General features: G+C 43.7%; 1 protein-coding gene across 1 annotated transcript; it reads left to right on the top strand.

Annotated features, from left to right (window-relative positions):
- The first annotated feature begins 40,325 nt into the window (after positions 1-40,325).
- Positions 40,326-139,521, top strand: KCNK9 (potassium two pore domain channel subfamily K member 9). The gene is made up of 2 exons (XM_084509340.1): positions 40,326-47,444; positions 126,599-139,521. The coding sequence occupies exons 1-2, from the start codon at positions 46,868-46,870 to the stop codon at positions 127,438-127,440; spliced, it is 1,419 nt and encodes a 472-aa protein (XP_084365466.1). The 5' UTR covers positions 40,326-46,867; the 3' UTR covers positions 127,441-139,521.
- The last annotated feature ends 4,658 nt before the right edge of the window (positions 139,522-144,179 follow it).

The raw sequence follows: 144,179 nt of genomic DNA, 5'->3' as shown, positions 1-144,179 counted from the left end.
AGAAAGAAAGAAAGAAAGAAAGAAAGAAAGAAAGAAAGAAAGAAAGAAAAGAACGAACGAACAGAGCTTAATACCCAGCCCTAATATAATTCTGTGACAAAAATAAATAAATAAATAAATAGATTCCATTATCAGGATGCAATGTAAATCTCCTGAAAATTAATAAACTGGTAGTTGACCTACCCAGCACATTCGCTGCACAAATCAATAAGCATATAAGAGAAAGCAGGGCTTTCACACACGATGCAATAACTGATGAGACTTGTGATTGCTGAGAATTGGGAGACAGATCCCTGATTTAAAATGACCGTGCTCCCCTTTCCCCCTATGCCCCCCAGGCTGTGCTGTGCCGAGGTTACACCATGTGTAACTAGTAAATGAGGAGAGAAGCCAGCCCAGCTATGTGCTGGTTGACTTTACAACAGCTTGCTGAGGTCTGCTCCTAGTTTTTCTGCGAGTGATTCAGCTTTATGAAAGCATTCATACGCGTGCAGGCAGTTTCGGAGGACACACGCCAGGAAGGCTGTAGGAAATTTCGGTGCGATGCTGGAGTGTTCCCGGGGCTGCAGTAGGAAACGCCTGTGTTTGTGGAAGCAGGATGAGGGGTGGGGACACAGAACGGAAAAATAGTTCAGTTCAGGAAAGGTTTATTAAAGGAAAATAACCGAACTGTTAGATGTTATCGGGGTTGTGAATCATGTGCGTTTCCAGCTCAGCTTCAATGGAGGACCCATAGCGCTGGTCTCTGTTGCACGCTGCTCTGTAGGGAGTATCACGTAATGGCACGGTGACCTCTGGGGACAACTGAGGGGTTTTAGGGCTAAATGTACCGTAGATGCATTGCTTAACGTGTCCCCTCACCTTGTGGCTGAGGTTTCTTGTGCCCTTTGTGGTCTTAGCATGGGTGAGCATCAGATGGCAAGCCCTACGGCACTGTTGACAGGAGGGGGATGAATGGGTGAAATATGTTAACATACTTTTAAATAAGGAACCAGAAAGAGAGGTGGGGAAGGAGGTGCTAATAAAACAGCACCTACAGGGGATGTGGAGAGACGTGGGCCTTAGTGGGATGTGGCGAGCTTGCCTTAAGCGTCTCACAAGAGACCTAAGGCATAGCAGGTAGCCCAGGCCCAAAGCTCCAGGTGCTTCAACCAGGGTTTTGATGCTGGGTTAGAAGCAGCCTCAGAGTTTCAGGACAGAAGTCCCTGTCCACAGAAGGTTGTGGATGTTTCCAGTTGGGCCCACCTGGAAAAAAGCAAAGGGCCCAAGGCTGGGAGTTTTTATGAGGTGAAATAGGAATGCAAAGGTACTTTGAGTTATCACAAGGGAAGGAAATATGTATATGCAAGTGTCTTCTGGATGCTTTATCTATGGTGTATCCAGAGCTTCTTCTTGCCCTTGGCTGGCCTTTACATCATCCCAGCTCAAGAAAAATCTCACCTGTCATGGGAGATGTGGGATGGGGATTCTCCAGACAAGGGAGAGCTGAGATCTCTTCTTTGTGAAGCTGAAAAGTTGAGATGAAATGGGATTGTATATTGGTTTGCAGGCAATATCCCAGTAAGGGTGAGGGTTCAACATCCCTAAAGCTGATTGATAGATGAAGCAATTATTTCATGCTAAAAGCAGTGTCAGGAGAAAGGACTTGGCAAAAAAATAAAGGGTCACAAGCTGAAGACCTCCGTGCAACATGAAATAAAGATCCACACAACCAGGTTGGACTTCAGTTCATCCCCAAGGCAAAAGCTGATGGCCACCTGCTGGAGCCCTCCCAGGGCTACTCTGGGCACAGCGATCCAACCCTTGCACTGTTTATTCACTCATCCTTTCTGGCTTGTTCACAGCCTTTTTTACCTCCACCTGCCATCCGGAGTGACAATATCCCCTTTGCAGTTGGGTACCATGGGACAGCTGGAGCACTGACACAAGGAGGAGGTGACACTGTAAAGCATCTTGGTATGGGGAACAGCTGCAGATCCAAACTCTTCTCTTATAATCTCTAATGCTTTGCCCCAGGCTTAGTAGAAACCTCATATCCATCAGATTTGGCCTCCACAAAGTGAGATTAAATCCACTTTCTCCTGCAAGGGGCTCTGTAGGGTACAGCCACCCCAGGGCTCTGAGTTTCAATCACCCATACCAAAATTTTCCCGTCCCCGCCAGCCCCAGGTTCACATGGCAGCTCTCCCTGCCAAGGGCTGTCCCTTGGCATACTTGGCTGCATTTCTGCAGGCAGTGAGGAAAGATTTCCCGTGAAAGGACCTTGCAGGGCTGAAGGTCCCTGAACACTGATTTTTTTCTATTTTTATTTTTTGCAGCAAGAGCACCAGAGCTACCTGAAACTCCTGCAGCCTTTGTGCCAACTGAAGGTCCACGAGCACGCAAGCACCACTGGGTTCCTGCACAAAAGCCAGAGGAGGCTCATCCCTGTGTGAGGGGCAGCTGCCATGGGGATTTTTGTCCGAGGGAGCCACCAAAGACCTCTTATCCTTGCAGCATCTCAGCTGTGTGCACCTCTCCTGGCAGGGTGAGTCACACCTGCACGCCGCTCTGGAACACAAGGCACTACATACAAATGCTCTCGGGCGTTTTTGGCAAGCGATTTCATCCTGGTCCTCCCCCCCACACATCTCCCCTTAGCTACAGCACCTTGTGTAACTGAGAAATATGGCATATTTATCCCATACCTCAGGCCGTCTCTATGCTCTTTCGCTGTACCTTGGAAACCAAACTTCTATTCTTGCCAACAAATCACTTTCAGACTAACGGGGGAGTGTGTGGTAGCTTGGATTTTATTTTATTTTTAAGGGATTTTTTTTTTTTTGAGATCTAAGAAAAGAATTGAGGATCTATTTTTAAAGATTATATCCCCCCCCTCCACCCACTGTGCTGCAACAACTGAACACTTTGGCTCGCATGAGAATATTAGTAAAGCAGTCACAATCTGTAGGGTGCACTTAAAACTACATTGCATAATGGGACGAGCGGTGAGCATAACACAACAAAATGCAATGGGGGCTGGGATTTTTTGCAGTATATGAACTAAAAAGCAGTGTGTTTGGCCATTATTGATCAGTAAATAGTCTGAAATACCCCCCTCCCCATCCTCAACCCTTCCCTTTTTTGTGTCCCTAGATTTAAGCCCATCAATGCCACAGGTATGTTAGAGCATGGTTAATATAATATTTCATGGGAAATGTAACTGCTAAAACAATCTCTCTCTCTCTTTCCTCCTTGATGTATTTTGGTATTTAGGGAAACCAATAAGTACAGAAATGGTAATGATATGCCTGTAAGATGATTTGAAAAGTGCATTTTTATCATTAGAGTCCGGGGGAATTGCATTAGCTGTAATAAAATCCTATAGGACTTCAGTGAGGGTAATAACTTTAAAATGTTGTTATTAGTAGCATTGTCAACTCTATTCTGAGATCTGCAGTGTAAACAAATTAGATGTAAGAAAAAAATAATCAGTTTGATTCAGTTGAAGGCTATTGCATTCAAGGAAAAATATAGCACTTTCTAGATTTTATCAAAAGTCCTTGGGAATCAGCCACCCACCCAGGGTGTTGTGAGTGATTAATGCTGGTCGTGTGCTATTTATCCCTTGAAATGTAATCACAAGCTGATTATTTTGCTCAACACATTTTTGGTGATTTGATTAAGAAGCTGCATGGACTTAACGGATTCAAAGGAAAACGCATGGAAGAGGAGTTGAAAGACAATGGTTGCCGCTAGGTAAGGATGTTCTTGGGGCCTTGGTATAACCAAATATCTCTGATTGAGATCCAGCTTTTGCAGTGCTTTAGGCTCCTGTGTGTTTGCATCTATCTTAAATGAAGTGGGCTAAGTTGATGAAGGTAGATGAGGGAATATGGCCTTATTCTGCAGCTTTTTGTACGGCTGAAAAAATATCGAGCTTCAAGTCTACAGACACTGTAGGGAAGAACAGGGAGGAAGAAAAAAAGTGAAGATTTCATATGATGTTTAAAATTTGAAAAAGAAAGGTGTTTATATTCAGCTCATCTGCCCTCTTTGAACAACAACTCCTTGCCTCTGGCCTTGGGATCTCATCACACCTGGCAAACAGAAACTCTTGGATAATAATAATAACAAAATAATAAAGATTATGTGGCTCTTTGCATCAGCATCTAATGAAGCACATTAAAGGACAAGTACGTGTGACTAACCCTGCTACTGAGATGGGGAGACAAGAGCACAGAAAAGCTTTGTCTTCCGATTTACATGCAGCCACAGCACCACCAAGTCCTGGGATAGATGCTCCCTACCCCACTAGATTCTGATTTCCCGACCTCACCTCTGCTGCCCTACAAGAGGGTCAAAGCTATCTGTTTGGTTGGGACAAGGTGATAAAAGCAAGATGTTTTCTCCTTCAGTGACTTTCTGCTGTCTTCCTTCCTCTCTCTCTTTTTTTTTTTTTTTTTTTTTTCTTTTTTTTTTTTGGAAGGGCTGAATGTGACAATGATAAATGAGATGACCTCTCTGGCAGGTGTTAAATATCAAAGTCTAGAAAGAGAGCCTTGTATAAATCAGGAGGTGGGTTAGAGTCAGCCACGGAAAAGCCACAAGGCTTATGTCTGAAAATCTGCTGGCCTCATGCTGGCAATTGCAGGAAGCAGAAGAAGAGACCATGCCTGCATATGAATTCAAAACAGTTGATGTGAGAATGGAAGCTTATCCTAATTAACTCAATGAAAGCAAATTCAATTTGTCTGGCAACATGTGCATGTTGCATTCTGTTTGGCTAATAATGGTTTGAGTTTAACCCTGTTAAGAAAAGAACTGGAATCCGGAAGATAATGCCTGGAAGCTGATGGGACCCTTCATCTGCAAGGTGCTTGTTCCTGTCTAAGGAAGAAGCTCGGGATGAAAGAGAGGATAAAAGAGTTCTTAACTTTTCTCAGCTACGAAGCAACTAGTTTTAAAATTATAGAGAATGACGGTGCCAGGCTTAAAAGGCAGTTAATGTTCAGAGGTCCCCAGACAGTAAATGGTCTTTGGCACTTTTTGGCTTTGCGTGGGCTAAGATGACATTCAAGTGCTTTGTGTTCAGCCTGCAAGCTGGAGGACAGGAGCGGGGCTGACAGCCTTGGAAGTACCTGGTGTTCCTGGTGGGAGCTCAGCACGCAGTGAACTTATTCATACAAGAACCTTTTGTTGAGTCCTGTCACTCATGGTCTTTAGGGAAGCTATTTGATTTGGGGGAGCTGTTGTTTTCTAGACCGTATGTTCTCCTGGAGGTGTTTCCTCATTTTTTTTTTAAGTATTGGCTGAATTTTTTTCACTGAACAAATGTCTTGTGCTTTCTTCCCCATCACTGTTTCCTTGCCCTCTTCCAGAGGCCTTCTGCTCTTGTTGGCCCCACATCAGTGCTTCTCCCCAGTTGAACAACCTTTGCAATGCAATGCCTCTCCAAGTAGCTTTTTTAATGTGTCCCATACTATTCATCCACAGCTCTTCCCCAAGAAACTGCTCTCCCATTTCTCTCCTGCCTTTCCTGGCCATGCCACCACAACACATTGTCCCAATGTCTTTCTTCACAGAAATTCATCTTGAAGTAAGCCCCGTCAGTGACTCCACTGGATCCTATGGATGGCATTAACATTTCTAGGTGGACATCTCATAGGCACTCCACTCTCAGACTGTTCCTCCTGGTTCTTTGCTCCTTCTTGATCTTCTCTAGAACATCTCATGCTGCTCCGTTGGCTGAGAGGGATGATGCAGGACTTCTTGTCTTTTCTCAGGACAAAAGCAGCACTGTACTTCACACCACTTAACCCCAGAACATGTGTACCATATTCCCTCACCCTTAGCTTCCTTCTATGAAATAACCAGGCCACCACACTGATACGCTGTTTGTGGCCAGCAAACATGTATTCTTTACTGCCTACCCAAAGCTTTTAAGGTGTGAGAGAGTCCATCTCTTTTCCTTTGCAGTGGAAGGTACCCAGAATAGTTTTGAATGCCATCAAAATAACAGAGAGCAGAGGTTATTTCTCCCTGTAGCACAAAGAAAATGACATTTTGAAAGAAGAGACTCCTCTCAGGGGATGGTCAGCCCAACATCCAAGAAATGTGTTAAATACCAAGAGATGAGCTGCACTTGGCGCAGTAGGGCATGGGTCCACTGAAGTCAAAGGAACTCAGATTCACATCAGCTGAGTCTCTGGCACCCAAAAGAGTTTGTATGAGCTTCAGCTGAGACTGGTGTTGCACTAAACAAACCAGAGGTTCACAGGCAGGGTCTCTGTTATTTTATTTATTTTTTTAAGAGCAGCATAAAATTGGAAAAAAATCTGCTAACGCTGACATAGAAAACTCTTCAGTAACACTGGCTTGCAGCAGAGAAGGAGCCCAGCACAGGCTCACCTACAGCAGGGGATTTCAGGCAATTATTGCATCTTGTGTGAGATCAAAAGGCGGCTGGAGCATCGTGTGGCCCAGCGTGGGACGTGGGGAAGGTACCACAGGGAACAGGACGTGCTGACTCCACACCGCCTTCGTCTTGGTGGAGACGTGTCAGAAGCAGGACTTCAGCTGCTCGTTTCTTTGAGATTACCCCGTCTCACAGGGCGCTGATGAGACATGGGTAAGGTAGTGGCTGTCAGGGATCCAGAAGTGTGCTGGGATCAGTAAAATAAATCCAAAGCCATAACTGAGAACCAGAGACCATCTCGCTAGTGCCAACTCCTAAATATTAACGCAGGAGAGTGAGAGATAAGAAACCAGAGAGTCTCATTTATTGCTTCTTGAGAGAGAAAGGCATGTTCAACACTGACAAGCTTGCTTTTTTTTTTCATTATTCTTTTCTCCTAAAGCCGGAGAAGCTGTTTCAAAACTATTTCCCGTAGAATTGCAACAGGCTGAGAAATGGAGTTGAACAGAGATAGCTGTAATTTCCAGCAAACCCAAGTAAAGAATTGTTATCGACAAGGCTTCTGCCAGACTATAAAGAAGCCAGCAGCCATTTTTTCACTCCTGATGCTGTGCGAGATAAGGGAGTCAGCGGCAGTTTGGACAACTCCTGCCTCATTACTCTGACACGGCGCTCGATAGGTTCAAACAAGCAGCCGGCAGAGATGGGACCAGGGGTCTGCAGGGACCGACTGATGCAGGACTGGTGACTGATGCCACCTGGAGCCTTCTGTTGTAGATTTGTGGGGCAGCTGGGTACCAAAACCAGAGACTGGGTTCAGCCAAGAGATAAATGTGCCCCTGGGTCTCTCACTGCTGGGGTTATAAAGCTGCATCTTTCTCCCTTTGAGAAACCAGCTTCTAAGCCATGAAATAGCCCTATCTCCTGTAAATGGTAGTTGAAATGCTTCTTAGCTCTTCTAGTTACTTCAGTGAAATGCATTCTGTGAAATTTCAGATGATGGCTCAAATTCTTTTTAAAGATCAATTTGTTTAAGAACAACCAAGGCTTTTTTGTTAATATTTCTAGAGGGAAACTTTGGTGGAGGATGTGCCTGTGTAAGGACGAGGTTTCTGAGTGATGACCAGGGGGAGAAATGCATCCGCTGTGGTCTGTAAGCCCACCCCATCTCTGCCCATGCACATTTGATACTGCAGCAAGTAAAATCGTGGAAAATTCCCATTGATTTCAGTAGGATTAGATTAAATCCCCAAGGAGAATGGTTTGGAGGCAGCAGTGTAGCCCACGTGGCCCCTTCTCTTTGATGTCTTGCTAGGGTTCCTTCAAAAAGAGTCTGACATGGGCATGTCACTTTTAAGCCACAGTCTTGGAGACAGTTTGGATCAGCAGTGACTGGATCACTTGCCCTCTGCTGTGTGATCAGAGGGGTTTAAGACATGGACAGATAGACTCGTAGCATCTCACTGCTTAGATGTCCACTTCCTCCTAATCAGAGCCTTTGTTCTAGACTCAAGGGTGCAATGAAGATGTGGCTGGAACTGCATGCTAAATTATCCTCTCATCCTGTAGGTGATCCAATTAAACCAAATTTGAAGAGAACCAGAGAAGTTCATGCTCTGCCTTGCTGTGCATGAAGTCAGCGAGTTAATAATGGACATTGATCTCTAGGGCTGTCAGTCTGTCTAGGGCTGGGTGGAAGAGATCTCAGATTTCTTTTCATCACATCATTAGATTTCATACTGCAAGCAATAAACTCTGTAGCCTGCAGCTGTGAAAACTCTAATTTGAAAGCTATTATTTCTGATATTTTTGAGAATTTGCTGCCATATTTATTTATATATATATATATACATTTATATATATATCTTTTTTCAAAACTCCAGTAGTTCATTCGGTTTCCATTTCCCCTTGTCTAGTTTTCTGGGAAGCCTTTCATATCATCTATTTCTATTTCACCCTCCTCCCCCTTCTTTCTGTCCCCCTACCATCTCTTCCCCCCACCCTTCCATCCCTTTACATGCTAAAGCAACTAAAACCTTCAGAGCAGAGGGGATTTACCCCAAACATACGGAAACACCAAAGTTTTGCCTGTTTCTTATGCATACAACACAAGCCCTTTCCATATGTACACTCCACTTGGGGTGTCTTAATCCACTATCTTCTTCCCCCTTTCTCAGACTAAAATTTCCCATATCCGATAGCCTCTTCAACCACATAAGATTAAAAAGAATAGTCCTTGGCTGAGACTGAGTGACACTATCTACCCAAGAAATTGTCATCCTTCAGTGGCATGTTCAAGAGTTTCTGTCTCCTGTGCCTTCACCCTGCATTTACTCCCTGGATATCTTTCTGCTTTATTTTTCCCCCAGCTCCAGAGTCCCCTGGTAGTTAGTAAAGGCAACCTTTAAAAGATAGTTCTCTACCTAACGTATCAGAGGGACATCAGTGCAAAAGCTGGCCCTGGGAATACATGTTTAAAAGAAAAAAAAAAAAGAAAAAAGAAAAAAAAAAAAAAAAAAAGACTATTAAACCTTGAGAAAACTAAGTCAGTGCAGTGTCTTTTCCACTAATGAAAGGAGAGGTACTGTCTGCCCTTCTGCTTTTGTGGGATGGTTATGGTTAAACGTGCTGGCTTGTAGTGCAAGGTGATGAAAAGCCACATCTCTGTCTGACTCAAATACAGGCTTGGAAAATAATAACGGGAGTTAAAGTGTGACTAAGCACTTCCAAGGGCTGTCATGCTTGACACTGAAGGCAGCTGGTCATGCCCTTAAAGTCCTTTTTAATAAGATTACTGTGTTGCTCATTATTCAGAGGTCTAGGAAATGTATTAAATTGTAATGTTCTTATAAGTGTAACTAGTTGCTTGGGTGTATTCTGCCTCCTCCTGCATCGGGACTCCTGAAGACCCTTCTTTATGATGACCAGGCTGGATCCATGATGTTTAATTTGCAAACTTCCTTCTCAGAGTTGCTCTTTTTATGTAATAAAAGCCTTTAGTTCACCAGAGCCCTTAGGTTCATGCCTAATTACTTCTGGGGACAGTCAGAGATGCTTCATGTGTGTGCCACAAGACACCCCGCTGCTGTAGGCTCTGCAGATCAGCAACCAGGGAGCTTCCAACACCAATCCTGAACCACCTAGTGCAGTTGTTGCCATCTGAGCAGGGGTACAATGGGAAGGGATGCTTTGTCTGCCCTGGCTATTAATGAATTAAACGAAACTTCTCCCCTGGATGACTCTATGCTGGGCTGGAGAATGAGCCATACAGGAAACCTGACTTTCATTTCCTTTCCAAGCCCCGTGTTTAAACCTCCATGACTGTGATTCATTACTGAGAAGTGACTCTGTTCTACCTTTGTATGCTGTAACTAGATTAATATGGCCCAGTTTCGCATCTATGGGTGATGATGTCCAGTGGTTAGCACACCTGAGATTGAATTAAAAGCCTCTAGAGCTAAGACCATGAGTCACTCCCATGGGCTGAGCTCGGGACTCAACCTTTGTGGCTGGGACTGAGCACATCTTCTGTGGATGAAGGACACGTGCGGAGCTGGGTGGTGGTCCCATCCTCATCCTGTTTCTGTCTCCCAAAGGAGAGTTTCTGGCTATCTTCCACCCACTGAGACCTGCCAATGCATGAGAGTGGGGGCTCAAGGGCTGGGGGTGGAGCACTGTTTCCTCCCATCCTCTATCAGGCTCTCTGGGAAAGACAAGTATGGTTGAAATAAGGTGTGTGAGAAGGTTTAAAGGGGTAACTTCAATTACAGACACTTGTTCACAAAGGTTAGCCTCTGCCTTGGCACTCAAATGCAACTTCCAGTGCTAATACAGCCAGTGCCACCAGGGATGCTGAAGGAACCTGTATGAAAATACAGCTACCGAGAGTGTTACTGTGTTTAACCTGGTCAAAAACACCCTACAGAGATTCAGTAGTAGACAGCAGTGCTGTTGGAAACCTTTGCCAAGCCTTCTGCTGGTGTTACCTCTACAAACCATCTGGATCCAGAGCATGGCCACTGTGGTGGCCCTAGGGAGAAGGGTATGACCTGGGGAAGGCTGGGGTTAAGCTGGCATTTGGCAGCATGCTCTTACTGCTCTGATAGGAAGAGCTCAGCACCTGCACCTTGTTCCCTGTAGATGGGTTTTAATGTGTGGAGACGTGGCCACCAGTCCCCAGCTGGCCCAGCTCAGTGATGCTGGAAACCCTCTGCTCCAGCAGCTGGATCAGCAACAAATATATAACTAATTTCAGTTTTTGAGGGAAAATCTGCACATGACTAAAACTAAAACTGAAATCACAGCAGACCTCGGCAGCTGCTGGTGTGGACTGGTTGGACCCCAGAGGCTAAACTCCCAGTTCTGCCACCCTCCTAAACTGGGGTTGATGGGAATCTCATGCTTGTGTTCATGTTCTCTTGATCCTGTGGCACACAGCCAAGGTTATTCACCAACCACAAGCAGCAGAAATCATTCTGAATTTTGAATGAATTCTCTCTCTCTCTTTTTTTTTTTTTTTTATTAAAAAAAAAATGGATTAGTCTGCTTTTGGGTACAATGAATTCAGGTTCATTTTCAGCTTGAAGAATGTGAGCTTAAGCTATCTCTGACTTTGAATCTGTGGAAATAAGAATAAAATGCAACCCTTCGCTTCTCCAGTGGCTCAGACTGAATTGAAATAGGTGATTATTTAAGGTTTGGAACTGGTTAGATAGCTCCTCCATCGTACTGACAACTCACAAGTCTCTGCCTTTCCATCTCCTTTTTATTTTTCCTTCACTTGTGCTCTGGTGAGGCCTGGGAAGAAAAATATATGCCAAAAGAAAAATTAAATCTTGGATTGTATCCATTCTTACCCAAAACAAAGTGGGAGTAATGGAAATCCAATAAGAAAATATGTCCTCAGAAACCAAGTGATCTGGAAATTTAACAAAACCTAGGAATTACTTGGTGTCTGTTTGATGTTTACTCTCCCTATTTGCTTTGTTTTATTTTGTTTGTTGGTTTATTTTAAAGGTGTAAAATTTGGGACAGCCTGTACTGGACATATTTTTGTAATAAATGTCTCTCTCCCAGCAGAGAGATATACTTAAAAAAAACAAAACAAAAACAAACTGCTGTGGTATGACTCTAGCTATCTATGATGATGTTAACTACAGATCTGAACCCACTGTTGAATTTTAGGATTCCAACACAATTTACAGGCTTTCTAGCCATTTTTTGTTATCCCTGAAAGCCCCTGGTAATTGAGATGAGCCTGTAACTATTTCTAAAATCTGTTCTTTGCATACTAGTTATTTCTACAGGTTCTTTCCAATTCTTTTGTGGAAAACTGGTATTGGAAGGGTTTTAGTGCAGGTCTCAGCCATCACAGAGCAAGACACAGCCTTTTTTGCAGTAAAAGGCTGGAGCACTTTCTACTGTTGTATTTAACTAGAAGTCACTCTCCCTGTATTTTTTTTTTCCTTGTGGCAGAAAATCAATGCCATAATAGCTATTCCTTTTTGGCAAGAGACTGATAGCATTGGCCCACACCCAGAATAATGCAAGCTGGAGATACAGAGTTGTGCCAATGTACCTTACACCTCCTGACCTTCAACGTCTCAGGATTTCCAGCCCTGAGAAGAGAGCTTTTGGTAGAAGAGATTTATTGTTCTGCCTGGCTGCAAGATGGTGTCCAGGAAAGAGCCCCAGTGGGAAACAGAAAACCTCTGTGTTGCTTCTGCTTTCACAGTAAGGTAAATAATGGCTGATGCCACTGAAGCCAAGGGAACTGACTATCGAAATTATGGTTAAAGACAGCAAAATCAGTCCTCCTAGGCACGTTCTGGCTCCCCGACTGCACTGTGCTGACTTTGCTCACAAACATCTATTGGATTAAAAAAAGGTATGTGCTTGGCATGATCACTCTGCCCTGCAGATCAGCTTGTATTTTGGACGGTGGTAAGACTGCAGTTACAACCAAACCTCTCTTGGCTTGTGGCTGATTTTACCCTGCTTAACCTCCTGTGTGTCTGATGTACCAAGGCAATCTCCCCTCATTCTTGAGACGGGAACATTTCGCTTCTTGCTGAACGGGAGGGCTTGGTTCACCAGCCAAAGCACAGCTCTGGGACCCAAAAGCGCTGACATCTCTCCCTGCCTTGGGCACAGACTTACCGCATGACCTTGTCCCGGATGCTCTGCCTTTATTTTCCCGTCTGTAAAAATGGGTTTATGAATCCTCAGCAATCCACCTTTCCAAAACTGTTTACTAACATGCAGGGTGGTCATTTTTCCAGTTTACTGCTTACTTGTCTTGCTTCATGAGCTGCAGTGGGCTGTTGGATGTAATGACGCTAAGGAAACATTGCCCCAAGCTGATCCCCATAATATAATTCCACCATGAAATATGACTTCTGAAGAGATATCAAACACAGGGAGACTTGTGCATTGCTGCATCTTCTCACTCCTTCCGGCTTAAAGCTTGCAGTCCTGTTGTCTATAGCACGGCTGCTGGTCTAATCCTTCATGTATTACATTCACTTAATCTGAGAAAATTCCTTCAAGGGGAAATGTGTTATGCATCTGTATCATTTTTTGCTTTACAGTGAATGAAAACATCCTGCCCACGTACAAATAGACTTCTGAGTAGTGAGAGGGCATGGTTATTTCATAGGTCTTAGATCAAGTGCATCCATTATAATTGTTGAGCCTGATCTTCTGCATAGCCAGACTATTGAATTCTACCAAGAGACTTCTGCATCAATGTATATTTTATCTTACTTTTTACTTTTTTTTTTTTTTCTTTTCTTTTTTTTTCTGAAAAGAGGCAGCAACAGAAAGCATCTTTTGTGATACAACATTAGGATGAAATGGAGAAGCAAGAGTTAAGCTAAACTGGGAAGTGACAGTGCGCCAGATGCATTCACACTAATGTGCCTCTTTAGAGTTCACGCCTAAAGGCTTTGTGTGCGATGATAAATATATTTGTTTTGGTTGTTGGAGGTGGCCTTAAATTATTAAAATACAAAACAGAAAAATGGCTTTTCATTTTCTAGCCCCATTAACTAGTTTCACTGGCCATGAGAGGCTCAAAAAAGGGTTCAGAATTGAAAAATCAGGGCTCAGACAGCCCTAAATGTTGTTATAATTTTCAACCTTTTGTTGTGCTTCACGTTCCTATCTGTTTAGGTCCAATTAGCAGTGTCACTTGTTCATAAAACCCACAACCTCTGGCTGCCTCAAAAGTCTTTTTATAATAGAAAAGGGAAAATAGGGCATTTTCAATATTTCCTTCTATTGATTTTGTGTATTTGTCTAGGAGAGAGAGAATGGGAGAGAGAGGGAAAGAGAAAAATGCAATTGTGATAAAATAATAACACAGTAGCAGTAAAATTTTAGCTAAAAGAAAAATGTTAAGGGTAAAAAATACTTCTGGCTCTGTGAAGCTCTGAAAATGTCTTTGACAGAGTCAAAGACAGACTTTAGGCTAAACTTTTTAAAGTGAAGGTTCACCTCCATCATCTGTTACCTTTTATCTATTCAGGCAGTATTTTGCTTGCTTTTGCCCATTCATTTAACCCTCTGCTATTGAATAAATAATTTTGTGTCATCTGCAGTTTTTTGCTCCCTCTATAGCTTTCCAGATCACAGAGCCATCTGAAAAGGCAGGACCTCACCCAGATCTTGCAAGGGGTCCTTGACCACTTCTGACAGCAAACTCTTGACTGATTCCAGTAAAAGAACAACATCCCTGTAAATGAAAGACATAAAACATGCAATTTCTGAGTTTAATGCCAACTGAATCTGGCATATCTGTCTTCACGTGCAATGAAGAAGGATGAATCTGTGCAACTAAACGCCACACAGAGCATCAGGGAGGGATCAGGATCCCTGCAGTCCAATGCATTTTGATCCCAGAGATGCCCTCAGCAAAGGAATGTGTCCAGGACACTAGTTAGGACTTCGTGTCTTGTGGCTCAGAAATGCTTACCAACATTTTCAACATCAAGGTCAGTGAGGCGGTGAATGGAGCTAAATTGAAGACATGGAGGTGATGAAATTCATGGTCAATGAAGCATTGATTCAAAGAAAAGGAGCTGACCCCTTCTATTCCTCTGGCAGTGAAAGTTTGCTATGATCACCTACGTCTTTGGATACATTTTCTATACATCCCTCCACTGCTCCTGTATGCTCACATCAGAGATCTCCATGCAAGGTCTACTGATACCAGCTGATGTGTACATAATGCGTGCGGACACATCCCCTGGTAAAAGTAGGAGCAAGAACTCAGAAAGTCCTGAATGAAGGCATTTCAGGGAACAGCTAAACCTGGAAAGATGTTTCGTCAGGGGCTAAAAAAGTAAATTCCACAGAAGTGGTCAAATGCCTGGATCTAGAAAAAAGCAGCTGCCTACCTATCCTGAAATTAAAAGCTGTTTCAGGGCTAAATAAAACTAAAGTGTTCCCTAAGCGGGTTCAATTGTAAGTAAGGTCTCCCACAAATTTTCTAAAAGCTGACTTTACCATTGTAAACCCTATTTTTTACAAAACTGTTCTTTCAGCCTAAGAAAACACCCTAATTATGATAGCCCGTGATGATCTTCATCCCATTGAGCACATCATAAAACAGTATTACATCTGGCTTGTTAGCAGCTTGCTCAGTAAACTGCATTTTAAAATATGAAGTCCCATTCTTTTCATAGATACCTTCACCACAGGTAGTGAAAGAACATTTTGAAGGTGCTTCAAAGGAAGACCCGGGCAATCACATATAGATATACTTGAATGCAATTACAGGAGCAAATGATTGTGTACCAGTGAATCTCACTTTAATCTAAGCTATGCAATCACCTTCTGCACGCTTTTCAGTATCTTATTATTAACCTCTTGTCTATGGAAAAGCCGCTCTCAAAATGAAGGAGTAAATGAAAGTAGTTTTAATGCTAGGCTTTAAATCTTAGCTGGGTCTTTATTTGGGAACAAGCACAGTCAGAGCTGACCGTGCAGCCTCTAAAGTTGCATAACACTTTCACTTCTATCTGACCTCTCTTTTCAAAAGTTCTACCAGACTTTCATGCAATCATGGAATAAGTTCAACTATTTTGGTTAAAGTATTCTGGCTGCCTACTTCTGAGCTACTTGCTTCTTTCTTTTCTTTTTTTTTTTTTTTTTTTCTTTCTTTTCCTTTTCTCTTTGCTTTTCTTCTTCTTCTTTTTTTTTTTTGTTTTGTTTTGTTTTGTTTTGTTTTGTATTGTTCTGTTATGAACAGTTTTTTTCAGCTTGTATTTTTAATATGTTATTTCAAAAAATAGTATGCTTTAATTTCAGAAAAAAAAAATATATTTGGCTGAAAGATGCAACAAGGAAATGGAAAAACTGCATCTTTTACCCAAGTCCCAAGACTTGTGGGAAGTCAAGTGTTCACATGTTCCAGAGCAGACATGACATCTCCCTTGTGCCAGGGATTGCCTTCTGCCTCTCCTATTAAAATTCATGCCCATTAATCTTGGTTATGAGCTGCTGAAATATCTGTTTGCACATACTCAGTAGGGATATACTGGAGTCTGCATGCTGCAGTTTGCTAAGATGCCACCCACCCCGTGTGCTCTACTCCCTTACTATACCTCCCTGTGGGCAGGACTGGGCGTACAGCTATCTAAAATACATATGCTTAAATGTGTTTATCTACAATGCACTCATTTTCACATCCACCTAAGAAAGCTGCACTTCCTTTACAGATAGTGCAGAGCCAGCCAGTCTGGTCAGTGGAGCTCCAGACATGCTTCATTTCACCCCACCTTTGGTCAGATCTATCCCGAACCCCGAGCTTTCCATGGGAACACCACTAGCTCTGCATGAGAAGTTAAGGCTCAGGTCCAGACTTCTGTTCTACAGACAGGTAAAGTCAGTTGAGATTAATTTTGCTTGAAGTAGCTGATTAGTCCTGTACTGTAGGGATTGAGCGGTAACATGTCCTGGGAATCTGCCATAATGAAATATTTAGAGGGAGAAATTACAGTTGCCTTCAACATTTGTTTAGCATCATTTCTGGGTGGAAGTTTTGACACTATTTCTTCCCAAATTAACTCGAGGTACTAGGGATTTCAAGCCCATTCCAACTTCTCTAATAGAATGAGAAGGAGAAGAAGAAAAAAATGCAAACCTGTGAAAGTATCGAGTTAACCAGGAGCAGAGATACCAGTGGAAATTTTTGCTGTGCAAGGATAAAGAGGAAAATGATCAATGCTATCTAAACTGATATTTTTCACAAGGACTAATATTTCTCTAATAGAAGAATCACCCCCACACAAATGCATGTAATAAAAAGAAAAAAGAGAAAAACAAGGAAAAAAAAAAAGGACGAGTTTAAATATTTGGAAGATAATTCTAGAAATTAGTTCTAGAAAGTAATGGGAGACCTGCACTCACATAACCTGAAATGGGATTGCCTACCATTAAAATATCTGTCTAACAGGTGTCAGGGTACTAGTATGACAACCTAATTCAAGTATCAGTTTATATTGTGACTCTGGACTTCCTAGGCTCAAATTCTGCTGATGCTCTGGTCTCTCAGGCTGGCTAAAATAGCCTGCATATGTCTGATCAGCAGGGCAAAGCCTGCATGTGTCACTCTTTGCATAAGTACCAGGCATCCCTCGCCCACTTGCTTTCAGGATGGGAATTGCCTAGAATTCAAGAAGCTAGAGTGGCACACCATAAGAAACTGGTGAAGCACCATGCCTCAAGGCCCTACATCTTCTTTCCTTCCTAACCTGATAAATTAATTTAACTTCTGACCACAGTATGAGTTGCAGAAGGAGAAAAGCATGTAGTCACTCCTCTCTTCTTCAACTGTCAGGAAAAGCAAAAACTGAAGAAGTGGCAGAGGAAATGGGCTTCAGTGCAAAAGAACAACTGAGATGTGTTTGTAGCTGTCCCAACGGAGGTGGCCATCTACTCCCCCAGCACAAGAAATAGCTGGTGTTGGACATTCCTCTCCAAGAGGCAGACAAAGAGGAAAGGACAATCCCTCCACAGAGATACTTCCTAAAGACCAGCTAAGGATGACAGCGAAGAATGGGCAGTCCTGTAATTTGTTGAGATTGAGGATGTAGACACAACACCAGCAAATTCCGTGGTCTTCTGATAGGTGCTTTGTGCTCTTCTGTTCTCTTCATGGTGATCTGTCTGCATTTTTAGGAGCTGGACTCTCAACTAGCAGTGTCGGCAATGTAGCAAGAGCCTCGGAGGAGCAATCCCTGGTGACAGACGGTGGGAAGCCTGACCAAATCGGTAGCCTCTGTTGCAGCCTCTCTGAACTGCTCATCCAGAAACTTCTCGGCTGTTTGTTAGCTCCTGCACTTGAGATCATGACAGTTCCTGGTGTTGCTGAAGAGCCTGTTTACCGCTACAACCCTTAATGGGATACAGCATGTCTCCGCTGTGTGTTCTTCCAGCCCTAACGGTGAAGGGGAGGGGGGAGAGAAAGGGGTAGGGCTTTGCTCCTGCTTCTCTTTTCCATTAGGGACACTGGGAGGGAAACAGTGAATGTGATGCTGCGTGGGGATGCTGGGGTCTGCCAGTCTCTTCAGTGTCCCCACACCTCGCCCTAAAAATACCCATGGAAGAAGTTATAAAATGCCTGTAACAAGCTTGATGACTCAGTGCCGTCCATTTCTAGGCACTGCCGTTCCAGCAACTTAAACAGAATCAGTAACTTAAATCAGTAACTTAAAATAATGTTCGTCATTCTAATATCACTACTAATAATGATGTGATTGTCATGGCTTTGATGAGTTTGTGCAGCGTGTCAAGCAAGGAATGGAAAGCAACTGCTGATGCATATTGCTTGAAGGCACCCTTCACCGGTGGCACCATATATCTGGAAGCTTGCAGAGGAATCAAGAATGAAGCGGATCTCTGAGCACAGTGAAAGATCTCACTTACTGGTCACCACAAGAGAAGGATTTGCCTCCAACATCTACACTTCCCTACTGCAGTTGTTGCCTGCTCTCGGCTTTCACAGGTACAGCTGAAGACTATTTTATTTATAAATTTGCAAAAAATGTGCCGACATGTTTCAGGGGAAGACAGTTGTAGTCGTGATATGGCTTCTATACTGGAAGGCCTTACAACATGATTTAATTATGATCTTCAGTTTGAGTAGAGCAGAGAACAGGAGAACTAAGGCTGAGGGCCACAGTGGCCAGAGTTTGTGGTGCGTTACTCTGGTACGTGCATGTGTGTGTGTTGTGGCTCTTTTCCATCCTTGTAACAGGCATTCAAAAATAATTAGTCTGCCTAACTAAGACAGCTATACACTTCTTGTCTTTCAAAATGGGAGAGGTGTGCATTTGAAAGTAAAAGGCAGTGCTCTTGAAAGTAAAAAGAACTTTTGACCATTGAAACAAACGTAAGTCGCCTTGAAATGCAACCTCCTCTCTGGCTGCTAAAAGAAGACTTTGCTTTTGCTCCCCTGCCTGCCATCTGATCTTTTCTGTAGCTCTTGCTACTATTTTCTTCTCTTTCAGGCTCCTTCATGCATCCAAATTTTTCTTAATTCCTTCAGTGTCTCTCTGATTTCCCTATAATTTTTTTTTTTAATTATTATTATTATTACTTTTTTCCCCAGTAGGAACCCTTTTCCCCAATTCTTCTTGTATGCCTTTCACAAAGTTCGCAAGACTCTTCACAGACCTTGCATCGATGTGTCCTCTGATCTTTTCTTACATGTCAATATGCAAACCCGCTGAAGGTGACAACCACCTCAGAGGTGTAAGAAGTTGTGCTTTTGTGGGAAATGCAATAAGAAATCACCTCTAAATAGCTAGCATAGCAATAAAATAATGAGCACCTGACCTAAGGACCTAACATCCACACAATCTAAGTGTGGAGCATATCCTGATCTTATGGCTCAAGTGCTCATTAGTGGCTCAAGTGCCTTAGATGCATTCCCAGAGAACATATTGTGGCTCAGTTTAATCCAAAATGAAATCAGTTTCATGTGCCATTCCATGCTATGAAGGAAAGTGCAGCAAGTATAACTGAGAAATTTGCTTCCAAAACAAACTCTGATCTAAACTAAAACTGTAATGTAGACAAATCCAGCATGTCCATCTCAACTACTCTAGTAGGAAGGTGATAGTTTCCACTTGGCTCTGGGAAACACTAAAAATTGTACTACAAAAGGCACTGGAAAATTTATCATAGGTCAGTCTTGATGTTGTAGGGAGCTGGAACTAGCTGCAATGTGTGTTTCAAGAGTGTAAATTGTGTTCTCTTGAAAAGATGTCAGCAAGGTATATCTTCTGTGTTCAAATTCAGGTGCCTTATGGCCTGATGGATTTTGTTTCCATCCAGAATCAATGTTTTCCACTTAAGATGAATATTCTGTGATTCATTAGGTCTTTATGAGACTAGAGTCTTCAGGTCAAGGAGAAGATCCAGCCTTCTTGTGAACTGTAACGTGGAGCAGGTGGAGTTTACATCCCACTTGCTTACTAGGGCAGAAGCAGCCAAACAGAGCTACCAAGGCAATGAGCTGAGCTCTCAGCTTTTCCATAGCTACCTTCTGCTTTTCTGAAAGGAAGGAAGAAATAAAGCAAGAGAAGACATGATCTAGCACTCCTCCTCTGTCACTTGGAGTGAACTGTTTTTGCCATGAGAACAACTTAAGGACCAGGATTCAGAACTGGGCACTCAGTCCTTCGGATGTAGCTGTACAGACTGACTCGTCTACCCACTGAACCACATGTGAAAATATATTTTTGGAGCATGAAATTGGGAATGAACATGTTAAGGATTTTTCCATATTGAATGTCTATAAGGCAGGGTAAGAGGGGAAACTAAGAAGCCAGGATGTAACGGCAGATGTTTTTATTTGATCAGTTTTTCTTGTGGCTTATTGAGTTGGTCCAAGTTTGTGCTAGTTTCTTTATACCCTTAAAGATCAGGGCAGTGATTCTGCACTGATCTGGTGGTGGTAAGTGGCTAAATATAGTCCAATTAGTGAAGTCCAGACCAGTAAAATTGATCAAGTTTTTGGAAAAGCTTACATTTCTTTCTGGCTCTTGGTGCAATCAAAAGCATCTTAGAAGCTTTACACAGAGACGTTACCTAAGAATGAGGAAGAGTTTGACCTGACCAGCATGGCTTTATCCCAAAATATACTATAGGAGTGAGGAGAAGGAGGTTCTCTCCAGCTACGTGGGAAATTGTAGTTCTGAAGAAAGTCACCACATCTCTGTTCCCTGCCAATGGTGTAGGCAGAAAGTATCTGCATAATTGCTGAGTCTCACAGCCATCAATGTACTCATCAGATTATTTTCCAACCTAGGGAGTCCTGTTAGGTACAAAATATTCCCCCTCTTCATTTATGTCTCTGAGATAGTCAGTTCATAAATTAATGTTTGTGTCGGCAGCGTCCATATGGGCCTCTTGCATCTGGGGGCTGCAGGTAGCAGAGAGTGACAGGAAGGCATCAGAGTGAGATGTGTAAAACACACAGAAACAGTGTTCATTTTCCATGTCTCAGCTGAGAAGGCATTTTTCTATGAGTGTTATACCATGGTTCTTTAAATGCTTTATTATTTATAGACATGACTGGGGTAGTATTGAAAGCAAGATTTCTGGGTGACAGCAAATGGTAAGGTAAGGTAAATAATGAAGAACAATGCAGTTAGACACAAAAGGTCTTAGATCATTTAAGTAATTGGGCAAAAAGATGACAAATTCAGTTTGGTGCAGATAACTGTAGAATAATGAGTCTTGGAGCAAAGAATATAAAGACAGAATATGCTAACTAGGAAGATGCTGCAGCATACTGACTAGCAAAGAGATCTGGGGACCTAATAGAGAGAAATCTCCTTAATGCTCAGGATATAACAGCTCCTGAATGGGTGGAGTTGCAGAGGAATAAGAAAAGGGTCAAGAACTGAATTTTTCATAGACATAAAACCCTCTTAGGTTATCTTGTCCATCCCCTTGCAGCAGTTGAGAGACAATTCTTTCTGCAAAGAACCCTATTATGTTGAATTATGAGAACTGTCAAGGTGATTTATAAGACAGATTTAGTTAGAGTGTGAACATTTTTGCAAGCCAAACACAAAAAGCTGAACATTTTGTATGAGATTCTGACCTCACTGACACAGATGTAAATAAAGTCACCTGTGCAATTCTGAGCAGACTCACTCATGCTATACAGAAGTATGTACGTACTTTATTTATTTTTGCAAGTAGAATTAAACCCCAGGCTTTGTGATACAGGGATTTTAGCTACGACTGCAGCTGAGACAGTGCAGCTGGTGAAGAGGGGTTTTCTACCAGGGAAATTCACAGGACTTGTGATGCCTGAGCCAATTTCAGACTGGTGGTTGGAACCTTTCCTTTTACACGGGTGCTGCATGGTGATCCAGGTCAGATGTTGATCTGAATGAAAGGTTACCAGATTTTTCAGCAGACCCACTGACTTCAGAAGATATTATTCTAGAGTGAAAAGAGCAGGAGTTAGCTCTTTCAGTAAGAATATAAAGATGAAAAGCAAGAATAAAAATGCACAAGCCCCAAACCACGAGCTTAAAACCCTGTGCTTGACATACACTAGAAACACTCATCTGTCAGTGTCTGCTTATTTCATAGAACTAGAGAATCACAGAATGGGTTGGGTTGGAAGGGACCTTAAAGATCACCTAATTCCAACCCCCTGCCGTGGGCAGGGACACCTCCCACCAGCCCAGGTTGCCCAAAGCCCCATCCAGCCTGGCCTTGAGCACCTCCAGGGATGGGGCATCCACAGCTTCTCTGGGCAACCTGTGCCAGTGTCTCGCCACCCTCTGAGTGAAGAATTTCCTCCTTATATCTAATCCAAACCTAACTTGTTTTCATTTAAAGCGATTCCCCCTTGCCCTACCACTCCACTCCCTGACAAAGAGTCCCTCCCCAGCTTTCCTGTAGGTACGGGAAGGCTGCTGTAAGGTCTCTCTGGAGCCTTCTCTTCTCCAGGCTGAACAACCCCAGCTCCCTCAGCCTGTCTTCATAGGAGAGGTGCTCCATCCCTCTGAGCATCCTCGTGATTTGATATCAATGTTTTCCATGTTCTTGAAGTTCTACTGTGCTCATGGTCTCTGCTGCTGGAACCTGCATTGAAGCCTTCTGGGATCCAGATAAAGGTCCACTTTTCTTGACTCATGTAGGAAACAGAAGACCTGCTTTCTGATCTTCCTCCAAGGGCTGGTCACACACCGTACATTTAACAACCACAGAAACAGTGAGAGGAACCCAGGCCTCCCCTTTCCCTAGGAAGTGCTGCCAAGAGCAGACTGCGGCCTTCTTGTGCTTCTGCCCCGTGGGTCAGTGAAGGTTTTGCTCCTTTCTTCTTTTGACACAAGGAGACCACCTCCCCAACCCTCTACTGAAGCTTCTAGTTACAGCACCAGTTTTGGGAAGCAAGAGACATGGGCAAGATACCTCTTGTTTTGTGGAGGACACTGATCTGAGCACCTCTGCTAAATAAGAGAAACAACAAGTGCAAGTGCTACAGCATTGCTCTAAATTGGGAAGAAACTTTTGCTCATGTCTTTTGGAGGATGGACCTATGCTGTTTCTTCAGGGAAGGTGAAGGGGCTTCCATATTTTCAACTCTGAGAAAGAAGGGTGAAAGAAGGAATGGGTGAAGGAAGGATGAGAAAAGGATGCAGTCTCCCTAAGCATTGCTACAGGGAGTAAGCACCAAGTGCTGGGTCCTGGACCCAGGTGCCTGGCATCCTGCGTATCAGACAGATATTATGGTACCTACCTCTTCCCATGGAAGAAGCTCAGGATCCACAGGTGAGCTCAGTGCAAAACAAACAGGGTAATCTAATCAGAGCGCTGTTGTTTTGTTAATTCAGCCTTGGAGAAACTTACCTCTAGGTAAACAATAGCTGCAATATCCTTTTCCATGTCAATGAGGTGTATATTCTACTACCTATTCACCTCTGTCAGCTCTTATTTCCAAACCTTGCTGGGGGACCAGAAAGTGCTTACTCTGTTAAACACAGGCAATTTAAGAAACTAACACACAATTGGAATTTGAGATGTTAATTAAAAGGTTCTTTTCATGATCTCCAGCTGCCTCTTTTTTTTTTTTTTTTTTTCCTTCTGTTTGCATCAGGGTGGCCGGTAATTTCAGGAGGGTAAAGCTGAGGTTGGATGAAGTGGAAAAAAGTAATGCAGAGGGAGATGGAAGCAGGACCTCTGTGCTGTTGGAAGCAAGCTAGGCACATTGCACAAAGGTGTGCATCCAACAGCTCCCTTTGCATAAACAGTCCATCTTAACAGGAATTTTCCAAGAGCTGTACCTGAGATGTGAAAATTGGGTGCAAACGCTTGATCCATGCCAAGCTTTCCATAGAGCCCTGGCCAAGGTACTTCTGGTTTCATATCATTTTCTGTGAAAAATACACATGCACAAACATACAGCATGTAAGAGCACTTGCCCATCTCCAAGGGGCAGAATACCAATAGATGCATTAAAACTCTTTTCTTTCTGATAGTGTGACCTTGGAAGCCTTTAAAATGCTAGAGAGATCTTACGACATTTAATTCCTCTTTTTAAGAGGTGTGCTCTTTTCCATTTTGTTTGTGGGGAGACATTGGACTCAGCTGAAAATGACTTGCAGATTCAATGTGTTGTGAAAAAATAATTTTTCTTTGTGATGAGTTGCCGAGTTTCTGGAGCAGTACTGAAGTAATGCTGCTTCATTTATTATTCTTATTTTCTCTCAAAGCTGGGGTTACTGTCTGTGTCTAATAAAGCTGCTAACAAGCATCTGTGGCAATTTGTTTCCTTCTGATACCTTGTTCGCAAAGCCCTTGAAGAGTGTGGCATCACATTGGCTTTTCAACATACTAAGGAAATATTTTTGCTGCGCTTTGATCTGCTATAGGTTCCAAATACGTTTACTTGGATATTAAATGGATGTCAGTGTTCAGTTACATAATTATCAAGTACTCATTTAACCTTTTTGACACACAAAAATGTCAAATGTTTCCAAGCTGCTTTCCTATTTTCAATAAAATCTATGAAACTTGCCTTAAATTCTGAAATGTCTTTACAACTCTAGGATGCTGTTGTTTTAAATGTTATATATGACTATGAAATAAAACGACACCCTACTTATTACTAATGATATTAAGCAGGTCCTAAAGCGTACCAGCTGTATAAAATGAGATCACCTCAACAGCCTTTGATTAATATAGTCGGAAATTTCTGACTGTAGCCAACCATGGAGAGAAAAAACTGCTGTAGAAGCTTTCTGGTAAACAGCTAGAATCCCATCTTGAAAATTTACCCTCTTGTGAAGCTCAAGAAGCAGGTCCTAGATTGGGATATGAACAGATTATGGACTCTGGGTTGCTATGGGCATGGGAGATAACCTTTCCTGGTGAACAAATGGAGCAATTATGCATGTAGTTTCTGTTAACTATCTATTATTTTCTCCATCAGTGAACCTCTTTTGCAGTGCTGCACATGACATTCCCCTTTTTTAGAGGAGAGGTCCCAACACACACATAAATTTCAGTGCATAATGATATTCATTTAGTCATGTTCAGGACCATATCCCACCAGCCCAGACCTTGGATTAAGGTCACTTTGAGAAAAAAAAAAAATCCACATTTGAAAGACACAGTAAGATTCATCCTAAAAATGTTCTAAGTCTCAGTGGGATGCTTTCTAGTGTAGAGAGAGCAGAAGAGACTTGAACACACAGGGATGCACAAGACAGTAGATGACAATCTAGGCTTGAAGGAAAGTGTATAAAATATTATGTCAGTGTAGTATGTGTGTGTGTGCGTGTATAAAATTTGTTTCCACGGTACTTGGTATTTTAAACACCTGAACATACAATATATAGTACAAGGGGCCTTTGGGCCATTGATACCTGTTATGTATGAAGGTGTATAGTACTGTGATAACTGTGATACAGTGAAAAAGAACCTGTACAAGAAGAATCAGTAAGAAATCTGAATTTCCCTACAAGCTTTGTTGACATAAGTTGACCTATGGAAACATCTTTGGCAAAATCAGTGCAAATCTGTGTGCCTTAATTTTGCAGTCAATAAAATGGAGACATTGTGGAGTGCTCTGTGAATATAATGAAAGCCACAGTGACCAAAACCTTGATGACAGCATTAGGAAGCTCAGTATGGATTTGTGGCACATGGCATGATGAATCAAGGACACACTATGCTCTCAAAGAGTAGTAGAACCTTCTCGTGCCTCTTACTGCTCCAGCAGGACATTGTTATTGGTGAAGCCTCTGATTAAGAAGCAGTACTTGAGAGATAACAAATTTTTAGTGATTACCATGGGAACCACAAATGATCTCATAAGGGTGGAGAAATTATAAAAAGTTCTAATTGAGAGAGGATGAGGCTTGAAACAGTTTCTATGGAAACCAGAGGTAGTATCCAAAAAAAGTGGGTTTACTAATCTGATAGTCTGACTGGCAGGTAACTGGTTTGGAGTTAGAGCGGTGAAAGCCTTGGGATGTGAGATAAAGTGTCCATCACACAAATATACAAAACAGTCTTCTAAGAGGAGGTAGAGCCTCAAACTCTTTCCTTCCAACAGAGTACACTCATCACTCATCACTCAAGTGGTAATTCATTTTCATTCTTGTCTCTTTGGTGAGTGAATCTTATTCCTTTTTTTTTTTTTTTTTTTTTTTTTTCCTCCCCCCCCTTTTTTTTGCACTGCAAAGTGGAACAGAGGCGATGGATGGAGCTGCTCCCTCACCTTGCCCGAAGCTTGGAAGCCAAAAAGGTGCTTTTATAGATAGCAGATGTGGGCTCTAGTGCCCTTCTTAGATGCAAAAGAGAAATGAATGCAGACTTCCAGCCTTCAGTAAGCACTCTGAACAGCTGGATGAGATATTTGCTTGGACTTTCCAGGACTTCAATTTCTTCTGACTCATTGGATACTATCCAGCTAAACTTAGTTCACAGAATCCAGAATTTCTAAAATACTTTTACTTGGAAGATCACATTGGGAATCCCAAAGACACACTGTCCAGTATGATCTGTGAAGGAGCCTTAGAGGTGCAAAATAAACCAGCTAAGTTAGTATTTATATCCACCAGAACTATTTGATTTTAAGGCAAGTGGAAGACTCTTGTCAAGATTTTTGGGGAAGACATGAGGAGCAAATCAAGTTTTTACTCTCTTTCATGGGTCCACAATCCAAGTATATTATGATATCTTTCAGCCTGATGCCTGAAGAAAGAAAATAGCACAACACTGTTGTCAGTAAATTAGATAAATAACAGGCCTTTGGCAGCTGCAAGTTGCTGAAGTCCTCAGCAAAATCTTTGACAGCTCAGTTGTTTGTCAGACACCTACTTTCCCCCAGTATCCTCTGAACTCACCAAGTTAATTTATCCATTCAGCAGATGTAGACAGAAATGCCTAGCATTTTGAAAAAAAAAAGTATGGATCTGAGGCGTTCTGGAAGAAGATGAGCCTCCCTGTTGAAAGGACTAGGAGGCTGCTCTGCAACCTCTCCGACACCACTTGACAGTCCTCCCATTGATATCGATAATCACGATCTAAAGAAAGTATTGCAAAAATATCTGGAGTAAAATCATCCCTTAATTTAGCAAATGTACATTTGGAGAGTTGGCTTTGCCTGTTTTCTGATCAGTGCCAGCATAAATCATCGCAGCCTAGGCTGTAGCCATCTGCAGAATGGCCACACTTGTCATGGTCTGTGGCCAACCTTTTTAGGCTAAATTGTATCCAGAATGGCTGCTATATCATGAGCTCTGTATGCTCCACCATAAACTGGATTTGAAGAATGGGACATAAAGGTGTTCCAGAAGATCAGAAAGATTTCTTGCTTCACTTCTGGTCTGTCCATTTTAGATTAATCTTGGGTCAAGCTTCACTCTGTTTTATGTATAGGACTCAGGGTAGATGAGTCTTATATGTACCACAGCTTTGGAAAACATTGAGAAGTCTACCTGGATATAAGCCTAAGCTGAAAGCTTTCAGGGGTTCTGTCCTTATAATATGATATAAATATTGTTTTCCATAGACTTCAGGGCTCAGAGAAGCTGTGAAGGAGGTGGTGGCACCCATCTAAAGAAGACTACTAGAATAATACCACATTAACAATCATCATGCAGCTGGAGAGGCTCTCAGGTGGTCACCCTGCCTTGTGGTTCAGTGAATCCATCACTGCTTATACCACACACTCTTTTTAACAGCGTTTCACAAAAACAGCACAGTGAACTGAACAGAGCAGCTGAAGAAAATGACAGGAGATGTAGCTCAGTGCAAGCATACCCAGGGCTCCATCCTGCTCACTCAGTCTGCATGGTCTTATGGCTGGGTCGAGGTCACATTCTTCTCCCAAAAAGCATCCAGTTTTGAATTTTCATCTATATTCTTATTCTCACTGCCACCAGTGGGCAAGAACATCATCCGAGAAGCAAACTTGACCCAGACGTGCTTCTGGCTGGGTGCTTAACTTGCACATCTGCTGCCTTCCTGACAAATTCGCTGATGGTGCTGGCCTGTGCTCTGTCTATTATGAACCATGCATATTTTTCCAGAGCCTGAATCACTAATCCACATTTCATTTCATTTCAGATCTTGCAATTGCACTTCTCAGAAGTGCATGTCTGTGTGTGGGAAGGTGTGTAATAACCTTATTTATATACATGTTCAATAGAAAGCAATTGTGAAAGTTTCTGCTTTACACAGGTGAACTCTTTGGTGTGGGTTTTGCAGGTGGTGCTTCATCCTTTCCAGTACAGCATGCCAGTAGGATTAAGCCCCTCCAGAGACTCTCAGATCTTTTCTATGCAAACAAAATGTTCCATTAGCTACAGAAGTATCAAGTAAAGTACCAGATTTTGTAGGATCAACATGCAAGAATAACCACTGGGTCAAGATTAGTTGAGCTAAATTAAGGAACTTTTCATTCCTGAACCTTTCTGGGGCTTAGACAGGAGATGCTTAGCCTGTGGAGATTGAGATGTTTGAGCATGGGCAGAACAGTTGTTTATTATCACTTAGAAGCAAGGTTTTGAGGCTAGAATAAATGCTTCACGTTAAAATATAACTACAGTAGGGGTCAAAAATACAAATCAGATGTTGGAAAAGATGCTGACAGCGCAAGAGAGAACTTCATCATACTTGTGTAATTCCACACTGTGCCCTCATCCTGGTGAACGTAAGGAGTTGTGTCCTGTCTGTGTCTGAAAGGCACAGCAGAACTGAAAAAGGCACAAACAGGGTGACACAACGGGGGATAACTGTGTGAGGGATGATTAAAAGACTGAGACTCTTCTCCCGCAAAAGGGAACAGCAGAGGAGGAATTTTAAAGAGGTCTTTAAAACCTGAGTGGTGTGGAGAAAGGGAAGGAGGAGAGTTTTCTTCTTGTCCTCTTTCAATGCGAGGTCAAGGGGATGACAGTAAAACTAGCAGGTGGCAGGTCACAGGTCCAGAGCAAATAGGAAGGTACAGTCCCTTGTATAGGGTATAATTTAGCTATTAAATTTCCTCCCGTGGGATGCTGTAGACGCTAAAAGTTTACGTGGGTTCAGGAGGTGACTAGGCAGATTCAGAGAAGAAAATATCTGCTAAGAACTGTTAAATGCAAAGACACAACACCTGGGTCAGAAATTCCTAGATGATAGTTTGCAGACACTGGGGAAATGCCAGCACATGCTGACCCCATTCTTTCTCTTTTCTAGGAATCCACCTCGAGCCAATGCCAGGGATGGCAAAATGAGCTATAGGAAACTTTCCCCACCTGGAAAAGCTGTTGCCATGTGAAAAGAAGTGGACTTGTGCAGGGATTGGGCTGTGAGAAAGAGAATCTGAATGTGGAACAGAAGAAACTAATAGAGGGTGGTGATGGTCCACTGGTAAGAAATGCAGTTCAGGAGGACCAGGTAGGGTCTCAGAGTATTATTTATTTCTGTTTGAGTTCAAAATCATAACCCCAACTGCACTGGGAGCCCTTCTGGATTCTTTTTAATGTTGTTAATACTCAGGTCAATAGATTATGCTTTACTACAATTTTTGGAGCTCAGTTTGAGACATCTTCAAGTAGGCCAGTTTAGACGGTGGCTAGTCCTACCACTGTTCAATACTGTACTCAAGCCCATAAACAAATGGGATCCTGTGAGTAAATCCAATTTAAACAATTTCACAAGTAGATGTTTGTCTGGACAGTTTATTCAATGAAAAAAAGTCTCAAGTTTCATTTTTTGTTTTCAGATCTTATATCACAGTGCGCCCTGTGTGTCCCCAAGTACAACTTCATACCCTTTGGCACTCTAAAATAAGTTTTTGGGAGGACTGAGTAATAGTATTTTTAGCACTTAAAGTCCTCATGCAATCACGACACAACTGGAATAGAAAAACAAACTTGTTTATAGTTTTGCTCTGAACTTACTTATTCTATGGGCCTTAATGTTGTAACAACACCTTTGAAGAGACTTGTTCAGATTTCAGCTAAATTAAAAGAACTTAACGTATTTAAAAAAATAAGGAACAAAAGTGATGCAAAATCAAACTTCTGAGTTTGTAAGTGCAGATATGCCAAGGGTTACATGAGAGTGAAGTCAATGTGCATGTTCCTCAAGCTTGCTTACAATGATCAGCTTGCAGAGTTTGCAAATACTGTGATTTGCTCATTTGCTGAGTGACAGTTAATATAGTTGCCTGGCTGATATATTAGCCTTCCTTCCTTCATGCTGTGAGGTAAGGTAACATTAACGGAGTACAGGGAACAGGCAGTCAGAGCTGGGAGAGTAATTTGCCATCAATAATTCCTCTGATAAATGTTGCTTTTATTTATTTATTTATTTTTACTTCTGTTCACAGACTGTTCATGAGTAGGCTATGCCTGGAATTATGTGCTGAACAATTTCTGCCACTGTGTCTCCATCTATCGTGAACTTTTTTCTCTGAATGTGTGATTGACAAAGGTCAAGAGGCTTTGGCTACACATATGTTACATGGACATGTTCTTTTCCTTTATTGGATGGCAGCAAATCTCAGAGTAAAGCCTTCTGGAAAAACAGCTGTAAAAACAAATCCTGAGTCTGCTTGCTGATTGATTCAGTTATATTTTGCTGTTCTTTTAAGCTTTTTGAAGTGCATTACATTTTCCCTTCCAAAGACTGTCATTCACCAAGAAACTGATAGCTCTTCAACTCAAAAGCTGAAGAAACTTGTGAGCTTAAGACTAGAAGCCTCCAGGTCCAACTTTCAGTCTGTGTAAAATGAAGAGCATTGCTCTTTGCCTCAGGACACCGGACAATAAAATTGTCTTACAAATATATTTGAGAATCAAAGATTACTATAGATTGGAAAGGCCCTCTGGAGGTCTCTAGTTCCACCTTCTGCTCAAAGGGCTCAGTTCAAAGGTGTGTCAGGTTGCTTGAGGTCTTGTCCAGATGATTTCAGTATCTCTAAGGGTGGAGATTCCACAGCCCCTCTGGGTAACCTGTCCCACTGCTTAGTCATCCCCAAGGTGAAAAATGTTTTCCTGCAAATAACTGAAATTTGCTTCACTGCAACCTGAGTCCATCGATTCTTGTCTTTTCACTGTGCTTCTCCAAAAAGAACCTGGCACCATCACATCTATAAGTACTTTTTAGACACTTAATGAAGTCTTCAGCTTTAGTAAGGGCAAATCTGGATCACTGGAGACAATACTTGTCTGCGGAAGGTTGTGTCCAAAGGTGAGCTACTCATAAAGCAAATAATTGTGATATTACCCTTGCTTCTAATGGCAAGATTCATGAGCACAGATGTCACTGAGATAGAACACAGGAAAACATAAAAGTAAAGAAATTAAATAGAAACATATTTAATGAATTTGTTTCTCATTACAGCAGGGCTCTGCTTGTCTCTTCCAAAACACCCAGACCTCGCCCTGACTGCCTCTTTTGTGTGTGTTTGTGTGCAGTGCTCACATAACCTGTCACAAACTGGTGTGTCTCTCTGCAATTTTCCAGTACTTTCATGGCATTAAAAGAGTCCCACATAGAACGTGGCAGGAAAGGAACAAATCCTACCACGACCCATTGGAGCTGCAGTGTATTTGTTCTGTGGGAGGTAAATCTGCTCCTCAGGTACATGCAGTGTCACGGCCGGGTGGATTCACAATGGTTTGCACTAGTCACTGAAATGGCTGTAATTGCCAAGGAGGACTTTTCAGATCAGATCAGCATAGACATTGGGGATATACAGTTTCGGTATCATGGCCTTTAATATTACCAGTGGCACAGAGCACCTGACTATTGCACACTCTGTGCTTCTGATGCTGGAGCCCTGAGGTACAAGGTTTGCTAATGTGGCTTAAGGATGGGGTTAGGGTATGTGGGTGGTGGATTTCCATCCCCTGAAGGCCATGTCAACACCATGTTTGGATTTCTAGGGGATTTCTCAGCTCTCTGTCCCAACAACCCTTTACAACAGTGGAACAACAAGACCCCAGTATGGTCATCAATATTCGGATTTGTCTGTGTAAACCTAGCTTTACTTGTTATGGGGCACACTTAGATATAAAAGGATATCAAATCCCTCAGAAAACAAGCTTTAGTTACTGATATCAGAACTGAGTGGTTCGTTTCTGAAAAGGCAAAGAATATATCGGTATCAAGCGGTTCGTTTTTGAGAAGGCAAAGAAAAACACAACAGTTAAATACCAAAACCCTTATTCTCCTGTGTGTGCTAACCCAGCCATTCAAGGAAATTTTCAGCATGTGTGTCGCTAGCCAGACCCATTCTCATTACAGCACAGCTGTTTTTAGTGCCTGTCCATAACCCTCATGTATCTCTCTGAGGCATTGAGTCAATACAGTAATTTTATACGAACTGGGCTAGCCAGCTGTCCTATTAGAGGCCAGCGATAGGTCTCATGGACAAGAAGAAGGTCAGTGCTGCTTGCTGGCTATTCGTGGCCAGCAGGATGGCTATTGATAATCTCGAGACTCTTCTAACTAACACCATGAGCAGAAGGATGAAGGGCCATCGCTAGGACCAGGAGGGTAGGTTAAAGCAATCTCAATTCATAGCAGATGGCTGTTGTGCTGAATGCAGGTGTCTGGAACAGAAACAAGTTGTGTGATATTGTTGAGTGGAGGCACTGGAATACTTGCTCCAAGGTACTTAAATTACAGCAATTGGTGCAAAACTTAATTTCAGAGCTCAATTGTATCAACTCATTTCAGTTAGGTTGAGAGCTAACCAGTTTCTTTCCCAAACGATGTTGGTGTAAGTTAAGTGCTGGACACCTTCATGGTATTGTATGCTGATGTTAAATTATTCTAAAAGGGGGTTCTGTTAGCAGGATGTCCATTGACTTTAATGAAATAGCTAATTTGATCATTTTAATTATAAGCTGAGGCAAAACAAGAGCATAAATGTTAAAATATCATTTTGTGCCATTAGAGAGAAAATTTGACATTTACTTAAACCAAGGACTAGATTGCTGAGAATGAAGGAGAGAGATAATGAGCAAGTGAAAAGGAAAATAGGAATGAAAAGGTGAGACAATCTGAAAGCTGACAAGACACTAGAAGGACATGACCTGGAGCCAGAGAAGGCTGGAAAAGCCTTCAGGCAGGGACAAGATGAGAAGTTTTGTGAAAAGGTTTCATGTGTTTCTTTAGTTAGGGAGGAAGAGGCTCAGTGCTGGAAAATGGAGCCTCTGTTTCCTGCAGCTCTGAATCAAAGCTTTGGATATCACACACACAATAATGTCTCTGGATTCTCTTCTGAGTGGAATTATTTCTGCATTTGTAAAGCCAAATTTGATCAGATTCCCATAGGAAGAAAAACAGGCACACAGACTCTTCCCCACTCCCCCACCCCCCCGAAAATAAAACCATACTTTTATTGCAAGAGACTAACAGCTACAACAGGCTAACAGCGATGTTAACAGAAAACAGGTTTCTAAGACAGAAAGAAAAATGGGATTACACAATTACTTCAATACCAGAAGCAGAGCAGAATTACCGAAGCGCTGCAATTTGCAAACCATTCCAGCACCAAAGCACCTCCTGCTGCAGAGGCTGTCTTCTGCTTTTGCTTTAGCCATTGACTGGGTGTGTGGACTATGAATCATGTAACGTCCCTATGTGAACTTGTGCCATTGCTGGAATCGATGAGGATTTTATCACTGGGGGCCAAAATCCTGGTGTATAGTTTTGAGAAGGGAATGTGAGAATATTTACTGACTTGGCAGGGACTTGAGTCACCAATTGGTGCTCGTTTTGCACTTGGGTGGGCATGGTGCTATGGGAAGGCTGGCTACCTTTGAAGGTTGATCGACTCCTGCTTTATGGACATTATGCTGGAGCTAGGTTTTCCAAGTTTTTTTTTTGGAAATCCTTTTTGTCTTTATCAAGGAGAAAATCTATGACCTGAATAATTGCAGTTTGCTATGTCAACACCTTTGCCCAAAAGCTGGGAGATCAAAATCACCTTCGGGGCTGGTGATTTTCCCTACTGTCTTTCCCCAGCCAGACTTTACATGGGTCTGGGAAAGCTGCTGTTAAATACATCAGGAGAACCTGAATGATAACTGATGGGAATACAGAGCCACAAGGGAAGTTGCTTCGTAAGTAATTTCTCCTGAGAACAAGTTTCTTCACACAGGAAATTCCCCATTTCTAGTAACTTTAGCAGCAATACTGTAAAAAGAGAATCCTTGTCTCACATAATTTTTTTTTCTTACCAATTCAGTAGAGAGAATTTCCCTAAGATCTTATAGGCTAGAAGCCTTCTTTGATCTTACATTAAAGATATATAATATCTGACAATTTCAGTGGTTTATCGTCTGTGTAATTAGATGCAGCGAATGGATTAGGCCAAATTCTCAGCAGGTGTAAATTGACATTGTTGGCAGCTTTGCAACTGTGCATTTCCTCCAGTTTCTGTCAGCTACAGATTTCAGCCCATGTGGCTTTGAGGTTAGCACGCTGTGGTTTGAAATCTCGTTTGTGTGTCCCAGGGAAATCTGGTCCCCACAGGTAGATAGGGAGGCAGATTTGGGTCCTATTTGTAGCCTTTGTGTCTGCATCGCTTCTGATTGACATTTCTGATCTGCACTGATTTCCTCCGTGCTCCCGGTCAATGCTGTAATTTCTCTAAGATGCAGTTCTCTGTCTGTAAGATATGGGTAGTAATACAGCATTGAATTTCTCCTCACTCAAGTCATGCAAGGAGAAATCCATTAATGCAAGTCATTTAGGTAATAGAGTAATGGTGGCTATGAGCATTGCAAATACCTAGGTCTAGTCCTGCAGAGGGATGCACTCATATTTATATGGAGATAAGAGCCATGTTTTTCTAACTGCTACCAAACCATTTGATGTTCTGTGTTGAAAAAGCACAAGGCGGTGAAATAAATATTCTAATTGCAGTTCCAGAGAAGAATCGTGTGAAAATAAAGGATAGAAAATTGAAAAGTGCTGTTTTAACTTCGCTTGTCATTTGCTCTGCTAGGATATGGGAAGATTTTGAAAAATAAAAGTGCTGTTTTGTGGCTGCTGCTCTCCCTCTGTAATCATCCCTTCTCCTTTGCTCTAAAGCATCATGACAGCATGGCAGTTAATAGTGATCTCGTGTAGGATTAAATCGTCCCTCTCTCCTCAGGCCCCTCAGACTCTGCTCCAGGTCAGCCTGGAGTTCCCCTCCCAGTCCTTAAGGACACAAGTTTTTCTAGGGCTGACTTAATGATACTGTCATAATAAATGCTTTGCACTAAATTCTAAATGTCTTTTCATTCAGCCTCAGTCTCTGCTCACACAAACTCCCAGTGAAACCAGCCATTTCCACCAAACCCAGGCTTTTGATTTACTAGATCTCAAAACACTCAGAGAAGCAAGCATCTCCCTTATGTGAGATTTGGGTATGGCATCAGCTTATAGGTTCTTATTTTCCACCCTGTGCAGAGCCAGGAACACAGACCTAGGGCGGCATCCTACGGAGGGTGCCAGGAGATTTAGGCATGTGTCATGGCAGAAGAGATTTTTAGGGAGGACTGGCATGAGCTGGTGGCACATGGGGGTCAGCAGGCGAACTGAAGTGAACGTGAGAGGCATGGAAACAGGTACGGAGCCAGGAGAGGAAGAACAAGACAAACAGAGCACGAGGGCCAGAGTAACTGTGAGGTGGGAGTAGAAGTTGGACGATGGCGGAGGATGTGATAACAGATGAGGCTGCTATAAGAAGCCTTGACTATTAGTAGTATATCAGTCTTCTGTTTTACTTAGCAGTGTGCTGGAAAGTGCCATAGATTCAATCTTGTGTAGCTTGTGGAAATGCAGCCCTGCATGCATTTGAAATGCAGGAGATGCCACGGTCTGGAGCGGATCTCAGCCCCTGTTTTATCTTGTACACCTGACATTTGCAGTTGAAGGAAGCCTGCAGCAGGAAATGGAGTGCAGTTTATTTCACTATATTTATATGAAAAACATTCAATCATGTGCCCTGCTGTTTGTACAGTTACTAAGAGGATGAGATTGATAGTAAGTGGTCTTATGAAGCTATCAAGCAGTTTCATATTCAGGGCTCAGCTTCCTGACTGTTCAATCTGCCCCAAACCGGCCTTTTCAGGACTTTCTAATTTTCCCAACAGGGCTTTTCAATCTGCCAAAAATTATTATCCTTGCCCAGACATGATCTTCAGGGAAAATCAAAAAAGACCCAGTCTCCTCCTTCCCCATCTCTGTCGCTGATTCAGCAGGCCAGGAACACAGTTTGCCGTTTCCTCGTAGGCTTTTGTCCTGTAACTCGTGGCTGTTATTTCATGTGGCTTTAGTCCAGGTTCAGCGAGCAAGAGCTCAGCAGCCCCTGGAGCACACGCCAGCTTCAGCCTCGCTGCCCAGCCGGAGCTAACCACGAACTTTTGCTGGCCTGGTGATATTGCCCAGGGGTGTGAGGAGGTGTGAACCCTCACTGCCTAGCCATGCTGGCACACAATCCTAAAAATGGCATGATTATAAAGCTGAGAGCTACAGCTTGCTTTGCTAACGGGGAAAAGCCACTAAGCTTGTGCAAAGCTCTGCTTTGTAGGCAGGAGTCTGCGTATGTATGCAAAGATGCCTTGCCACTGTGGTTTAGCAGGAGGGAAATGCATCTACTGTAGACATAAATTTAATCATGGAGAAAGTCTATTTAAGCTGCAAATTTCCCTCCTGAACAATGTGTCCTGAGCTGCCTGCTCAGGAGAAAGGAGGGTAGGGTTGTTTTGGAGATGCATTAGGGCTAATGGCCCCCAGCTATCTCAGCGCACACAAGGATTCTCCAGCTGTGCTTAGGGAGGCTGGGATCAGAAAACCAAGGAGTTGCAAGAATCCTGTCTCTTTTCCCCCCCCCCCCTCTAACAATCAGCTTGACACAGAAGCACAAGCAAAAGTCTCTGCGGTGTGACATCCATGCAAGAAAAAAGCCTTAGCAAGATATGTGCTCAGAAATCTTCAAGGCTTGATGCCTCTTGGAAACACAATTCGTGTCTGAGAGCCCACTCTACCCTGCCAGTACAGTGCTAACTTCACTGAACATAATGTGCCTTTCCCAAGAATCCCCTAGATTTTGAACACCGCTTGAATATCTGGCCCTCCGGGAGAACTGAAATTCGGGTGCTAGCTGTTTCCTCCTTTACTTTGTTGCCTTCGAGAAAAAATGCCAAGAGTATTCAGCCAGAGTCTCCAGACAGCTGGAAAAGCTGCAGACACAGCTGAAGTGGACATTGACAAACATTTTCTGCAGTTCTGACGGCAATTTTTTGCCTGTCCAGTGCCAAATAGCTCATTGCACCAACCACTTCCCTCCAGGCCCCTTTCCCTCAGCTTCAGTATGCAGCTGCACCATTTCTCCATCCTCTGCCTTCCTCACTCTCTCACACCTTTTTTTCCTTCTGTTTTTTCCCCATCTAGGTTAGATTCCCTGCTTGATAAACCCTACAGGTCACCAACACTATCACACTCTTCACTCACGCTGCACAGCCTGTCCCTACCACTACTTTTGTGCCTTGCACATGCAGATCGTGAGCCATCAGTCTTGGCTGGTCCTTCAAAACGGACTTACTGAGCCTGATGCCAGCATCTCCAAGCCTGCTATGCATCCTTTTATAACTCCCAGCTCAGCGAGCTGGCTGGGGCGTGGATTGCTAAGCAGATCCATTGGTCTCAGAGTGAGGAGATGTCACACCACCCAGCACCATGAGAATGCTAAGTCGTTATTTTTGGTAGCCAAAAGAGGAGAAACTGCAGAAGTCTTTAGTTATTATTGCAGCCTTATTCATGCAGTCAGACTGGCCTGTGTTGAGCAACCACGAGGAAGAAATGCTGTCCCCAAAGCACTGCTGTAAGATAGTTAGGATATGGCAACCCGAATTTGGTTCACGGTCTGCCTTTGTTAGGCTTGTAACCCTATAACCATGCCCTGCTTCAGAGCAACCGTCTGCACCCTGGCTGTAATACTGAATCACAGGGATGTTGTGAGGCTTCATCAATCAACTGTGGTTTTAAAAGGAATCTCAGCTCCTGGCCCAAAAGTGTAAATCTTCGTAATTTATGTCCTTGTTAGGATTTTTTTATACAAGCCTTTATCCTTTTTTTTTTTTTTTTCTTAAAACAAATGTACTCTGGGTCAATTCTCAGTGGGTTACTCCTGATTTAAATGTGTGTAACAGAGATGAGAATCCAACCCCGTATTAAGTATTAATACTTAATAAGTATGTAATATACAGTATTAAGGCTCTTAATATTGTAGCTACTTACACACCCTGTAAAAAGAAAGCTATTTAAAAGCTGCATTTGACTTCAACAGCAGGAAAATGTGCCCCTCACTTTTCCCCAGCATCAATCCTTTTTTAAAGCATATCGTGTATTTGCAAGCTGTCTTGAGCACTGAAATTGATTTTAGAGCTGGGCAGTTATTAAAGGTTCATTTTCCCTCCCTCCTCCAGTTTCTAAATAAGTGCTAATATGAGGTGGTGGGAAATTCTCTCCATGAGACAGTGCTGCCTTTGCCCTGACTCTCTGAGTTTCTCGGGGAAGGTTTTCACTATACTGTATATCCCGCTTGATCTCTACAAGTAAAACTATAATCTTCCTTTCAAAGAAGTCGTTTAGCCTTGTGTGTATATACAGGTTGGAATTTATTTAGGAAAATAGCTGTAAGAGACTCTGGCACAGCTAAATGTAATTGAATTAGCAGAGGTTTAGGCTACTGCTATGCTCTTAGTTCCATTTCAGCACTTTCAGATATAATAATAATGATGTTTAGCATCAAATTCTTAATTATTAGTTGGTCCAGCTAGTGCCTGAGTTCGGTGAGATAAAGCTGACACTTCCAACATGTGAACAGAGAAGAGCAAAGATGCTGTTTTTCCACGTGTTCAGTGGCAAATTGGCTTGCTTGGCCCTGGTCTGTCCTAGGTGGACTCTGAAATTGCATCCACAATCAGAGTATTGCATCCACAGTCAGAGTATTCAGGGATACACAGGAATATTCAAGCCTTGGACCACTGAGACAGGTCTGCAAGAGATGCAATAGTGGAGGATGCCCATCTTCTTTTGTGAAGGATCTAGGCTGACACTAAGGCTAGAGCTACAGATGGACACCTTACTTGCCACAGGCTTTCTCTTTTAGTAAATCTGTCTGTTCACTACCTAAAAAAAATGGGACACGCAGGAGGAAAATGTTGGGTGGAAAACATTTTTTTTTGTTTACTAGGAGGTGGTCAGGTCCTAAATGATGGGAATAGAGGCTGGAAATAAATACCAGAAAAAAATGCACTCTAAAAAGTATGGAGGTATCTGAAGTGTGAGTGCATTAATGTGCCTTCAAAATAGAAAAAAAAAAAAATAGAACGATGTGTGGAAGAGCCCACTCAATCTCTTCTAAATAAAAAGGATGTATACACATCTAGCATTTACTCAAAGGAGAAAAGAGTTAGATCCTGCAGTTCAAGCAGTCAACACGGAGCAGCCAGTAAGGTAAATCAGCATTTTATTCACCCTTGTTTTAAACATTTTAGGCAGTATTGGGTATTTTCTTCTGGAGAAGACTACTCCACAACAACTATTTCTGATAATGAGTCCCAATTTTCCTTTTGCAGTGGTACAGTAATAATTGCAGCTTATTTCACCAGCCAGGAAGCCCCCAGAGCAATTTACATCTCCTTCAGCTGTGACTTTAACGCAGTGCTCACTTCCACAAGTTCATTCAGAAGTTGCTGCATCAAATTATAGTAGCCATTGCCACGGGAAGGCTGCTGTCTCTCCTAGCACTCCAGCTCTTTGCAGGTCAGGTGTCACTGGTGGTGATGGACAAGCCCATACCAGTACAGGGATCTTTTTTTTTTTTTTTTTTTTTTTTCCTAGTTTTCCAGGGCTGTCCTCAAAGAGTCGTTCTTGTTCAGCAGCAGTTTCAGTATGCAAGGCAGTCATCTAAAGTATGCATCAAATACTATATTGAGGCGTCAGCTGCAGCAAATGCAAAAGTGCCAGTCACACTGCGAGCGTTCAGGAAGCTACAAATAGCTCTGGAAGTCACATTGGCTCAGGAAACGGAGTCAATTCTGCAACAAATGATCAATAATCAACACCTTTGCCGTATTAATTTCTCCGAGGCAGCCTGTTTCTCTTGCAGTATGCCTACAAGACTGGCATACATTACTGTCAGTGAGTGATGCTGTCCCCTTAGCTGCTCATGTTTAATGAAAGCTTTGTACCTATATATAAATTCTGTGTTTGAGTGAAACATCTTCCAAATCCTTCACAGCAGTTCTGGAAGAGACCTTTGGCTTGTGTACTGAGAAGCGAACTCACCCTTTCCGCCATGCACGAGCTCTGCAGAATAAAAATGATACATGAATATAAAAATAGAACAGAAGAGACTATTTAGGTTGGACCAGATGCTCACACTCCTGCCACCTAGGTTGATTTAGCATTAGTGAATTCACTGTAAAAAGAAGTAAGTGTGGGAAAAATACGAAGCGTAGGTCTGATCCTGTTCTTTTTTTTCTTCCACGTGTGAACTTGCTTCACACGAGCACCCTCTCCCTAAGTCAATGAAACTCTTGGTGCATGTTTTCTGTCACCGCTGATTACTTTCAAGAGGGTTGTCATGTTGCAGACACAGAGGGATGAAGAGGAGAATTAAAGCACCAGTCCCCTGTTTTGTCTCCTTCTGCATAAACACTGCTCGGGGAAGGGAACACTGCTGAATGTTCCGAGACCTGCCTGAGTGTATCTGATAGAGGCTGCGCTCCTTTTGAACATCAATGGGAAAAGGCACAAAGAATAAAAGGAGAGCTGCACGGGGAAGGTTCCCTCCTCCATCATTTTCCTGAACTGCTGCTCTAAGGACACGGGTGCGTTCACCTAGTAACCCAAGCTCGGCTTCCTCCTGCAGTCAGCCAAACAAGTCCATGGTCCACGAACACTTCAGTGGCTGTGCAAACGCACGCAGCTGGTGGGAGCACCGAACCAGAGGAGAGCTTGTGAGAGTAAAAGGAAGCGTGGCTCTTACAATCCAGCCTCTAATATTTGCCGCGATGATCCTCGCATTCCTGATAATAACCCGATCCAAAGGCTGCCAGATAGAAAGATTCTGCCTATGATAGGCTTTGAGTCAAGCATTGCGTTTTTAAACTGAGCCACTTCCCAGTTCTTAAAATCGCAATGTTTACCTCAGTGCTGCAGCTGCACTGTGAAGGACAGCCGCTCTCACGGTTGGAGCATTTCCTGAACTAGTTTCTTAAACTTGCAGGGAAGAATTTTTATGGGGGACCTCTGGTGAGCTATTCTTCACCGCTGAAATTGCAGAGTTTTCCTTATGCTTCCCCGCCCTCAGTGGGTGTTGAATTTGCTGCAGATCTGAAGCCCTCCTCTCAGGTAAAATGTGTGACAACAACCCCTCCTTGCATGTGCCCACCTTCCACGAATAATTGCCTACCGCCACTCAGAAGAACATTCACAGCAAATTTCAGCACCCATCAGGTGTTGATGTGTATCTCCTGCCTGATTATCTAAGCTTCCTTAGGGCATGCAGAGCTGTAGAGGACAATGCCTCCTCCAGTACCAGCACTGCAGTAATTTAAAGAAATCCCCCGAAGGGCAAGAGACACTTTCTGGGGTGAAACAGGGCTACATCTCTGCCTTGCTTGCTTGTAGGCAAAGAATAAGGCACAGAACATCTCCTTGCCATGGCAGACAGGTGGAGAAGTTACAAAGAGCTGTCATGTTACACCCTTGCATGGGGATGGTGGCTAAAATTGGGGCTACCTCACTTGAACTTCAAAATCTCTACCAAGCTGTAAGTGTCATGGAGAAAATTTATAGTAGACTCTCTCGCAGCACAGGGGCTGGGGACCACTGAAGGAAGTCTGGTTTGAACAAACAAAAGCAAGTGCTCTTCCCAGTCTGAACGACAGATCTGTCAAACACTTTCTCAGGGGATGCTGAGGATGCAAAAATTTTAGCTGGATTCAGGAAAAAGAAAGAACAAGTGCTTGGAAGAAAGATCCATTATGGGTCACTAAACAGAGCAGCTAAGTGAGGCTCAGAAAAATCTCCTGAATCAAAATAGTCTTGAGGTTGGGAGAGTACTGAAGGTGAAAAAGAATCACACATACTTGTTCTGTTTTCATTTCTCCCTACGTGTCACTGTGGGAGAGAAATTTCTGGGCTAAATGAGCCCTGGCCCTGAACAAGAACCACTGTTCTCACCATCTTCGTGCCGCCGTTTCAAGAGAAAGAAAATAACTTCCTGACAACCTGTGGAGAAAAATAAATAGCTTAGCTCTTTCCTTCATTTTGATCATGTTTTTCAGTTATTTTTCTGGTTTGGAGCTTTTTTTCCCCTCATATCTGGTTTGTTGTGACTCCAGTGGTTCAACTGGAAGATGGCTCGTGGATTGGCAACTCTCAGCCTGTTCTTGCAGAGAGAGCCACTAGATCTCTCCCTGCTGCAGCATCTCTCTTTGGTCAACAGTAGAAACTGGAGAGGTCCACAAAAGCAACTCGATGCCAGTTCCCTTGCAACTTGCTCTTGCCTTCGCTGTAAACTCAAGGTGAAAGAGGAAAGCAGCTCTAATGCCACAGCACCCACATTTTACCTGGAAGGTGGGATTCTTCTCATACCCGCTAGCTTCTTCTCGAGGGAGTAGGTGAAACATTGGGTTAGCAGATCTCACAGCAGCCAGTGCAACCATTTCGTAGCTCAGGGCTGTCTTCCAACCTGTTTGCTCTCCCGCAAATCAGACTAGTCTGAGAGGAGCTAAGATATATGTTGACACTTTGAGTTAGACATCCTTTTGGTGAATAACCAGGGCTTGCTCCTCCAGTAGCTGTGTTACAAGTGTCCACGTCCCCAACCAGGCAGTTTTCCACAAATATTTTTTTTCCTTACAAAGAAAAATTTTGGCTCGGATTTTTCAGCCACCTCCATTTATATTAAAGAGAAAAAAGCTGTTCGCTCATCCCTCATCCCTCTAATCCTTTCCATGCCAGCTTTGCCAAGAGATATTTTCTAGATTCTTCATCTTTACGGCTTCCTTTTCTTTCAGCCATGCTGCACACCCCTGGGTCCCAACCCAGCACTCAGGCTGACAGTGAACTTTCTGTTCCAGGGTGTATGTGTCTGCCTTGCACTTGGGTGATGCCAGCTCCGCTTGGCACTCCAGCAGAGCCCGCGAGCTGAGCCATCGATCATCCTGTCCAACGTCACTCCTTCTCCCCGAAGTTTGCCTGACTGCTCCGCTGCAGACGGAATGCTTGAGGGACACTTTGGATGGTATTTGCACCGTCGTTCAAATGCAGAGTTTTGCTGGTGAGGCTGGATGAGCAGCACCACGGGGCTGGTCCTCAGAGAGGCTGGATGTTTTCTCGGCAACAAGGTCAGAAAACAAGGAGAAAATCCTAAATTGTTGCAGATGTAAATAGATGTGACTGTGACTTCTCTCTAAGCAATGCTGAAACGATTGCAAGCACACAGAGCTACAAATATTTCCTGCTCCACAACCCCACCAAAATGCTAATACTCGGATATTTCTCCACTACGCACTACGCCAATCTGCAGCTTGACCCTGAAGCCCGAGAGGAGGAAGGCTGCAACCCCGTGGCTATGCCTGTACCCTCCATGACTGTCATGCTGCTCTGTGACCCAAAACCTCACGGAGACCTCGGCCCTTCCCAGCTGCCCACAGGCTCCACCTCAACCCCCCGTTAGTCACCATTTCCCAGCTAAAGGTTAATTACTCTGGGGGACATTTCCACCCAAGCTGTTGCCCGCAGGTTGCAATCCCTTCGTGAGTGCTATTTTTAGACCAGCTCCTTCGTTGCTATTGATCCCAGTCACCCTCCGTTAATTAGATACACACAACACACACAGCATTTGCAACTCATTTATCAATTCCATTCAGCACCTCCATCCCCTGAGATGTAATTTGGAGCCCTCCTTGAATCATGCTATTGATCTTTCCCAGCGACTTTGCTATAGGATTCTCTGTGTTGCAAACTATTTATAGATCCTACTTCTTCTCCTGCTCTCCCTTGGGGAATCAGAAATGGGCAACGGTAATCAGGCTTCTATTTTTAAGAAGGAGTTGATCGAAACCAGATATTTCCTCTTTTCTCCTTCCCCCTGTTGCCGTTAGCACAAGCGTCTTTCAGCAGGTGAGACCTTCCCGCTCTGCGTGGCGCTTGTAATGATTTTGGTAATGCTCAGGTGACACGATCCAGGCCTTGCCCTGGAGGATGAAAATTTCATTTGCTGAATTAACAAAATGAATCCCTCACTCCTCACTGTGTCCAACGGTTTCACGAAGGGCTCTGTGACCTGTTTTGGCTGCTCAGCCTGAGGTGCTCCTTTCAGAGGGCTTCTGTCTCGGAGACTGACTTCTCAGCATGCAGATTTGATCCATTTTCAAGGCACCGGGTTCCCGTTGCACGCTAAAGGAAGGGTACCCAAAGCCCTTAAACAAGCTGTAGTCAGGACTGGGACATATAGAGATGCTTTAAGGGAGGGAGGACAAGTAAGAAGCCCAGGTGTCCCAGGATTTCAGAAAGACCTAAAATGGGACTCCAAAGAAGTCAGGAGCAACTCAGCCTTTGTTGGCTACGACTGCAAATCCCAGCTGTAGGGCAGGAGTTACCATCTAGGGGCCTGCAGTTACCATGAGCAAGGTGACACCATAAGGACAGCCTTGTCTTGAAGTTTACACAAAAATGGCCCTGGGCTTCCCCTGGTGGCACCTACTGCTGGAAAGCTGATGGTGACATGGGGGAGAGGAGCTGGGCAGGCTGCCAGGCGGTGCTGTGGCTGGAGGCCAGATGGGGTGTTTGGGGCTAGGGTGTAGCTGTGATGTGTGGGGTTGTGGTATTTGGGGCTGTGTGTGAAGCTGGGGTGTCTGGGGCTGAGCTGTGTGGGGCTGTGTGTCTGCAGCTCGGATATTTGGGGCCGTAGAGTTTAGGAGTGTGCATGTGCAGCTGTGATGTTTGGGGCTGTGGTGCCTGGGGTTGTGTGTATATTGCTGTGGTATTTGGGGCTCTGGTGTTTGGGGCTGTGGTGTTTGGCGTTGTGTGAGTGTAGCTGTGGTGCCTGGGGCTGTCTGTGTGTAGCTGTGGTGTTTGGGGATATGCATATGTAGCTGTGGTATTTGGGGCTGTGGTATTTGGGACTATGTAGCTGCATTATTCGGGGCTGTGGTGTTTGGGGCTTTGTGTGTGTAGCTGTGGTATTTGGGGCGGTGATGTTTGAGGTTGTGGTATTTGGGGCTGTGTGTGTTATTGCCGTGGTGCCTGAGGCTGTGTTATTTGGGACTATGGTATTCAGGGCTGCATGTGTGTAGCTGTGGTGCCTGGGGCTGTGGTATTCGGGGCTGTGCGTATCGCTGTGGTGTCTGGCACTGTGTCACTGTGGTGTTTGGGGCCGTGTGTCTTCGGGGCTGTGCATTACTGCGGAGCCTGAGGCTGTGCGTGTGCAGCTGAGCTATTTGGGGCTGTAGCGTCTGGGGCTGCGGTTCTGGGGGCTGCAGCGTGCCTGTGGGGCTGCGTTCCCCACAGCTGCAGCGCCCACGGCCACGAGGCGCGGAGCTCGGCCGGCGGTGTGGGGCGGCTCCGCCCGTCCCGGCCGCCACCTCCCCACCACCACCACCACCACGGCCACCACCGCCCGTCCCCGCTTGTGGCGGCCGAGGCGTGGCCATGCCGGGGGGAGGCGGGCAGCGAACGGCGGCGGGGGAGCCCCGCGGCCTCTCCCTGACAGGGCGGCGCCGACGGGGTTAAGCCGCTCCCCGCGGCGGGCCGGGGCGAGCTCCCGCCTCCCGAGCCGGCTGCGGGGCGGCCACGGACACACAGCCGGGCACACTCACACACGGGCACGCTCACACACACACACCCCTCACACTCGCTCTCTCACACACACACACGCCGAGCACACACTCACACACGCGCGGGCGATGGCAGAGGGGCGCGGGCTTCATTTTCCCCGAGATGATGTCAAGAGCCTGGGAGAAGGAGGAGGAGGAGGAGGAGGACGCTTGCTCTTTTCCTTAACGGCTTTGTTCTAAAAAAACCATCCGAAATAAACCAGCCCAGGGGGAGCAGCCGCGAAAGTAGCCTTTTTTTTTTTTTTTTTTAATTTTCTTCTTCCAAATCTTTATTTATTTATTTTTGTTTGTCTGTGTGTATCTTCTGCTCCCGGGGGGTGGGAGCAAGGCTCCGCGTCCCAACCCCGGGCAGGTGCTCCAGCGGCGGCCGCCTCCCCGCCGCCCTCCCGGCCTCTTTCTCTCTCTCTCTCTCTCTCTCTCTCTCTTTCTCTTTTTCTCTTTCTCCCCGCCCGCCCGGGGCGGCTCCGGGGCCGCTCCTCCCGCTCGGCTCGGCTCGGCTCGGCTCGGCTCCTGCGGGGCGCTGGCTCCCCGCCGCCCCCGCCTCCTGCCGGGGATGCTGCCCCCAACTCCCCGCCCGTCGCCTGATACCACCACCGCTACCACCACCACCACCACCGCTACCACCACCACCGCCGCTTCTTTCTTCGCCTCCCCGGACTCCGCACCGCGGACACCTGCAGCAAGCCGGCTCCCCGCCGCCCGCCTCGCACGGCGGCCGAAGGAATAAAAGCGCCCCCAGCCCGTCCCGAGCCTCTCGGACGGAGATTTTTTCCCCCCAAATCTTCTCCCCCCCCCCTCCCCGCCTTCCTCCTCAAGCAGCCCCCGGAGCCCAGCCGCTCCTCGGCCCCTCCATCCCCGAAGAAACTTGGGACGGGGCCGGCTCCAGCCTCCCCGCCGAGCCCTGCCCGGGCTGCGGGGGGCGAATTGGCGGAGGGGGGGGGCCCTCAAAGCACCGCAGGACCCCGTCCCGGCTCCTTCCTTCCTTCCCACGCCGGGGACCCCCCCCTCTATAACCCCTGGCCTCGGTGCTGGGGAGGAGCGGGGTGTGTGTGTGTGGGGGGGGTTGCCCTGGATGGCCCTGCGCACTGGGACGGCTTGGTTTGGGCAGGTCCTGCGCAGAGTTTCCCGGCTCCAAGGCACCTGGTCCCGGCGCTCCAGCAGCCTCCTGTGCCTCTCGTCTGGCCAGGAGCCCGAGCACAAGCTGCCCCCCAGCAGCGGTGGCGGTGGGCGCCGCCGCCGCCTCCCCCGGCAGCTGTCCCCCTGCTGCTGCTGCTGCTGCTGCTGCTGCTGCGGCTGCCGCGGCCTGTCGGATCCCCGGGTGGCCAGGGGGGGACATGGTCCCCTCACTCGCCCCTTGCTGGCGGCCATGAAGAGGCAGAACGTGCGGACCCTGTCCCTCATCATCTGCACGTTCACCTACCTGCTGGTCGGGGCCGCCGTCTTCGACGCGCTCGAGTCCGACAACGAGATGCGGGAGGAGGAGAAACTCAAAGCCGAGGAGATCCGGCTCAAAGGAAAGTACAACATCACCAGCGAGGACTACCGGCAGCTGGAGTTGGTGATCATGCAGTCTGAGCCGCACCGGGCCGGCGTCCAGTGGAAATTCGCCGGCTCCTTCTACTTTGCCATCACGGTCATCACGACCATCGGTGAGTGGCTTCGTTTTGGGGAGGACCTTTGGGGTCGGGACAAAAACCTTCTCCCTCCCCTCTCCCGGCTTGGAAGAAAGGGAGAGGGGCAAGGGGGCTGTGGCGTGCAAAGTGTTAAGTGCCGGATGAGTTTTTTGGCTTCCCTCCTGTGTTATGTAATTTGTGGCTCTCCACGGGCAACTTGTTGGACTCGGAGGTGTCCCGCATCTCTTTCCCCTGGAGATGGAGCCTGTTGTCCCCTGGGTGGGACTGGAGAGGAGCGGGGCTGTGCTGGTGGGGGACTGGTGGCTACCAAGTGGCTACCACCGTCCTGCGGCTTGGGTGGCGAGGAGGAGGTGGGGAAGGGGCGGGATGGCACCGCTCGGGGGGTTCCCCGCGGGAGGAGCGAGGCCCTGCTGCCACGCTTCTCCTGGGAACCCTGCGTGCACCTGCACTTCGGAGACACAGGGAAAACTTGGGCAAAAGGCAGCTGGATGAGGACAAAACGAGGCGGGCTCAGCCTGGAACCCCCTGTTTGCAGCTGTGGCCGAGGGCAGCCCGGCTCTCCCAAACTTTGTCTTGGCATCGGCAAAAGACTGTGGTGGGGTTCCCACAGCTGCGGTCTCCCGACATGTGTTCCTGAAGTTTTCTTTGCAGCTGGAGTGCCTGATGTGTCAACAGGTCACAGAGTGCATCTCCTCTCTGTGGCCGTACAGTCCAGCCGGCAGAACGATGCCCGCTGTCGTGCCGGTGTTGCCTAGCTCCCTGGGCATGCCATTCCCCAGGACAGCAGAGGGACCGCCAGCGGACGCAGCCACAGGCTGTCATTTTGTACTTCTCTGCTTCGCTCAGCTCAGACGGAGCATTTCGCATAAAGTTTGCTTCCCTGCTGTAAAAAATAAATGCCACGGTAACTAGAGGCTGCAGTGTGCACGCCAGGCTGCTGCAGCTCGGGCTTTGGCTTGGTTAGCAGGTGTGTTCTTCCTTGTTTTGCTTTCAGTAGGGTGGATTTGCTGAGGCTGTTCGACTCGTCATTCTCTCAGCACTTCTAGATGCTCCCCTCTAATATCTGGGGAGATCTGAAAATACCCCTCTAGCTCGGAGGCTGCTTGACAGTGCCTTGTATTGAACATGAGAGAACTAGCTCTCATGCTAATACAGGAAGACTCGGTCTTTTTTTTTACCAGTTAGGGCTTTTTACGACCAAATACCACGTTGCCACCTGAAGATAGTGGCAGTTTTCAGCAGAGTATGCCGTCCGCTGTCCTTTGAGCTGTGTTTACTTACATTTGTATTTGACTATGTTATAGCTGGTGCATTAACGTGTTCATTCGAAAGACTATTTGACAGCATGAAGCCTATTTGCCCTTTCAAAGATTAGATTTTAAGTGGCAATCTCCTTTTCTGTTACTATATACATACATAAATAAACATATGTAAGTAGTCTATAGAATATAAAGTAGAATGTAACTTTAGCAGATGACTTAGATTTGCTTCTCTTCATTACGGTGTCCGAACTCTCCTCCTTTGCTGACAGATTCTCTCTTCCTCGATCTGTGTCTTGTCATTTATTTGGGCGAAGTGAATACTGGACTACCGTGCCCTCCTGGTTTACAACAGGGCTTCCATGCACATGCCTGTATACTCACGGTGCCCTATACTCCTGCCTGAGCTGCAATACTTTCTGTGTTCTTAAGCTCGGTTGGTGACAGGTAGAAAGGGCTGTTTTTACAGTATTTTGCTGTTTTGACCATATTTTACCTGGAAACAAGTACAACTTGCCTGGGAGGCTGTAGCATTTTCTCATGCAAAGAGCGGAGATTCATGTAGGAAGCTCGGAGCCCATCAGTGTGCAGAGGATAGTAGTGTACATTTCTGTAGGCTGAGGTGCTTTGGGATGTCAGAAATGTGTAGGTTTAAAGCATGTATAGCAACGGGGAACCACAGGAAGGGAAGGGGATAATAAAGAATGGTGCTGAAGGATGTTCTTTGACAATTGTTCATTGGGGAAGCTCTGTTCCAGGAGGATACGCGATCCCTCTTGCAAAAGTTTATTAATAGTTACTATCAGTATCTTGCCAAACTTATTTCTGTTTTGCATGTTTCTTCAGTACTAAAGTAGCTTCAGGATGTTATCAGATCTACTGGTGGTCTGTAAAAGTGCGCATGGGCGGTATTTCTTTATTTTTCATTTATCCTAAAAAAAAAAAAAAAAAAAAAAGGTTCACAAGAGAAAAGTATGAGTTTCTGTATTAAAGTTCTCAGGAAAATAAGAATAGATTTCTTCTCTGTTTCTTGACCTGGACAGCGATCTTGAATGTTCATCTTTTTTTGGTGGTTCTTATTTTTAATCTAACTGTGTGTGCTCTCACATACATTTCCTTCTCCCTCTGAAGCTTTCCAGACACACTTCAAGAAGCACATGCCGTGTATGCATTAGTGAGCGTGCTGTAGGCAGTAAGTGCTCTTGTAAAAGTGCCTCTAAATAACCATCTCAGGCTGTTTTTTAAAACAGAGTGAATAAAACCCTCTGTCACCTATTCCAGAGTGGTAAATCTGTCTCCACGAACTTCTCCTCAGAGGAGTGCAAGAGGAATCAGTGGACCACAATGTCTAGCGATATGCATATGATAGCAGGCTAATTTATGTCTAACCTAATTGCTCTCCTTGATATTGCAACGTGCCTGCAGCGATTCCCTCCTCGCCGTGCTGCGTGAAACTCCGGAAGCCTTAATTTAATGCGGGAAGGTTCTCATGGGCCGTGGACCGTGGTGTAGATGTGATCGATCTCTTCTTCCTCCGGGCTCTTCATCCTGCGAGGTCTTCATCCTCCGGGCTCTTCACCCTCCCGGCGGGACGTGGTGCTGAAGGGACAGCTCCGGCAGCCTCCACGCCTCCTCCCCGGCCTCTCCAGGGCAGCCTCCGCAGAGAGGGGATTCGTTTGGGTGGGATTTGGGCGTTGAAGGCCAGGTTGGGTTGGCTACTGAAAGCTGAAAGCCTCCTGTGTGAGGTGAAGCGCTGAGTGTTGGCCAACTCTCACGTTTCCTCGAACCTTCAGCGTTTCGCCTGGGGTAGAGGGCGGGAGGTTGTTGCTCACTTGTCAGTCCGACTGCTAAACAATGAAACCAGGGCTGATTGAATAAATGGAAACATTTTTATTTATCTATCTATCTATTGATCTATCTATCTATCTATTTATTTATTTTCCACCTGTGGCAATATTTTTTTTTTCCTACTCCCCAGGTGCAATGATGTTTTTGTTTGTTTGTTTGTTGTCTATTTTTTGAAACAACTGCAGGTGCTACACATTTTTATGGCTCTGCTCTTAAAATTCACCAGCAGAAGGGAAATAACCACCTCTTCATGAAGTTTGGGTCCTGCTTGAATCCTGTGAAAGTTTTTAGGTGATCAGAACGAACTAATAGGCTGTTCTTGGCTGTTGCCAGTTGCTGAGTTTATTTCGGGATTGCTCTCACTTCAGAGTTAGCTAGTATAATTTCCTATCCATTTACAGTTACAGAGCCAAAACGATGACAGAGAGTGATTTAATCCAGTTCTCCATCCAGCTATTTGTCTTTTCTGAGAAACACTGCAGAATATGCCACTGAGTATCAAGAGGCTGGCTACGATGAATGAAAACACCAACTTTTGAAAATAAAAAGTAGCTCCTAGGATTCCCACTAAGTTTCGGTGCCCTTTTCCACAGGTTTATAGGAGTGGCTAAACTGCTTCTGTGTTAGCAGGTGTCGACACTGTCAAAATGTGTTGTTGGTATGGCTATCGCTCTACCATTTAGGCCTTAAAGGGTGATAGTCATACTTGATTTAACACCACTGAGCTCTAGTAAACACTGAATATTTCTGGAGGCTTGTGTAGAATGTAAAGAACTGAAAGCTGTTTGTGTCACCCTAAAATGAACTGAAACAACAAACAGATTGAGGATTTTTATTTATTTATTTTTTTTCCCCGGGAAGTGACTGTAAGGAGAACAAAATTGAAACAGTGTGTGTGCTGTGAATTGCTAGTCTCTTTTTCTAGCTTTTAGGCCTTTGTTTTCAGTCTCAAACCTACTGTAAGCAGTGAATGAAGTATCCTGGTGAACAGAGACAAAATATTTTTGGAGAATGTGGTGCAACGTCTGTAATGATGAATGGAGAAACCACCTACTGACAGCTGTTTGGCTACTGATACCTAAAGATTCAGGAGCTGTTTACATCCAGAGGAGGGGATGGCTTACTTCTGGTGGCCTCGCAGCGAATTTGAACCTGCATTAATGAACTAAGCAATCACAAGCTTAAACCCAGATCAGGATAGCTGTTTTGTGCCCTCATCCTTTCTCTGCATCTCTTTACCCTTCTGTAAAATGGGTATAAAATACTCACCGTGCTGATAGTGTTGCGATGTTTCTAATTTGGGTTAGAAAAAGATATGTTTTAACGCGTGAATTGTTTTGCCAGCGGTGCTCCTCCTTTAAGGCCGGCCTCTGGTGGTTTGAGTCTGCTTTTGGTTTTTGATAGATGGCAATAGCTAAAAGCAGTCCACTGAAGAGCTGTGAGTAGGGAATCGTGTCAGATGGACAACTTGCAGTGGAAAGAAAGGAAGACAACAAGACATAGAAGGAGAAAGACCAATATTTTGTTCAGTTAACTGCTGTGCTTGTGAATTGCTGGGACCATGAAGGTCATACCTCATTGAAAAGAAAGAAAAACAACAACAACAACAAAAACACACACACACACAAACCAAACCAGAAAACAACCATGACAGAGTAGATGAAAGCCACTTTATTATTAATAAGCTCAGGTGAAAGCAGAGAGAAAGATTTTCTGGTGTTTGTAGATCCACAGAAGTAATGGATCTGTTCTGATTCACACCACATGAAGTTTCAGTGGAGATTACTGGATGATCAGAAGTTGTATTATCTGCTTGTGGCATCTCCTGGACAAAGAGGAGATCAGCTTCTGTGAACCACATGAAGATGAGTTTATGTAGAGTTTGCTCCCCTGCATAATTAAAATATTCTGCAATATCTTTTCATGCTATATCATTTGTCTCATGGAGAATTAACCAAACGATACAAAACAAAACAGAATATCCAAATAACGCTGTGCTAAGGCAGAGAGGACTTGGTATGGCTTCTTTGCTCACACGCTCACAGAAACAGTTCCTGAGTTCTTGAAAACTGGTTTTGCAATGATACCTTGCATTCCTGCCAGAGGCACATTAACAAAAGCTTTTTAAAAATCACTGATAAGCAAGGCAAAAATACAGCTCAGACTGATGCTGAACTGCAACTTCCAGCTGTATGGCTTACTGGCAGGGCGAATGCAGCACCTAGTTATAGTCTGAAAACTATTGGGGAAGCATCGAGAAACCTCTAGCCACTCTGACAGGAGATGGAGTCAGCAGATATCCTTAGCATAATCTGGGTTGAGAAATTGGAATTTTTTTTTTTTAAATATTTGGTGCCCTTTCTTCTCTTTCTAAATATTATTCTTCATTTCTTTCTTGAACTGAAGCAAGTGAGGTTTAGATGAGGCACTAGCAAACTCTTCCCAGCTGTCAGGGTAGGTGTGTGCTGGAAGAGATTGCGTAAGGAGGCTGTGGCATCTCCATCATTGGAGGGTTTTAAAAAGAGTTTAGACAAACATCTGTCAGGAATGGTTAACTTAGAGCTGCTTTTGCCTTTGGGGTGGAAGATGGACTGGCTGACCTCTTGAAGTCTTTATCAGCCGTATGTTGTACAGTTTTCTTTTTCCACATCTCAAACCCTCGTAGTTCCTACACTGGTTGGTTTTTCTGGAAAAGGAAAAACGGAGATCTTTTACATTTCATTTTCTCCACTACATAGCCTTTGCTTATTGATGATTTTTCTATGCGGTAAAATCATTCATATGCTTTTGCAGGTGTCAGCATAGAAACATCTTTGTTTGCACCCTGACAAGGTGGTAAGTTAGAGATGTCATTGAGTCTTAAGGGGAAGAAAACGATCCCCCTGATTCAGGACGGCAAGCAGAAATTTTCCAGGCAGAACTGTGAGGGAGAGGAGGTGTTCTAGATGAAGAGTAAAGGAAGAAGTTTATCTGTTAGCTTTGGGCTTGTGCCTGCTTCCACTAGAATGAAGTGGAATCCTGGATGCTGCTTTCTTTGGCAGTAGCATCAGAACTGTGAGGCTTGATCTATGGGACAATGGATTGATGGATGCACAACGTGTGATCTGGGGCAGACCCTGTCGGTCTGGCTCAAAGCAAGGACCAGAATGCTGTCGTCTTCTCTTGAAGGCAGCCTGAACTGAGGTGCTTAGTTCCTTTGGTGCTGGAGCACATTCCTTCATGAATGCTGAAAATGATGCTCATGGCTTCGAGCTGGAGTTACACAGCACTTTATATTCAGAATGCTGTTCTGACATTAGGTGATTCATCTTCACAACACCTCTGTGTAAAAATTATCCTCAATTTAGAGACAAGAAGATAAAATGACTTTCTGAAGATTCAGGTTGAGAACTATTTCTAATTGCCTAGCAGCTCACTTCTCCCTTTCAGACCACATGGCATTACTTTATAGCCAGATTAAACAGTGAAGATGAACCAAAGGCACAGCTCCATAATGAATTCCAGGTGATATTAGCAAACTCCTGCAGCTCAGGTCTTCTGACGTGCAATAAAAGCAGAACCTGGAGCTTTACTATGTAAAGGAGCATTTACTGTTCTGGGTAATTATTTGCATTTTAGAGTTTTTAGGTACCTGGTTCCTGTGCATTTTTCCTGACAATCCTTGACAGGATTCGGGCAACGGCTGTATGAAATATCCCCCTCCCCTGTAACAGATGCTGGCAAGGACACTTGCTGATGATGCAGAACTAATCAGTAAGAGACCTTGCTGCTTCTGAGCTGAACTACAGCTTACTGCGGGCTTGCAACAGATGTTTGCTGCATGTGGCAGGCATGGTCATCTCCTCTTGGTTTGGGGATGTTTTTGAATAAAGCCATGGGCTACTTCAGAGATTTTGTATATGTAGATTCATACGTGCAGAAGTGGTGTAGTGCAAATTAGTTTTAAACCATTGCCTTCTCTGAATGCATCCATGGGATCCACTGACTCCAACATAAATGTATGGACAGCTGCCTTGCCAGAGGTTACCTATATCCTACCAGGTGTTTGCAGCTTGACTCCTTCCAGCTAATGTTGATGTTGACAATGCACCTGTGGCTGTTTCTTTGGTTAAAGTCAGATTAGGGAATCTACGGATTAGGGAATGTAGGAAAAACAAGCAAACAAAAATCAACACGGAAATTAAGGCCTGTTCAAAGTCTGCTGTAAATAATGGAGAGACTGTCTGGACTCAGAGTAGATTTGAATCAAGCCATTACATGACATCAATTCTCCAGTGCAAGGAGCTATATTCTGTAGCAAACCATTTCCTCCCAAATAGCTGTAATAACAATTTTCAGATTTTTCTTTTAATAATGAAGCAAACAGATTTTGTGGAGTGCTGAATTTGACATTTCTACTGATTTTTAGTTTATTTAATTGAAAGTGGAAAGCTCAAGCATACAGCTCCTGAATACCTTTACCTTAGCTTTCAAAAAAGAGAAATCTTGAGGAAGAATTTTGATGGATTTTATTCTTTTTATTTGTTTTGATGGTGTCGTTTTTTCTTTTTCTTTTTTCTTTTTTTTTTTTTTTTAATTTTTAAATTTTGTTTTCTTTCATTGCTGCCTGACATTAACAACCTCTTCTGATCCACTGAGACTTTTTGGTTTTGTTTCTTCTTGGAAGTGTAATGCATACTTTACTGTTTCAGGGGGAAAATCTTTCAAAATTTCTTAGTTTTTATTTTTTTTTTAGGAGTTAACTGACCTTTTTTTAATGCCTGGCCAATTGCTACAAGAGGCTCATGCAGTAGTCAGTTGAGTCAGTTGGTTAAGGGGTTCGGTATCCTTTTTAACTGCTTTCATTACAGAAATGATTCAGGCATGTCAGTGGAAGACATATCTGTATTAAGGACTCGTGTATTTGTTACTTGTTAGGACGCTTAGGAGGGAATAGACTGTCTTGTCCTTTCAGTTCCCTGCACCATCAAGAAAGAAGAGCTTCAGAGAAAAGCAGACAAATAGTGGGGTTAAAAGGTATCTGATGGGAAGCTGATTGTCTCCTGGCTCTGCTGTCACAGAAGGGGATCGCTCCCCTTGCTAACTGTGAGCTATCTCCAACAGGAAAATTTCAGAGAGCTTTAGGAGCTGATGAATGAGACCCACAGCAGCTCTCTAATTGTACAGTGCAGGAGATTAGCTGCAAGCAAACATTCGTAGTCTCCCAATTTAGGGATATGCTTGGTGTGCTGAAGGAAAGGTAGGAAGAAAAGGGATTTGCTCCCAAGGCAATCGGCACTGTCAGCAGTTTCCAATGTATGTTACTATTAACTCATTACAGAGACATTTGGGTGCAGATGGAATATTTTATTTCTTCCATCACCTTTTGTTTTGATGTCCTGTAGAGAGGATGTCCTCTTCCTATGTTTAAACCACCATGGGCCATTGCTATGGGAACTGTATCACACATTAACTGTTGTAACACACCTGTGACCACCTGGAGGTTTGAGTTTTCCCTTTCCTACATCTCACACCCATCTGGATCTTTTCAGGACCAGGCACAGTAGGAGAAGGTGTCAAATGCTCTTGTTTCAGAGGTCTAGCCCTCTATTACTCTAACTAACGAGCAGTTGTTCTTAGCTGTTAATAGTGTGGAGTATATGGTAAAACAGGTCTGGCTCCACTCAGTAAAAACAGAGTTATTGGCAGCAATAATTTTTAAAAATCTGGAATTTGGTACTTGCATTGACCCTGCTCTGGAAGTGAGGGGACCTGCAATAATAGGAACTCAGCAGCAGGAAGCACACAGAGCCCTCACTATAATCTTCTGTGTCCCAGGTATATTGTTTAAGGCACTGCATCGGAAATATTTTAAAACTCTTGATGTAATAAAGGTGATTGATTATAATCTTGCACCTCATACCTGCAGAGGTGACCGAACGTCTCAGTGCTCTTCCACAGTTGTTCTGGTCTTTGCTATTTTTTTGGGGGTTTCCAGAGGTAGACCAGGAGTTGTAGAAGAGTAGCTTTCATGATACAACATCTAGTATTTTCTAGAAACAGCAGAGGGATGTCATTGCAGTATTATTCAGAATTGTTACATGTACATGTATGAGGCTGTCAAAAAATCTGAATTGCCTTGGACTCCTAAAGAGAAAAACAGCAAAAATGGAAGTCTGGCAACCAATGTTTGGGGAATGAGAGGCTGTCTGAGAGTTTGAAGGCATTTACACACCATGACTCCCCTGTGTCCTCCATCAAAGTGCCTGATCTACTGCTGGTGTGCTGCTGGACACCAAATATGAGTTATCTTTGCAGTCTTTTCTGCAATATTACTTAGGTGTGTAAGAAATGAGATGAAACTGATTCTAGTCAACTGATAGACAATGAAATGACAATGGATCTCTGTCGCTGGAAGCACCTGGAAATCCCAGAGATTTGACTGAACTCTTCAGTTGACTTTCCTACTGATACATTAAGAATTCAGTGATCTTCTCAAGCTCTCTCCTTCAGAGTTTCTCCCCTCCTTTGCTGTTTCACATGGCAGTTAATATCCCAAGACAAGGATGTAGATCATGGAATCACAGAATGGGTTGGGTTGGAAGACCATCTAATTCCACCCCTCTTGCCATGGGCTGGGATATCTCCCACCAGACCAGGTTGCTCAATGCCCCACAGATGATAGCTGTTCAGTCTGTGTTGGTGCAGTTGGGTTTTGCATCATTTTTTGGTACTTTTGCTTGACAAACAAATAAATGAGCATCCAGTCTTTTGGCAGCAAAGGCTTAAGCTCATGATTTGCTCTTAAAACACATCCTGCCTAGTAGTAAAAGGCCTGTTATTTAAAGGGCACTTTTCAAAACAATTAGGGCTTTAGTAGCAATGTGTTTGCCTTAATGAGTGCACTCTGCCAGTCAGAGGAAACAACATAAGCTGATACCTACTCATGTAGGCCAACAGAAGCAAATTAGCAGTGTTACAAGTCAGTCCATGAATGTACTGCACATCCAAGTGGTTTGTTTTAACACTTGAGAAGCACTTGATATGATTCAGCGCGGCTTTATTTTTGTTTTCTTCCCAAATATCCACCCCCAATTATGTTTTCATTTAGAAGCCTTTGTACCAGTCCTATCCTATTAAGCGATAACCTAATCTGTATGGGCTGCGTTCGGCTCTGCTTTAACTGTTGGACTGGCACCAGAGATAATTTTCCACAAAGCCTCGCAGTCTTCCTGCATCGCTTTTGCTGCATGAAGTTTGCTGTCAGTGCCCTTACAACGTAGGCAGGCCAGCTGCTGGCACTTTGGTATTTTGGTGATGATTTTTCAATCGTGGGTTTGACGGTGGTTTACCTCCATGTTGCTGCTTCCAGAGCTAGTAAGATGAATATGTTCTGGCTTATTTATTTATTGATATATTTTTATTTCAACTAATTTTTTCTTTCCTCAAGATGAACCACAGTAAAGGCTGGTGATACCACAGAGGTAGAAGCATGGCATGCGAGCTTGGCTCTGAGTATTTAGCAATAGGTATCACAAGGGAAGTTGCTGGCTCTCGAACATTTGTGGTCCTGATTTGGATGACTAGTTGAAACCTGGCTTGCAGGTCAGGAGCTAAGCAGTTAAAAAAAAATTTCCATGATCTCTTTGGAAAGAATCCAGCCTGGGCTTTTCAGATCTGACCAAAGCCACAGCCTGTTGTTCCTGAAGAGCTTGAGGTTGGTACAGGGAATAAGAAAAAACTATTAAACAGCATCGAGGAAGAGTTAGATTAGCTACAGAGGGAAAATCTTTTCAGCAGTGATACTAGTGAAACACCGAAATACATTGCCTGGGGAGGGTGTGGGCTCTTTTTTGCTAGGTCCTGAGGAACAGGATAGACAAGCATCTGTCAAGAATGACCTATGCATGCTGTCCTACCTCGCGGCAAAGTATGGACTAGTCTCCTCCTGCCTGATTTTCTCTGGTTCTGTACACACACAGGCTGTTTGAAGTTTGTCTCAGATCTTGCTTGGGATCTATGTAAGTTTATCCTGTCCTTTTTTTTTTTTTTGCTAAAGGTTCCTGCTTCCCTGAGGGATTATTGGTGCATCCTACAATTTCACCTCCAGCTGAATATCTGGATAAGAATCAACCTCTCTTCTCTTAGCAGCAACTGCTCACTGTCAGCTCTGTCACCAGTTTTTTTTATGGCTACTGTTTGAACAGTTCTACCGGTGGCTGTTGCAGGGAAAAGCAAACACACTGCCTATCTCTGAAAAAGGGACAGGAGACAACATGGGGAGTTAATGCTCAGTCAACCTAAATTTGATACTCAGAAAGATATTTGACCAAGCCGGTAAACAATCAGTGTGAAAGTACCTAGGGGATAACAAGGGACAAGCTGGAACCAGCACAGATTTTTCTTGAGTAACTCACGTCAAAGTTATCTGGGTTGGTTTTGTTTGTTTCCTTGTTTGCTTGTTTTTCAGTAGAGTAGCTGGTCTAGTTGATAATAGGGGTGCGGTAGATCTTGACTTTTATAATATATATGTATAATAACATTATAATGGCATTGTAATAACATTGAGTTCTCATAAGTACAGTAGAAAAACATGGGCTGGATTGAATTACCACAGAGGGGTGCAAGGTCTGGAAGCACACGCACGGTGGACTAGAGGTTGCAGTGTGGCAGCACTTATCCTGTGTGAGACTCCGTGCAGGTGTGGGTAAATGGGGCAGAAAATACAAACCTGGTTGGCCTTTGCTAAATCTGCCACTGGATAATTTCACAACAGGGATAAAAGAAAAAATCTACAATAATTATTGATAGTTTTTTGTTAGATTGGATGGTCATAAAATCCACGGTCTTATGAGGGTCTGTCTTGTGGTTGGTACCATTCAGTTTTCCCATTAATGGCTTGGCTGATAGAACAGAGAGTACACATATTGTTAATTGTGAGAGGGGTGGCTAGCACTCGGGAGGGCAGGAGCAGAATACAAAATGATTTTGATGAATTGGAGAAATGGTCTGAAATCAATATGATGAAATTCAATAAAGACAAGTGCAAAGTATTGCACTGCAGAAGGAAGAATCAAAAGCACCTAGAGAAAAATGATGTGAACTGACTAGATGCATGTACCGCAACCAGAACATGGTGATAAAGTGGATTGTATTCTGAATATGTGTCTTTGGTGTGAGATGCACAAAACAGGCATGTGTTGGATGTAAGTCGCAGAAGCAGCTATTCTGTTTTGTTAGAATTGGCGTGGCGTCAGCTTGAAAACTGGGTCCAGTTTTGGGTGCAGTGTTTTGAGAAAGGGACAGAAAAATCAGTGTCAGGAGGGGAAGCAACCAAAATGCTAAGGGAATGACCTATCTTGAGTGTGAAATGAATAGAGGTTGTTTAGTCTGGAAGATGAAGGGAGGAACAGTAACAGCCTTCAAATATTTATGTGGTTGTTGTAAAGAGGACGGCAGTAAGTTTCTCCACATATCTACCCACAGTGTTTGCGCTACAGCATGGCAGATGTAGGTTCACTGCCAGCAGTGAAAACAGCTGTCACATCATCTGCAGGGAGCCTCCCACGTGCCAGTGGTTGGATATTTATCTGAAGAGGTTAGTTGTCCAGCAGGCATGGGCTTGCTATGCTTCAGCCTTCCTCACTGCTGAATGAACTTGGTTACCCCTTGAAGTCCCTCCAAGCCATGCGTTCCTAGGAATGGGGAGCTGATAAATGCTATACAGGAGCTAGTGATAATTTGAACAACCCCCAAGTGATGGACTAAGATTTAAACATCCTGGAAAAGGTCAAATAGTTGAAAGGTTCCTTCTAGTTCTGGCATCTGGGCTTGTGTACTCTATGGGTGTTGCTGAGTACCACGCTAAATGCACAACATTTGCTGTCTGGCTGTGGGCTTCATTGCAGTCAAGGCTGAATGTGTCTTAAAGAGAACGGTTCTGCTAGAACATGCATCAAAATGCATCTTGCAGCTCCTGCTCATTTTGCGTTTTGGGTTACAAATTGTCACGTTGAAACAAAGAGGTTTCTCCTCTTTCCCTAGATCCCATGCATACAAACCAGCAATTTCCATAACACAGACAATCACCCAATCTGTTATCTTGGCAGACACCAATGCGTTTCTACTTCGGAGGAAAGAAACCTATCCCATAATACACCTGTGCAATATATGGCGATGGTGATTTCGTTGCTAACCCCCGCAGCAATCAGTTTATGCCCTCAAGCATGGGATTTGATTATCCTTGTCATTATCTTAGCTACAAATGTTATTAGCAGCCATAAAATTGTCCATTAAAGTGAGAGGAATTACTTGCCTGTACCAAGGGGAGAACAGATAATTTACTACACAGATTTTAAGCCCAAATGTACTATTTTTCCAGAAGAACCCTCTAAGCTTTTGTACAAGCCTCCATTTTTTTTTTAGTATTTCACAACTTGCTTCCCCTTCCATGAGCTTAAGTTTGGGTCTTTATAAAATAATAGATAGATACATGTTGTTCTTGAAATAATCCCAGTCATGACCATATAGTTCCTCATGTTCCATGGCTTGGGTGAATTTGTCCCTAAACCTGGAAGAGCAGATGCCCAAATGTTGTTTGGGTTCCATAATTTCTAGGCTTCAGTTTTGGCTCAAGCTTCATTTCCACACAAACGATTCTGGAGGTCTGGGACTGGCTTGGCATGCATGGACTGACTGTAACATCACTGGTTGAGTGTAGAATCAATTGATTTGCTTCTGGAAGTGTCATTTTTGTAGGTTTTCTTGATACTGCCGTAGTATGTTTTTATGAGAGGAAGAGATGAGGTATCACAGGGACCAAGAAAAGGTGCTGTGGCTGAGTGGGTGAGATCCAGTGTCTGAAAATTTTCTTTGTCTTCACTGGGACTGGCTGATTCATTCCCTTCCCACCACCTTGTTAATTCCTGTTCATGTATCAGTTCACCATAAAGCTGCTTTCTTATTCCCATGTGGTATTGTGTTCCCACCCCCTTCCATCAACAGGGAGTGGGAGAGACCACCTACGTCTTTCCCAACAGACAAAAATGGTGGGTCCTGACAGACTGGGACAGATTCTGATCACCGTTGCTCTTTGTAAATCCTGTGGAACCAGGTTGTTCCAGTGGAGTTGTTGGCTTTAAATGGAGATGAACGTGTTCAGAATCTGGTCTTGAGAGCCTGTATTTTGTAGGAAGTATCCCCTCCTACTCATCCAACAAATTCACACACACACACAATGCAGCGTCAATATTAGCTCCTGTAGCAAATGGAAAATGTTGCAGCAGCCTGAAAAAAAAAAAAAAAGAAATGTTCTCAAACAGGGCTTAAGAAAGTAAATAAACATCATATAACCAACAAAATCGATATGGTTCCTTATTAGCCATTACAGATATCTCTGTCGTTGTCTCCATCACCCTGTACAGATTTCAGAGCTGTGGAAAATGTATAACCCAGGAGACCTCATTTCAGAACTTAGAGCTGCTATATTAAATGCAGGGTCTTGGGCAGGAGGCCTGAAAGAGATTGATGTTTGTAACAGGTTTTCCCCTTTCTCCCCTGAAAGAGCATTAACTGAACAAAACAAGTGTAAATATATCCAAAATGGATACATATTCATGGGTGTTTCAGTGTTATTAGAAACAGCTCCTCAAAAGCTTTCCTTTCCTGAGTCATCTCCATTGACTTAAAAAATGACTTTTCAAGAACAAATGTTAGTTTCAGGACGTCCAAGAGGGGAGAGCCTTTTAGCTTTCTGCATTCTGAAAGCTTTATATTCAGCTGTGCTTCTGCTTGGAGAGTGTCCTAGACAGAGGAATGCCCTTATGCTTTCCAGTCTAAGTCTCATCACCTTCTTTTACTCTTCACATCTTCCAACACACCCGGTAATATTCAAGCTATTCTTGCAGGCTTTCCTATCGAATTTGTTTAAGCCAAGCTCCTCTTGGCTGCTGAAGGTGTTTCCTCTTCTCCTCTTTGAGAACTTGATGTCCCTTTTGATCTGGGGAGTAAGAGCAAGGTCTGTGGACTAAGCAGGTGGTTAATGATCTTCCCATTCAGAAGACTATGTCATTAACAGTTTCGGTAGAAGTGATGTTAAATTTGAAAGGAAGAAATCGTGCTCTTATGACCCAGGGCCATTCTTTGGTCGCCTGCCTAATATACATAATATTGGGGGAACATCCTGTGTCCTATGTTGACTTCTGCTTCCATTCACAGTGCAGAGCTCTTTGCCAAGGAGAAGCTGGCACGTTTTCCTGCACAGCACATTGGTAGAGCCTTTGAAGAAGAGGAGGAAGCTGAAAACGTCTGTTAGGACAAAATGGACCATTGCTTGGACCATTCATTCAGGTGATTTCCTGAAACAGAAATATCTGGCTTTGTTGGTCTGCAGTTTCCTAGTGTTTTAGTTCTGCTTATCAGATAAAGTGTGCATAGAATCACAGAATGGGTTGGGTTGGAAAGGACCTTAAAGATCATCTAATTCCAGCCCCCTGCCGTTGGCAGGGACACCTCCCACCAGCCCAGGTTGCCCAAAGCCCATCCAGCCTGGCCTTGAGCACCTCCAGGGATGGGGCATCCACAGCTTCTGTGTGCCAGTGCCTCATAGGGAAGAATTCTTTCCTTATATCTTATCCAAACCTAACCTCTTAGTTTAAAGCCATTGCTCCATGTTCAGTTTTTCATCCACCAGTACCCCCAGGTCCTTCTCCTCAGGGCTGCTCTCAATCCGTTCTCCATCCAGCCTGTGTTTGTGCTTGGGATCACCCCAATATGTCTGCAGGGCCTTGCATGTGGCCTTGTTGTTCACCCGGGCCTACCTCTCAAGCCCATCAAGGTCCCTCTGGATGGCATCCCTTCCCTCCAGCGTGCCAGTGGAAAACTTTAACCAGGACGCACTCAATCCTGTTGTCCGTGTTACTGACAAAGGTGTTAAATAGTGGAGTTAAATAGTACAGTGTCCCGGTACAGATCCCTGAGGGACACCACGTGTGTGTGAGCGTGCTGACTGAGACTGCTGGAGAGCCCACAGGAGCTGTGTTTCACTGTTTCTTTTTCTGTATGGAATGGTAGAATTACCTGAAATTTGAATACACATATACGGGTAGGTAGAAAGACAAATTTCTTTCATACTTAACCTTTTAATGTGACATGCTCCAAACCTCTTACAAGTGTCCGTAGGCCCTTTGGGACGTCCACAGCCTTTCATCTTCAAGGGGAGGCTGAAGGCTTTTGTGTCTCCTCTGGCTTCCCCTTCACCTCCCAACTGCAGTGCTTGATGTCGGCCTTGCTTCTTGGAGTGCCTGCAGCGTGAGCAAGACCTGGGGACCGGGGTTTCCTGTCGCTTTTAATGGTGAGCCTGTGCTCAGAGTGAGACAGAAAGATCAAAGGCTGTGCGAGTGCACCGTGCTTGGTTTTGCTTACACCAATATGAATCGATTGACTTCACTGAGTTATGAGGGATTTACAGCTGGGGGAGAACGGTTTCTGACCTAATGGCTCCAAAAGAGGCTTTTCTTGGATGAGCAATGTAATTAGAGCACTGGAACAGACAGATTTCGTGACTCATCTGTGGGTCTGCAGTCTTTTCTTTGCTTCTACTAGGGTGTTCACTAATGTCACCACACTTTCATTTCATCCGTGGGCTGATCTAATGAAGGATCAACCATTGCTTGAACAGAGATCCCTATTCAGCTGCAAACCGTCCTCCAATCTTTGTGTCACTGTGCAAACTTTATTAACCTCAACGCACCCTAGGAAGAGACCCAGCAAGCTCAGAGCTAGGCACTCAGGTAGTTAGGAAAATTTCCATTTTCTTCCTTTGTTGGAGTTAAAAGAAATAAAAAAAAAAATGAGGTGGGGAGCAGGGAGAATGAATTAATGACTCGGTTCACTTACTAATCCCAACTATCTGTCTTAGCAGGGGGCAAAGTGGTGGAACACATGTGCCAACATGGACTTGCTCTGTGAATACAGCTGAAACATGGATTTTGAGATCAGAAAAGCCTTTCCTTCAGAGCTGGTTGGAGGCCTGGGGATGAAATGTTTTTGTTAAAAGATACCAGTCCACTGGAACTGCAAAGCATCAGTTTGGGAAGCTTCATTGAGGATGTTCCCCAGGTTTCTGGAGGAGGAGGTAGTGGTCAGTGTAAGAGGGACTGAGCTTGTGTTTGGAATGAGTAGAGGTGGGCGTAGTCACAAGGGTCTGGCTTATCTCCTCCAAGTGTCTGGAAGCCATGCTGGGCACAAGTGCCTGATGGAGAGGTGGCAGCAAGGAGGTGGACGTGGTGCTGCTCTGGCTGACAGTTCTCCTTCGGTTCCAGTGCAGTAAAAATTGGAGTCAGGGGCCTGACGTTGTAGTTTTGCTGGTGACCATAACCATGAAAACACTAGCAGGTGTATGTACGAGCTGAGTAGGCAGCAGCTCCTAACCTGTTGCATGTATGGTCCAACGTTTTCCTCACCCATCTCTTGTTTGAGCAGAGCTTGAGCTCTGGTTCCTCTTCACCTCTTCACTGTGGCAAGCAGCAATGGCCTTGCTTTGGTCCACCAAAATAACAAGAGCCACTAGTTTCAGAAGACAGTAGGGGTACGCTGGTGCGATGGATTTGGGTCCAGCATAGGATGGGAGAAGTGAGACAGACACCACATCTGGCATCATGGAGGGTTCCTCCAAAAAGGCCGGAGTCTGTGGATATAGGGAACCCGGACAGAGGTGCCCGTTTCTGTGTGCAACCCTAACTTTTGTGCCCGTGTGTTATCTTCTGAAACCTTTGAGATGCCAGGGTGCGTCCACTCCAAAATCACAACCTACTACAGCTATACCCCTGCTAGCTTTAGCCCTACTAATTGGGGAGCTGCTGGTGCGGTGCTCTGCACAGGTTGTAGGACCCACCGAGCAAGGAGGTGAGTTGCTGTGTGCTGTCACTTGGCAGTGACAACAGCACCGCTATATCTGCAGTTGGATTTGATGTTTGTTTTCTTCTAATTTGCCACTCGCTGAAACTTAGAGCTAGTCATGATGATTGGTCCTGTCCTTGGATTCAAGCCCTGCTGCACCGGGCTCTGTACCAGCGTGAAATTCAGGGTAATTTTGAAAAAGTGTCTAGAAGACCACAGAACTAAAGCTCCATTTTCAAAAGTAGCTTTTGCACTTAGGAGGCTCGTTTTCAAGCCAAGTAAGCTCTTACCTGCCAAATACGGGTTTGGAAAACAGGTTGGATGGGGTGCGAAGTCATTGAGGAACATGTGAAAAATACGCCTTTCAGGACAACTTAAAGAAAGGGTACAGGTGCTTGGTAACTCTGAGTCCTCTGGTGAATTGCCTCCTCAGCTACATGCACACAAACTTCCCATGGAGGATTTTGCTCTCCTGTTATTCCCGAGGGAGGAGTTCACCACCTGAAGTATTAATGAAAGCTGCAGTTGGTGCTGTTCTGCTTGTATATAGAAGTTAAGACTGATTTTTTTATATTTTTTGTTTTTTGCGTGCTGACTCATGAGGTGCAAACTGCTGTTGATATTCACAGGAGTGTGGTGAATACCTGCAAAATATGGGATTAAGTAATTGCCCTAAGGAAATTTTGTCGTTTTGAAACAAGACATGAATGACGGCAACAAGTAATAGGATGAAAGGAGAAGATACCACGATAGTAAGGACAATTGTGTGGTTTTCCAGGTGTCTTTACTACCAGATATTGGATTTCTTTTGTTCAAGAGGTCAATGTGTAAAGCTGAGTTCTCCTAATAGCTGTCAGTTGTCACCATCACTGCCTAGCTGAAGAGCTTATCCCAGGAAAAATATTGGCCTCATGCTTTAGTTTGGGGACAGCTTTTGTGTCCAAGAGGCTGTGAGGAACAATGCCTGGAGACATTTTTTTGGAGAAGCCAAAAAATGCTAGTCACAGCTGGCACAAATGGCATTGCAGATGGGGAAGTGGGTGATGAGGTGAGAAACAGGAGCTGGGAAAGATGGAGCAGGGCTGCGTGGTCATGAAAAGCTGGAAGATGCTGTGGGAAAAGAAAAAGCCAGCAGAGAGGGAAGGGTGAAGTTCTTGGGGTATTGAACTGCTTTGATTAACACTTGACATTGATTTCCTTTGATGTTTTTTTTTGAGATAGGTGAGGATATCCCACCTGAATGCAGTGGCTCACATGCACAGAGCATCACAGCTTGTGTGAGTGTCAATTAAAACAACTACAACTTGATTGACCCGCCCTGGGGTGCCAGTGGGGATCGGACTTGGCTGAGGCTTTCTTTATGCTTTGCTTGGTCATGAGGACCTGGCTACACGACGCATTTTCCATTCTGAAAGAGTCTGAAGCTATACATTTGATTTTTTAAGCCTCTAGAGATAAGCACTACCACAACCGTTCCCTGGCTATTTGCACCGCGCAGCTAACAGTGTAATATAGTCCAGGACAACATAAGAGGTTTATGCTGCTTAAAAAGCTGCAATATAAGCAGGGCTGAAGCATGCTAGCACAGCCTTTCCTGAACCTACGGGTTCTGTGTGCTCTCTGCCCTAGGTTTAACGTCAGCCTCGTTAGTAGCACAGCTCTTTTGAATGGCTACCAACACTTCTCAGCAAACTTTGGGGTTAAGGCACTGGTGAGAGGGTTAAACTGTTCCCACTGTTCTGATCTGTGGAGGTACTTGGCTGTGGAAAGTCCTACCTCAGCAGGATGAGACGGCGTCAGGGTAGAAATGCTAGACATAAAGTTCATGGCACCGAAGCCAGATCATTGATCAATAAATTGCAATCCTATCTCTCTGAGCCCAAATATTGCTTTATGACTTCAGCTGGGTTTGTGGACACCTTCCAGTCTGGGGTCTTGAAAATAGACCTCCACGGAGGGAAGCTGCTGTTGCAAATGTGTGGCACATACCCTGATGCTTCTGTTTTCAGTCTGAAAAGTGGGGGCAGAGCCCTTCCAACCTCCCCAGAGCTCTTCTCTCGGTTTAACCACACTCAGGAAGTACTAAACGTTTCTTTCTCTTATGCGTGTGATTGAGGAGAGCAAAATCACCTCGGGAGAAAAGGAACCTCCAAATCCCCTCTCCCAGCCACACCACAACGTCACACTGAAGAAGAATTTTGACTGTGAGCACAACTCCAGGCTGCCGTGATGCTCCTTTGCCGTCATTGCAATGCCGCGGCAGGCGTGCCGCTTCCACTCCCGATTGTGTATTTTGAGCACGTTTCAGTAGTGCTCTGAGTTAACATTTTTTTTTCTTCTCTTCCTCTACAGTGCCAGTCATCGCCTTTTCTTCATTTTAGTGATTAATTGCTCTAAATACTCCTGCTCCTGGACTGCGGGAGTACAATTTCTGAGCTGTATTTCATTTGAACTTGCTATGCAAGTACAAGCGAACTTGGGGGAGTGCACACACCCACGTATTGCTAGGTAGAGATGGTTGCCAAAAGGACACCAAGTAAAAGAACAGTTAGTTCTTAAACAAGGGTATAATCTAATAAGCCAAAAGAGAGAAAATTACATATTGGGATCTTCAGTGCCTTCTCCCCTCCCCACCCCCCCAGTTTCCAAATTACAGCTAGTACAACCCCTGACTAGAGCAGTGATTTAAATATATATAGGCATCTGTGCTTCTAAGAAAAGGAAGTGTGTCTGTTTGGGGAGCTGTACGGAATGAGTTGGTGGATCTCAGTCCAACTTCTGGCAGCCAGGTTTTCACATCACTCAAAGCCACCCCCTCGCCCAGCCCCCCCCCCCTCCCCATGCTGGGGCTTGTGCCAAGCTCTTCAACTCTTCCCCATACGATGCCACCTGCCTTAGCACCTTCCTCCCAGATGGCGTGTTTCTCGTTTTTGGTTGGGGTCCTTCTGGGCTGGCGCTGAGACACGCCGATGGCCTGTCAACCCGATGTGTGCAGCCAGAGGCTTGCAGAATTGCATCTCCTCTCGCTCTCCCCCCTGCACAGCCCGTCCTTCACAAGTGGGATGCCAACTGCCGTGGGCTCTCATCCCCCCCTATCCCCATGAATTAGACACATTTAGCCAACCCCATGACCAGTTTTGCCTGGCATGTGGTTTCGTTCCAGCACGCCAGCAGGATGGCACGGTGCTCTGTTGTGTTAGGTACATCACCCACCATAGGGTGGATGTGCTGGTCCTGTGTGCCAGATGTCTCAGGAACATGTGTATTTTCTGGGATGTGGAAGGACAACACTTTGCCTTTTCTATACCCTGGCTCTGTTTTGCTACAGGCAAAAAGCTTCAGGACTTGCAGCGAATTTAGCAGCACAGAATTAGAAGGTTATTTCGCGCTGCCTGGAGGTTACAATTTCCTCCTCGGTTCCTAGGTGGAAAATCCATGGCTTGCTGCTGCCCTCCTTCATCTGTTCTTAGGATGCCCATTGCCAGGCCCCTCAATCTGGTCTTGTTTATGTGCTGCCTTCCAAACCTCGCTGTGTGAGTTATTTCTTACAAATCTGTCTCTGTGCCTGGGTGTATTTAGTTGTTCAGTGATCCTTCTGTGCCTCTTGAAAAGCACAACAGCCCTTTCTGATGAAAGCGGCACTCTGCAGGCTGAGTGCTTTTACCTTGACTCGAAAACTTAAAAGGAAATGTTAATTGCTTTAGTGGTGTTATTGTTGAAAAACGCACGCTGGGCAGACTAGCTCAAGAAAGATGAGTCCTGGTGCTGATAAGGGAGAGAGCTATCTCTGCAAGTCTGTGAAAAGTCAGTAGTGCCCAGGGCAAATTCAGAAATGGAATGGAAATACCTCGGTGATTTGCTTTCTTGTTGCTTTTGTCTGGAGATGGCAGAACTGACTGGCGTCTCAGGGCTGTGTTAACTTCTGTGCTGCTTTGTCACAGGCTCTGGGCTTCTTCAGCTTGCTGCTTGTGCTGCTTTTTTCTTCTGTGGCGAGTGGCCAGCTGGAATGGAAATGCAAAAGGGAGAGAGAAAAAGAGACTCTTGTGGGAATTGATTAGTTACAGGAGTCATGAAGGACATGGGAAAGGTGCGTGCTTGGTCTTCTCTAGGTGCAGAGCTGCTGTGGCTGGATCAGGACCATCAAATCCAATGTGCATCCAAGCCTGGGGGATTGAATAGGTGAGGAAAAGGTAACAGCTCTGCAGGAGCTGTCACCAGAGCCACGGCATACGACCCTAGAAATATGAGGGTGTCCCTGCTCATTCCCTTTCTCAGATCCCATTTGCTGTAAAACCAAATCAACACGGTCTTGTAGATGCTTGTGATTTGAGATATAGCTGATGTATCTTCATGTCTCAGGCTTGCTCTCTTTTGTGCTCAGGTGCTCTGTTCCCAGTACTGAAACCTCTGCTTTTCTGGTACCTCTGCTGTTGTCTTTTGTTCTGCTTTGTTTTTCTTTTATTTTTGAACTCTTCCAGTTAAACAGTTCCAGTTTTGCATGTGGGCAGAACCGCCCCTCTGTTAACATCTCAACACCTAACACACATTTAGGCATGCTTCAGATCACAAATAGAGGTTACTGTGGAGCAAGAGGAGGTAGGGAATGATCACTTTCTTCTACTCATACTGTTAAAGCTGAGCCATTTGATAGAAAAGGATCCAGCAAGGGAGAGTACAAGGGATGGAGCATGCGATACTGCTGCATGCTGATCAGATGAGGAGGAAGTCTTTGACTTTGGTTTTGGTTCCCTGCACCGATTCTGGATTTTTTATTTGAATAAAAAACCATAAGTGTCATGACAGCCCCATTTTCCAAGCCCCTGAGACAAGGTTTTGAATTCTATTCTGCGAACTAGACACATACAACATAGGCATTGCTGCACCTCTGTTGTGGGTGCCCAGGGACCTTCCTGCTTCTACCCTTTAATCTTACTGTGTCTCAGTTCCCTACAAGTGTAATAGGTGTAACAAGTGTCTCCCTCTTCCCCTCCTTGTGCAGTCAATGCCGAAAAAGAATCCTTATCTTGCTGTGTTTGCACAGTATATAATATAGGTGCTTGCTTGGGGTTTCAAAAGCACAGCTCAAATCCAATAAACTAATGCATTATTTACATTTCTGTATGCACCTGTTACTGTTCTCCAAATTCTTGTTTTTTATTATTATTATTATTATTTTTTTTCATGTACGAATCCATACTCATTCTCCCCAAAGAGGTTTTAATGGGCTGGCAGAATTAAGGCAGGCAGCCCATAAAAATCCAGACACTTAGGAAAGAGCGGCAACCTTAATTATCACCTCAAGTTATCGCTGAGCTGTGTTACTTCTTATCCTGCAAGGTGCTCTGAACTGTGCTGCAGCAGCTGTAAAAATGTAGTTCGTAATAGTGGAGCTGTTTTGTATCAGGTAGAATCAGAAATGCCGTGTTGCATCTTAAGTGGTGATAGTGGTCTTCTGTGTGAGAGTGTGGTGGTAGCTCTCCTATATCAGGGAAATGCCTACTGTCTTATATATGTTGTCTCATATATATCTAAAACTATACCTCTCGTTTACTCCCTTTTTGTTCCTTACCCCACGTTGTGTTTAGTTCATGGGATTTTTGCCCAGGATCAGATGCCGAAGGGTTATACAGAAGGCAGCTGTTGGCAGAACTGTGGCTTGTAGGTGAACAACGATGGCTAAAATTAAAAAGTGCCAATTAATGCTTGTTTGAACTACTCAGTAGCCTACAAAAACGGTGACTAGCCTGAGACAGTCATAATATTCCCAGAAGGACCTGGGCTCTGGGTTTCACTGGGAACTAACAATATTTAATCCTTGCACAAGATGATGTTTTTTCTTGTCCTGTGGCTTTATTTGAGGAAAGATCACAGCAGTTTGGTAACAGTGCTGTGGCAGAACGTGGTTGCTTGGGTTCAGTGCCACAGCTTTGATGGTGGCATTTGGTTTGTGAGGGTTGCCCTAGGTTTTCAAATCAATCTCTTTTGTTGGGATGGTCTTTGTTGCGTTTCTTTTTTGCTTGTCATTACTCCAGAGCAAGCATTCAGGAGGTGGGTGAACTAGTTTGGTAGTAAAGATAGTCCTTTGGAACCAGGTGAGACTTGTCTGGGACTTGTTATCACTCTACTAATGGCTCAGTAAGATAGGCAGAGAAGAACAGGTCCAAGGGAGAGGGGAGGAAATGGTGTTATTGGAAACCAGGTGGTGGGAGGCCAGGATTCGGATCCTTTGTGATCCTTTCAGATCCTCCCTGAGTCTAATGATGATGCTTTTCAGCCTGAAATTTCATTCTGCTCCCAAGAAACATGTGCCAAAAGTGGCGTATTCCCAAGCAAAGGGCCAAGGGTTGAATTGACACTTTTAATAAAAAAAAATCCAGAAAATTACTGTATATTCAGTATCTGTCCTAATTGCTACAAGGGAATCCAGCTGGCTTGTGGACATTACATCTCCTGTATGTCTCCCAGGAGATGCAGCAACCCTCTCTCCAGCACCAAACTTGAGCACAATCCCAGTACAGTCACTTCTGTTCCTGAGTAAAACTTAAGGAAGCAGAGAGAAGAGCGAACATCTTGTTCATCTCAAGTGCTGGGGACAGGTCTGTCCTTGCATCTTTGCTTGATTTTGGCATTGTAGTTCGGAGACTGGCTGCTGCCCATACTCTGGAAGAGTTGTTGCTGCTAGGCAGCCCCAGAGAGAAACCTAAATGTCTTTCACAGCATTACAGCTGCCCGAGGAGGTTTGCTGTCTTGGACACTTGCAATCCAGGCAACTGCAGGAGGAGCCTGAGGAAACCTTACAATGTTTTAAAAGCTGTGGATGCAGTCACAGGATCCCGGACACTGAAGAAGGCAACTGATGAGTGCTCCCCCAGACCATCCCCTGTGCTGCCGATGTAGGAAATTTGTTATGAAAAAACTTCAGGGAGCCCAGCATCGTGCTTCAGCCAATTCGAAGCCATCTAATGCATTTTCCAATATCCTGTGAGCAGGAATAAGGCAACTGTAGTGCTTTTCCTTTTATCCCTGACATTCATCACAAAGACGAAAGCAGTGGTGCTGTGACTCAGCCAACCTGAACAAGCCTGACACCTCTTCTCTCTGATGGGCTGGGACTAGGTTACGATACAGAGTCATTTACTCTTAGTTGGCTTTCAAGCAATAAGGACTTCAGAAACGTCCCCGGTGAGGTAAGGATGAGGGCACTTAGCAAAAGCCGGTTCTTATCTAACTGACAACAAACTGTAAGAAGCTGCTTCTTTGTGGTAAAACCCTAAAATCAGCACACACAAAAATAAAGACGGGGTTGCAAAAATGCCTCATTCCAAAGTGTGTTTATCCATGGTGAAGTGCTTCAACAAAAGGCGTCTTGGGACTCCCTGTTTATCCCCCCTCAATGACTTCTTGACTGGGTTTGCTTGATTTTCAAGTCAACATTTCTTTTTTGCAACGACCAGACGTGTGAACCCAGCTGGGTTCTGGAAATCAAGCAGTGCTGCCTCCCTCCTGACTGCCATCTCCAGCAATACTCTGCAGTCAGCACATGGGAACCAGCTTTATTGGTGGTGTGTGAGCCCGTTTAGGAAGCAGTTCATTCCCCACCGTAGTGAACCTATGGTGTTAAGAACATTAAAAACCTGTTCCTATAAGCAAAGTATGAAGAGCTGACTTAGGGACGTGCCACCTTGGAAAAAAAGGGGCTGCTCCTTACACTGATAAGGTGGTGACTGCAGACTTTGTTAGTTCCCACACTCATATGTAAAGTCACTGGGGTGAAAAGTTGATGCACCTGTAGTGTAGTGGGGAGGAAGAAAAGCCCACGTATGCATGTCTTCTCCCTCTTTCTGGAGGGTCATGTGGATTTCCTACTTGTACATTACAGAACCTCTAGGTTGGGGTGTGCTCAGAGAGACCCCCAAAGGGGAGCATGTAAAGGGGGTATTAGACTTCCACTTACATCTTTGGGATTTTGGGTGGATGTCTGGGCTGGTTTAGGTCTTGAACAGCATTATGGAGAGGGGAAAAAGGAGAATTGATTTCTGGGAGCTGTTTCTGATGCAGCTCTAAATCTGTCTGGTGCTTCTGGAAGCTCTTGATCCCAATCCCGCTTCCAGTTTTGGTTCTCCTTCCATGAAACCACAGAGTGGCTGAGGTTGGAAGGGACCTCTGATGGTCTTCAGTCCACGTCTCCCATTAAAGCAGGCCCTGTGTTAGGTCAGAGCTTTGTCCCGTTGTGTTTTGATCATCTCCAAGGCAGCTGGCTGTTGCACCTCCTCTCTGCTCCTATTCCAGTGTTTGTTTTGAGGATTTTTTTCCTCATACCGAACTGGAATATCTCTCTCTGCAATTTGTGACCATTTCTTCTCCTTTCATGGTGCCCCTCCAGGTGTATCGTTCTCTGTGCCAAAAAGAGAGGAATAATCTCTCTTGACCTGCTCGTTAAGCTCTTACTCATGCAACCTGGTGTGGTTGTCCCCCATTGCTTCAGGGACACACCACTGAGTCCTGCTCAACTTGTCCTCCACCAGGATGCCCAGAGCTTTTTCTGCTAAGCTGCTTGCTAACCAGTCAGGATTTTCAGGCCCCTCGTGACTGTTTCCAGCACGTGCACTTCTAGAGGCAAAAGCAATGGGGCTGGGAATCCATCTGGATAAATAATAGAAAAAAAAAAGGATGGGAGATCTCCAGCCTGAGAGCTCTCACTGAGGGGCAGAGCAGAGTTGCTTCCTTTTGTAGCCGGAGCGATGTTTTTTCCCTCTCGTAGTGCAGAGCTGCTAAAAATTTGCTCAGTATCAGTTGTAACAGTGGTGTTACGATTTGCAAACATGCTATGTTAAGCAGTTAGTGCGAGGCTGCACGCTGGAGCCTGCAGTTCCTCGACTGATTTCTGCTGAATCCTCCTAGATGACAGACGATGCTGAGAGACTACGTCTGTATTAAATAAAATCTTTCCTTTTTTTTTTTTTTTTTTTTCCAGGAAAGATCACTTTCCTCGAAAGACACTTCCACTGATGTACAGGCCCAGTATTTGGCATGAGCTCCTGATTTTTAGCCTTCTTCATTTTGAGTTTCATAGTTTCCTTCAACCCTTGCTAGTTTTACTGCCTCAGATAAAGTGTTTACATCCTTCCAGTGTTTACTGACTGCTGTGAAGTCCTCACCATAGGTCACGTTTGGTCAAATTGTATGTTTATTTGACTGTTTCAATTCTTCATCAGTTCTTTCCAACACTGAAATAATTCCTTAAACCTTTCCTTATCTTGTACAATTAATTATCCTCACTTTCTGGGCCTGGGAGCACTGTAGAGAAGCAATCAGGGGTGAGCTTTTCCCCGCTTGTTTTTCTTTTTTTTTTTTTTCATCAGAACATTCACTTCAATTATATTTCATCAGTGATTTTAGTTTTTAATTTTGCCTTCCCTGATGAAGGTGTGAATGCAAGCATCTGTAAGTACTGCACTGAAGCTGAGACTTCTGAAAACCACATCTATGGCTTGGGTTGAAAAGAAGGAGGAACATCCTAACGGGCTGCCTTAATATTTCTCTCTTCTGGGAAGGCTTCTGGGGAAATGCCATTTCCCAAGCTAAATGTAACTAACGTCAAGGACTGTCACAGCCCGAAGACAGACTTTTGAGAGGGATGAAGAGGGCAGGGTCACAGGTTCACTTTTCCCATGGAGAGATGGGGTGATTGACAGAGCCCTGGTAGGCTTTGTGGTCTGCTCCTCGGTGATGGAGATAGCTAGGATGGGTGCTGGCTGACCAAAGTGGCACGCGCTGAGATGAATTATTTCAGAAGCCAGTCAAAATGCCTGAGGTCTGGGAAATCATGCAGAACTGCTGGAAAACATGCCACCTGGGAGTGGGTGAAGCAACCTTAGCATCTTGTGGTTGTGCCTAGGATGGCTTGGCCAGGGATCCGGCCCTCGTGGGCACAATCCTCTGTTCATAGGATCATAAAATTATTAATGTTGGAGAAAACCTCCAAGATCATCTGGTCGAACCATCCCCCAACCACCAATATCACCCACTAAACCGTGTCCCTACAACATGTAGCACCCCAAAGAGACACCACATAGGGGGATGGTGGAGTTCAAGGCAAGGTTGGACGTGGTGCTTGGGGACACGGTTTAGTGGGTGACATTGGTGGTAGGGGGATGGTTGGACCAGATGGTCTTGGAGGTCTTTTCCAACCTTTATGATTCAATGATTACTGGGAGGAACATTTCAGGGCACGATGCTCTTTTGCTCAGCCCCTGTCGTTCTGTTTGTTCTCAGCTAGCCAACAGGCTGCTGTAAAGCAGATACCTGCCTTTCCAGCCTGAACATCCAGGGGAAGAGGATGCTTATTTTTCAAACGAGAGATAAAGGGGAGAGACGGCTGCTTCCCCCTCCTCTCCCGATTTATCAGCACAGAAAGCGAAATGGAAACAGCCCCGTGGGGGGGCGAACTGTGGTTCCCGAGCTCCCCCCAGAGGCGCGCCTGCTCCCCGCCAGGCTCGGCAGGCTTTCCAAGCCTTTTTTTCCTTATTTTTAACCTCTTTTCTTTTTCTTCTCCCCTCTTCCTCCCCACAAGCTGTAGATAAGTGAAGCATTTCTGATCTTCAGCAAAAATGACCCTCCTCCCCCTCCCCACCCTCCCCCTTTTCCCTTCTTTACGGATGGATTTTGTTTGTTGAATAAGGCTCCCATCACCATCTGCAATGCAAAAGATCCCCAGCCCCCAAGCCCTTGGGAGTACCCTCCCAAACTGATCAGCTCAGTCATTAAGCCGGTTATTGACTCCGAGATAACGTAAAACAAAATGAAAATAATAGAAAACCCTCCAAATTTTGTTTTAAACAATTGAACTGCTGTGTTTTTTTTGGCTTTAGCTTTTTAGGAGATGCTTCAGGTTAGAAGAGCTGCACAGATGGATGAGAGCGTGCAAACATTTCTCATTTAGGCTGCCTAAGGGAGAGGATAGAGGCAGAAGGGATGCTTGCACTTAGTCCTTTGAGGGATGTGGTTGTACTTGGGTTTTACTTCTTTCAGCATTTGGGCATCCTCATATTGGATAATCCTATTGACTCTGGGTTCCTGGCCAAACTGAACTCCCACTTTTTGGGAGCTCAGTCTCTAGGTAACGCTCATTCCTGGCTGAGTCCTTAGGACTTCTGCAGGTCTGGGGGATGTGCTTGATTAAGCTTGTGTTTTTCATTCCATTTTGCTGGGGAATTTTGGATCCATTCCTCCTCCCATCCTACTCCTCTCCCCAAAAGGATGGCTTACAGTTATAAAGAAAAATGAGCCACGGAGGATAGCAGCATCAGGTAGACTGCAGTGTGGGGACTGTGCGGCCAAGCACAGTGGAGAGGGAAGATATCAGCATTAAAATGATATTTTGTAGGGTGTCTTTAAATTACATGAGTTTCATGTAAGGGATTGTAGAAGGAGATGCTAATGCTTTGGCAGTACTTATCTCCCAAGCTTATGTTACAGCGGTCGGTTAGCATTAAGGTGACATTTGGATGATCCCATTAGCCTTTCCGAGATGAAGAGGAGAATGCAGGAGTCTTTGCATTGTCAGTGAGGCCTTGGCCAAGTCCCAGTGAATAAGTGAAATGAAGGTGAAGTGCATTTGGGGAGTTACGGGGATGTCAATCTGCTTGCAGTGAGTTCCCATGTCAGGTCGGTGGCTTTTTGATCATCCTTTCTCAGCTTGTATTTGCTTTGCCTGGCACTCCAGATACACATTCATTCACCCTTTGAAATTTATTACGTATTCAGCTGGGACATTCACAGACTCTATGGGATTTCTTTTTGGCACTTGGGCTAGATTTTTTTACAATGGGATCCTTGCTAAGGATCATTTTCTGGCATTTCCCTCTTCATTTTATGCTGTTTCACTGTATCTGTCGTGCTTGAGCATAGGCTTCAAATCAGCCAGCATGATTCAAGGCACTTAACTGCGTGTACTGGGCAGGGAGTAGAGTTTGAGGTGGTTTCTCCTTGTTCTGTGAGGAGTTTCTTCACTTGTTAGCAAATATTTTTACTCCACACTTGATGAAGAATGGAGGCAAATGGGAAATCTGAGCACAAACCCTCAGTAATCCTGCCGTTGAAAAACTCCTGAGGGTTCCCAATTTCATCTGGTACAGGGCAAGATGTTTTTTGGTAGAGACCACTCCATGCTGTAGGCATCACCCAAGGTAAACCTCTAAGCTGCTGTCAGGAGGTTCTCTTTCTGCAAGAGAGAGGATTAGGTACAGTTTTAGGTGTTATGTTTTTCTAGTCAATGGGATTTATTTAGGATTTTCTTGGATGATGAAGACTGGAGCATGTTCTGCAGTGACTATGTTTGATGTCAGTACAGCTCCCTGAAGATTCTGTACCATAGGATCACTGCAGCCACTGGTTAACAGAATAAGAAGAGTGGACATCAGAGAGGCTTTGGCACCTGCTACAGTGAAATATCTGCCAGAACAGGCCAAACCTAACATTTGCTGGTCTGGCATTTCTTGCCAAGAAGCCTTCCCTTTTCTGTGTAACCATGAAACTCGGAGGGGACAGAGTTGGAAAGCCTTTGTTTGTCTTCTTTAAAGTATAATTTCAAAAGTTTTGGTAAATGATAATGAATTAACAAGTTTTAAGGCAGGAATGTGTAAACAAAAAATAAATATCTGGTGCCTAATATAATACCCTGAATGCTTCTGACCTCTGAATGCCATGAGCAATAATGGTGTGCTAGATTAAAGGGACATCAGTACCATGTAAAACCTTTTTGGCATGTGCAGGTGTCATTCATAATACAATTTTGCATTCCAAATGTGCTGTTTGTTAGCTGGTAACTTGTTAAATTTGACCTGCTTACTGACTATGAAACGCCTATAAAATTAAAAAAGCAAACCATTGAATGTGCTGGTCAGTAAATACAAATCATATCACAATCTGGTTAGTAGACATTTAATAAAACTCAGAAGCTAAGTAAATGCTTCTTTACTTTTCATTTAGAAGATTATGTGATTCTGTGATTATAAGAGAACACAAAACATTGTGGAAAATAGAGTTTTTTTTGGACATTCCGTGTTTTATCTCAAGAAGGTTTTAATATCAGAAGTCACTAGAAAATGTACACCGATGTATTTATTTTAAATATGTAGTCATATACAGGTTCAAGATGACCAAAGAATTCCACAGGAATGATGCAGAAATAGGTCTCTGTTGATATTTTGTTAAGGTAATGATTTTTCTTTTTTACTTTCCAGACAGTAAGATTTCAATAAAAGAAAGTGAAATTGGAGAACAACGACATCCACATTCTGATGGAATTGACTCAAATAATCAATTCTCTTGTCTGAATCATTCAACTTTTCATCAACAGATTCATTCCTCTTTTTTTTCCCCTTGATTTGACTATTCAGAAGTGCCACTACTTTATCATAGTCGTAAGAAACCATTTTTAGTATCAGCAAAATGATATTTGGTGGGAAGAGGAAACGAAATAGTGAATCCTAGCAAAGACAAACAAAAAGATTTATTTTTTTTTCTACTCAAGGTGCTACTAAAGTATTAGGTGAAAATTATGAGATACTTAAAATTGAAGCAATACTTGCCATTTCTTTCAAATAGGAGCAGCAATGGCAGTCTAACTTCCACCCCACACTCTCAGCATTTCTCATCCCCGGCGCATCGTGGTTCTCCTCTAGAACTACCTCCAAGCTTTCACAACAGGATGAAGCTCTCCAACTAAAATCCACCTAACCTGCATTTAGTCCTCATTTGTTGTTCTTTCAGACATCCATCTGCTGTAATATCTGTTGAATACTGTCTGTTGACAGTTACCCAGCGAGGAGGAGGGTGGATTTGTGTTTATGATGTTCTTAGAAGGATTTGGGTTCCTGCAGCACCTGAGAGTGTAGGACTCACTTCTGAACATGAGGAAGAAATAAATCCCTGAACCCAAATGTGCTATGAGCCAGTTACACACATGGGACCAGTAGTCCTAGAAGTACTTTGTGTTGACATCATGGCTTGAAATACAGAAATGTGAATAATTTGTTGCTGATTTATCATCTTTATTTCTTGGTATCATGTGCCTAGGTCAAGTAGTGTCCCAGGCCTTATGATTGCATCCCATTGAGTCTTCTCTCGGGACTATAGGAGCAGTGAAGGGGCACAGGGGCTTACTAAAGCTGCTCTGTGATTCAGGAAATGTTTTCCGGCATACAACGAGAGCAGCCTGTACCCACAGCCAAATTAAACTAGTGCTGAAATCTAGAAGGACAAGGTTCCTCCTGGAAGGCTCGTGAGAAATCAGAGCCACTGATGTTGCCGTACTGGTGTTGTCCTGGCTTTATCTTTCTCTCAAGAAACATTGAGACAGACAGACAGACCTCCTTGGGAATCCTTTTCTGCCCCATGGGTGGAGATGACCTTTTGAGAAGAGGGAAAAAAGCCTTCCCAAACAAGTGCATATCTATCTTTGAAAGCCTGATATAATGGGTAAATCTGGGGTAGAGACTTTGTTTTCTCCTTCTCTCCATTGTTTTATTGGGTCATTCTGAACAAGTGGCTTAAATTTGCTTCCTCTGTTTCCTCCTCTAGCTGTGACAGTTCCTACCCGTTGCCTTCCTTCCTCAATCCTTGGTGAGGACTATTTACTTAACATTGGTGCAGATCTGTGGGAGGGAAGAAATACCTCTGAAAACGCTGATTGTTAACCCAAGTGATGAAACGCTGTTGTGCGCAATAATTCATTTTCTGCTGGATAAATTGGCTAGTGGCAAATTAGCTAATGTTCAAAACAATTCACTCCGGGGTCCCGCTTAGCTGGGTTTATCAACCCTTGAATTATTAGCCTAGCATATTGTTACGTATTACATGATGAAGCTATCGAATATGCATCAGCAAAGTCTCTATTAGCAAGACAGGATGGGTGTAATACTGTATGTTGCAGCCAAGCCCAATTACCACGCGAGAACGCCTCTCATGTAATGGCGTTTACTCCTTTTAAGTGGTTTTGCCATCCTGTCCCCAGCTCCTTTTTCTCAGCCAGTGCCGCATGGCTCTAAGCAGTGGTGGGCATGTTCAGAGGTTGTTTCGGCTTTGTGGGGGGATTAATTGCTCTTTGAAGATGCTGATCTCCCTCCACTGACTCCACAGGGAACCTGTTGAAGTGCATCATTGCTGAGTCTCTACCATCAAGGTGAAAGGGGGAAATAAGAATGACAATTTGCAGTGAATGATTGACTCTGGGCAAATTAGACAGTGGCTTTGGCAGCAAAGTGGTCTTGTCATCTGTTTCCCAAGGCCTGGTGAGCCCAGGCTGCTGTCCTGCCAAGGGGTGACTTGGGTTCCTCTGGAGAATGGCTGAGGCTGGGGCTTGGCCATGGTTGGCAGCACCCTACCACCTCCGTTCTTTGGGTAAGGTTGGAGTAGCAATCCTACTCTACTCATCTCACCAACCTTTCCTTCCACCCCACATCACTCACTTTTGCAAAGCTCCTGCTGGGCTTCCAAGCAGAAAAACCCACACAGTCAGGTTTGTTCGTATCAGCTATTTCAGACTAGTATTAGATGACCTGTATGATGAGTCTTCCTCTGTCTTAGCCCTCTGGCTGCTGGTACAAAAGACGGATTAGGAGCACATATGATCCTCCAAGGTATTCTGGAAAGATTTTAAGGATGTTGTCACAGATACATGCACAGGCAAATAGAGCACTTGGGCTGCTGCAGGCTGTGAAGGCTTAATTGAGCTCTGAGAGAAGGCTTGAGGCTGAATTCAGTCTTTTTTTATGATGGAAAGCAAGGTCTCCTCTAAAGAAATTCTCTTGATGCTTGCTTTCCCCACGTGTTGGCTGTACAAACCCAGCTATGACCCTATCCCGAATGGAGTTTGTGCTGAGAAAGGGGCCATTTGCCCTGCTAGAGTTATCTTCCAGAAGTAAATAAACTATTTCAGGCTCTTTTCAGCTCCAAAAGCACTTGGAGTAATTGAACTCCCATTTTTTAATAGCTGTTACTCTATAGCTAGAGATTGTGTTCCTTAGTAGTATAAAGATGACATACTAATTTCAGAGCAGACTGTGGAGATCTGTCATAGTAAAACCTTGTGGGTTTTACTTCTGAATTTTACTCCTGGATAAAAAAAACACTCAAACTCTACCGTGTTTTGACTCCCAGGCCAATTTCTCGGCCTCCTTACAAGCAAAGGTACCTAATTTGTCCATCCCTGTAAGGATTGTATTTGGAGATCCTAAGGGACAGATCTTATGTTGGTTACTTGGAATTAATTACTCTGGATATCTGCGTGGTTAACACCTCTTAAAGTGACTTTGAAAAATACTTTCAGCCCCGTGTTCTTGTTGTTAGACTTGGCTAAAATATCCTTGGCAGCCAAGAGTCCATGGCTAGAAGATGAGTATTGGGGATCGTCTGGAGATGGACAAAGACTTTACCCCTAAGGCTCAGAGATCCTGTGATATCTTCAGGGAAATGACAAAAAATGCTTCCATGGAAGGGGATCTTCATGCTGAGTGTCTTTGGCTGACTTTGTTTTGCCTGTGCTTTGTGAGCAAGAGGATTTGGTTTGTTTTACAAATCATGGAATCACGGAGTCATGAAATATCTGGAGATGGAAGGGATCCACAAGGACCATCGAGTCCAACTCCTGGCTCCACACAGGATCACCCAAAAACCAGACCCTGTGTCTGAGAGCATTGTCCAAACACTTCTTGAACTCCAGGATATTGGTGCGATTGAAACTTTGGGGGATTTGTAAAGTATTGCTTTCTTGTTGCTTGCTGCAGGCAGATGGTTGCTCAGAAGATATTTTTTTTTTTTTTGCAATCATAAGGTGTTTTTGCATGGATTTAACAGGAATTCAGAGAGGTCTTGTGGTATCAGATCGTTAGCATAACCCCACACTGCTAGTCTTTTAAAAAGCTTTCTCTCTGTCTTTCCCAGAGATCCTCACTATTAACATGTCTGAGAACGTTTTCATTCAGATGTAGCTGACCTGAGACCATCACTAAGGTGCCAGAAGTGTTTAAACTAGAAAAGAGTTATTACAGAATCCAACCTTGAACTACCGGGGGTTACAGGAAAGCAGAACTAGGTATGAATTATGGGGAAGTAGATGCGAGGTGAGAGATAGGTAATATTCTTGGAGGCTTTGTGATTCCAGGAAAGAGGGAAATGTGAAATGGAAGGTGAGCCAAAATTAGAGACCCTCTAGCAACCCTAATAAATCTGAGGGGTGCTGATTAGCACAGGGTTTGAGAGCAGCTTCCCATCTTTTGTGCAGTCTAGGGAGAACTCTTTCTAAATCAGCGCATGCTAATCTGCTTCTCATCCTGTACCATCATTTACACATGCACAGAAGGTGATGTAAATCACAGAGGAAATCTGTTTGGGCAGCGTTTTACCAGCCCTCTGGTCGGATGAAAGTGAAAGCAAAAGTCACGGCAGCTTTATGGAATTCTGTCCTGTGCCTGTAGGATTTCATCACACAGCTCTGGGTCTGAATTCTTTTGCATTGCTCTGACATGACAAAATGAAAGGACTCTAAAACAGCCATAGCCTCATCCATAGGAAAACTTGCACCAAATCGAGTGCAGAAATGAAAAGACTGGCCTGTGACCGAAGCTTGCAGATGCCTCACCCCCTCTTATATTAAAATGGCACTGGGAAGGGATTACCTCTCCAGTAGGAGATCAAGGGTCCCACTGGGCTGTAATTCTTCCTGAGGATTTGGACACTGTACTGAGCAGGCTCTCTGTGACCTTGGCGAGGTTAATCCTCATGTGCAAGCGTGAAAACAGAATCCAGTCCATATGTTCAGCCTTGCATGTGGCTCCAGAAGTGGCATGGAGAGGTTCAATATTAGAGTTGTATCACTGCCTCCTTGGGTAGATGGAAGCTTGCCAGGACTGGAGGGAAAAATGTTAGCTGATATTCATGAAAGCAAGGACATTTGTGATTTTTCCTTCTCCCACCTAGGTTAGACACCTGGAGAACCTGAGGAATTCTCTCTTCAGTTTTGTTTTGCTTAACGAGGAAAGAGATGGAAAGACTGATTGTGATTTAAATGTCAGGTGACAGAATTATAGCCTTGCCAATGCCTTGGGTGCCCTTTTATATAAAACATGCACCTGTGAAAGAATCGGTACCTTCAACAAAGCCAAGGTTTCAGACAGTAAAATGAAAGTGACTGTAACCAACCAGTAAACACAAAGCAGAAGCATGCCTGAGTCTGCCTCGGAAACTTCAACTTCTCTCCAAACTGAAGGACAGGGGTGACAGATTTTCCTAGTCCTCTGACTTAAATACCAAGTTGTTCTGCAAAGCCTGTAAGCCACAGGATGAATCGGTGTACCTGGGAAATGAGGAGATTCAGGAATGATTTACATTGGTAAATGATGGTGGTTTCTCAAGGGTTGCTTACTCATTTGGTTCTGCTGGGTAATCTCTTGGGGCTGGTCAGTGTCTGTTTCTGGGCTCCTGAGTACAAGATAGATGTGGAGATGCTGGAGAGAGTCCAGTGAAACCCATGAAGATGATGAAGGGACTGGAGCATCTCTGCTATGAGGAAAGGCTGAGAGACATGGGGCTTTTTTAGCCTGGAGAAGAGAACTCAGGGAGATCATATCAAGGTATATCAGCACCTGAAGAAAGGGTGAAAGGAGGACAGACCCAAGCTCAACCATTTTGTGACCCTCTGATTCTTTTTTTTTTTTTTTTAAACTAAGGCTTCAATTTACTGAGAGCTGTGGCTCACCTGGGTTCATTTCTGAAATGTGAGTGGTGTCTTAAACCATTCAGCCTGCGTGCCTGTCCTGTCCTTTCTTGGGTTAGAGTTTTACTACATCAAAAAAAAGATACTGGCTATTCCAGAGTGGGAAGAAGAGCATATTTCACACCTGCCAGCCCTTGCAAGGATAGACATCACCAGCCACAGAGAAGGACATGCAACCTTGGCTTCCAACCATGGCTATACAACCACACCAATATGTTTTGTAAGACAAATATTTAGTAGAGGCTATCTGAGTTTCTGGAGGTCCCCTCGAAAATGTGAAGCCAGCCCAAATTATGTGACAAGGATTTGTGGGCTGGTGTGGGGGTAGTAGCCCTGGAAAGTGAAATTTCACTGTGCTTTTCTCCCATGTGTTGGCTTTGACAGAGGGAGTTTCTTGCAATGAGGGAACCTGGCAGCACCACAGGTTTGGGTACTGGCAGTGTCCTTAGCCAGGGGGTGAAGCAGCAAACTCTCAACCTCCATCCCAAGTGGGCTGGCTGGGAGCTTTGCAGCCTACCCAAAATAGCATCACCATTTCTGACTCACCTCATGTGCCACTGAAACGCCACGCGACGTTGCGGGTGACCCAGCAGGGGTTAAATAATATCCACAAGCCCACTGATGTCACACGGAGAGCTCTGAACTTCTGGCACCATGTAGTGTGGCGGAATAATAGGAAATGAGTTTTGATGGGAGGAAGGGTAACAGTAAAGACAAAAATCCCGTCTAGATCAAGAGGTTAATACAGGTCAGACCAGTGAAGCGTTGCTGATAGAGGTGCAGATAGGCCATGAAAAATTCACAGGCTAACATCTCGAGCCCGTGTCAGGCTGCAAAACGTTGACCTCAATCCCCTGAGCCCCTGATGTCATTGCCAGGCAGTAGATGCTGAGCCTGCTTTCCCCGCAGCGTTGCTCTAAGACCTGCTGCTCGCCGCGTCTCGTTCGGTGTTACCCTGAATATGGCAGCATGTCTGATCTGTTTGCCTTGAAAATGCAGAGCCAAAGCTTCACTGGAGGGTAAGCAGAGTGTAGTGGGCTAACTGGAATCTGTGCTGGACCCCACTGCACATGGACAGTTTGACCACTGCCACCCTTACTGGAAACAGCAAGACTACATCGAATCCTAAGAGTCCCGAATATCTCCCATTCCATGCCAAACAGGGGTCTCTTTGGCACAGCAGTGGCATTATAGCTCTATTGTTGCATCATTTCTTTTTTTTTTCCACTGATATTTTTTTCTTTATAAATTTGCCACTCCTGCTTCTCTTGATCTAAAAGAAGGCAAGACTCAACAGCTCTGCTTGACCAGATGAATGCTAACCAACCTAAAGTGTTCAAAAGTTGTTCTGAGGATAGAGATCTAAAATCTTGTACCTCATTATAAGCTGTGGGTGACCTGGTCGATGAAAAAAATGGGAAATGCCCCACTATCTCAGTCCCACCATCTCAGCCTTCAAGTAGAGGCACTCTGCCTTCTGGGAGTTGGAGGACCAGGCTAAAAATCAGCTGTGTCCTCTGAGTTGTGATCCCGACTTGCCATGAAGGTTGTGTAAGCACTCACCTCCCTCTCTGGAGCCGATAGCTGTCTCACTGGTGTCGGAAGGTCTGATTGCCCCATGTTTATGCAATGTTGGAAATCCTCCAGTGAAGGGCTGAGTGCTATTGCACTTTTATAACAACCCACCCTCTCGCATGAGCGGTCACCCCAGCGACAATGGCATGTCACTCATTTTAAGCCTAATCTGATTTAAACTTACTTATAGAAAAGCAGAGAGAGAGATGAGGAGAATTGGCTTCATACAAGACTACTTATATCTCCCATTTAAAGATTTCCTAATTAAAAAAATGTCTCAGGAGGGTTTTCAGAGATTGGTCCCTAGGGACCTCTTTATTCTCCCCATAAATATTCTCCCCATATTCTCCCCAGACTACCTCTAGCTGATAATTTTAGTCCCTAGCTGGTACGCAAGGCACTAGCACTGGAGTTTTTGGCCATAATTCTTGGCAGAGGAGTAAATGGATGCAAAGGGTACAGCCCGAGCTAGTTGGGGTCTTCTTGACAGTCTCCAGCCCTGGTAGTGATCAGGCATCTGTTTGTCTTGTGAAAGCTGAAGTACCTCCTTGCAGAGTACACCAACCAGATAGATGTGAGAGATCCAGCTAAAAAAAGTCTCCTAACACATGCTGATTGGGTTTTGGCTAATAAAAACATAGATTGCATGGCTTCCATCAAACTGTGTGACTGCAGACCTCAAAGATTTTACCGCTTGAAGTCAGGGGAAAACTTGGGTACATAAAGCGGTAATAAATCAGAGCCTGAAGGATTTTTGGATTTAGCAGGGCAGTGGACAGCATGGAAACAAGCCCAAGCATTTCCCCTTCTCCCATATCACTTTTCTCCCCATCTCCTTTCAGCTTTTGTGCCTTGCCATCAGGAAGTACTGAGGGAAGCTCCACAACATCACTTTTCCTAAGATAAAGTCACCAACTGATTTTATTTTTTTCCCATTCTGCGCACATAAAACTTGCTAGGACTATAAACTGATGGTTGTAATATGCTCCCCAATTTATCGGTGAATTCCTGTATTAAAACGAATGTGAGGTACCGTATTCCTACTTCTGACTTGTAGCTTAGTAGCAAGGCTGCCAGCAACCATAGTTCTTTTTCCATTGAGGTGGGGACCCCTCCTTCAGGCCTCATCCATGTGGAGGTGATTGGGCTTCTCATAAAGCTTTGTGGGTTTCCAAGTGATGCACCATTTCAGGTTCATTTCCTGCTTGGGTTAATAAACAGTTGATTCATATCCTTCTTCCTCGTTACAAGCTAGTGGCAGTGACTCTAAATGCTAGACTGTCAAGGTGAAAGTGAGGTGCTCTGTTCTTATGGAATAATGTCTTTCATCACAGTATGCAAGCACGTGGCTGAAGCTTAAAGATAGGAAAGTCCCTATGGATATGATGCAGTAACCTTCTGGACCTGAGCTTCTTACTGGCTCTGCTGGAAACGTGCTCTGTTTGTGGACCATATGTACCTTTCCTGTTTGCTACCCTTGATAAAAACTCAGTTGGGGATCAGTTTAATTTTCACCATTCTGCCTAAAATTAAACCTGTAATGCCATAGGGGGTCAGGATGGGCAGGACATCTTGCTGTGTTGATTCTGCTGAACACATCCAGTTTGGTGAAGCCTGCTATGAAGGAGGTGGGCCAACACCTTTGCTCAGAAGCCCTAGTTGATGGATGCATTGATTCCTTCACACACACTGGTGACAGCACTGGTATCAGCTTGGGAAACTGTTTGGTGCTGCCTGGGATCTGTGGCAGGACAGGTGGATGAGCTCTTTATAGAAAACCACAGAGAAAAAGGTCCCCTCCTGGTCCCCAAGGCTGGGTAGAGCCCCAGAAAGATGCTGGTGGCTTGTTTCTTGGCTGATCAAGGTGGGGGTGCTCTCCAGGATGAGTTCAGTCCCACTCTGGTGTCCAGTTGGAGGGAGAGAAATTTTTAGTTCCTCATTATCCTTCCCCTTTTGCTCCCATTTAAAACAAAATCCAGTTGGGTGTTTCACTGCGGCTCTTGTTGCCCTGGCAGGCTAGGACACAAGACCAACCTTGCTTGCTTGATCTCTCCTGCTGAGGGCACAAGCCTGCTGATCAGACACACGCTGACTGCTGTTCCTGGCTTTGCTAAAGCCTTTTTAAACAAAATTTTCCCCCTTTTAGTGCTTCAGTCTTCTTCCTATTACTCATTTCAATGCTGTTGTGTTGAGGAACATCTAACGACTCTCACCAGAGGACCCTGCTCTCAACTGAAGCTCCTAATCCCCCCGGTGAATCAAGCATATAATTTATAGAAGGGTGTACTGCAGGGCACAGAGATAAGACACCAGTAATCCAACTGAGAGTGCTGGTAGGGAAATCACTAGACCTGCACTCATGTTATACTCTACAATGCACAGTGCGTGTGTGTGTAAAGGAAATGTTTATTTCTAACTCCATTTCACATTTCTTCTCTTGAGGAGTGCTGATGTCCTATCTTTATTTCTCACTTCTTATTTGTAAGGAGTTATCAAGTTTAAGTGCTGTGTTTTTTATAAGAAGAGCCTGTTGATTAAATACATCCCTTGCTTTTCCCTGTTCAGGCACAAATTTTCAGACTCAGGCTCTGAATGTAATTTCTATTTCCCCCACACCATGAGTGTGTTGCAGAACTTTACCAAATGTGCAGTAAAAACTTTTGCAAGGTGTTAACAGTGGGTACTTCAGTTTTGACCGCTTTAGCCTTTTGAATTGGTCTACTTTGGTTTTGTTGGTGGGGTTTTCTTTTGTTAACGAGAGATTCTAACCCTTGGAGATCTGAAGAAAAAATGGGTTGAGGCAGGGTTGCATGGGGCAGCCTTTCTCTCCGGCAAGCCAAATGGCCTGAGGGGGGGGGAGCCAGCCCCAGAAAAGGCCAAAAATCCCCAGCCCTCCTCCTCGTCCATGTGAGGGCATCTCCCAGGCCTCTCCCAACGCAGCCGCCTTTGGCCTCACACGGGCTGCTCCATCACAGAACCTTACCGAGGTCACAGTGGCCACCACTGGGCCTGCCTTTGCCCCGGGCCCTATCAAAGAGTCCCCCATGCCGCTGGCCTGCCATTTGCTCAACTACTTGGTCCTCTGAGAGCCTGTGAGGCAGGAAGAAGGCTAGAGAAGGAGCAAGGCTAGTGGCAGCCCTCCTCGGTGTGAGGACAGCGAAGCTGTCTGAGGAAGCACCGAGAAGGATGGTGCTCTTCAACTATTAAAACAATCAGGAGACATTTCTTCTCACAAAGAGCGGTCAGGCATTGGGACGGGTTGCCCAGGGAGGTGGTGGAGTCACCGTCCCTGGGGGTGTTCAAGGAGAGGTTGGACGTGGTGCTTGGGGACATGGTTTAGTGGGTGACATTGGTGGTAGGGGGATGGTTGGACCAGATGATCATGAAGGTCTTTTCCAACCTTAATTTTTCTATGATTCTAAACGCGGACAATAAACTGATTGCAGAGAAGTTCGATTACTTGTTTGTGTCAATCTTCACTCCAAAGCTGTGTTCATGTTGAATTGGGAAGGGTTCGGGTGGCAGGGTGAGAAGAGATGTGTGGGAGGGAATCCCTTTCCTCTCCTGGGTTTAAATTTCTGAGTACCACCAAACTATTCCCACAAGCAAAGCTCTGTGCCTGTAAGCCATAGGATTTTTGACATAAAGTCTCCCTTTAAGGGCATCATATCAAAGCAACTAAAAGACAGTCCTGACTTTGGGGTTGCAGATAATCCGGGGTCCCATTTTGTAGCATTTTTCTTTCTTTGCTCATGCTTTGCCCACAGAAGAAGTAGTGAGGAGAGGGCAATGCAAAGCAAAGTCAAGATGGTAGTGGAAAAAATTGAGATTGTCAGGCTCTGGTCATGTCAGGAGCATGTCATGGGCACATCTCTGTTGTACCCTGCTGAAGTTGGCTGGGCACAAGGTCTTCTTCCTAAGGAGCAGCTCCCAAAAGAGAGATCTTGATAAGGGTAGTGGGGAAAATCTAGATGTCTTGAAAGAACTTTATATTGGAGGTTCATAGCCACGCTGTTTATCACCAAAAGCATCTGAAGAAATGGAAGAGTTGTGCAATTAAAATGCAGTTTTGTTGTTTTGTGACTGAGCACTTGAGGTCATTTAACTTCAATTCACTTCATTCTCTTTGTAAGTATACTGAGAGCCCCAAAAGATGTGTGAAAGCATCTTCCAGTCTCCAAAGTGCAGTAATATTCAATGTTTTTTCAATGGTAAACCATTTTATCATTGATCAATGATTTTCCAGTGCAGTGTGTGACTTCTCTTATAGATGAGTTATAAAAGATCATGGACACGAAGTACCAACCAGGAACTGACCATTAAAAGTGAACAGTCAATGAAAATTGTTTGCAAATAACTTAAAATTTATTTGCCAAGTGCTTATAAACAATCAATACATTTAAAGAAAATCAGGATGGTTCCCAAACGTTCTGCTAACCAAAATGGGGCTTTATTCATAATAAATACTATTTATGATGAATAATTTGACTAGGGAGGACTGGAGAGACGCCAATGTATCCATCTATTTAATAGGAACTATGGGTGATCCAAAGAATTATAGACTTCTCAGTCTTATTCCAGCTGCTGTAAGAATAACTGAGAAATTAATTTAAAAACAGGCAATAAAACACCAGGGTAAGTGTAAGTTAAAAGCAACAAAACTCCATGGGTTTTAAGGGTAAAATTCTGCATGCTTTTGTTCGCATTTTCTAGAGTAGAGGAAACAATTCCTTTTTCTGGCTTTTCTGTGTTGACTAAGATTGTGAACAAACAGGGGTGAGGACTTTCCCTTGGAGTAGACAGAGCTTAGCATGATGCCATCTGATCTTTGCTGGTGTCTTTGAACACTGCAGCACTTGAATATAGATAGTGAGTTATGTCTCTAACCACCCCTCAATTACTTTAGAAAGATTAACAGCACAGTGGAGGACTGGAAATACAGTTAATTTAGATTTTCAAGATGTTTTTGAAAAAGTGCCGCGCAAGAAGCTATTAATGGGATTTGGTGAGTGTAGAGGGAGAAGAGAGGCAGGGGCATAGCTTCAGCTGTATTTAAGAGGACAGACGGAACGAGGAGGGTTAAGAGTTCAATTCTCAGCATGGGAAGAGGTTAATAACAAGGTCCACCCCAAATCAGGTTAGTGAAGACTACTGAGGAATAAAAGCAACTCTGTAAAGGCCTTAATAAACCTCAAAAACTGCTAGCGTGAATTTCAATATAGCAAAGCACAAGGCGATGCTGCTCAAAAGGACTGATTTAAATGCCTTGTACACAGCGATGGTTTCTGTGCTCATTTTAACCCTCCAGACCTCGGGGCATCATTGTCAACAGCTGAAAGAAGGGATTTGCTCGGGACGCAGTGGGGACTGGCAGCGGTGAAAGGACCACTCAGCTGAGTGAAGAAACGGATGGAGGAAACCATGGCTAATAATAATGGTGTGGCTAATAATAATCTGATGAACCAGTGCTTCATCTTTCCCACCTGCTGTATTCAGTCCTGGTCGCCCTTTTGTTGAGAAGGGGAATGATAGCACAAATAGGGGGAAAAAAAAGAGTGATGAGCAGCGTGTGGTTCTTCTGTACGGTGGAGAAGGGAAAGCGATGGGGTTTAATCTGTATGGAAAGAAGATGAATGAGTTAGCATTGACGTATTTAACAGGGTTAATACTCCCAGGGAACAGCTCACCTGCCACTCCCCTGTTCTGCTTTTTGTCTTTTAATCCTTTTCATGAAGCAGTGAGTACAGAGAGGTACAAAGAAAGTTAAAGGCTGTTGGTTTTGGAGGGGAGAAGCATTCAGAGGCTGCATGGCAGCAGGTTTCAGTTTGTGAGCTTGGGTGGGGACAGCATTTCTTGGAGGCAGCTGTATATTTTTGTAATGTATGCTTATATATATAAGAATACATGGATGTGTAAGTATATATTTTAGGGAAGGATCTAGTATTGTTAAAGGAAAGAAAATTTCATGGGCTGTGAATACTCAAGATGTGAACAGATGTAGAACTGGGAAGGGGAAGGGATGCCACTCTGGAAATGTCACCCTGTTCATGAGAGCTGCTATATGCAAAATCCCTCGTGCCTGGCCTCCATCGCAGCACGGATTGCCTCCTTCCAAAGGGCAAATGGCTCTTGATCCTGAGGGCTGTTTTGGGCTGTTTTGTTCAGGATCTCTAGAAGTTGTCTGGACCCAGTGTGTGGTATCTTGGACCAACCTGAAATGAATTGGGCAAGGGTTGGGGGGTTTTTCCTGTGTATGACTGCAGCTGGGAAAGACCCAGCAGCCTTGATTCAGGTTCAGGCTCAGTTTTTGAGTTTGTCTGAACCCCAGGAATGAGACATAGGCAGCTCGGTTCAACCCAGCACTTGGGCACCAAAGCACCAACTCAATTTTCCTGAAGAGGTGCGAAGTGAAACCCGTCCAAAACCGAAGAGTGCTTTGAGAAACTGCCAGTGACCTGATGCTCCCATGTGTGCTGGCTTTTCCTGGCACAGGCTGGGACACTGCCACTGTGCACACACACACTGGCACGGGAGGGACACCGGTCTATAGGCAGCTGCAGGATGCTTGCTGATGGGGAGCACTGATCCTGTGAGCGAAACATCAGCCCCCTGTACAAGGGATAGGGATGGGTTGCTTGGGGAAATGAGCATGCCGGGTCTTCACTCTTCTTTTTTCTCAAGCCACTTGACATGCATGTTGAGATGTGACCACCAGAGGTATCTGACATGTCTGTTTTGCCTGTGGCTGTTTGCTGCTTCAGCATTAGCTAACTGGGCTTCTGCAGCTGCTGCTCAGAGGTCATCTGCTCTCCTCCTGCCTCACCTCCATTCCCTGCAGTGCTGCTGCTGTTGCTGTTAGCTGAAAAGGTAGCAAACAGGGCAAGGAAGGAGGAAAGGCCCCCTGTGCAAAGGATGCTGTAGTCTGTTGCTGAACAAACACTTAGGACACTGATGAAATGTGACACAGGGATCACGTCTTCCCTTTGCTCATGAAGGCAGGCAAGTGCCGCATCCTTCAGTTGTCACCAGAGAGCTGAGGCATAGAAAATGCCCTGGCCAGGAAGAAATTTAATGCCAGCAACTGATTCTGGCGTCCCTGTATCCCAGCCCTGGGTGTAAAGCTTGACCTTCCCTTCATCGAGGCTGCCTTCTCCCCTCCTGCCTGTCTGTTGCCGTTCATTGCATCATGTTCAGCATCAGCACCCATGTGTGCTATGGGCAGGGCAGGTCTTTCAGGGGTGAGCTGTGGGGAATAAGCCTTGCTTCAGGGCTGCTGTGCCAGTTGATAACAACAGTGATCCAGAAACAGTAATCCTTAATCATGAGTAATTTCTAAAATGAATCAAGCATAATATTTTCTTTCCAACGAATAATTTTGTTAGTGCTGAACTTTAGTAATAATAATAACTTTCTAATGTCCCTACAATACATTTTTAGAAGGCATTGATTTCTCCTTTTAATAAATCCCCTTTGGATATATTGTGCTTGATTTGAAAACCTTAGAAAAAAAGAAAGGTCTGGGTCAAAAACAGTCACTGCTGTTCAACCTTAATCACATCAAGATGGTTTTCATCTGCAGACTTAATGCACATGTGTGGATGGGTGGCTCAGACCCTTCCTTAGGCATGCACTGACTTCATAGTCCTTAATGGCCATGTCAGCGATCCACAGATAGCAGGTCAGCAGGAGATGGGGCGTTTTGATCCTGCACCTTTCAGTCCATGTTGCTTTGCCTTCAGGGGGTTTCTGGGGCAGCCACAGGAGCTAGCCAAGAAGCAGTAATGTTATACCCATCAGAGAGCATCCTCAGGAACACCTTGAGCGGTGACTTTCATCATACCCCTGACCTTTGAACAGGCCTGAAAAGCGTCTCAAAACTGCAGGATGTTAAACAAAATTAGAAAGTCAGAGAAGGTACTGAACCACACTGCCCTGCAATTGCATTTGTTTGCTAATTGGGAATAAAGCTGCTCTGTGCTGGGGTGGAGGGACACAGGCAGGCACACTCGTGCAACACGTGCAAATGCCCTCACTGACAGGGATGCAATGCTTTTGGCTGGTACTATCCATCCTTACTGCCCTATTCTTTCATCCTGCCAGTCCAGCTGAAAAAAGCACAGATTGTTTCCTTAGAGCCGCAACAAGGAAGGAGTAAGAGAGGAGAGTTTAATGGATGCCATCAGGGCTGGAAGTGCAGAAGAGCTATCAAGGAAAACCACAGATGCTTGTGGTCCTGGAGATGATGTGGTAACTGCATGTTCAAAAAGCCTGTGCACACCAACGTGCCAGCTGCCCCGCTGCATGGGGCATCATTTCATGATGTTCCCCACTGATGTGCCCTCAGGACAAGGTTGTGAACCATCAGTCCCAGCTCAGACAGACTTCAGGAAAGCAGGATTACACTCAGCAGTTCCTGGCACTTTTATTCATACTTCTACCATAGGATCTCCTGACCACCTGGTGCAGTAGTTGGTACATCGACTTATTTTTGATAAACCAGAAGTAATAAGGCATGGAATTAACAACAGAAAAAGTCTGTTCCATTCAAAAATGTATTTCACTAGGAATGGAGAGATGCCACAAGTGGCTTATCTTGGTTTTATCTTGTTTTCAAGGTAGGTTGTCTCACAGACAGCAGTGAGATCTCGACATGGGGATGCGGCATTAGATCTGAATTCTTGCTCTGTGTCACTATACAGTTCATTCTTGCATGAAAATTATATAGATAGGGAGGATATTGCCTCCTTACAGACCCAGAAATAAGAGTTTGAGCTTCCCTTTACATCCCTGCTGAAAGTTAAGCATGTTTCAGTGTGGTGTGAAGAAAAAGTGCCTCGTGTGAAGGGCTGATGACCCAGACCTTCAAAGGCAAGGTGAGCAAGGAAAGCAAACATCTAAACTAAGAGCCAAATGGGGAAACTTTTGCCCTTTCTGTCCACTGTTAGTAGAATTTGGGTTCTAGTGCTTGCATGGATCTGGTGGTCTTTGATTAATACAATGTGGGAAACTGGTAAAAACTGGTAAAAAAAAAAAAAGCTTATCACTATGTTTAAAGGGATTCGTGTGGGTTCTCCACCTGAGTCTGCTGTTTTCCTGCTCTCACCCTGCCTATGAGGAAGACTATGAGGAGGACTCCTGACTGTGCAAATTTCATGGGATAATTTGACTGGAAATAATAATTCACCTGAGTGTGATGCAAGACCCAAAAAGGCCCAGTAGGATGGAAGAGACAGTTACCTTGTTTGTGGGGGTTGTGGCCTAAGTAAGATATGGGAGGCTAGAACTGCATGAAGCAAACATATACTGACAAATTCTTCCCATCCAGTCCTCTAATGTCTGTTCTGTACATGCTGTCTTACAGAGAAACTCTTCTGCAAACATTACAGAGAGCTGTAATGTATTAAATTTAGGTTTAGATTAGCATCCTCCCACCTGGAATCCAGGTGCTTTACTTATCATAAGTTGAGCTCTCTGGAGCTTGGAGACAACCATAAAGCCTCTGTGAACAACCTTAAGTAGCTGCTCTGCACATATAAATGCTACTCCTTTGAAATCAACTACCTAATTTGGGAGCAAGTGATACGTGCTGCTGTGCATAACTTTCCTTCCCTGGGTATGAATTGCCCTATTCTTCTGCTGCAGAGCACGGGCCAGGGCACAGAGTGGCAGTTTTGTATTACATACTTCTGTCTGGTTGAATTTTCCTTCTCCTTTTTAGAGAAGGTGCTGGTGGGCAAGGGACAAGGCATGCCATCTTGGAGACAAAAAAAAAAAAAAAAAGGAAGGAAATGGTGCATGGAAGATCTTTAAACAAAAATTAGTGGTAATCATTTGGAGGTGTCCAAATAAGATGTTTGAGGGGTAAAATCATAACGTTCCTGTAATCATCAGTGGTATCCTAACGACTTCCCAGCTCATCACAGGGAAATCATTCTCCCCAGGTGTGGAATAGATCAGTTCTTTTTAAGGGCACCCTGAAATCTTCTAAACCATATCTTCAGCTGGCATGGGGTGGCATACCTGCATGAATTCTGCACAACTTATCCAGCTGAAGTTCTGGTTTATTGTCTGGTTGCAATAAAATGCTCCACACATTGGTTCAAGGTGGCAAGTACAGAATCCAGCATTCAAGGAATATTTTAGGGGAAGCAGAAATAATACCAAACTCACTCACCACTGCTCGAATTCTTCCAGGATTCTGTGTTTAAACCTGCTGCATGTATTGGAAGGCTCCTTGTAGAAAGTTCCCAGCTTGGGGGAAGTAATGGAAAAGACAAATGGGAAAGGATGATTGGACTGATGTCAGCTTGAGGAGATGAATAGTTGGAGATTGGAGTTTATTGTGAAAAGGAGGCCTAGCCAGAAAGCCTCCAACTGGCTTTGGTGTCTCTTTGTTCTAAGCAGGAAGAAGATCATGGGAATAGGAAAACAAAATGAAAACAGGCCTTTGACCTGCAGAATGCTCACTTGGCCTGGGCGATGAAGAGGTGGAATTATCTATTTTCAGGAAATAATCTGTTCGGTGGAATTGGATGGACGTGTCTAAAAAGGGATGAGGATTAAAGGCCTGGTTCTGCCTGTTGCACCCCTGACCAAACCTGGGTTTAGGAGCAATGTAAAGTAGTTCAAGGAGCAGAGGCATCAGTTTGAGTTCTACAAGGAGATGATGGGCATAATTAACCAAAAGAAAAAGGAGACTGCATAAAAGCTAACTGAAAAGATCTGTTGGATAGTGTACAGGAGGGAATAAGCTTCAGTTGGCAATAAATTGAGGACAGCCAGGTTCTCTTGGGAGTCTTGAATCCTCCTGGTTGTCTGTGCACATATCAGACATCTGCATGGGGCATCCTTTAACTAAGGTAGAAAACCAGTCTGTGACACACCAAGAGTGTTGCTTTGGATATGTGCACCTGAACAAAGCCTGGTTACTCTGGTGACTATGGAAAGTGCTCATACGTATTCCTGGATTTCTTGCCAATTTGTAATCCAGCAGGGAGAGAGAGTGGTCTGAGGTGGGGGCTTTGCCAGACAGCCTCTAGTGCACATCTATATCGGGAATGGGGTGTCTTCCCTGGAGACCCAAGGGGAAGGTCTTTTGTTGATAAATTGATTTTTTTTTTCTTTAAGAAAAATAAAATGAACACTAAACACAAGGGACCCTGCAGTTAGAGTGTTTTGTGGGACATGGCTAGACATCATCTCACAAGCTTACAGGCACATGTTGCAGTGGTTTGGAGATTGTCTAGTCCATCCCCCATGCTGGTCCTGCATCTGGGTCAGGGCAATCCCAAGCACAAATACAGGCTGGGTGGAGAATGGATTGAGAGCAGCTCTAAGGAGGAGGACCTGGGGGTGTTGGTGGATGAGAAGCTCAACATGAGCCAGCAACGTGTGCAGAAAAGCCAACCGTATCCTGGGTTGCATCAAAAGCAGCGTGGCCAGCAGGGCAAGAGAGGGGATTGTCCCCCTCTGCTCTGCAGAGTACTGTGTTCAGCTCTGGGACCCTCAATATAAGACTCAGACCTGTAGGAGCAGGTTCAGAGGAAGGCCATGACCAGAGGGCTGGAGCACCTCTCCTATGAAAACAGGCTGAGGGAGTTGGGGTTGTTCAGTCTGGGGAAGGGAAGGCTCCGGGGAGACCTTACAGTGGCCTGCCAATACCTAAAGGGGGATACACGAAAGCTGGGGAGGGACTCTTTGTCAGGGAGTGCAGTGATGGGACAAGAAGTAATGGCTTTAAACTAAAAAAATAGTAGATTTAGATTAGATATTCAGAATAAATTCTTTTTAAAGAGAAGCTGTGGGTGCCCCATCCCTGGAAGTGTTCAAGGCCAGGTTGGGCTTTGGGCAACCTGGTCTGGTGGGAGGTGTCCCTGCCCATGGCAGGGGGCTGGAACTGGATGAGCTTTAAGGTCCTTTACAACCCAAACCATTCTTTCATTCTAAGCTCAAGCAGGTCCAGCTCTCTTAGCCTCTCCTCCTATGAAGGATTATGCCCTCTCTTAATGATTTTCATGGCCCTTTGCTGGACTCACTCTTTCTTGTACCGGGGAGCCCAGCACTGAGCCCCTTGGCCACAAACGCTGTCCTTCAGTGAGTCTTCACGTTGTTGGTCCAAAAATGAGCAAGGGGGGCAGGAACTATACCCAAATGTCCCCAGTCCTTACTTTGACAGCGAGACGTTTTCTAGCCAGGCTGAGAGATGGTTCCCGTCCCTGGCTTCTCTTCCTCGCTGTAATGAAATCCTGGTTGGGCTGATTATCAGAAGTGGAGAATTTGATGAGTCACTGTCTTGTAGAGCAGTGCAATTTTGTGTGGAGCTGCACCAATCTGCCTACCTATCTCGGGCAAAGATTTATTTATGGCGCTCTCTGAAGTGATACTGTAATATCCTTTTCTAGCCCACATTCCCTCTGGTGCCTGCTCACTACAAGATTTCTTTTCTTTTTTTTTCTTCATTGTGTTAAATAAGATTATAGCGTACTGAGGTTGAAGGGAGCAGGATATTGTTAGGATTTTTATCATCAAATTACTACTTTAAGCAAGCTGGAAGTCTCTGATCAATCATTTAGAGCACAATGTACTGGTCCTGGCCCTGACGTCCTCTCTCCTCTCAAAGCCCCGGCAAGATTCAACAAGAATCCAGAGGTTACGCGAGGTAAGGGTGGAAAACATATTGGTGTGAACAGCTGCTATTGGAGCTGGCTCCTTCACTCTTAGGGAGTGTTCGGAGGCAATAGATCTGTCTCGGTGAAACATTTCTCCTGCTTGGTACGTTGTGCTTCGCTAAAGTGCTCCTTTACGGGGTGCTTATTTCCAGTTTGTGCCCGTTCTGACAACAAATGAAGGATCACCTCCCCCCAGACTTGTTGCTTTGTCCTGTAAAGGCTCGAGGGGCATCTGATGTTTGTAGGGAAATGTGAGCACTTGGAGCAATGCAGGAATTGTTCTCCACCCTGAGTCCATCCAGCCAGTAAGTGTGAGCACGCATCCCAGGGTTTGCCCAATACCTCACTGTGGTCCCGGTCAGGGCTGTCCACAGAATCACAGAATGGTTTGGGTTGGAAGGGACCTTAAAAATCATCTAGTTCCAGCCCCCTGCCATGGGCAGGGACACCTCGCACTAGATTAGGTTGCTTAAACCCATCGTTAATGCAGCATGAGAATAGGGATCCACTGAAGGTGCTGCTACGTGTCCATGGCTAAGTGCAAGTTTAAATAAAGTGGTACTTACTTCTGAAGCACGGAAATCCAGCATCTCCCCTTTTACAGTGAATGCATGATGGTGACATTCCTCTCAACTCCTGAAACCCCAAGTTAGACTTATTTTGACACAAGGGTACACAGAAGCTAATGAGTCTGGTACCCTGACAGTTAACCCAGTGGAGGCAGCAGTGCAGTGGTTAACAAGAAGGCACCACAGAGAGACAAATGAGATGAAATGGGATTATCCAGGAGAAGTCGCTTCAGTTTTCTGCAGAGGGGCAAGTCACTGGTGATGGTGGCTGATGCATGTGTGTCTTTTAAATAGACGTGTGTCTTTTAGAGGATCTGGATAGGCTGGACCGATGGGCTGAGGTCAACTGCATGAAGTTTAACAAGGCCAAGTGCCGGGTCCTGCACCTGGGGCGCAATAACCCCGAGCAGAGCTACAGGCTGGGAGAGGAATGGTTGGAAAGCTGCCAGGCAGAGAAGGACCTGGGAGTGATGGTGGACAGTCGGCTGAATATGAGCCAGCAGTGTGCTCAGGTGGCCAAGAAGGCCAACGGCATCCTGGCTTGTATTAGGAACAGCGTGACCAGCAGGGCTAGGGAGGTGATCGTCCCCCTGTACTCAGCTCTGGTGAGGCCGCACCTCGAGTACTGTGTTCAGTTTTGGGCCCCTCGCTACAAGAAGGACATCGAGGTGCTTGAGCGGGTGCAGAGAAGGGCGACGAAGCTGGTGAGGGGCCTGGAGAACAAGTCCTACGAGGAGCGGCTGAGGGAGCTGGGCTTGTTCAGCCTGGAGAAGAGGAGGCTCAGGGGTGACCTTATTGCTCTTTACAGATACCTTAAAGGAGGCTGTAGAGAGGTGGGGGTTGGCCTGTTCTCCCACGTGCCTGGTGACAGGACGAGGGGGAATGGGCTTAAGTTGAGCCAGGGGAGTTTTAGGTTAGATGTTAGGAAGAACTTCTTTACAGAAAGGGTTGTGAGGCATTGGAACAGGCTGCCCAGGGAAGTGGTGGAGTCACCATCCCTGGAAGTCTTCAAAAGACGCTTAGATGTAGAGCTTAGGGATATGGTTTAGTGGAGGGCTGTTAGCGTTAGGTTGGAGGTTGGACTCGATGACCTTGAGGTCTCTTCCAACCTAGAAAATTCTGTGAAAATTCTGTGATTTTCTGAGTGAGATTTAAATCAAAAATACAGCTTAAAGGTGGACTGCTGTCAAATGATGCAATGGGGACAATAAAGTGCATATGTTACACCGAACAGCTCTGTAGCAGGCCACCTGTGAAAGGCTTGATGGGTTATTTATTGCAGATTATGTGACAGGGAAAGAAATTGGGCTCATCAGGGGCTAGGGAAATTAAATGTTATTCTCCTGTCACGGTAGGTGTTGAAATCAGCCTGTTACCTCCTCTTACCTCTTCTGATGATCATGCAAAGCAGCTTGTTGCTCGAAGGGTGAGGCTGGCTTTTTAGAGTTGCAGCTGACTAATTCTGAGGGCGGTGACAACGTATCTGGTTATGAATTTCAGAGCAAGAAAAATGTTTTCTGCATAGATCAAGAAAGAAGACATCCTTGCCAGGTAAAACATTGATTACCCACTAAGAAAGTATTTTTACACGAAGAGAGCTCTTCCTTGAACCATCAGCCCTGTGGCTAGTGCTGGGCAATGAGGCTCATTACATTTGGCTTATAAGCATATTTATGACACATACAGGCACAGATTAAGGACCTGAGTCTGTTCCAATTGATAGCTGCAAGGTTACCAAGCAAACCGTTCATCATTACAAAATGATATGGTAAATCTGAGCGAGATCAGTAATTCCTGCTGAGCGCAGCCTTAAGAACACCAGAAACGAGGCAATGTGAATGCAAGCTGGAATGGATGGAACACGTTGCTTTATGAAAGAAACAATCTTAGGGAGTCAGGACATGGACAAAAGGCAGGCTAACCAGCTTAGGAGACAATTATGCTGTGGCTGGGCGGAAGGCTAGGCATGATTTAGCTGTCGGCAGCGCTGTTGGGTCCAGGTTCTGCTCCTAACTCAGGCTTGCAGATGCTTTCGTTTGCTACTGATGCTGTCCCCAGCACAGCCTAGTTTCTGCTTCAGAGCTACCAAAGTTTTTCCCACCAGTTCCCCTCCCACAGTCACACCAGAAAAGATCTGCTGAATAAGCTGAGTAAGCTGTTTTGCTTACAAAAGCTAGTTTTCGCTGCAAAAGCCAGTGCAATAGGCAGCAGTTCTGGCAAGGACCAAGTTTTCAGGAAATTAATTACCTAAAATTCAGCCTCTGGCTGGGTAAGGTCCTGTAGATTCCAGTACAGTGTTTGCATCACCTGATGGATTTCTCTTGGTGGGGATTGCTTTCTCCTTGTTTTAATTGTGGCCACTTTCAACAAGTGCAGCAAGGAACGCCCTGTGAAACCAAGCCTGGCAGCTCTTCCCCATGCACCTCTTAGATATGGTCAGAGAGGCCGCTGATCCTGCCACCTCGTTACATCTAGAGATCAGAAAATGAGACTCATGCTTAAGTGGATTATGTAGTTTTGCTCAGTGGCTTCACGTGGAGAGCAGAGAGTGGGAGCCAAGATTTCTCGTTCCCTGCATTGCCTGTTGGCACTGCCCGGGCTCCTGCAGCGTGTGACGTTGCCACCTGCTCTATTATTTGGTAGAAAGCTGGGGCTTCCTTCGAATGCACCTTTCTAGGGGGTTCCCACAGAGCTGGGATCCTTCCCTGTTTATTCCCTTCTCGTTTCCTTCAGATGCTTCAGTCTTTAAAGCTGCAGCATGCCAGCACAACTGGAAAGATGTCAAGCAGACAAGCTTGGAGATTGCAGCTGGTGTGTGAATCCCACTGGACCCCTGGCATGACCTCCAGATATGCTGTAGGTGCTAGGAGATAAGTAGATGGCTTCATGCCATGGTATAAAGTGTGCAACACTTCCTCCAAGCACAAGCATGAAGGGAAGAAGCAATCACCAGTACAGCCCCTGGGAAGGAAAATGAAGAGGCTGAAGGTGGTGTATCCTGCTGAGAAGGGGGAGTCCCCTTTCTCCTACCTTCTGGAAGGGCAGATGTTCAGACTTTGTAAGCCTGAAACCAAAAAGATATGTGCTACCAGGAAATGCATGGAAAAGCAGTGGGAAGGCAGCGTGAAATACTAGTGGAGGGTTAAATCTGGAGAGCTTGTCCAAGGGATGAGTAAAAGGGCTTTTGCTACCTAGCTACAAAAATTTAATGGATGTAAAATCCAAAGAAAGAGGGGAATGATTTGGCTTAGTCAAAGGGCATAGCACTTAGCAGTAATGGGGAGAAATTACGGAAGGTTAAAATCCAGGTTGAGTACAGTACAGATTTGCAGTCAGATGTGTTAGTTTAGAGAATAACCTCCCGTGGAGATGTGTGGTAGTTGGCTGGCATTTTGTAACTAGGTGAACACACAAAAGGGGAAAGGCGAATGGGCATCTGGAGACAGGAGTGGTGTAGAAGCAGGTCTCTTGACATATAAACACTTGTGAAGCTCTTTTATGAGGTCTCATGTCTATTTTACTTGTAAATAACATGGACAAGGGAGCCTGGGAGGAGCCAGTGGGATGGCTTCCCAAGCAGTTATCCCAAGGATGACCCTTAAATGAAAAAAAATCACAGATCAGTGGGGTTTATTAGGAATATTTTTGTGCCCAGTGCTTGCTGTTCAGGAATCTCACAGCCTTTGTCGCTTACTGATGGACGAGCACCACTACTCCCAGTTTACAGAGGCAGTAAACAGCAAACTTGACAGGCTAAGACTCTTTGTAGTCACTTGGTTAGCAGCTGAGCTGAAAAATGTTCTTATTTCTTATCATTTAGTTTCTCCTCTGAAGCACACCGCATATATCCTTTTTTCCCCATTTCCAATCAGTACTGGAACCTGCTGTACCAAAGTTCAGCTGCTGTTTCTTGGAGGGGGGTAATCTCCAACTGAATCGTGAGAAAGATTGTACCTGTCAAATTTCAGCACAACTTCTGAGACATTTTTAAATGCCTTTTAAAAAATATTTGAATTTATAAATGGATCTCCAGACCCAAAAGGATTCTGTGACTCCTTGATGTCTGAGGTTCTTTCAGCAGTCATGCTGGTAATGTCATCCAGGGAACAGCAACTTTCTTGACTTCTTATTGTACCTGCTGTTATACCCAGTGTGAAGGAGCTGCTGTATTCTAAATGTACAGGAAGCCACAAAGTTCACGTGTTCTTTCATTTATTTTTCATCCATGCAGTGAGCAGGAAGCAGCCAACAGCTGTTGCACCAGGATCCAGGAAGGGAGGGAACAGCAACAAATTGGGGGCTACAAATAAATCCCTCATCCATTTAGAAATGCAGCAAAATTTCCAGGTGAGCAAGTCAGAAACAGAGACAATCTGCAATTGTCTGGGAGCCAGTCTGTAACTAAGAAGTTGGTCTAGTGAAGTATCAGCCTCAAGCTCCAAAGAAATATCCAAAAAATAGAACTCTTTTAGGACTTTTTAGCCACAGGATCCACTTGTTCTCATTCTTCATTCTGTATTTATGTAAGATGCGCAAGGAGAAGTAGTTTGATGAAACATGGAACTGAGCTGAATGAGGCTCTCACAGGAAAAAATGGGTTTATTTTTCTTCTAAATGACAATTCAGATAAATAGTCCATCACTCCTGCAGGATTTTGCATTGAGATCATGGAGATACAGGCGGCTCTCCTTCTGTAGTTCCCCTCAAATCCTCTTCCTTGGTCTTAGACTCATAGAATCAGAGAATCACTCAGGTTGGAAAAGATCATCTGGTCCAACCTTTAACCTAGCACTGACAAGTCCACCACTAAACCATGCTACTGAGTTCTACATCTCTATGTTTCCTGAAGACTTCCAGGGATGGTGACTCAACCACTGCCCTGGGCAGCCTATTCCAATGCCACACAACCCTTTCAGTATAGAAATTTTTCCTAATACCCAACCTAAACCTCCCCAGCACAACTTGAGGCTGTTTCCCCTTGTCTTATCGCTTGGCACTGACAGTGTTATGCAGTGAGGTGCATTTGGGAGTTAGGACAGAGCAGCCAGGAAGGACTTGCTATTCAGAGATCCCCTTGATAATCAGACCCACAGACGACAGTAAAAAATTACTTAACCTACACAGAGCTATAAATCCATGTCCTTCCTCTCAGCCTGCCTTTAGTGTTGACTGATGATGAGGAAGGAGATGGAATCTCTCTTCTGTAAGGCTCGTGTTGGAGCACAGTGGCCTCCAGATTAGGATCTGGGGAGGCAGTGCCACCTAATGTCCAAGGGCATTAGAGTGATGTTGGGGTGAGGATGGGGTTTGCCATGCATACAGTTGGCAGCCCAGGTACCTGCTGCAGTGTGACGGTTGATAGATGTTGCACTGGGGGCTTAACCAGCTAAATTTGGCTAAAGAAACCAGCTTAATTAGGCCAAAGAAAGGCTGTGCAATTGTAGGACTTCCAGGATTGGCCATGGGAGAAAATGTGTAACACACAATGGTACGTCCCCAGATCTGTATGTGACTATATCTTTAAGCACCCTTTGCTGCTTAACTTACAGACTTTGCAGGAGCAAATATCCTAGGCTGCAAACAGCAAGACCTCCTTCCTGTCTGAGATGGGATTTTTTTTTTTTTCTAAATTGGTTAATGCCAATTGCCTGTGCTTCTTGATAAGCTAAATAACTGCAGTTCGGAGCATCTTCATGGAAATTTCCATATGCCCCTTGCCGAGAAGCCAATAACCAGCTGTCAAGCAAGGAACCTCAGCCCAAACACTCGACCAGGATGGCTGCTAAATGGGTGTGGAGGCAGTGATGGAACCTCAGCCCAACTGAGGATGGGGAGGATGTCTTCATCACTTGGTCCCCATCCCTTTTTCAGTACAGAAGTGGAACGAGATGCTGTGATCAGCAGTGCTGGGCCAGTGTACCTCTTTCTTGGTGCCCTGCAGTCTGCAAGGGTGGTCTTGCCTCCTGCAGAGCTCCCATGGGTGTCAGCAGGGTGAGCCTGGCTTTTGTCACTCGCAAACTGTGTGCCATTACGACATTTATTGCAGCTTTGTTCTTTCTTTCCTTGAGATGTCTTCCATTGCCCTTCAGCTGCTCAAGGAGTAGCAGAGATGGTGTCTTTGGAGGATTTAGAGTAGAAGTTTACAGTTGTCTAATCTGCAGCTTGAGGGAACTAATATGTGTCAGTCAGGAGTATAGAGAGTTGTTTTGTTATTATTTTATTAAAAGTGCATTTTTTGGTAAAGGGGATTCTTAGCCAATAATCAAATAAGAGAAGCTGCAGATCATTAGGAAAACAATAAAGGATCAGACTAATGACTCTTAGGGCCTCATTTGCTCTCCAGTTAATTAAACAGACAACACAGATGCTGCTGCTGTTAATAATATCATTCAATTACTGTGCTGCTAAGTATTATGGTCCCTCGGAAACCATTACCCAGTGCTGATTGAGAAGGGGAACTGTGAAGGGCTACTTAGGGGACAATAAACCATGTCTCTGTTGAAAAGGGGGCTGAAAGCAGTGTTTTCTGATGACACTGGGTGCTCCAGCACAAGTAGGGGCAAGGTTGGTTGAAGTGATGGAGGAGCTGGAGGACTAATCCGAAAAGCTATGCTCCTGCCCAAGGTGTGCAAACAAAGGTCAGAGAGGGTGGTTGGGGGTCAGTGGGAGGCATTTTGTGCAGAAGTGGCTGGGGAGGAAGGCTCTTTGCGTGTGGAGAGATGGGAGCTTGTGTGGATGGCTGCTGAGAGCTGGCTGCTGAATAAAAGGGAATTGGAAATGGAAATGAAGGTATCTCAACACCCCAGTGTATAGTAAGCACCTCTCTTTGGGGGACAGGGAATATCAAAAAAGCCTCATTGAGCAGTGCAGGTAATGGATTTGCCTGCCTAATATTTCCACTCTCCTGGTTTCAGGGTGAGTGTAAAATCCAGGGCTGGCAGTACAGATCTCATCTCGGCCCCTGGGACTTCGGTAGACTCGGCTCTCTTGTTCAGGCACTGCAGCACGGGGACTGCTGAGCTGAAGGAGCATAGCACAGAACAGTCCCAGGAGGCTCCCCATCCCCTGGCTTCTCTCTGCACCCTCACGGCCCAAACCTGCTTCCCCCAGCATCCCAGAAGTGTGATGCACAAGCACGTAAGAAGGGAGATGAGAGCTTTTGAAAGGAAACCTGGACCTTCCCCAGAGTCCTGATGCAGCCTTTTCCTCTGTCCCAATCAATCCAGTATTCCTCCTTTTCCTTACAATGACCAAAGGAAGCTCCTTTTATTTCTTTTCCTTTCTCATTTTCTCTGGTTTGCCTGTGCAAAAAGAGCTTTTGTAGTTTTTATCTGTGCTGCGGTAGCAGCAGGAGACCCTGACGGGGGATGCAGGGGGACTTGTAGTCTGTGATGCTCAAGCTGGCAGGTAACAACAGTCCGGGGTTAATGGTCTGTGTGCCTGGTACTTTCAGCTGTTCTTTGGTCCCCAGGAAATGCCTTGGGTCATGGTCATAATAGCTTAAGTAATATGAAGAAATGTGTCAGAAAATGCTTGGCAGTAGCTCTGTGGAAGAAAACTGCTCCTGCATGGCTGCACTGACATTTTGAGCACAATGCTGATGAGTTTGCCTCTCTAGGAGGCTGTGTCTTTGCGGATGCTGAGGCTAACCAAGCAAATACAGAGGTTTTGGGGTGCTAATACTGCATCCATAAGGAGGTCTGGCTGTGTCAGGAGCTGTACCACCGTGTGGTGACACCAAGCTGCATCATAACTGGTTTTGTTAGATGCAGGAGGAGCTGTCACTGGCCTCTCCTGGAGACCTGGGACAAGATTAGAGTCTCAGTTTGTATGTTTAAGGTTTCACCTTTTTCAGAGATGTTTATGCGTGGGTTTGCATGTTATACAAAATGCTTCAACCCCAAACCTGCAAAGAGGGAATCATATTTCTGAATGATACTCTGGGAAAAGCAGTCCATTTTCTTTAAAGGTCAATCAAAAAAAAAAAAAAAAAAAAAAAAGAGAGAGAGAGACAAAAAAAGTTACTCAAACTTGCTTGTATTCACTATTTTAATATGCTATCCCAAAATAATTTCAAATGCCTTGAATCTCACAGCTGTGCCCCCACTGGATTAATGTCTGAACACCTCAGATGCTGTTCTGGGCTCCCAGCCTTGGAGCTGGACTTGGCAATTAGCACCTCTGCTCTCTAGCTAATAATTCCCAGGCATAGACTTGGGAACACACTGGGATCTGAGACCTGGGCATGCACCAACATCCCGCCAGCCCCTGGGCTGGAAGGGGGCCATGAAGGACTGAGGCCAACCCAGATCTTGTGGTGCTGCCACAGGGTGGACCTGTGGCTTCATCCACAAGTAGCCTTGGGCTGGGACCATCCTGGTGGCTTCGGCAGCTCCAGCTCACCGGGGCTGTGTAGAAGCACCTCGTCCTGGAGAGTGGGAGAAGGTCTCAGCAGCTGCCCCAAAATGATGGCCAAGGAAAGTTCAGTGCAAGACTGAATCTCTCAGGATGTTTCTTAGTACCGTGACAAACACAGGCAGTGAGAAATTTAAACGGGAGGATGCAGTGGAGCAGCAACAGGAAATTTGGACCCAGTTCTGCAGTTAAGCATCGTAAATGGGGAATAACTTCAATCAGTGGAATTAAATGCGAGGGAGAATAGCCGAATAGCCTAGCCCCTCACTATAGCCACTGTTACGAAAGGAGATTTATTGTGAATGAAATCATTCTCCGGGGTGCCTTGGTGTAAGCAAAGCATCTCCTCATTTCCATACAGTTTTTCTCTGCTGGCTGTGACCTGTTGAAAGGCAGCTCTGGATCCCTTCTGTGACAGCAGGACAGGAGAGGGACACGCTGCAATGCCTCCTTGGTTGGGCAGTGTGAGAGCAGGAGAGGGGCTGTAGTGGTGTGGGTGAACGGGGCAGGTCCACACCCTGTGTTTGGGGAGATGCAAGCCTTTCTAGCATCTCATTTTCCTTGCATTTCAGCTCTTCCCCAGTCTTCAGGCTGTGTTTGGCAGCAGGAAGGGCTTCAAGAGGAAAGATGCTTGCCTCTTGTGTTGTCTGGGGCTCTTGGTACAAACCTTCTCAGTGCTCCCACTGTGGATTTTGGTGGTATGGATGCAGATGTGTCTGTGACTTGGTAGCTGGCATGTCTCATATTTAGCATCCCGCTTCTGTCCCAGCAATGAAAATATGCACAAAGAGGAGACCTACCTTGAGGAGCATCCATCCCCCAAGGCTTTGGCTTTGGAGTCTGCCAGTTGCCCAGCCAGCGCCATTCCTGCAGCCTGCTGAGATCCGTGGATGGCTGCCCCTGCATCATCTGCTCCTGCCTCTGACGTTTGTTCACTTACCCGTTGTCATACTAAAGACTTGTCTTGCTCATAAGCTGACACACAGACGTCTCTTTAGCCACTGTGACAAAAGATGGCCATTAACTCTTTCTGGGCCAGCTATCTGCCTCTCCACACAATGTGTTGGCACTTCTGTTTAATCCTTTAGCTTGCTCATTTGCACCAGGAATTCCCTATGTAGGGCATATTATCCCACTGGAGTGCAATAAGAAACAGACCTGTAATTAATTAAATATTTTATCTCCTTCCCTACTCTCTCTCCTTTTCTCTTCTCTCTCCTTCCCTCCTCTCTCTTCTTCCCTCCTCACCCTCCTTCCCTCCTCTCTTAAACCTTTATCTATTTGGTTACAGTAATTCTGATACAAGGATATTCAGTTCCTACATTGGAGGATGTGGGAAGTTATTGTTATCTGTCCTCTATCCCCATTCCTGATCTCTGTTGCCCGAGTATCAAGTAACCTCCTTTTTGCTGAAAACCAAAGCAATGATCTTCCTTTTTACCCTATCTTCCTTTTTTCCTCATACATTCCCCAACCCCTTTCCTGATTGCTTTAATGTTCATTAGGCAGTTCTCAACCCTCCACATGGCAACTTAGCAGACATGGATTTGTTGGCTTCTCCTTTTCCCGTTCCTCTTGAATGCTCCTGTCAAACCTTTCCTTGCACTGAGGATTAACGTAATCTTGCAATACGTGGTGAGATTGATTGCAATAAGCATTATTGTAATCTAATCCTGGTATTTGTGCACTTGTCATGGAGAAATTTCGAGCTTCTTTTTTATAATCCCTGTGCTCTTCATACCAAGTGACTCACTCCCTAATCCCTTTAATTTTTCACTGTTGCCTTTTGGAAATTAACGACTTGGCTACCTGCTGTTGCTTATACTTTGTGATTTAAACACTACCAGTCAACACTTGAGCAAACACTTTTCCATAGTGTCCTCACTGTTCGTCTCAACCAAGTCTAAAATTGCCTCTTGCTGGCTCTGATGTTATTTCAAGGGGGAAAAAATCTATTTCCTATTACATCCAGGAAGGGCACAGCACAAGTATTGCTGGTAACAGTAATCCTCCACTGCCATCTAGAAAATTGCAAAATGACACATTTCCCAGTATTATTTATCTTTCTAATAATTTCCCAGAGATCTCTCGTCTTGTCCGAACCCAACAGCAGAGTTCTGTAAAAACTTCCCAGAAAATAAGAAAATATTCAGATGGATCCTGCAATAACCATTGTTTATTTTTTTTTTTAAATCCTTGCAAGGTATCGTGTAATTCACCTGCACTGCAGTTTTGCTGTTCCAGCTTTTATTTCTCTCTGATCGTATCCCCTGGTACTGTGCTCTAGCCAGAACGCTGATCGTATCATGCTCCTGTTATCACAGAAATAACCTGTTTCAAAGCTGGCACCAGCAGTTCCAGTCCTCCTAAACATTGTCTGTCTGTCATTTTCCACAAGCAAGTTTTTCCTCATCTTTTTCTTTACTTCTCACTTTCTCTTCTTCTCTCCTTCTGCTTTTTTTGTATCCTCCTATTTCCTTTACACCTCTTCTCTCTGCTTATTTCAACTGTTTTTCAGACCCTTCCCCATCTCATTTTGCTTTTTTTTCCCCCTCTTTCTCTCTCCTCTCTCACTGTGAAACATCTCCCATGTCCTTATAAATCCACTTGTGCTTGTCTCTCTGCTTCGGGTTAGCCTGCAAGAGAGTCACAGGGAGCTGCACTTCAAAGGCATTTAAGATGTTCTTAGTCCATAAAATATGGAGTGCACTCAAATACAGTGAATCTGTCTTTGCTAATGTCCTGGTACGTCAGTGAGAGTTAAACAATCGAGGTCAGTGCAGTTCGGGACTTGCGTGCACACAAGATTACTCAAAACCCCTGCACACGATGACACTTGTTATCTCTGTCAGCCCTCTTTGACTGTTTTACTTGTGTTCCCTAATCCCGCTGATTTTCACACCAAACTGCCCGCTGCTAAAAGTGGAGGAGGGAGGGATGTGTCCAGTCTGGAAAATAGGGGAGAGGGTGTCAGAAATGAGAAGAGGCTGGGAAGTGTTGTGTGGGGAAAGGAAAATTAAAAGTGTTTCAGGGGAGCTGGTACAGCCAGAGGTGGGGTGAGAAGGGCCACTTGGGCACCATTCAGCTGCTGCTGGAGGTGGTACGCTGGCCCAGATGAGCTCCAGATCTGTGCTGCATTGCATTTCTGGGTGGCAGGGGAGGGAAGAAAAGGGACACGAAGCAAAGGGAAGCATGAGTATGAAGGGAAGGACCTGGGAAGGGACTGAGAGCTATAAAAAGTAGAGATTAGGAAGGGAGGGTGGAAGTGGGGCACCTCTGAACCCCTCATACTTTGTCTTCATAGCAGGAAGATGCTATTCTCCTCCCCAGTCCCATTTGGTCTCTGCAGGATGCCAGCACCACCCTGATGTTGTCTGCCTGCACCCTACAACCACTGCCTGAGCAAGGCTTCGGCACTCGCTCCCTGCACCAGCACCAGCACTGCTGGCAACAGCAGCAAAATAACAGGGTCAGCCACTGGCAAGCTGCTATAGGTAAAATCTGAAACAACAACAAAAAATTATATACATAAGAAAAGGAAAATGAAGCAATGATGGGTCGGGCAATTAAGCTAAAAGCATTTGGGAGTGTAATCCAGCTCTCGCTATCAATAATTCAGGAGTCCGAGATCAGTCTAATTGATTGAACACCTTCCACGGTAGTCAGCCACTAATAAGACAAATGAAATGTCCTTTTTATTGTCAGATCTCCATTCCACATTCAAGCAGGCAAAATCCTGCAGGGCTTTTCATTTGAGGAGCTTGGGTATTTTTTCTCTTGATGGAGATAAATAGAGGGCCAGCGTCTGTTTTTAAACAGCAGTAAATTAAGCTGGTCTGCTCCTGGACTTTGCTCCTTTGGCTGTGGGTGGGCAGAGAGCTGTGCTGAGCAGGATTCGTGCGTAAAACTTGTGAGGGTCATCAGAGGTTGAGCCCGGTTTGCAGAGAGCGTGTTATCACTCTGTAATGATTTGAATGCCTGGGACACTTGGCCTAGACAAACTCCAAGGGACTACATATATTACCCTAAAAAAAAATCCTCTTTACCTATCTCATAACTCCTTTCATCTAAAGGACAACTGCAGTAGGATTCCTGGTTTCCTAGTGGAGTATCTGTGCTTATCTGGGTGGGCTGGACAAATGTTGAATTTTTCCAGTTTAGAGGAGAAAACCATGCCGCAGTTTGTGTGAAAACTGGTGGGTTGAACTGCTCTGTTCCATAAAATTCTTCTAAAATCACATCAAACTCAGTGATTTAGGGGACCTCTATGATGACAAAGTAGGGCATGCTCGTCAAATTTGCTTTATTTTGTTTCCTTTGAATCATATAATGGGTGGCAGCGGGAGATCACCCCAGCAGGCTGGACACCAGGCTTGTGGACACCAGCTCCAGAGCACTATGAATAAAAAGCTGATTTGGAGAAAAGGTGAAGTTTGAGTTGCTATTGATGAATATACAAGTGCCTATTCAAACAGTGAAAACCTGTTAGCAAGGCTTCTTTAAGCCCAGATACTCACCAGTTATGCTAGCACTCTCTTGCATGCACAGAGGATCAGGGACTGTTTTTTTAGCCAATGTAAATCAAAATAGCTCCTCTGGGACACTCTGCTGACTTACATGAGCTGGGGGTCCAGCCCTGGGGTGAGGGAGCAGCTCTTGTTATGAGGTGTGCGAATGTGTTTAATTAGGAAAGACCGCAAACTGTGTGCATGCTCTGGAGTCCCCATGGAGTTAACCTTTCTGCTGGCGCAGTAGAAGTTGTCTTCTAGGCAAACCCAAAGTCTGGGTATCTGGTAGTGATTTTCCTCTGAGTTATTCGCTGTTATTACATAAACTTCGCCACGGCTTGCTAGGGAGGGAGGAAAGTGCCCAAAAGCAGCTTCATTTTCCCTATATTACCTCTGAAATGTTATATAATGTGTTCGAATGCTTGAGCTAACTGAGATGTGGTTGTTTTAACTTCCTAATCTAATAACTTCATGATGTCTGTCTCCTCTTAGCTTTGCTCTAGCTTGACTGTGCAAATGCCATTTAATTGTGTTCTTGTGAAAACTAAAGGGCAGTAGCTTTGCCAAGGATGGCTAATTTTATAATACATCATGCCAGAATTAATCCTGTCTGCAAAGATAAGGCTGATGGCTTATAGTTGGCCATTATGGTCGTAGAACAACTATTGTGCAGGGCGGTTATAGGCTATGAAGTTCTCCTAACTATTGAGCATTGCCTAAGCAGACAGGTGCTTGAAGTAGTCAAGAAACGGAGTAAATGGGAATGAAAGAGAGGAGTGTGGGCAAGAGAGAGGAGGGAAACAGGAGAAGGAAAAAGAAGGGGACAACAACAGGTGAAAACAAGTAGAAGAAAGGCAAGAGAATGGCTTAATTGAGAAGAAGAGGAATGGATATAGCCAACAAGAAGGGAAAGGATGTGGAAAAGAAGTAGAAAGAAACTGATGGGAGAAATAGGGCAGTGAATACAGAATTATCTGAGATGCAGTGCAGCCAAAGAAGATTTTTTTTCTTTTGAAGGGTATTTCAGCTTCTCTGTCATTAGGCCATGTACCACCTATCCACATAGCAAGAAAAGCAACTTCATTACCTATCAGATGTGCTGGTACTTCCTGGAGTCTTCTCCCAGAGACAGGTTCTTTCAGGCTGGTCCTCTGCAAAGATAAATAAAACACTGCCAGGTTTATAATTCTGCTGCTGCAACACAGCCAGGAGTCAGGAGATCATCAGGACTCAGAAACAGCTTCAGCCTCAGTGCGCGCACTCGAGGCTGGTGACAACAGCTCCATCACACTGCTTAGGGTTTTGCAAAGCAAATGAGACCCAGCAACAAATGAGGTCCCAAGTCTGGAAGTGCAGTTGCTACTTCCAAGACTAAAAAGCAACCAAGCAAGCAAATAAAAAATAGATATTGATTATGTATATTGATTCCAGGAAATGTGCAGCTGGGGAAACTTGACTTCCACAAAACCGTGCTCAGATCCTTACTGAGAGCCCAAACTTGAGCATGTGTCTGTAACTCCACTCACAAACAGGAATGGGAGTTGGTACCACACTGGAAATGCAAGGCATGCATGGGATGGCTGGTGCAATGAGGAGTCATTATGTATTAGGAACTCTAGTGGACCCTCAGCTGGACTGCTCCATATTTATGCAAGCTCCAAACTTGGGTCTAAAGCTGAAACAAAACTTAAATGCCTACAAGAGTGGTACTGGAGGATACTAACCAGGCTGTTGTCCAAAACATTTTTAAAATATCCTCCTAATGTTTTTTGTTTGTTTGTTTGTTTTGGTTTGGTTTTTCCACTTGCTGAACAGTTTAATAATCCTCATTACATGACCTTTTTTTGTGGGGGGTATCAAACTCTTGGTCTGATCTCTATTCTTCATGAGCAGGCCCTCTCCCTCTCTTGTATCCCCATATTGGAAGTGCAGAGAGTAGTTCCTAGTGTCAGAGGAGAATTGTGAAGGGTCAGGGGCCATATCATGTTATTCTGTGTCGTTTATAGCTCCTGCCACTCCAGGCTCTTGGACCACAATGGAGATTCCCGGAAATAAAAGCTATTCAAATGGTGGCTGTGACTGCTCAGAAATATCACGTGAAGTACTTTTTCAGTATAATTTCTTGAGCTACATTGCATGCAGGACTTCAGGGATGAAATAAAATTAAAAATAGTTATGATACTAGAATAATGTAGTAGGAAAACTGTTTTCAACCCAGCAAAAGAGAAGTGATGAGGGGTACAGATTTGAAAAAGTTTATGGAAGTGGCTTTGCATTTTTTGCCACTCGGTTTGACTATTCCTGTTGGCTGCGAGTAGAAAACTGAGGTGATGGATTGCTCCGATCATGCTTAGTCAGGTGCATTAAATGGTGTCTCAGTCTACTGCCTCCTGTAATCTTGCTGCTCGGTGTGCTTATCGGGGCTGACATGGAAAAGGTAGATGTCTGTAAACAATAAAGAAATGAAAGGGGAGGTGAAAGATCTCTGACTGAGCTCAGCAAAAAGGTTTGCTGGGAACTGGAAATGTGTTGAGAAGGTTAAACGGAGCCACTTTTAGAATAACTAATTGCTATATACTTGTCAGCTTCAGGACTCCGTAGCGCACATGAACCCCATCCTGCTTTTCATGGGTCATTTGTTGGAGACTTACTTGCAGTATACGGAAAGTTTCTTCTTAGCATCTGTCTGCTTAACATGAACATGGAGCTTAGCTCAAATGCTTGTCTTTAGTTAAACAAAAAACTTGTGTACTTGAGTTACAGCACTGTGAGTTCATGGTCACCAAGAAAGATTAGTCTATTTTCATCATATTATTCATATTAGTTTGTGAGACAAAATAAGATCTCATGGATTTTTAGTATTGAGATCCAAAGACAGATAGGCTCAGGATTCAGCACTTTTCAATTTTCAAATTTCAGAGTTCATGTCCGTGCTATCTCCAAGACATATCTAAAATTGTATGAAATACTATTCAAAGTCTGCACAAATGGAGCACAGAATTTCTGTGTTTTGTACTGTAGGTGTGCAAGAAAAATTGAATTAAAGTTGAATAGACTCAAAATGCTATGAAGGTGAAACTGTCTAATGCAACACGGTAGCAGAGGCTGGTTTACTCATTCTAGGGGGAAAAAAGTCTGTTGGGATATGTCTACTGTTAATCTATGGGAGTAGGGAATACAAACTAGGAGGAGAGCTATTCAAGTTAATGGCTTTATTTTTACAAGAAAAAACCACGAACAAATTTGGATTGGAAATAAAGACTTTTATCTGTAAGAGCAATGAGTTTAGGGACAGCCTTACAGCTTGATTAGTGGAGTCAACACGCCTAGCTGAAGTGGAGCTCCATCTGTTTAGGAAGGAGATTTTCACTGTATGTGAAAGAAAGTTCTGGGTTTAGTATCTCTTGGTCTCAAGTTTCCAAAACACCTGATTGCTCTTACTTTCTGCTGGCTGGGACAGAATCCCATGAGAAATGCCTCTGTTTTCATCTTGGTCCAGCAGTCTACACTCCTTGTATGTGCTTGCTTAGTTGAGTTAAATGTTGCTATTAGGAAAAAAAAGGAGAAGAAAAAAAAAAGAAAAAAAAAAAAAAGAAAAAAAAAGATGAAGTGACTTCATATAAAAGTGCCAACCTAGGGAGTTAGGTTAGACCAGGATAGCTGCAGCAGTGTAATTACCCTGATACTGCAATCTAGAAGATCTTCATGTAGCCAAACCCAAACAATGCTGCAAAACTTTGACGTTCACATTTTAGCTCAGCCCTTCTATCTTCAAAGTACAAGGATACATGAACCTCAAAGTTAGTACTGGGTCGATGGAAAACTGAATAGGATGGTAGAGTTGGGAAGTATATTTCCATTAACTTTTTTGGTATCATATTGCAAAAATGCTTTGTCAATAAGAATTGAACTTCTTCCTTCACAGAAGTGTTTTGGTTGAATTATTGCAGTTTCTCAAAGTTGATCAAAAGAACACACTTAAAATTTGTAGAAGAAAATTGAGACATCTCTTTTCACTTGTATTCTCAAACAGAAGTCTGTTTTGGGAATAAAAGAAAAAATCAAATAACCTTATATAGGTTACAATAAACTCAATCCAAAGCATTTGAACAAAATGTTTTTGTTTGTTTTTGTTGTTTTTTTTTTTTCATTAAGAAAAATGCATGTATCCCTTTGATGAAATCTGTTTATATATCTTGTTGAATCACTGCTTGTTTTGTATGTGATGTAATGGGGGAAATTATGATGGACTTCACTTGCTTTGGCTGTCAGATCACTGAAGTCAACTTTCAGCTACTAAAGCTGCTGGAAAATGAGAGTGTCTGCAGGGAAAATAGCCTTGGCCAAAAGTGCGGCCAGCCAGAGTCAGAATACGTGTTTGAGAGATTTTTTTTTTTTTTTCCAGAGAAAGGTACAATAAATGCTGTAAGTGATGTAAAGAAGTCTGTCATTCCAAAGGTCTACAAGCAAGGAAGCTTGTGTCCATCCGGCTGGTTCCTTACCATGGCCAGGAACAAAGGAACAGAAAATAAAAAGCAAAAGAGGGAAGAAGGATTGGTGGTTCCACCAAGCTCAGCTGTTCTCTTGCCAAGACAGACACTACTCTGGAAGTATTTTTGTACATGTATAACTTTGTCCAGATCAGAGGTTACATCACATTATCCGTGTTAGTAGAAGTAGTGTCTCCTAACAGATTTGTTGGCTTGTTTTTCAAGGGGGGACAGTGGGGATCTCTAACCCTTCCTTTATCTGCCTTTTTGCATGGGTGAAGCCCTGATTTCCTTCACAGCAGAAAGGACAGTCTGCTCAAAATACCGTGTGCCTATTCATATTTTCTAAAAGTTTGAAAAATAGCCCATTATTCTCCCACGTGGGAACAACCTGCAGCAGCCATGGCACAAAATAAAAACAAAACCAAAAACCAATCAAACAAAAAATGACAAAAAAAAAAAAACAACAACAACAAAAAAAAAAAAAAGAAAAAAAAGAAACAAACAAACAAACAAAAAACAGACAAAAAAAGGCAAACTTGTGGCAGGCTGCCTGTGCTCTTCTACGTCTCTTCATTGCACAGAGGAGAGGAGAGTCATAGAGACAAAATGTGATTGCTGCAGTGAAATCACAGCCAAACTGCTTCTCTAAGAGCCACCCTGTGTCTCTCGCAGGATGCGCTGTGTTTTACCAGACCAGCTCTGACAGCTACTGATGTCACGCTGATTTGCAAACAGCTCCGTGGGCTGCAGTGGATAATGACATCACAGGTACTGGGGAGGTGATTACTATGGCAGGAATGATTTGTGTCTGATGTTTTGAGCTATTCTGCTTCTTTTTGGCCTTGGAAAGCATTTATTTAGCAGCGTTTTTTTGCTGAGATCCAGCTTCTGAAGCCCTGGCGATGTCAGACCGAGAGAGGTCTCAGGCATTCAGCAGGTCTGAAAGGAGACTTCTTTTTTAACCCCATGAAAAGGCTCAAACTTGGTATGTTTTTAGTTTGAAAAGTACTAATCCTCTAAAGAAAGACAAATCAGAAATTTCTCATGACCCTTTTTTTTTGTCACCAGAAAAAAATGAAGAAGAAATCTGTTTGTTTTTGGCCTGTTCTTAAGATGCAAGCCCCTGTGCTTCTTCCTGACATATTTTTTCCGAACCCTGAGTGCTGTTTGGATTATCCTGCCAAACCTGCAGGTGGTGAGTCCTTTGTCTATCTCCCCTCATGGAGAGTTCGCAGACCATTGCCAACAAACTGGGAACAACCCAAATCACCATTACAGAAAACAATTAAAATTGCTCGATAAGGTCATTTATACAGGAGGCTGAAGAAAAATGATATGTATTGCACTCACATATGTTCAATAGAAGGAGGGTTTGGGATTAAAGAAATGACAGCAGCAGGAAAAGTTTGTAGTGTTGGGTGGTCATTATGTTACAGTGACAGTGGCCAGTCTTACAAACTCAAAGAGGACATTTGGCAGTCCAGGGAACTGATAAATGTGCTACTGTGGTCCTGTGTCTATCAGGACTGCACACAATGCTGGCATTGAGATCTTGAAAGTTTCTGGAGAACAGGAGGAATCTCAAAGAAGTGTAAAATGGCCACATAAGGAGCTGCTTCTAAAGAGATGTTCAAAATCTGAACCCAGGTGTATGTTGTAAAACATCCATTGTCTTCCTTGCTGCAGGACACTGCCCCAGACAACTCTGTTTGTAGCTAATATTGGCTAAGGGATGAAGCTGTGACTGTCTCCAAGAAGCATAAAGGAGTGAATAACGACAGGAAGAAATGGGGTGTGTTGGAATGAGGGCGATAAAAGAATGCTGTGATAAAAGATGGCATAGAAAAATACAGGCCGTATATCAAAAAACCTTAATAGCTGGATCCGTTAGACAGGGGAATAATTTCCTAAGGGAGAGAGCAGAAACCTTGTTATTTCAATCATTTAAACAAAACTGGACAAAGCCCTGGAGAACATATTGTAGGGAACAATCATATGCTGGCCCTCGGGAATGGATAACATGACCTGATAAGTCTCTTCCTAGTCGTTGCTACGATTCTGTTCAGATTGAGATCTTGTTCTGGGCATGATTTGTCTTGGGACTAGATGTGATGTGAGCCTCGGGTCAATCCTCAGACTGTTTCAGAGAACAAAATGGAGAGAGGAATGTGGAGAAAAGGCATGCAGGGGTAGTCAGAAATAGAGAGCATGAGCTGAGTGGGAAAATGTTGACTCAGAAATGCTACAGGGCTTTGTGCAGTCACGTATCTCAGCACCAAACAGATATAAAACACACTCTGGTCCAGATACAAAAGTTTTATGCTGAGCTGGTGGTGTGCAAGCTCCGGAGAGCCTGATCATTTGGTACTTACCACAAAGCTCCCAAGACATATGAACCCAAAGAGTCACTGTCAACCTTCCTGTCCTTGACTTTGGAAGTTTGTTTTTCTTGCTGTTATGAGAATCCAGCATGCTGGCTGTTAAGTCTGTCTGAGTCCCTGTGATGCACGAATGCTCTCCTCCTGGTCTCTCTGGCTGCCAAAATATACTGCTGTTGATCTCCCCAGAAAACTGGCCAGGTTCAGCTGCAGTGGGAAGAACCGTCCACTGTTAACCAGATGGAAATCCAGAACAGAGTTGCTGTTGGTTTTGGAAGGAGTTGGGAAATGGTGTACCAGAAGCATGGCCCAAATCACTGCCAAATCTGTCCCAGTCTATTCTGCTCTTGTCTGAGCAGTAAAAGTTGTCCAAGTTCAGCAAGAGGAGGTTTCAGATGAAGAGGTCTTCTGTGTCTACAGCATACAGATGAGCAGGAAGATTGTTGGTGGCTTCGTGTAGCTGGTTGAAAATATCCACTTTCATTCATTTACTGAACATTTTTTTTTAGTGAAACCCTTTAAAGTATAAATTTTATACACACGTACAAAGGGAAAAGTTTTACATGCAAAAGAAAAACAACATCAAAACCAAACAAGTGCACAATTCTCAGATACTTCATTGTGTTTTTTTGTTTGTTTGTTTGTTTGTTTGTTTTTCAGCAACATTTTTTGAGTTTTACCTTTTTCTGAGCACCAGAACTAGTTAAGCCTGGTTTCTTGTGAACTGTAATATAATTCCCCGGTTTTCACAGAATCACAAAATTGTAGGGGTTGGAAGGGACCTCAAGAGATCATCGGGTCCAACCCCCCCAAACTTAACCCCCCTTTTCTTGAACCCTTATCTATATCCTTATCATTGCAGGCAGATAGGTATCACATCACAAGGTATCTTATAAGATGATGGAGATATATGAGCTCCTTCTTCTTTCCTCTAGCTGGCCAGACAGGGAGCTGATCACATTGCAGCTGAGTTTGCATGTGTGTGTTGGGTTTTTGTACCTTTTGTGTGTATTCACAGATTGGCCAGATGGCATGCCCAACAGAACAGATTACTATCAAGTTCACATTACAGCTTCTTGTAAGTGGTGGAAATTGATGAGCAGCTTCAAAGCTATTGGGAAGGAAAGACAGATGGGCAGAGAAGTAGATATAGGTAGCTCATCATTATCAAGCAATGTGAATTAAACCAGTGCTATTTAGAAAAATAAAAGTTTCCTATGGCTTGGTTTAAACTTGTCAGCTTGTCTGTTCTTACAGTGGGTATCTGTGAGGGACAAATGTTGTGACCAAATCGGTGCTTCCCCGGCAGGCAGAAGCTCTGAAGAGGATGGAGCTGTGTTCTGTAAGGGGTGCCTTACTGAGACTGGGACACGTTATTTGCCTTGACCCTCTAAAAATCCAAGAGAATGCCTTTCACCAAGGATACCTTCTTACAGGGCATGCCTGACTGCAAAGCGTGTGATCCCCAGCTCAACCCTGCCAACCCTGAAGTCCCAAGTCCTACCCTGAATCCAAAATGAGCATGGCAATACGTGGCTGTGTTTCACAAAACTAGGTTGCAGCTTTTTGACTACTATAATTTAAGATAGTCTGAGAAACATTTTGTCTCCTAAGCTACACCCACAGGAGGACTACCCAGAAAGCTGTCCCAGCTGATGGCCTCAGTTGTTGCTCCATCATTTCTGCAAGAGTTCAGGGATGTTGAGGCAGTCATCTGTCCCGACTTTTGATGCACATGGGTCAGGGCTGGCCTCCCACCCACAAAAAGAACAGTTTCAGCTGCCCCCTGACCTGCCAGGCACCAGAAAACACAGCAAAAACATTTATCTTCCTCCTCATTCCATTGCTGGACACTGTGTGTGTGTTGTGTGCCTGCCTATCCAGTCAGAGCTGCTTTTGAAGCTGTCTTCCCTGAACATTTTGAAAGTTTGCTTCCAAGATCAACAAGAAAGAACATCTGTGCTCGTGGTGGGGAGAATAAAACAAGAGAAGCCTACTGAGTCCTTGGATACCCAGAATAGATCTTCTGTAGGTCTCAATGCAATGTAAAGTAGTGTGTGTAACTTCCAAGGTGGTATGGCCTTAGCTCTGCAGCCAGGACATGGAAACAGTCATAACACAAAAGAGGTGAGCCGAGGTGAAAGGCTGTGCCAGCCTTGCTGAGGGATTTCAGATTTTAGGTTGCACCTGGGGTTAGCACATCCTATCTCCTCCCACACGACGTCCATATCTTTGCAGCACAGGATGATATCATCCCATACTGGCCTGTGTACCTGTAGGGAGCCATGCATTATGCTTTGACCTGACATCAGAGACTGTCTTTTGGGTAGGATGGAAAGGGAATGCTGTGCAGCAGTGAGATTGACTGAAAAGGGAGAGAAAGAGAAAGGGGATCCTGGAGATGTTCAGGGAGAAATGCAGCAGGATTCAGGGAGAGCCCAGATATGTGGGAGAAGGAAGAGGGAGCAGGCAGTGGTGCTTATGTTCCAGGAGGGTGGTGCTTGTAACACAGCAGCTTTCATGCGGGTACAATGGAATCAGTGATTTGCTCTCCATTTCCTTGCAGGAGAATGTCTTTGTCCTAGAAAAAGAGTTACTAGTAAGTACCAGTTAGATGAAATATCTCCTCAGTTCCTACCATAGCATGAAGACAGTCTTGTTTCTTCTCCCCACTGAAAGCACAAGCACCAAATCCAGCAAAGAGCCAGACTCTTTTTCGTGGTATTTTCCCTGACGTAGACAAACTTATGAAGTGAACGTGTGACATCAGGAAGATGTTTTCATCTGAATTGTGCTTGCCCATCTGAGGAACAGGTGCCATTATCTTTTTTTTTTTTTTTTTTTTTTTGTTATCTCACGCCCAGAGTTGCTGCCAGCATGAGTAAGAAAGGATTGAGTCATGGGGATAGAGTAGTTCATTTCTTTCTGGAGGCTGTTGACAAAGACAACCAGGCCCAAATGTCTGTCATGGGGATGAATGATGCGTAGATGAACGAACAGAAAAACCTACTCCAGAAAGAAATAAAATGTCCCTCATGAAGAACAAAATGTTGCTTCAAGATTCAAGACATCTAAACCTTATGGCATGGAGAGTGCCAGGAAGAGCTGAACACCTCTACAGCTTCGGAGTGGTACTTGGCTGCAGTGGTCCCTGTGTAGAGTTAACCTCCATGGGTACACAAGGCATGGGCATTGCCTGGACAGTAATGGCTAGTCCAGGCTAAAGCCATGATGTTAAATCAGGCCAAACCCTGATTTAACATCATGGATAATCATGGGTTGGTGCTGGAAAACGTCCCTTTTTCCAGCGTAGGAATCACTTTGCAGTCTTAGACATGGTTACTGTGTAAATGCAACATACTGAAAATATTCAGGATTTTTCCTGCTAATGCGTTATCTTTGTTATGTATTCACTTATTCTGGGTGGCCTGCATCACTGCAATAGCACGGCATTGTTTATGCAGACCCTTTTCACTCTAGAAGCAAAGTGTTATTGAAGAGAATTTGTGTTGGAGGACAAGACAGACTTTAGGGGCCTGTCTATACCCTGCAGCTGAGCGTGGTGCAAAGATCACTGATGTAGATCTTAGCAAGCTGGTCGGCCCACATGAGGCTGTACAGTGCCAGAGATATTTGCTTAGTGCCTGAGCGCAAGCTAGCAAGGCATGGTGTTTGTGTTGAGAAGTTCCATAAAATCATGAGTGGCACGAAGAAGGTTAGGAGGGAATGACTGTTCCTGCTCTCTTCCATAGGGGAGATTGGGCTTCAAGGGATAGTAGTGGGAGAGAAGTTATAAAAATAACTACAGCTACATGAGAGAAATCAAGAAGTGATGGTGATTTTTAAAAAGATGATATGGTTTATCTATGGACTTTCTTGCTACAGGGTGCTGCAAGTGCTGAAAGTTTATATAGGTTCAAGGGGGAAAGCCCAAGCTCATGGGAGAGAAATCCATTATGCATTACTAAAACCAGTGAAATCATATCATGCTCTTATCCTTTGACTCTCTTGCCCACACCTTCCTGCAGTTCTGTTAGATGTCTGTAGCACAGCTCTCCTATAACTGTGGTGGATTGGTGCTCTGTACTCCAGAATTGGAATAACACTCTGAGGCATGACATTTCTTCATGCCAAACAATTCGTCTTCATGCCAAACCAGATGAGTTCTGTCTTGAAAGTCAAAGCAACTGAGAGGGATTATAAAAGAGAAAGAGACTACTCATGACATCATTTCCAATCAAGGTGAAAGTTATTTAGACTGTCATTGACCATTCAAATGATATCTCATTGAATATTGGACAAATCTGCCTGCTGTGGTCATAATATTGTATTGTGGGACCTGAGCAAACTGGATAGAGCACTAGAGTAGTATAGGTAGTGTTTACCTAGGGGTGACTCAATTTAAAGCTCTACATATATATTTCTTCCTGTTACCTCAACCTCTTGATTTGCTAGGGGATGCATTTGCTTTACCTACTTTTAAAGGACTTCTGTTTGGTCTTTCTTCTTAGTCACCAAAGAGTGAGAAATACCAATGTCATGTTTAACCTCTGTATTTCTCTTTATGTCTCCCACCTGTTACGGTTCATATGGAGCTGTCTTTTTATACTCAGGCAAAGGGCAGTGACATTCGTGCAGAGGAAGTTAGGTTGAAGTTTGGAGGCTGAAGTCTGCTAACAAAGCAGTTACTTTTGCTTCTGCCTTTCCTTGACACAAGTAAAACCCAACTACTTGGAGGCTGACCTTATGCACTGTGGAAGGCTATTTTCCAGGCTTAATGATTCTCTCTGCCCCTCTTCTTGTGGCAATTATTGACCTTCTCATTTTTCCCAGAGGTCCTTTCTGATGTTAAGAAGACAGGTTTTGTTTTAAATTTGAGATTTACTGAATTTCAGAGAGCATGCCCTGGTGGAGCTTGCTTTTCATATATTGTTCTGTGTATTACTGGACAGATTTTGTATGGCTAAATTAAAGGAGAATTTACTCTGTCTTTGTGTATTTTGAAACCCTTCATTTTTGCTGAAGGCAATGAATAAGGTGACTATTCCATAAAGCTGCATTGCACTGGAGAGATATATTTCTCTGATTCCCTATACATGAATCTATTTGCAAGGCCTTATTCCAGCTTTATGAATAAAGTTCTTTCTATTCCCCAGCTTCATGGTCGAAATATGGTAAAAGGCATGTACCTGATATTATGGTAACTGAGTATGACACGGGGCAGAACAGATATTTGAATTTCTGGATTTTTTGTCTACTTAGTAGAGAAAAATTATAACCTGCCTGTGTCTCTGCTTTGCTATCTGTAAAACAGGGATGTGAGTATATTCCTATCTCATGAGAACTGAGTTTGAGTTAATTACAAAGTCTGTGACGAATCTTAGAAATTCAATTGTGAGATAGTGTCTAAGCATATAATATTAATGTTTTATAATCTCCCTAAACTGTCTCTGTGGATATCTTTAGTGAGAGGGATATAATGATATCAAAAGAAGTCTTTTTTCACCCCAGCCCTTTTCTTTAGAACCCAAAGTGAAAGCTGTTTCCACCAACTGCCATCTCTGTAACCATCTGGAAAATCACATTTTCTGAAACTTTCCTTCTCTTTATCAGCTGTAACTAAAGCTATAAAATGGGAAGATGTCCCTGGTTTAATTAACACCCCTGTAGTTCAAAAGCTGATCTTAGTAATGAGAGGCAATTATAGCCTTTATTGAGGGACAGTCAGGTGGAACAAATCCAGCATCAGTCTATGGAAGACACTTCCCCATGCAGGTAATTTGGAAACTGCCTTTTTTTTTTTTTTTTTTTGTAATAAACAGGGTACCTTCCTCAATAGAACAGGTGAATCTATTTGTTTTGTAACCTGCAAATAACTTCCTTTTTTGATTTATGTATTTCCTTTTCAAACTAGTGCCTACATCCTATCCATTTGCCAACAGCTAACATCTGAGCTAAGGAAGTAAGTACGTTTTTTTGGAGGGCATTCTTGCTGGTTCATTCATCTTATTTTCTTTGTCTTGTTTTTGCTTTTCTTTTTGAAGGTTGTATAGTGTTCTAGCAAAACTGTAGACTTTGTGGTGTGCCCACGTCCTGAGGGTTTTGTGGAGTTCTGGTCTCTGCACCTCAACTTCAGACAGGCGAAAACTGAGGTCAGGGATACAGCTGGGGTTAGCTGAAGTTATCAGACTGTGGGACAATGGGGCACTAGCTGAAACAAGGAGATCTGCTTAAAATTAAAAAATACTTTCTTACACAGAAGAGAGTACACTTCTGGAGTCTGTTGCTGCAGGAGGTCGGGGAGGTAGGTAGTGTCAAGGGGTTCAAAAAAAGGATTTGGCAGCTTCAGATCAGCAGGTCCATAACTCGAGCCTAGCAGTGATGTACAGGGCTGGGGCAGCAGGAGGGGAATGGTCTTCACAGAGTGGTGCCCACATTTGGCTGTTTCCATGTAGTTGTCTACCTGTGCAGTAGATGTCTAAATTCTTCCGTAGTCAGCAGATATTCAGTCAGTCAATGGAGCAGCCAGTACTGTCATTTCAGCTCAGCATAAGGTAGACAGATGCTGGAATGGCAGTTAAATAACTCGCTGCTGCCTGTTTTCATTAAATCTTTGTGTACTATAAAGGGAGCTTGGACACCTAGCACACATGTAGATACCTAGATTTATGCATATTAATCTTGAACTGAGGTCAGTCCTGAGATTTCTGTTATAATCACTGCAGAGAAATATGTGGCTCCTGAGAATAACTTAGTGACCTGTTTTAGATATCTAGGTGTAGATGGGATGTACTGCACTTGAGAAGTTCAGATTTCTATTCATTGACTTTAATGGGAACCTAGAAAGTGCTACCCACATGGTGAATGTGTATCACGGCCAGGCTACTTGCAGACATCCTATTTTGGAGACTTTGGTACTGTCACTTGCAATCTTAGCTGTAAGAAATGTAGATTTCTAAGGCAATGTGATGTGAAAAATTGAAATTAACATTTTGAAATAGAAACCTCTACATTTGCTGTTTGATTTAGAGTGAAGGTTTAGCTGTGATTTTACTTTCTGTAAGCTATGCTGTGAAACATGCTACATCCTCTGTCCTGGATTAGTTTAGCATCATGGCAAAAGTGTCTTTCCTAGCCTGGCTGAAAAAGCTGTAAAACTGTAAGAGAAGCTGGTAAGTTCTTTACTCTTTGGTAATTAAAGTTGCAGCAGGTATTAAACCCCCTAAAATCCCATGGTGTTCCAGCAGTGAGTGGCTTTCAGAAGGGTGCCTATAGGAAAGGTTTGTTCTGTAAAGAAGACAATTTTAAAAAGACTTCCATTGATCAGTGTTTCTGTGGATGTCATTAACTCCTTATTGCCAGCAGACACAGAATTTAGATGTCATCAGTGTACTCTGGTTTTGGGATAGGGCTATACCAACTCCTCTCAAAAATGTTGTGGAGGAGGCCACCTATTTGCAAAGTTTTCAATACCTCAAGTGATGCATGATGGATATGACATTTCTTCAGCAAATGAAAGCAATGTTTAGGATTTTGCAGCTATTTGAAGTAAGATAGATTGCTTGTTTTTTTGTCTTTCTTAGTCCTGTGTATACAACTCAGTTTTTCTGTCATATTTACTTCAAATACAGGATGTGAGCAAGGAGATAGGAAGATCCTGTGACCGCGATGTCCTTGTAGCCACTGGAGCCTTGGATCTGGCCACAGCTCTGGAGTCACTGCGATTCACGTGGCCTGTGTGGGAAGGGAGCTGTGGTAACCACCTGCCTTGCTGATTCTCCTGTCTTTTCGTTCCCCCTCCCAGGTTATGGACATGCTGCCCCAGGAACGGACGCGGGGAAGGCCTTTTGCATGTTCTACGCCGTCCTGGGGATCCCACTGACACTCGTCATGTTCCAGAGCTTGGGCGAGCGCATGAACACCTTCGTCAAGTACCTCTTGAAACGCATCAAAAAGTGCTGTGGGATGAGGAGCACTGAGGTCTCCATGGAAAACATGGTCACTGTGGGTTTCTTCTCCTGCATGGGGACACTCTGCATTGGAGCAGCAGCCTTTTCCCAGTATGAGGAATGGAGCTTTTTCCATGCTTACTATTACTGCTTTATAACATTGACTACGATAGGTTTTGGAGACTATGTGGCCCTGCAGACCAAAGGGGCCCTTCAAAAGAAGCCTCTCTACGTGGCTTTTAGCTTTATGTACATTCTAGTGGGGTTGACAGTCATTGGGGCATTTCTAAATCTGGTTGTTCTCAGGTTCTTAACCATGAACAGCGAGGACGAGAGGCGGGATGCCGAGGAACGGGCGTCCCTGGCAGGGAACCGCAACAGCATGATTATCCACATCCAAGAGGACTCCCAGCATGGTCGGCCGCGGTACAAGGCCGAAGTAACAGACCTTCAGTCAGTTTGTTCCTGCATGTGTTACAGGTCCCACGAGTACACCAGCCGGGTGGTGTCCCACCAAAATTCGTTCAGCTCGAAGCTGAACCCCCAGTACTTTCACTCCATCTCTTACAAGATAGAGGAGATCTCGCCAAGCACATTAAAAAACAGCCTTTTCCCATCTCCTGTCAGCTCCATCTCACCTGGGTTGCACAGCTTTACAGATAACCACAGGCTGATGAGAAGGCGAAAGTCCATTTAAAGTGATTTGTCTTCTTTTGCTTTCCTTGTTTTCCCCAGTTCTTCTCTGTTGTTTTATTTTGTTATGTTTTTTTTTTGTTTGTTTGTTTTGTTGTTTTCCTTGAGTGAGACGGAGCGAGGCCGAAGGGAGTAGAGAAAGCCAGTCCTCCTCTGAGACTCAGCTCTTGAGCATGAAGCATGGATTATTACTGTTCCAGCAAAGTATGCCTTACATTACCCCCTCGGTGGATGTCAGAGGATTCAAGGTGACGTGAAGTTGGTACCAAATCCAAAGTTGCACACACAGCTGGGAGCCTTCATGTGCCACTGGCACTCCTGACCTAATAAACTATTTTCCTCACGAGCAGGTTGCAGCGTGCGTGCTTGCGTGCGTGTTGGGTGCGTGTGGGTGGGTGTGTGCGCGTGCAATTCCACAACTAGTGCCATGTGACAAAATTAAAGCATCAGGTATTATTTTTTTTTCCCTTGAGGCAATTGTGTTCCAGCCTGCTTTTAACTTTTTAGATTGCTTCCAAAAAGAATGGGGAGATGGGGAGGGGAGCCAATTTGTTTCCTTTTTTGCCAAGACAAGCATGCGCCATAAGCAGTCAATATACCAGGTGTATCATGATAAATTTTTTTAATGCTAGATTTTAGATTGTATTAACATTACAAAAAGGCAGGAAACGATGGATCATTTTAGCTTGCCAGTTCAAAATTAAAAAAAAATAAAATAAAATAAAGCATGCACTTTGTAAAACTGGTATGCATAATAAAAACACAAGAAAAACTAGCAATGGAATTAATAATCAAAAGCAAGTAATCCTGTTGATTTAACTATATTTACTTTCATCATTTGAAACTGTTCCAACAATTTGCAAGTGGATTTTTTTTTAAGATCAATTGGGAGAATTGTTGGAACTACAGAGTGTATTTTGTTGTTTTTATTTTATTTATAAAAAATATTATTATTTTATTATTATTTTATTGTGCAGTAATTACCTGCATGAATAGGAATTATATATTTTTTTGAATGCTTGGATTAGGATGGGTATTAATAGGTGGATGTATATTTTTTCTTATATAATAGTGACAGGGCATTCCTTGTTTTAAATAAAAGAAAAAAGATGATTGTCTCTAAATGCTTTTGATTTGTAAATAATGGAAAGCCTTTGTTGGTCTCAGGAAGAATTCAAGGGACAGTATCTTGTGTTTGGCTCACTGGGAACTTGTGAGATTAGATGTGATATTGCTTTTTTGCTAGGCAGAAAGGCAAAATGCATTTAGCAGTAATGGGCAAAAGCAGTTTTACTCCAGTGTTTAGAGGGTAACATTGGGAGTGATTGCATTGGCAAGCTGTAGTAGACGATGTTGAGACCAAGTTGTAGAGTTGTTCCTTGGAAATTGTCCTTTGCTCGGTTGTTCATCTGGACCAAACAGACTTTACAGAACCAAATTAGAGGCCTAATCCAGCTCCCTTTTAAGACAATAGGAATTTGCAATGATTACATGAGATTTAGTGCTTTGGGAGATTTATCTTTAATTTGACGGCGGTAGGACTGGGAGTTTTATAAACCTGCACCATTGTCTCTGATTTAATCCTATCTTTTAAATTGCCTTCCATGTTAATTCGCCATACAAAACCCATCTTTTTTTGGCACTAATCACTTCCTGCTGATTCTACCATTTTGTGCTTTCATTGTAAAAGCAATAATCCTCCTTTTATATATATATATATTGAAGTAGATGGTCTGTTTTCACACAAACCCCAGCTCTAAGCTCTGTGTGCTGATGGATGCTGATACGCTATCAAAGAGGCATCTATAGAGAGCATTAATAGGGAGAAAGAAGGAATGTCCTTCCTTCTCTTTTCTCCCTGACTTTAAATGACTAGCTATATCAAATATCTTCATGTTCTCCCTGATTTTGATATTTGTATTTCAATGAGTAAATGAAATAAATTTGACTTCCCTATGCAACTTCTTTTGGGATTTTAAATTGCTCTGGCATGCAAAAATCCTTTAAAATTAATGAAAAATTAGCTTATAATTCTTAATGAGGGTAGATGAGATGGACTTTTTCAGCCTAATATGTGGGTATAACATCTTTCAGCATAGTAAGAGAGCAAGCTGGGTGCATTAATGGCATGCTGCTGTTACCATGACCTAAGGCAAATGCTGATGGCAAAAGTGTTGGAGCAAGCATACCTAGAAAAGCAGTTTCAGGATGTATTAAACAACCCCTGTGAAAACTATATAGAATATGGTTTCTGGAGGGTGGCCCATAGGGTTCACCATGCTGTCAAAATTCACTTTCATAGTGCCATTGCTGGTGGCATCCCAGGACTGCAAATAATTGTAGGGGTTTTTTCTTGCTAAGGAGATTAGAAAAAATATGTACATATCTGTATCATGTACAAGTGCTGGGTTTGTTTGACATTGGGGTAAAGCAGAAAAAATCTGGGATTTTGCAGATTTCAGGAGGGTGAAATTCTATCTGCCTATTAAAGATGAACTTTTGTAACAGGACTTTGAGCCAAAACTTTGAACAGTTTTGTGAAAAACAAAGTTGTATTTTAAAAAGCATTGGTTAGCTTTTTTTTTTTTTTTTTTTTTTTTTTTTTTTTTAAGAAAAGAGGAAAATGCTATTTCTGCTGCATATAAAATAATTTTGAATGTTCTATAAACATTCTTCTTGTTGAACTCCAGATATTCAAAGCTGTTACATGTTCTAGCTGATTTGTTACTTAATTTCCCCTCTGGAACCATAAATTAAGTTAAATGAAGGGTAAATTTTAGCACAGGGGGTATTTTAACCAGGGGAGCAACTTACCTAGGGGGTCATAGGTTGTCTGCCACTTAATCTTTGCATTAAAATTGATTGTCTTTCTAAAAACTCTAGTTTAGCTTAGTCAAAGTTTATGGATTTGGTTGAAGAAATCTACATGTGTTGATATGATGGAGCCAGAGTAGATGTTTGTAGTGATACTTCTGAGTCTAAAGGATGTAGAGAGTTTGTATGTCGGAAAGCATTTTGGAAAATATATCTGCATTCATTAAGATTTTAAAATATTTAAAATTTATTTTTACCTTCTGCCCGAAGAACTCACAATTCTGTCCAGTCTATATTTTTGGTGCACATATGATTTTAAAGTGGCAAGGCATTTCCTTTGCAAGCCTCCATACATTCAGACACTTGTATGAGCTCCTGCAGGACTTTTCTTTGTGAGCATACACAAATACAAGAACTCCTGTGCGCACACGTCAGTAAACCAACCAAAATATGCTGAAAGTGCTTCTCTCTTGTTGTTTTTGTGGTTCTTGACTGATGCATGAATCTTGACTTGATCTGTTTGTAACTGGAACATGCAGTATCTTGGAAAGAGTAGCTTTTGTCCAAAGTTAACCCCAGCTTTTCACTAAAACATGCAAAATCAGTCCGTGAAAGTTGAGCTGATTTTTGTCTGCTCCACCTCTGGCTACTTACTGCCCTACCATCTTTCCCTCCAATGCCACTTTTCATGGCATATTTTCTTTGGTATGTTACTATTTTATTCTACTTAAGATACTAGTTCTTTAAGAACAGCTTTTCTTGCTTTCTACTCACTCTTTCGAAATACAGCTATTTTCTTGAAATTTTGAGATTGAAGCAGGTAGTAGTGGTGCCACTTATGACAATACATTCTAATATCCAAAATACCTAATCTATGTTTCCATAGCACAGAGACTTTTGCTATCGCTTTGTGATGCACTCTCATTCCCCAGAGTCTCATTTCCCCTATTATTAAGCATTCGAAATAATAATAATAAATCAGATTAATCTATTTATGTCACACTAATGTGCTGTTCATCAAAACAACACAAATTTAGCTCCCTGCTGTCGACTTTGATTATATAACAACCCCATTATCCTATCGTATTTCATATTATCATCAAAGGAAAAAATCAGTTTGATCAGTGAAGCACCAAAATAGCTTTGACTGAGCATGCTGTGATATGGAAACGAAAGAGGAAACAATAGAGCCACATAGGCACAACTCTTCTTGCTCTTCATTACTGCATAAGGAAGATCACAACTGGTCTAACTGGGCCTGCTTCTCCAGAACTTTGTACATATTTGTGCTTTACAAGAATGGAGGGGACATCTTTGGAAGGGGTGTCTGGATGTTACATGATGATGTCTGGATGAAGGATTCCAAATAGATTCTTGGTTGTTAATGAATAGAGAAGATGGACAGTGATCCTCAGCAATAGACCTCAGTTTGGATTCCTCTGTAATAGCTTATTAGAACAACATTAGCAACATTAAAAAAAAAATAAAAAAATAGGGAAGTGACTGAGTTAATCTCTTGTAATATCTACTGTAATGTAGGTGGTTTCAATAGCTTCCTATGCTTCGATCAAAGAAATTCCAGGGAAATAATCAAGATAATTGCAAATTCAATTTAAGCAAGGTAATTTCATGTTTTCTCTGACAAATTTGAAGGTTTTTGATGTGGAAAAATGACTCATTTGTTGCTAAAAGCTTTAAAAAGAGTGGTCAGTGGAATCAGAATGGAAAAGGGAAATGTTCCAGAATGATTTGGTGTGTGCAGACCAGAGAGCAGGGGCTTGGGTAGAAGTAGCTTTCTGTTGAAGTTTATGTCCTCATTTAGCTTTATGTAATATTCCTGTTAATATTAGGATCCAATTAAGACAGTCATTTAAAATCTTTATGAGGAAGCCAGACCAGAGAGACGTGTTGGAGTGTGTCCATTACAGTAATGATATGGACTTTTTAATGCATATTTCAACAAGACACTATTATTGACTGGAATATTGCACAAATTACAATGAAAATCACACCACAACTACTTTCATCAACCAGAAGTGCATAATGCTCACAGAATTGAAAAAGAAATATTGCCTTTCTAACCGGCCTGCCTGTCATCTAACTTTAATATCAAACTTTATTTTGGGAACTTCAGCAAGATAAACCATATGAAAAGGATTAGACATCATAATGATGCACCAAACTCAAAATAAATAGAATAATGACATTGGACACAGAGAAATTGATTACAGATGGAAGGCACTCTGGGACTCTTACGCTAGTTAATCTGAGCTCAGAGACTGAATTATAGCCATGAAAACTGACGGGAGCCTTTGCCAAAATGCAGTTTGCAATTATTTAAGATGTAGATAATGAACATGGCAGCAGAACTTTCACCCAAATAAGTAGTAGCAAGGCAAAAAAAAAAAATGTTCTCAACAGGAAGAGTACTTAATGTTATTTCCAGTCGAAACCACAGTGAGGTGATACTGAAGACGGTTGGGCTTTTATCTGGGTAGAATTAGTCTGGGAGATGCTCTCTTCTCAGATATGGTTTATACTTAGCTTTATTAGCCTAAGCATTATCAACAATTGATAACTGATGATAACTGTCAACAATTACCTTGTTGACACCTCACCACACCCATTTCCCAACCCATATCTAAGCATGTCAGGAACTGGAGAGCTGATGTGCTGCTTTGGGTGATCACAGAGAAGTGTTCAGGACAATGAAATTGGGCTCCATGGAGGTGTCTTCACTCCTGCAGACCTCCTGGAGATGTGTTTGATTTAAAGTGTTGTGCAGTCCAGCACTGACAGTATTTCAATGGTTACTGCTGATGAGATTCATGGTGATCCTAATTCTCTGGTTAGGTTTTTGCTGCTTTGTTGAAATCAAGACATTATTCAGCCAGCCCATCCTGAAAAGTGGAGGGATCCCTGTGATATATTTTGCTAGTGATGATGTTTTCTTACACTAGTGCTCCTAAGTGCAAGAAGGGCTCAGTGGGATGTAAGCAAACTCTTAGCTACTCTGTAGAGTCTGTAGTGGCAGGACGTTCTCTGAAGCCAGCAGAAGCTGTACTAAAGCTAAACTTATTCAGACTGTCCCTAAGTCTTTCATTTCTTTGGAAAATTTTCAGTGATCTCATTTTCGGCTTTTCCCTTAAGGGGCTTCTGCAACCCATCTGACTGATTCTCAGTCAAACAGTATTGTTCTTTGCACAAATTTCCAAGTCATGTACATGTACACAGCAGTATTCCTTTGGGGGAAAGTCCAACACAAAGCTTTAAATTAAGGAGCTTTCAGCATTTGCATCTTCTTTACACTGGAAGCTCCACAAAGTTACTCCTTGTGCATGCTGGAGAATGCAGACATGGTAAATGCGTGATGGTTGGGTTTGCTTATGTCCTTGGTGGATATTGCAGCTGCTGAGCTGACCCTTGCTGGACTGTTCTCTGAACTTGCTGGCTTTATATTGCTGTGAATTGGTAAGCTACAGAGAAATGAAAGTGCTGAGGGCTAATGTTTTCTCATGCACTTTTCCAATATGGTAACCTAACTGATTTGGGTGCAATACAATGAGTCCAGATTTACACACCACTGAAATTAGAATGAGAGCCTCTATTTAACTCTTAGATATGATATCTGTATCTTCAACTAGTGTTTGCCGTGAACAAATTTTCCTAAACTTAATGGTGAGAGTAAAAAGACCTGAAGACAGCAGTCAACATGTATAACTTATGTGACTGTATTTTTCTTGTTGGAATCCAGGCAACCAAAGCTTTCTGCTAATTTTAGTCTGTAAATATTATCTCTGGGGTCTTCAGCCTTCAATTTTCTCTCTTTTTGTGAATATTGTAATTAAGAAATATCCCAGAGCCTTCCCTCACCTTCCTTTCTGACCATGTAAGGATTGCTGCCATATTTTAATACAACAGATGAGAAGGAAAGAAAAAAAAAAAAAAAGAGAAAAGAGAGATTAATGCTGCAATTTTATTGGTAATTAATATTCACAGTTCCAAGCTCTGTCATGTTTTAGTTCACTTTGAGAAATGCAGAGCAAACAGCAGCATGATAACATTTATCATAGCTGGCTAATTCACAAGTGAAGCTAGCAAATATAATAATTGAAACTATGCTCTATAATGCATCTTCCTCATGCATGAGTTCTGATACCGCTAGCCTGGCTTTGATTCATCGTTTATCTGGTCTGTGGAACAGCTTGCAGTAATTGCTCTATCCAGAGCACTACACTTGAGGCTAGAAGGAAGATCCATTGCACAGACAGTGGCCCTCCGGCTTTCTCCATACGCCCTCCCCATTCTCTACCCAGACATTAACTCATTAGCTTGCCATTTCGTAAACGTATGCTCAAACCCAAGATCACCACATTCTGTACTTTCCCCTATCATGTATTAATGAAAAGCATTATGCTACAGAACTGCACCCTGGGGAAGGAAATGTTCCACTCTAATTACTACTGACAAAAGAAATCTACAGATTGATTAAAAACAATATGCGGGGAATCAAATAGGAAACGCAAAGTGCACAAACCTGCATGGGTGAAATCCACTTGTATCCTAGCTGGGATGCAACATATTGGCCTGGGAGGAGAATTTGGGGGTGTTTGTCTGGGGGAAGGCCTGAGCACTAGCAGAAAGCACAGATCTGAGCATGCAGAGATGCAGTGGTTTACTTGTTGTCTGTAGATCATTGGTAAGGTCTGTGGTATTGTTTCAAATTAAGGACAAGCCATGGGTCTTCTGGGTATAGCCTGTTTGCTGTCCATCTGCCATCATCCTCCCAGGCAAGAGTCACAGGAGATGTGGGAAGGATGAAGCATAACAGGGTCATGGTGGAGTGGATTGTCATTAGTGATACCACAATACTGATGTTGATGTTAAACAGGGAGCAGCAAAAATTGTGTCTTCTAGAGCCTCTTCCTTGTTCTGTTTCTGTAAGAGATCAGTTGCACCATCCTCCCTATTGCCTGTGGCAAATCTGTACTGCTCAGAAAGGCTTGGACTGGGGTCTCCTTGCCCATCTGTGATATTATATCCCAGAGCTGTTTTGTAGAAATGTGTGGGAAATGCTAAGCTGCTCCAGCTGGGTTTGGGAGGTCGTGGTACAGCGAGGAAGCCTTTTTGTATTGACTGTGTTTGGATAGTTCCTTCGTGTCCAAACATAATCAAAATTGACCTTTTGAGAAATAATGGTAATTCCTTATTGCTCTCTCTCTCCCTACAGCACTGGTATGCAGCTCCTTAATCATAATTATTGTTAAGACGCTAATTAATTTGATAACACTATTTAATTAGATTAGCTGAAGTACAGTGTGTAAATGATTTTGGCCTCCCAGAGTCTGAAATCTGAAGTCTACAAAATGATTTCCAAAAGGCCTGCTTAGTAGTGGCACTGCAGACATGGAGGTCATGCCACGTTGTCCTACTGACAAGCATCATCTTGGCATGTTGACTGGAAGTGTCTGGGGAAAGGATTTTAGCTCAGATCTAATATATGGAATTAGGCCCTCAATTCCCACTGAACTAAATAGGTGCTTAAATGTCTTTGTGGTAGGCTTTGAGCCTGAGTTTTCTCTTACTTGTAGAGAAAAGAACCAGTTGTGTGTATTAGAGAGATGGCATGACCCAGGTGGGCTGTAAGAGGCTGTATTTCAGGATGGAGCATGGTTCTGGTACCCATTTGGCCATTTGCAGCATGGCCAAAGGGTCTCAGCTGTGTTGTCTGGGAAGGATTGTGCTTTGAAGAGAGAGCCCCAAGTTGGCAGCAAGGCAGGGATGAGCACAGGGATGGGTTGCTGGATGTATGTGCAAACACATCTGGACCACCAGCGGAATGGGGAAGGTACAGCTGAGTTTCTCCATCACAAGCTGGGTTGATGAGGGAGCTGATGCTATGGCATATCCTTCTCCCAACCCCTGTCTGAGCAAGGTTACAGAACGCAGAGCAACAGAGCTGATTTCTGCCTGTCCTCTGGGTGAGGGTGAAGGAGGACAGGATTAATTTCTAGCTTACGCACTGGGCAAGAGCTCAGGGCAGCATTCTCCTTGGAAACCAAGACTAGGGCAATCTGCATCTCTTTTGTAAAATATGAATAATACTGCTTACTCCCTTCACAGGTGTTGCAAAGATTTTAATAAGCAAGGGTCTGTCTAGGACCATGAAACTAGTGCATGGTGGGTCTCATTGCTGTGTGTTCAACTTAGAAAAATGTGTTGCAACATTCTGTAAAAGGGGGGAAAAAACAACACACGCAATCTGTACTTTGAAAAATGAGGAGGCAGATTAACGTTTATCTTTTCATCTTTTTTTTTCCTTGTTTGAGCTTGGATTTCAATAAATGACTCAGGGCAGTCATTGGAATAGGTATAATGTGACTTCTCTTGCGGCACTACACCTGTTAGATGAAATTAAATCAAATCTTCTCAACGTCACTAAGAAGCCAGAGTTTCTGTTGTGTTGGTGGCAGAGCTTTGAGATAGCTCTATAGCCATTTCTTCTAGTGTTTCCTTTAGGGGATTTAGTACCCTTCTCTAATCTCTATGATTTGTTCTTCTGAGAGCCCCTTCTGAACAGTGACGTGGGCACATCTCATATCTTCTTTTTGCAAGTCATCCAAATGGGTCTGTTGGGCAGCTCACAGCTATTCATTGTGGTGAGGGCTACTGGAACATTCTTCTCCTTGCCCTGGTAAGCTACAGTTTTGCCAAAGGATTGGCTAAGGGAACACAGGATTGAAGAGATTTGTGAGATCCTTTTAAAAATGCCAAGTTAGTTGTGATTTCTTTTTTATTTTCACTGGACACTCCTTTCACATTCGTCAGCATCTCAGCCCCAGTTATTCTTCAGTGACATCTCTTTCCATCTCTGTTCTTTGTAGAATTCCTGTCACACACGTTTTCTAGCAAAGATGGCTATCACATTGCTCCTTCTTAGCATATTTTTTCAATTCTATACTGCAGTCAGAGGCAGCAGTAGGAAATGTCTCTTCGTGGTTGATACTATACTGTTTCTATTCTCCTGTGAAGATCAGAGCTACAGAGTCTGGTGTGGTCACCACTTGCTGGTATGCTCAACACAACTCAGTGATCTCCTCTTGCCAGTTTACCTCCTTTTTGACTGTTCAGCTGCATTTATATTGTGTCATATAATTTCTGTATAAGTTGTCAGTGCAGGAATATTTTGTGGATACTGGAGGATATGCACGCTGACTGCATAACAAGATGGAGATCCAAATGTCCAGGTTACAAGAGGGTTGAGACTCCGCTGCTCTAGCAGTAGGCTTTATTAAGTCATTTCCTGGGTACCACTCTGGGAACCTCTCTTTTAGTCTTTAATATTAACAAATTTGGTTAGTCCACCCAAAATTAGTTTGGGTGTCAGTATTCTTGTGTTGAACCCATGGAAAAAGAACTGGTATATGTTCCAGAAAGAGTCCTGTCTACTACTAACTTTTTTAACAAGCTAATAAGCAGAAACAATGAGAGACTGTATCATTCTTTAAAATGCAAACCTAATCTGTATTTCTTTTACAGAATGTAAATTTCTTATAATATGCTATACAACCAATAATACAGCTGTTGCTTTTCTGCAAGGTCAGGAGTGAACTGTGGAAGGAAAAAAAATGTTTTCTTTTTCCTCTTCCCTTGACTTGTTAAGATTTGTGTGTCTGTTTGTTGCCATTGAGGAGTATTGACTAAAACTTTTGATCCTAGTGATATGATGGCAAAGGAAATTATTTGGAGCTGGATAGGTCAATGGGGAATGGGAGGGGGGCTTAAAAATTGTTTCCAGTAGGCCAAAAGAATGTGGATACTGTCTCTTCAAGGTGCAATTTCTTCAACAAACTGTTCATCTATGAGAAACAGGGATAAAAGTGTTCAATTTGGGACCTGAGGAGTTTATATGGAAATTCTTGGATTTCTTCCAAACACACATACATGTTGAAATTAAATTGTGATTCCTACTTTGGAGACTGAGCCTTCCTGCTCAGACAGAAGCGTGTGTGTATGTGTGTGTTTGTGAGTGTGTGTTGATGCTATGTCTCTTTTGGATCTCTTGACACTTTTTGGTGCATTTTTGTACTTCTTTGAATGTGCATATGCGGACTTACCGATGGTATACTGACGGCATTCTAAAGGCCCTCAACAGCCTGAGATAGAGCAAAACTCTCTAAATTTCTGCCCTGGTTGATACATTTTCTGTGCAGCACACAGATCACTAGGAGCATGGTCTTCTAGAAAGAGGAGCACTTTGGCTGCTTGGCTGTGGACTGCACTGAGAATTTACCTCCTGAAGCAGTTTTCTCTGCTCATTTCAGACCTCTAACTTCAACAAAGTTGTTGAGCTGGTCCTAGCAAAGGAGAAAGAGCAGGTCATAAGCATCAAGATGTGATTTGTTAAATCAGAGATAACTTGATTACAGAGAACCAAATTAAAGATGTTTTTGTGTTTTCATTTCTTTTTCTGGCCTTCTCCATAACAGGAGAGGATGCCTTCACACATGGCCTTAGAATGCCGTACTGGAGTTAGAATGCAACAACAGTCAAATGAAAATATGATGTATTGCAGCTTATATAAAGAATGAAAACTGTATCACACAAATGTTTACAAGTCCAAGTAGACAGCGAACCCCTGTACAATATGTAATTTATGCAAGGGATTGCATCTTTCTTTTGTAATGAATGCACTAAGCAACCCTGTATATATTTTACAATGTCTTTACAGAGAAAAAAAAAAGAATCATTTACTGTAGTGTTGTAAAATAATGCACTTTTCTAATTTTTTCATTAAAAATCCTATGGCACGTTTTCAAATGTATATTGTTTCTTTTATATTGAATGTGGAAATGTTAACTTCCTGTAAAATTGCACTACAGAAGTAAAATCCACTGATGGAACCTATTTTGTTAAAGAAAAGTCCCTTGACAACCAACAGATGTTTATGATTATACAATATGTATGTGTGTGCATATATGTGCATATAGTGTATATATAGTGTATATATATGTATATGCACACACACACATATCTAGTGCTATGTGTATATATATAAAATGATATAGGTCCAGATTTATATATGATTGTATTAATATAATATCTATAGATTGATAGATATATAGATATGTATATATATTCATACATACACACAAGAATCACAATGTACAAACCCAGAAAGGATTACTCATTAAATTTAAGGGGGTTGGGGGAAGAAAGATGTCATATACAGAAGATATTTTGCATTGCAATAAAAGCTTTTTTGACAAAAGTACGTGCAGAGTGAAGTATGAACCTTCATCGAATATCCAACCGTGCTGTGCCCAAAAGATTACAGTGCAGAACGAACAAAAGGAAAATGCTTAGGGAAGCACTTGTAAGATCAGTGTCAGTGTATGTTGGACTGGAACTAGCTGTTGAAAATCCTCTCACATCAACTTTGTGGAGCTTAGAGGCAAGATCCTGGGATATGAAAGTCAACAGTGTTGACTTTGGTATCTCCCTGACGTGGAGATACCAAAGTTGCACTCAAAGTTATTAATCTAATGCTTCCTAGCAAAGAATGAGAAGTGAGTCTCAGTGCTGATTTTAGCTGGCACCTGTTGCTGTGTGGCACTGCCATGATTTCTCATTTGGCATGGAGTTTTGGGCAACTTTTGCTGTTGTTCCCATCCAGGTAAGTCTCAAGTGATGTCAGGTACAGGACATCACTTTGTCCTTATGATGTGATTTCTGCCCACTGAAATTTAAGTTTTCAGAGCTAATATTTCACATTTAATAAAAATGGTGATGGTACACAGTTTTATAAAAATGCTGGCCTACATTAAAGCAACAATGAAAAAGATTCATAAAGACTTCATTTTGTGATGGTGAAGATGAGTTCCCATGGCACAGAAAGGAGAACAACCACTTTAACAATAGAGATAAATATAACTGAACAATCTCACATGCATTTTCTGTGCTGCATCAGATAACATCTCTGTTAGCAATTAGGATCAACAACTTCTTTATTTTTGGAGTGGTATTTGCCAGCATATTTTATCATCTCAACTTATCCAACATAAAATGACAAGCCAAAGAGTTGTTGAACCCCATCCACCCATTTTGCAAGGAAAAAAAAGAAAAAGCCTTTTAGAGTAATTAATTGAGCAATCAATAATATAGACTTGAAGACCACATTTTAAAAGGGACCCAGGTAGTACAGAGGCATGTACAGGAGAATTTGAAGAAGAGCTTGTGCACTGAGCTTTTCTTAACAACCAGAGGAAAGTTAGATATCTGGAAAAAAAATATCTGGGAAAAAAAAAAAAAAGTAAAAATAAAAACTTGCAGAAAAGTAAGCCTGATATTTCATCTATAGGCATATAAATATCTTTATAAATCTAAATCAAAGTCACAGATGCTTGATTGCTCAAGGTATTGCTGTTGCCATGTGCCTGGGTCCTGTCTCAGAGGAGGAAAGAAATTAAGCATCCTGCAGCAAAATGCAAGAGTCTGCTCAGTACACATCAACTGTTTGGTTGACAGCAAACAAAATATTTCAGTTGCTGGAAATGGGTTTGTGTCTGTAACCATGCTGTGACCAAATCACTGCATCTTTCTCACCTAAGGCAATGTCTTCAGTTCAGTTTGCTCATTGTAAAAGCAGTGACTTTTGAAAGGGGACAAATGAGGGAATTGTACTGGAAGTGTACAAAATAATGAGCAGTACAAAAAAGGTAAATGAGCTCTTCCCTGTTGTGCTTTCTCACTCTCCCAGGACAAAGTAATACCCAATTAAGCAGAAACTAAAACATTTAGACCTAAGAGGAGGAAATATTTTTAGTTCAGTTATATTTATATATTTTTATTTTTATTTTTTTTAAGAAAAAAGAAAGCTACACTTCTAGGATCTTCAGAGACAGAAAACAAAACAAAACAAACAAACAAACAAACAAAAAACATGTTATTTGATTATACAAGGCAGAAAATAAAAGCTCTGGAAGACCTGCAGTCAGTGTTACAGCTGAAGTTCAGCCACTGAAGGAGGTATAAAAGATCAGTTGCTGCTTATATTTGGACAAACCTTGGATCCAGCATTTTACTGCTGAGAAATTTTGACTGTTGAAGGAAAGGAAGAAAATGTTCCCATAGATGAAATCAATGTACTATGCCACACAGTGACTATTAATGGAAACTCTTGGCTTTAACACTTGATACGGATTCAGACAAGCTGCCCTTTCTTAGCATTATGGTTATGTGTTCCAGCTCTGGCTAGGCTGGGAGCGTGTCATTTGGTTTCTAAGACGCTGACAATGCTAGGGATAGAAACTACTGACCTATACAACCTCAGACTATATGGACTCTACCTGGAAGTTAACGTTCTCCTTCTGTTTCCGATTTGAGGTTGAGAAGGAATAAAATTAAAATAAAATAAAATAAAATAAAATAAAATAAAATAAAAAGTAAAGAAAAAAAAAAACAGCCCCGCAATAATCACATTGCTTCTACATCTCTCATACACTAATGCTCCTGTGTCACAACAGATTTTAGTTTCACACTAGAAGTTCAGGTCATGTGAATGAATTTGGTATTTCTGAAGGGAACAGTTATCCATGGCTGTGACATTAGATTTAGGCCTGAATAAAAGGAGGGCATATGATACATCTTGATCATAGGGAATTTTAGAGCTGGCCCGTAGTCTGTCCCCACTTTGCATTCTTCTGCTGTAGAGGACCTGTGAAAGGGGAGGTACAAGATTCCTGTGCCAGAGGGCAGGAACAGCATCTTCTCAAAGTGTGTCAATGGCATGGTCAGCTTAATCTAGTGTCCTTCTCTAGAAATAAAGCCATCATCTGACTTTTCAAGCAAGGAAGAACAGTCAACACTATCCATCCTCTGGTGCCCTGTGTAGCACAGTGCATAAGAAACAGCTTTTATCTTGCATTTCATTGTTGTAGTGTCTGATGAGTGTTACCAGCTGCATTTTGAATAGTAGGATGCAGACACAAACTTCAAGATGCTGACACATCTGTGGAGATATAGAACAGAGGTTTGCTGGGTTGTACACAGAACTGAGGGGAAAGAAGGCCAACTTGTAACATGAGTGATCTTGATCCCAGACTGTGAGTTATGCCTCTTGATGATGCTCACATTTACCCTATTGTTGTGCTTTCCTTTCAGAATTTCTGCATTATAAAACATAAGAAATTTCATGTATAAAAAGAGAAGATGCTAAAATATTCAGACACCCTGCTCCTCAAGGATTTCTTTGAGAATGCTGTCCTTTTCTCTTTCTTTGAAGACATAGGTTGAAGTATTTTTTTCCAAGAGAGCAAGAATGCAACCTCCTTCCATTCTATACTTGATTTGCCATTGTAAAATACAGACTGTGCAATATGAATTCTGACTTTCATGGTCTGGACTCTCAGTTTAAGAGTAAATCTGAACTCAGTTCACTGAATTTATATTTCTGTAAGTGAGAACATTTGGACTGTTGGGTTAAATTAATCTGCATTTTGGTGCAAGAGCCTGTGGGATGATATGAAGCAAACTGCTAGGTGGTGCTATGAAAACTAACATCACTAAGATAGGACTCAGCTGAATGCAGGTGTGGTGAAAAAGGAAGAAGCCAGAGCAGCAATTAAGAGAAATTTAATTACTTATCTAGTAAGAAATAATAAAACAGAGTTTACCGCATTTTTAGCACTCTGCTGAGCAGTTTAATATAGGTTGGCTCATTTAAGCCAGCTCAGCAAACTGTGCAAATGATACCATCCTGCTAGTTCTATTTGTAGGGTGTTCCTGCTGGAGCTATTCGCACTGACCAGGTAAATCCTAGAACTGTTCATATCACCAAAGGTCTGATTCTGCTCTCCTGGGCTCTGATTTCATGCTTATGGTACACTTTTCTTCCTAATGCTAACACAATTTGCTTTTTTTTTCTTCCCAAGATTCCTCCAGAACTGACTTTTCCATTCATATTTTAAATTTGCCTGCCCAGAAGATGTGGTCACCAAGGAAGAGCCCTCCTGCAGCTGTAAAACATGTAGATGGTGGATGTGGATGCTAATAGCTTCTGGCTCATTAGCACAAGAGCAAGTATCTGTGGGAGGTAATTGCTGTAAGGGTAATAATGTAGGAAACATCCAAACCATCGATCTATGTGTGAAAGTGAATCCCCAGGTGTTAAATCACTTAAATTAATCACCCAGAGGTGTTACAGGCAATGATTAGTGTCTGCCCTCCTGAGGGAGAGGGATGGAAAGAGAAATCTAGAACAGAAATCACACTGTTTGTTGTCCTGTGGTTCTCCACCTCAGTCTCTTCTTGTAATAGCTTGTAGGCCAACATGGCTTTGCAAGATGTGGCTTTGTAAGGCTTCCCAAATGCAAGCAGGTCAATTGGGTCTGGCAGATCCACTAACGAGAGGCACAACCAGGCAACCAGATGCTGTTTCAGTAAAAGGGAGGGCCTGCCTCACAGAATCCTAAATGATCTGGGGAGCTGTTCCACTCAAGTGAAGTCTCTGTAGGAAACTGGTGTACTCCTATACCCAGTCTCAAATCATACTGGGGAACCAGCTCACACCTATTGTATTTTTCAAAGAGCAGGTTCAGAAGCACTCTTTTCATTTCAACTGCTACTACCTCTTAACACTACAGGTGTGTGTTAAGACAGCTAATGAACCCACCTGGGAACCAGCAGAATTGAGGTTGTTTCAAATACATGACACTTCAAGGCAGAGGAAAAAAGCAACAGGGAAAAATGCTCCCTACTCTTACTTCAGTCTTATGTTTGTAATTGCATGTTATTTTGACTGCAGTTGTGCTTAATGCCAAGTGAAAATGGTGCTATTCAGCCTGGCGTTGTACACGGACACCACTGAGACAAATTGCTCCCTTGAAGTGTTTATAATCTAATATGTTAATATGTACCACTCTCCTGAGC

Source organism: Aythya ferina (genome assembly GCF_964211825.1).
Source record: "Aythya ferina genome assembly, chromosome: 2".
Lineage (NCBI taxonomy): Eukaryota > Metazoa > Chordata > Aves > Anseriformes > Anatidae > Aythya > Aythya ferina.
The sequence above is the reverse complement of the archived record's forward strand: the minus strand, read 5'-3'. Positions and strand labels throughout refer to the sequence as shown.

Coding starts and splice junctions, on each gene's coding strand:
- KCNK9 (XM_084509340.1), top strand. CDS start 46,868: ATGGCCCTGCGCACTGGGACGGCTTGGTTTGGGCAGGTCCTGCGCAGA. Junction 47,445..126,598: donor CACGGTCATCACGACCATCG/GTGAGTGGCTTC, acceptor TCCCCCTCCCAG/GTTATGGACATGCTGCCCCA.